We start from the raw sequence: 144179 nt of genomic DNA, 5'->3' as shown, positions 1-144179 counted from the left end.
GCAGTTCAATAGCATGTCAAAGTGCAAGTAGATAAATAGGGACCGCTCCGGCGGGAAGGTAAACGGTGTTTCCGTGTGCTGCTCTGGTTCGCCAGAAGCGGCTTAGTCATGCTGGCCACATGACCCGGAAGCTGTCTGCGGACAAATGCCAGCTCCCTCGGCCTATAGAGCGAGATGAGCACGCAACCCCAGAGTCGGTCACGACTGGACCTAATGGTCAGGGTTCCCTTTACCTTTACCCTTTTAAGATATATTGTAACCAAATTTGGCACAATGGTCCCTAAGGTCAAGAAGCAGTTTCCTGACTACCTGTATATTTAGACACCATTTTGAAACTAAATAACGAGCTCAGTCTTTCAAAAATGCACTGATTAGGACAACTATTAAGATAGTTTAACAAAAATTGCCTCAGTGGTTCTTCAGATCAAGCAGCAGGTTTTGGTCTACAGGTGGCTATCATTGAATGCCATTTTTAATCAAAATGGTGGACTGATTGCCAGTCAAGGGTTGCTGTTGGTTTCTTAGAATTCCCAAGTAATATCTAGGAAGTTGTCTTCTACCAAGTCAGAACTTTGCTCTGTCTCCAAGGTCTCCAAGGTTTCAGAGAAGAGCATTTCCCAGCTGTACCCGAGGATGCTGACGACTGGAACAGACTGTGCAGATTTAGTTCTGAGGTCCTTCTGGACTTGAGCTCAATGACAGAGCATCTGCCTTGCATGCAGAATGCTTCATGTTCAATCCCTGACATCTTCAGCTAGCGCTGGGGAAGATTATCTGGAAACCTGGAGATCTCCTGTCCATTAGTGCAGGGTTTCCCAAACTTGGGTCTCCAGCTGTTTTTGGACTACCGTTCCCATCATCCCTGACCACTGTTCCTGCTACCTAGGGATGATGGGAGTTGTAGTCCAAAAACAGCTAGAGACCCAAGTTTGGGAAACCCTGCATTAGTGTAGGCCAGGGTTTCCCCAAGCTTGGATCTCCAGCTGTTTTTTGGACTACAGTTCCCATCATCCCTGACCACTGGTCCTGCTAACTAGGGATGATGGGACTTGTAGTCCAAAAACCCCCCAAACAGTTGCCGAGTCAAGTTTGGGAAACCCTGGTGTGGACAGTACTCAACTACATGGATCCATGGTCTGATGTGGTATAAGGCATGTTCCTATTTAAAACATCATTTCAGAAACATAAGGATTAGATCTTCAGGTTGCAGCCAATGCTAATCCTATTCAAAATAGACACAAGTCAACAGTCAGGAATAACCTAGGTCTATTAATTTCAATGGGACGCGGGTGGCGCTGTGGGTTAAACCACAGAGCCTAGGACTTGCTGATCAGAAGGTCGTGGTTCAAATCCCCATGACGGGGTGAGCTCCCATTGTTTGGTCCCTGCTCCTGCCTACCTAGCAGTTCGAAAGCACATCAAAGTGCAAGTAGATAAATAGGTACCGTTCCGGCGGGAAGGTAAACGGCCTTTCCGTGTGCTGCTCTGGTTCGCCAGAAGTGGCTTAGTCATGCTGGCCACATGACCCGGAAGCTGTATGCTGGCTCCCTCGGCCATTAAAACGAGATGAGCGCTGCAACCCCAGAGTCGGCCACGACTGGACCTAATGGTCAGGGGTCCCTTTACCTTTACCTTATTAATTTCAATGGCTTTACTCCAAGCAGGATTTAGTTGGATACAACTCTTACTTTCTTTTTAGTGGAAGGTCTATTTACTCCACAGGTAGAGGCACCTGCTTTGCATGCAGAAGATCCCAGATTCAATCCCTAGTATCTCCATATAGGACTAGAAGAGACTCCTGTCATGAGCTGCTGCCTGTCAGTGTAGACAATACTGAGCTAGATGGACTAGTGCTCTGACTCAATATAAGTCAAGCTTCCTATTAGAGAAATTTTGCAAAACACAAAAGAAGTACACCCACCCCCACATATGACAAAACCCTCTCACCCCAATTTTCTTTTCTTTTCTGGGACATCAATTCTGAAGCACTGATTTGTAAGCAAAAGAGGCATCTTCACATATATTCTTTTTCGGTTTGTTTTTAATCAGGGAATCCAGAATTGCAGTTCCCAAGGCAACTGCAAATCACCCCCCTCCTTTTTTTTTTTTTACATGATATATTAAATAAGGGAGGTGGGGGGATGATCACCGAAGCCAATATACACACACTTATATGGAGGGTAGGAGAAAGGAGAGAAGCTGGCTTTTCTGTGCAGGAAGCAGAACATAACCTTGAAATCTCTGGTGGCTTATAGAATGGAAATTCTGGACCATAATTCTTCCTAAGAATGTTGTAATGCCACAGAGAGAGAAAGCTTCTGAGAGAACTAGGATGCAGGGACAAGCCCTCCGAGTCAAAGGTGCAGCTGGAAAGATTAGTTAGGGGCTAGACGAGATGTGCTCTGGACATGGAAAGATGGCATGTTCAGAGACACCAACATTTCTCCAGCCTCTTTTATACTTTTATACCTCCTACCCTCTCCATTTTGCTCTGCCCTGAAACCTCTGCTGAATCCTGTTTATCCGGGAGAAGAGGAGGAAGAGGAGGAAGAGGAAGAGGAAGAGGAAGAGGAAGAAGAAGAAGAAGAAGAAGAAGAAGAAGAAGAAGAAGAAGAAGAAGAAGAACAACAACAACAACAACAACAACAACAACAACAACAACAACAACACATAGTTTCTTCCCTTCACCATTGGAGAAGAGCCATAGCTGAAACTCTGGAAAGCTTCTGTCAGCCCATGCAGAAAGCATTGAACTAGATAGACCCAGTGGTCCGACAAAGATTCCTATGTCTTAAGATAAAGGTTCCAAGCTAGAGCACCTCCTTGGCATGCAGAAGGTCCTTGGTATCTCCAGGGAAGGCTTGTATCTCTGGAAAGCTGTTACTGGTCAATGGCTTGTATCCTATGCTAGTCTTATTCAGAATAAACCTGTTGAAGGGAACAAGCATTCCTAACTGAGGTTCATTTTACTTTCAGTGGGTCTACTCTCAGTGTAACTCAGCCGGATGCAACCTGGTCCAGACAACACCGAGGTGTTTAGCCCAACCGTCTGACTCAGCGTAAAGCAGCTGTGAAAAGCACCAACGTACACCAGTGAACCTCTGCTTTCAAAACAAAGCAAACTCAACATGTTTGGAGACACGATGGCATCAAGCGTCTGTTTGCGTGGCGCTCTGCACTCCTGGGCATTGACAAAACGCTGCTCAAAGAGAGGTTTGATGCAACCTGATGTACAATCACATCAAGGCAGTTTCTCGGCTGTTGTTCTCTTGCAGGTGTGATTCAATCGTGTGCCGGCAAATATAGGTTTCAACAATTCCAAGTGGATGCGGTGCTCTCTCGCAACAAATCATCTTCCTCAAGGGGAGCCCCCCCCCCATAAGCAAACATTTATACCCTGTCCATCTGGCTGGGTTTCCCCAGCCACTCTGGGCGGCTCCCAACAGAATATTAAAAACACGATAAAACACCAAACATTAAAAACTTCCCTAAACAGAGCTGCCTTCAGATGTCTTCTAAAAGTCAGAGAGTTGTTTATTTCCTTGACATCTGGTGGGAGGGCATTCCACAAGGCAGGTGCCACTGCCAAGAAGGACCTCTGCCTGGTTTCCTGCAACCTCACTTCTCGCAATGAGGGAACTGCCCGAAGGCCCTCTGAGCTGGACCTTGGTGTCTGGGCTGAACGATGGGGGTGGAGACGCTCCTTCAGGTATACTGGGCCGAGGCCATTTAGGGTTTTAAAGGGGACCTCTCAAAATGCAGCCTTCTGCCCCTGGTTTTCCTTGCAACAACTTTTGCTCTGGTTCTCATCTGCATCTTTGTTGCTAAGCTGAAATCACTCGGGGCCTTTGTTAAACAGCTTAGGGGGAGTGAGAATCGCAGCGTTAAAAATGGATGTGTTCCAAAAGCCTCAACCGGGGGTGGATGTTCCCTATGGGGAGAGCAAGTGCGCACAAGCACCACACAGAGAGACAGTTTCCTAAATGCAGTATTGATGACTCATTGGCCCATCTGAGAAGGCATGTGTCAGATAAATATTATGGCATGGTGACATCATTTGGCTAGCTGGAGCTTCACTGGTGTGCAAAATAATGCCTATTAAAGACTTTGAGCAGGACCCTCAAAAAGTCTCCCATTATCTTGCTGAGCTTGAAAGGTAGGACAGAAAGTAAAATCATGGAAGAGCTGGTGCTCATTGGGACTGGTAGAACAGAAGGGAAGGGAGCCCAACAGTAAGAAAAGGATGTGTGTGTGTAAAGGTCCAGTCAAAGGTGACTATGGGGTTGCATCGCTCATCTCGCTTCAGGCCAAGGGAGCTGGCTTTTGTCCACAGACACCTTTCCAGGTCATGTGGCCAAGCAGGACTAAACTGCTTCTGTTGCAAGTCCCCTGATGGAAGCCAGAGCACATGGAAACACCATTACCTTCCCGCCACAGTGGTACCTATTTATCTACTTGAACTGGTGTGCTTTCGAACTGCTAGGTGGGCAGAAGCTAGGACAGAGCAACGGGAGCTCACCCCATCATGGGGATTCAAACCGCCGACCTTCCAATTGGCAAACCCAAGAGGCTCAGTGGTTTAGACCACAGCACCACCCGAGTCCCCAACAGTAGGCATTGCAGAACCAATGGTGGCCAGAGCCAACTCATTCCAGTTTTGTCCCTATCATTCTTTTCCCTGCTGAGTTCTGCAAGGGGCAGCACTGAGGCTAAGGAGGTAGCTGACAGGCAGTGCCATCCCCTGTTGTAACAAAGAAGGCAGGAGCTGGTTGAGGGCAGGTTGGGATTGGTGGGGCAGTGACTCATTTGATTCCACTGTGGCCGAGATGAGCAATGAACCAGAGACCTTCAGATTTACAACTCAGGGTTATATCCCAGGTAATATTTTCCTGCAGTGGCTCAGGTTTGTTGGAATGTTCTCCCCAGGGAGGTTCAGTTCATGCCTTCATTATACACCTTTAGAGTAGGACGTGGGTGGCGCTGTGGTCTAAACCACTGAGCCTCTTGGGCTTGCCGATCAGAAGGTTGGCAGTTCGAATCCCACGATGGAGTGAGCTCCCATTGCTCTGTCCCACCTCCTGCCAACCTAGCAGTTTGAAAGCAGATCGGTGCAAGTAGATAAATAGGTACCACTGCGACAGGAAGGTAAACAGCATTTCCGTGCACTCTGGTTTCCATCGCAGTGTTTCTGTTGCACCACAAGAGGTTTAGTCCTGCTGGCCACATGACCTGGAAAGCTGTCTGTGGACAAACGCTGGCTCCCTTGGCCTGAAAACGAAATGAGTGCTGCAACCCCATAGTCGCCTTTGACTGGACTTAACCGTCCAGGGGTCCTTTACCTTTACCTTTTTTGTAGCATAGGAACATAAGTGAAGCTTTGCTGCTGGGTCAGGCCAAAGCCCCATCTAGTCTAGCATCCTGTTCTCAAAGTGGCTGACCAGATACCTGTGGGAAGCCTGCACACAGGACCGCAGTGCAACAGTAAATCTTCCCAGTTGAGATTCTCAGAATCATATTGCTTCAAATCCCTGTGATGGAGTGAGCTCCCGTTGCTCTGTCCCACCTTCTGCCAACCTAGCAGTTCGAAAGCATGCCTGTGCAAGTAGATAAATAGGTACCACTGCAACGGGAAGGTAAACGGTGTTTCCGTGTGCTCTGGTTTCTGTTGAGGTGTCCTGTTGCACCAGAAGCGGGTTAGTCCTACTGGGCACATTATCTGGAAAGCTGTCTGTGGACAATACCAGCACCCTAGGCCTGAAAGCGAGATGAGCGCCACAACCCTATAGTCACCTTTGACTGGACTTAACCGTCCAGGAGTCCTTTACCTTTACCTTTTTTAGGCACCAGGCAAAAACGTTCCTTTTAAACCAGGTCTTTGGCTGATTCACACCCAATGCCCATTTAAAATGGATTGGAGGGGTGTTATTGGGTTGATCTTATTTTTTATTTTGGGTATGTATTTTGTATTCTAATATTGTGATTTTATGTTGTGAACCGCCCTGAGACCTGCGGGTATAAGGCTATATACAAATGTTATTAATAATAATAATAATAATAATAATAATAATAATAATAATAATAATAATAATATCTAGCTAAGTTTTATTCAGAGTATACCTATTTGCACAAGTGGACTGAAGTTTGTTGTGTCCATTAACCATTAGGTAGTGTGATATAGTGGAGAGCGTGTTGCACTAGGACCTGGGAGACCTGAGTTCAATTCCTCAACACTTCACCTGGGAAGAAGTGGGGGGCTACAGGGTGAGGAATGTTGGTGAAATCTCCTGGCTTAAACACCAAGCTGATCACCCAAAATGTTGAGGCTCCTGTTTCAAACTTCTTTGAGGGAGAAAAAACCAACAAATAAAGGCACAACTCTCATCTCTTTGGGGTTTCTAAGAAAAGATGGAAAGAAATTATATGAAAAATGACACTCTGCAAGCCTCACCCAGCAAAGATTGAAAATGATCCAAAGGGATAATAGGAAGTACTTATGGGGTCAACATCCCCCTGATTGGCATATTTTGTTCATAATGGAATATGAATCACTTCTTACATTTTCACAATGATCCCCACACTTAACTCTAATTAAAGTTTCTCTCTCCTTTCACTTCCTCCCTCTTTTAATTGCAAGAATCTTGGCACAGGATAATGGGTGGTGATGGAGGAGCGTGCGGGGGGGTGGGGTGAGGGAGGCAGTGGGAGATTCATTCTCCCTGGATCTCAGAGGAAGTGAAATTAAACCTTTTGGTAAACAACCGCTTGTGCCCACGGATCTCTCCAAGGCAGTCTGTGGAGGGGAAGCTAATGGAGAAGGCAGCTTGTCCTTTGAACTCAGCTGACGGAATTAGAATTGGTATGCATCTCTCTTTCAGGCTATGCCCGCTTTCCCAGAATCCTTTGCAAGCAATGGGCAGCTGGGAATTTCTGGCTGCTTGTGTTGTTTTGGAGGAGAAGAGGGCTATTCGGTTGTTTGAAGACTGAAGAGCTTTAATCAAAATATAACTTTCCTTTTTCTAGAAGAAGAAGAAGAAGAAGAAGAAGAAGAAGAAGAAGAAATAATTTATCTATTTTTAAGGGGCATGTTGATTAAGCCCATTCCAGCTGGGCTGCATAAGAAACAGGGAATTGTGATTACCCCAGCCATTCAAGGCCAATCTACACACAATATGCTAAATGTGTAGAACCATACAATTGTAGAGTTGTGAGGATGAGGATCATCTAGTCCAGCCCCCTACAATTCAGGAACCTTTCACCCAACAGGGGGCTCAAACTCACAACCCTGAGATTATGAGTCTCATGCTCAACCAAGAATCACATTGAATGCATGTGAGTTCCTAAAGACTACAAAACCCACGATGCAGGTATGAAGGAGTATCTGGTGGGAATGCTCTGAAAGCCAGGAACCGATAACATTGAGCGTGTGGGTTTTGTTTGTTGTTTTGCTTTTGTTAAATAGCAGCTGTGTGGGGCCCAATCATGATTCGGGCCACAAGATAACTCCTCCCCCCCCCCATGCTGCTGCCCGGTCAAAAATCCCTCCCCCTTCAAAACTGCCATTTGCTGCAGGAGGGAAGGTGCAATCAGTGCCAGTAGTATTTTCCTGGAAAACCTTCTCTGCTCCTGACAACATCACTGGGAGCATGGAAAGCCTCCACCCGCCCCCCCCCAGTGTCCCCAGGATTTCCCATGGAACACTAGGTTTGTAAACCCAAATTTATGATAGGTTCCCATTGCACTGTGGGAATGTTCTGGGGTGCAGGAGAGGATATATTGACTAATTATATCCTTATCCAACTTGTACTAACAAGTTCCCAAAATATCAGCAGAGTTTATAGACATTCCCCTTTAAGTACGCAACGGTAACGCTTGCACAGGTTCGCTAGAACCTCTATAATAATTACTCTGGTAATTTCCCCTTTGTTCCCTCTTAAAATACAAGACACGACACAGTCTTTATAAAAGTATAAAACAGTTTACTCACGTTCTGTTCACAATATGATCCCAGAAGGTAGGCAGGCTTAAAAAGGTTACATGCACTTAGAAACTATCTTATAGGAAGATAGTACTGTCCTCTCTTGGCTGAGAGCCAAGAGGGCATCCTTAGATGTTTCCTCATCGAAGGAAGATGGCAGAGAGAGAGGCAAGAGGCAAGAGGCAAGAGAGAGAATGGCTGCCTGCCCTGTGCTTTTATCATTACCTGCACAGGTGAGGCCACACCCACCTCTGGTCACATGCGGAGGAAGTCCGTCCCCAGGAAGTTTACCTGCTTGCTGGACAGACATCCCTCCCCATGTTCTAACATGTACACTCTAGGAATGTTGTCATTGACTGCTCCTGTGTTTACATCCCACATGCACAATGCACAATGAATGCCTTGATTGATACTTTCCATTTCTGGCATTTTGGGGGGGGGGGGAAAGACCCTTCTCCCTGCATCATAGGTTTTGTAGTCTTTAATAATGCATCGATACACAGCAAGGCTTTTGCTAGCAAGGGGTTCATGCACAAAAAATCCAAAACACCACCACAAATATGAGCATAATATGTTCTTGCATATGCGGGAGTGCAGTGGGTGATAGTTTGGGGTACTGCCTTTCCAACCTCATCCTGCTCTCAACCCTCACCGAGTCTCCTTACTTCTACTCACTCAGAAGTGTGTCTGTCATTGGCATCACCTGTTAGCCACTACTTGATTCCAGTAGATTTGCATGAAACGGCAGCTTTCCCCCACAGAACAATGGCCAGAATCTTCAGAGCAGAACTGAATCGAGCCAGGATACTGGGTCCAATTCCTCCCCCGCCCCGTCCCCGCCTCAAATTCTGGTGGGAGATGAAGTCTAGAACAACTCCCGCTATCCAGAGCCATATGAAATGTTTGCTTTTGCGTTGGCTTGGAAAGAGAAAAGGAAGCCTTCCATCTCCGTGGGTCGGAAAGCGGAGAGGAGAGGAGGAGAGAGGGGGCCGGTTTCGTGCTCTCAGCGTGTGGATTAAGCGGCATGAATATTCATGAGGCTCTAATTGGCTCCCGCATGCAGCCAAAGGTGCCCGAGGGCCTCGGCATCCAGGCTTAATTGTTGTAGACAATTAATAACTTGGATTGTCTTAATTCCATATTGCGCGCCGCAGCTCATTAGAAGAGCAAGGAGAAGGCACCCCTCTGAGCGAACAGGTTCCGTCTGCTACCGAGACCCGTCGCCGCATCAGGCTTTCCTTCCGTAAGGCTGGGCTGATGCAAAGGTCACGGCTAAGTACCGATCTGGAGCTTCTGCTGCCTCCAGAAGTTAGAAGCGCTCCGGAAAAAGTTTTGGTTTCTAAATGCGGTGACGTCTAGGCCCAGCCGTGCCTGGGGATCTTCACCTTGTGATCTCCATTAATTTGTGAGTGTGGTTAAAAAATAATAATAATGCTGGTTTTCTTTGTTGATTATTGATAACAGTTTGATACTGCTTAATGTGCTCTGCTTAGGGCAGGGGTGGGAAATATTTGACCCTCCAGGTGTTGCTAAATTATATCAGGTCTCACCCACTGTTGTTGTTGTTGTTGTTGAAACACAGAACTGGAAAGATGGAAGTGACCCCAAGGGTCTGTCACTGAATTTCTACTCAATATTGATCCAGAGCAGATTCCAATGTTTAGTTAGCAGAGTAAAAATGTAAACATGTTGCAGGATTCCCCAAAAATAGACCAGAGGCAATTGTATTTCATCCATCAGAGCTTTAGTGCTACTGAAAGCAAATGAGCATAATGGGCACAAATCAAATAAGTTCAGGATTGGCACTGTCCATAAGAAATCCAGTTGCAGAAGACTTAACTTAAGCTTACAGTAAGTCTAAACCTTAGCACTAAGCATACTGTGTACAGAGCACCACACCACAAGGAAGAGAGGGAGAGAGAAAGTGAAACCCTGGCTCCTTCTGGCCTTACTTTTATAGTCAGCATGACCTTGACTGAAAGGAGATAAGAGAACCAGTTTAAGCCAGCTGTCCTCAGTTACTCTGAAGGAATAACCCAAACATCAGGAACCTTCTTCTTCCTTCTTTCACACAGAGAAGCTCCCAGAACCCTCTTGAATTAAGTGGAATAGGAAAGATCTCTACACATCAGAGCAATACTTTCTGCACTAAGAAAATGCAAACTTGACAGGGTCATCTAGTCCAGTGTTTCCCAACCTTGGGTCTCCAGCTGTTTTTGGACCACAACTCCCATCATCCCTTGCTAGCAAGACCAATGGTCAGGGATGATGGGAATTGTAGTCCAACAGCAGCTGGAGACCCAAGGTTGGGAAACACTGATCTAGTCCAACCCCCTGCAATGCAGGAATCACAGATAAGGGATCTCTGACAGATTACCATCCAAACTCTGTTTAAAAATCTCTGATGAAGGAGAGCCCACCCCCTCCAAAAGCATCCCTTCAACCATGGTGCTCTAGATTTGGGAGAGGGACCCACCCCCTTTAAACCCTTGAATTTAATAAAGGGTAGGATTTTGATGATTTTGGGTGTGAAGGGAGAAATACAAGCTGCAGAGGAATTCCTAGGCTAGCCTATGCAAAAAGTAAAAGTAAAAAAGACCTAGGGCCATTAAGAAACAATACAGAGCCATGGGCAATGCAAGAGAACTGTCCTCCCCCCTCTTACCCTGAGGTGTGAACAGAGACCTGAGATTTCGAAGGTTGCCAGGGTAACTGGGTGTGAGGTGACAGGAAAAGAGAGTCTCTTGAGGGAGGATTGCTGGGCAGAAGAAGGAAGGATTCATCTTGGGAGGCTGGCTGCTGTGGCATACAAGCCCTTCTTGAAATGACTAGGCTTACAAGATCCGGACTCCCTCTATGCAGACTGAAGGTGCAAATAGGTGAATAAACCACATTTCTTAAAGCTACGGCAGTCCTCGCTGTGTCTCAATTCTCCAAAGGTCCACAGACCCTGGGTGAGTGCCTGGATGCCGAAATGGCTAAAATGACCGGAAGAATCAGAAATCAGGAAGACCAAATTTTTAATAAGGAATGGGGGAAATTCATAACTTATCTTAAAGACCATTGTAAACAGCTAAAACCGTTAGTAGGATTGGAATATCACTCGTAGCTCAAGGGTGAATTTTGGACACAATGGAGAGGTAAAAGATTTTGGATTACAGTGGTACCTTGGGTTAAGAACTTAATTTGTTATGGGTGGGGGTGGGGAGGAAGCTGGCTTCATCTTCCTTGTACTAGTCCTTCAGATACTGAGAGATTCCTATCATATACCACACCTTGAGCTCATAAGGAATTATCGTCCTTGGCTCTCCATCTCTGGTCTATGCAGTGTGCCATTCTGTTTCTGGCGTTACATCAGGATAGGTATCCTTGTGGCCCTGCAGGATATTTGTGAGACTACAACTCCCATCATCTCGGGCCATGCTTGCTGGGCTCCATGGGAGTTATGGTTCAGCAACAACTGGAGGGCACATGATCCCCCGCTTCTGGCTTAGAGATCTATTTGCGCTTTTATTTATTTATTTTTAGTAAAACGGTGTATAAATTCTTCTGAATAAATCAATCAGGGGTGGGGATCAGCCCAAGGGCCACAGAAGAAAGCTTCTGGGGGCCACATTCCACTCTGGCGAGGCAGTCTCGAGGCAGATAGGGTTTCAACCTGCGTACCAGATGGAGCTGGTAGACAGCTGCCCTAAACACGGATTTGCCCATGGACAGCTGTGAGTCCAAAATGACTCCCAGGCTGTGCAGCTGGTCCTTCAGGGGCACAGTTACCCCATTCAGGACCAGGGAATCCTCCACACCTGCCTGCCTCCTGTCCCCCAGAAACAGTACTTCTGTCTTGTCAGAATTCAATCTCAATCTGTTAGCTGCCATCCGTCCTCCAACCGCCTCCAGACACTCACACAGGAACTTCACTGCCTTCACTGGTTCTGATTTGAAAGAGAGGTAGAGCTGGGTATCATCTGCATACTGATGAATGCCCAGCCCAAACCCCTGTTGTACCGTCAGCTTGTTTCCAAATGCCCACACCCCCTCCTCTCTATTCTCCATCCAGAAACACAAAAGGCATAATGCAGGTTCAAGGACAGATTCTAGCCTGGTGAAAACACTTAAGGGTGGTGTGAAACAAGGCTCTCTGGATCTGCTTCCAGGCAGTTAAACATGTCAGAAGCAACATGATTCTGAGAATCTCAACTGGGAAGATTTACTGTTGCACTGCGGTCCTTCCCACAGGTATCTGGTCAGCCACTCTGAGAACATGATGCTAGACTAGATGGGGCTTTGGCCTGACCCAGCAGCAAAGCTTCACTTATGTTCCTATGCTACAAAAAAGGTAAAGGTAAAAGACCCCTGGATGGTTAAGTCCAATCAAAGGCGACTATGGGGTTGTGGCGCTCATCTCGCTTTCAGGCCAAGGGAGCCAGCACTAAAATATCATAGATTAAAAACTTCCCTGAACAGGGCTGCCTTAAGATGTCTTCTGAATGTCAGGTAGTTATTTATCACTTCGACATCTGATGGGAGGGCATTCCACAGGGCAGGCGCCACTACCGAGAAGGCCCTCTGCCTGGTTCCCTGTAGCTTTGCTTCTCACAATGAGGGAACCGCCAGAAGGCCCTCGGCGTTGGACCTCAGCGTCCGGGCAGAACGATGGGGGTGGAGACGCTCCGTCAGGTATACTGGTCCAAGGCCGTTTAGGGCTTTAAAGGTCAACACCAGAACTTTGAATTGTGCTCGGAAACGTACTGGGAGCCAATGTAGGTCTTTCAAGACCGGTGTTATGTGGTCTCGGCGGCCGCCCCCAGTCACCAGTCTAGCTGCCGCATTCTGGATTAGTTGTAGTTTCCGAGTCACCTTCAAAGGTAGCCCCATGTAGAGTGCATTGCAGTAGTCCAAGCGGGAGATAACTAGAGCATGCACCACTCTGGCGAGACAGTCCGTGGGCAGGTAGGGTCTCAGCCTGCGTACCAGGTGGAGTTGGTAGACAGCTGCCCTGGATACAGAATTGACCTGTGCCTCCATGGACAGCTGTGAGTCCAAAATGACTCCCAGGCTGCACACCTGGTCCTTCAGGGGCACAGTTACCCTATTCAGGACCAGGGAGTCCTCCACACGAGCCCGCCCCCTGTCCCCCCAAAACAGTACTTCTGTCTTGTCAGGATTCTACCTCAATCCATTAGCCGCCATCCATCCTCCAACCACCTCCAGACACTCACACAGGACCTTCACCGCCTTCACTGGTTCTGATTTGAAAGAGAGGTAGAGCTGGGTATCATCTGCATATTGATGGACACCCAGTCCCAACCTCCTGATGATCTCTCCCAGCGGCTTCATATAGATGTTAAAAAGCATGGGTTAGAGGACGGAACCCTGAGGCACCCCACAAGTGAGAGCCCAGGGGTCTGAACACTCATCCCCCACCACCACTTTCTGGACACAGCCCAGGAGGAAGGAGCGAAACCACTGTAGACCACAGCACCACGCAGATCCCTAGTCCTATGCTATATGCTCCTAAACTCTAGTTTAAGACAAAAGGCAGATTATTTGGCTTGAACATGCTTTGGCTCAGGTGTTAGTCTTCGTGCTGCACATAGTTAAATTATGGAACTTGCTCCCACAGGTGGCAATGATGCCCACTAACTTTAAAAGATGATTGGACAAATTTGTGGAGGAGGAGATGGCTAGAGGCAGCACTGCTTCTGAACGCCTTTCTGTGCACAACCTCAGAAGAGTAGAGGGCTCTTGTGCACTTGAGTTCTGCTTGTGGGTTTCCCACGATGGGCATCTGGCTGGCCACTATGAAAACAGGATGCTGGAGTAGACGGACCACTGGCCTGATCCATTATGTTCTAACAGCATTACCCTTACCTGCTTTGCTTAACATCCAGTCTATTGAAGAACCCTAGAGAAGTCGCCACTTCATACCCTCCAACATTTCTCTGATGAAAATAGGGACATAACAACAACAACAACCCATTTCCGAGCACAAATCAAAGTGTTGGTGCTGACCTTTAAAGCCCTAAACGGACTCAGTCCAGTATACCTGAAGGAGCGTCTCCACCTCCATCATTCTGCCTGGACACTGAGGTCCAGCGTCGAGAGCCTTCTGGCAGTTTCCTCACTGCGAGAAGTCAAGTTACAGGGAACCAGGCAGAGGGCCTTCTTGGTAGTGGCACCCGCCCTGTGGAATGCCCTCCCACCAGATGTCAAAGAGAAAAATAACTACCAAACTTTTAGAAGACATCTGAAGGCAGCCCTGTTTAGGGAAGCTTTTAATGTTTAATAGGTAATTGTATTTTAGTGTTTTGTTGGAAGCTGCCCAGAGTGGCTGGGGAAACCCAGCCAGATGGGCAGGGTATAAATAAATTATTATTATTATTATTATTATTATTATTATTATTATTATTATTATTATTACCTAGCCACTCTGGATGGCTTCCACAGGTGCCAACTCCCTGGGGCACCCACACAATTCCTTTTGAATGGGCCAGACACCCACAAATTGTGGTGCTAGGGCCATGCATGGTCCCGGGCACCCGTGGTCGTGAGGCCAAGTTGGCACTCCTGGCGGCTTCCAACATATATAAAAACATAATAAAACATTAAACTTTTTAAAAAACTTCCCTATCCAGGTCTGCCTTCAGATGTCTTCTAAAGGTTGTCTTCTAAAGACTTACCTTCTTGGCTCAGGGGTCGCATGACACCATGCCCCAGGACGGCTTATGTAAAATCCAGGGCTGACCCTGAGGAAAAGGGGACACTTGGAGGGTCTGCTACTTTGCAACATTTCAGTGCATTGAAATAAACAGGCCAAAGGTATTATTTGACCATGGATAGAGAAGAATGTCATCGTAGATATTGAGGTAGGAGACAACCAAAGCATAAAGCAGAGTTTGAGCAGAGTGGGGGTCAACGAGAAAAGCATGGATCTTTTGCAATGTGTTGCATGACATTGTGTACAGGCAACCCATTTTGCGCAGGTCATTCCAGGTCATCATGTGTATCAGCAGAGCATGCATAGCCCTGCCCCCACCCACAGCACACCCCCACCTCTCCCACTTCTGGGTCCGAAAACAGCCTGCACAGTTGCATGTTTTTTGAACACATGCAAAACGGGAGTTGCCTGTATTTATTTTGCCTGAATATCAGATGTGAAGCAAGTTCTGGGAGGAAAGCCCTTTATTTTAAACCTCTCGACCCCTGGCTCCCCCACCCCAGTAGGGCTTGGCAGGGAAGCTGAAGGCCTGCAGTAGAGACAGGGCACAAGTCATGTTTTGACTGGCAGCTCACAGCAGGTGGGGAACAACAGGAACTCATCCTGTGTTCTTGAAGCCCTGTCTGTTTTATTAAAATACGTTGAACAGCAGTGGGGTGGGGGAGAGGTGAGGGCTGGTTTCCTACCTGCAAACAAATTCAGCCTCACTTCCTGGAGAGAGATAATTGAGTACCATTCCACTGGAACAACTTCGGAAATTGATGGTTTCTCAAAATCCAGGGTTTTGTCCTCGGAATAGGCAGTCAGCTTTGGTTGAACTGACACCTGTTTCTTTTTTCACGGCTCAGAAACATCGTGCAACATTGGTGAGCATTACAGCCCTCCAGTTGTTGCCGAACTACAACTCCCATCAGCCCCAGCCAGCATGGCCAATGGTCAGGGATAATGGGTATTGTAGCCCCCTGCAAGAATTTAGAGGGCCTCAGGGGACCCATCCCATGACTGGTGGTCTGAGTTTGAAAATGGAATAAAAAATCCTTGGGGGAAACAACAACAACAACAATAATAATAATAATAATAATAATAATAATAATAATAATAATAATAATTTTATTTATATCCCGCCCTCCCCAGCCGAAGCCGGGCTCAGGGCGGCTAACAACAATACAATAATCCAACGATTCTAAAATCATTTCATTATAAAATTAATTCAAATCAAATTGATGGCAACCATTGGGCTAGAGTTCTGTGAAGATTGCCAAAGGAGGGAGTCAGGCTGTACCCTGGCCAAAGGCCTGGTGGAACAGCTCTGTCTTGCAGGCCCTGCAGAAAGATGTCAAGTCCCGCAGGGCCCTAGTCTCTTGTGACAGAGTGTTCCACCAGATCGGAGCCACAGCCAAAAAACCCCTGGCTCTAGTTGAGGCCAGCCTAACTTCCCTGTGGCCCGGGTCCTCCAAGATGTTTATGTTTGAAGACCGTAAGTTCCTCCGTGGAACATACCAGGAGAGGCTGTCCCGTAGGTACGAGGGTCCTAGGCCGTATAGGGCTTTAAAGGTTAAAACCAGCACCTTAAACCTGATCCTGTACTTCACCGGGAGCCAGTGCAGCTGGTATAGCACCGGGTGAATGTGATCTCGCAGCAAGGACCCCATAAGGAGTCTCGCCGTGGCATTCTGCACCCGCTGGAGTTTCTGGGCCAGTCTCAAGGGCAGCCCCACGTAGAGCGAGTTACAATAATCCAGTCTGGAGGTGACCGTTGCATGGATCACAATGGCTAGGTCAGGGCAAGAGAGGTAAGGAGCCAACTGCTTAGAGGGCCTTAGGTGACCCATCCCAGGACTGGTGGTCTATTGAGTTTGAAAATGGAATAAAAAATCCTTGGGGGAAACAAGTGTATTACAGGCAGATAAAAGTTGAGGAGGGCACAGAGCAGATAAGGTGAGAGTGTGGTCTGTGGAAAGGGGGTGTGGCCTGTTGAGGGGCGTGGCCTAGGGCATTTCCTGAGGGCCACAAAGAGGCACGAAGCTTCCTCAACTCTGCCGCATGCCTTTGCTCTGATCCAGCAGGGCTCTTCTGATGTTTTCCAATTGTCTGCTGTGTTATATTACTGTTTATTTATACTGTGCCTTTCAGCCAAAAAGGCTTCCAAGGCTCTCGGCGAGAACAAACAGATGCAGCAATACAAATACAAAATAATGCCGGCGTACGAATGCAAATGCGGTGGAATGAAAATCAAACAAAATCTTAACGTTTAAAAAGCGTTAAGATGATTCATTTATCTGACGAAAAGACAGCAGATTGTTCCCCATAATGAAACAAGGAGAGCGAGAGAGAGCAAAACTAAGTACTTAAACAGCAGCTCCTCTGTTTAAAGGTCCCAGGAAAGAAGGGTGGGACAAGGCAGGTGGAATAGCTGGTGCCCCTGAGGCTCCAGCAGTCTTTCCCCTCTAGCAACCTGCATGTCCACAACAGCTGCACCAAAATAATTTGGTCCTAAGACTTCTATTTGCTCCTTTCTATGCAAGAGAGCCATGTTTTCTCTGACACTGCAGGTGGCCAAGCCATCGTCAACCTACCAGCAGGTGGGTGGGTGGGGAGAATAACAGCACTAGATTTTAATTTTTTCTCCCCTCTTGCAAATAATTTGCCCAGTGCGCAGACTGCTATTAACAATGAATGACAGCTGCATTATTTATACATGCAAGTACATGAAAGAAATATCTCTTGCCGTTTGACAAACATTCAATTTGTTGCAGTGGCCATAAAAAATAAGAAAAGAAAAATCCTCCCCAAGTGTTTAAGTATTGCAGAGCAGAGTCGGAGAGACAGGGACAGAGAGAGAGAAATGTTTAGTTGTCATGTCTTCCACTGTGTTTTTGTGTCTAGAATGCAGTTACGCAGTGACTGGTATTTATTTTTTCTCCTCCAGCAAATGTTCCTGTAATGAATGTTTCCTGCCTAACATTGGCCATTGCTAATTGGTGCCTGTGGAATCACCATTTTGAAGCAAGCCATTCTGCAATTTCACATTTCCTTTCTCTTTTGCTTAATTAAATCATCTAAGCCCGTAGCTAAGCTATGGAACTCCCTCCAGCAGGAGGCAGTGAGGACCACCCCCTTAGATGGCTTTAAACAGAACTGGACAAATGCAAAGCTATCAATGACTGCTAGCCATGATGGCTGAGCTCTGCCTCCATGGCCAGGGGCAGTGATACTTCTGAAAGCCAGTTCCTAGATGCTGCAAGGGGGCAGAGTGCCCAGAATGTAGCAGCCAGACTGGTGACTGGGAGTGGCCGCCGAGACCATAGAACCTGAAATAATAATAATAATAATAATAATAATAATAATAATAATAATAATAATAATAATAATAAATTTATACCCCGCCCATCTAGCTGGGCTTGTCCAGCCACTCTGGGTAGCTTCCAACAAAATATTGCATCAAACATTAAAAGCTTCCCTAAACAGGGCTGCCTTCAGATGTCTTCTAAAAGTCAGATAGTTGTTTATTTCCTTGACATCTGGTGGGAGGGCATTCCACAGGGCAGGTGCCACTACAGAGAAGGCCCTCTGCCTGGTTCCCTGTAACTTGACTTCTCGCAGTGAGGGAACTGCCAGAAGGCCCTTGGCGCTAGATCTCAGTGTCTGGGCTGAATGATGGGGTGGAGACACTCTTTCAGATATACTGGACCGAGACCTACATTGGCTCGTAGTACGTTTCTGAGCACAATTCAAAGTGTTGGTGCTGACCTTTAAAGTCCTAAACAGCCTCGGCTGAAGGAGCATCTCCACCCCATCGTTCAGCTCCGAGGACCTTCTGGCGGTTCCCTCACTGCAAGAAGTGAGGTCGCAGGGAACCAGGCAGAGGGCCTTCTCGGTGGTGGCACCCGCCCTGTGGAACACCCTCCCATCAGCTGTCAAGGAAATAAACAACTATCTGACTTTTAGAAGACATCTGAAGGAAGCCCTGTTTAGGGAAGCTTTTAACGTTTGATGTTTTATCATTTTTTAATATTCTGTTGGGAGCCACCCAGAGTGGCTGGGGAAACCCAGCTTGATGGGTGCGGCATAAATAATAAATTGATGTTGTTGTTGTGCTCAGGTCCCGAATGCAAGCTCCCCAACAGGGACATCTGGTTGGCCACTGTGAGGGTAGGATGCTGGACTAGATAGGCCATTGGGCTGATTGACATGCTCCTCTTATGTTCTTAAGTGTTCCTAGTAGTTTAAGGAAAGCGACATTGTTTGAAAGGCCATCTGGCAAGGTTTGTGATTCCTGCACTGCAGCGGGTTGGACTTTCAACGGCACAGTTCTATGATTAACAATGACTTTTCTCTGATAAGCAGTGTATAATTTTTGTGAAATAAATGAATCATGGGGCACTTGCAAGAAGGACTGGTGCTCAACCGCAGATCTCCTCAGTTGTGATTCCCAGCAACTAGCATTCAGGAGCTGCTTCTTCTTTGGCGATCCCTCGTAGCCGAGTGTCTTCCATAAACACGGTTTTAACAGTAAGTCCATAAGTGACTGTGGAGGCCCATTCTGGATCCACACGTCCTTCCACAGTGGGGACGTAGATTTCTGGGCAGGAGTTGATCACGGTGAGAGTTTGCCAAGCATGCCTTCCTCTTAGCACATTTCTCCCTTTCGTCCTGAGTTCGAGAGTCTTCAAAGCCCATGACACCTTTGCTAAAGGCAAACTCCAATTGTTCTCCAAATGGAGCGCTCACAGGCCAGTGATTCCCAGTTGTTGGTGTTCATGCTACTTTTTTCTTTTCTTTTTTTTTAGGAGCTCACTGCCTCCAACAAGGGAGGTATAACATGGCCTTCACAATTAGTATCCACAGGTAACCCCTAAAGGAATCTAACTCAACCAGCAGGGGTCATCAAAATTTTTCAGCCATTGGCTGGTCCACTGTCCCTCAGACCATGTGGTGGGCCAGACTATATTTTGGAAAAAAAATATGAACAAATTCCTATGCCCCACAAATAACCCAGAGATGCATTTTAAATAAAAACACACATTCTGCTCATGTAAAAACACCAGGCAGGCCCCAGAAATAACCCAGAGATGCATTTTATATAAAAGGGCACATTCTACTCATGCAAAAACACGCTGATTCCCAGACCATCCACAGGCCAGATTTAGAAGGCGATTGGGCCACATCTGGCCCCCGGGCCTTAGGTTGCTTACCCCTGCTCAACCAGGGTCATATTCATCCTACAAACACCCCCTGCCTGCTTTTATCCATTCCCATATTCAGGTTGCCAGTGAATATCTGGGTTGCCATATTTTTCTTGTTTCTCTTGTTGATTTATTATTATTATTATTATTATTATCATTATCATAGGGTGTGTTTTTTTTTTACAAGTGAAGGCTCTGGAATGTTAATCGGTATTCACAGCATCAACATGTAGCAATAAGTGCTGTGCAATTTTGCCAAGTGTGCCTTTCTGAGAACAGAGGAGAGAAGCCGAGGGGGAGGATTCCGATAGGAGAAGAGCCAAAAATGGGTGTTTGGGGAATGCAAATGAGCCTTGGGTGACAGAATCCCTTTTCAAGGCAGGGAGGGAGAAAAATATCTTAAGTGGGAGGAGGAAGGCATGCATGGCAAAAGGTGTAAAATCTTGTCGCAGAAAGGTGGCTTGCAAAGGAAACAGTTGGGGATAATTGCTTCTGGATATTATATCCCCATTCGAATCTCTTGCAAGAATTGTGAATTAGAGCTGTAATGCTGGAAGGGACCTTGAATGCAGTGGTGACTGGTGCCCATAGGAACTGGTGAGGAGGAAGGCGAGGAGGTCAACAGTAGGGGGAGCCAGAGCCCAATGGCAGCCTATGGCTCAGCTTTGGTGACAACTTTTATAATGAGGACCAGAGACTCTCCCCTAGGTGTCAGGCGTGGAGAGTCCTCCTCTCCCTTTGGTAACTTCACAGATAAGAATTAACGAGCAGTTGATCTATTTATAGTCCTTTTATCACAGCATCATGTTGCAAGAACAAATACACAGGGCAGTTGGCTACACTAAATCCTCCTTCCGATTTCTGCAGCATTTTAGATGCCAACATGAAGTTCCTCCCTCCCTCTGACTCCTTTGCTCTCTGATACATTCGGACCTCCAAGTCCAAGGTGTGTGTGTGTGTGGGGGGGTTCCCCACACTCTCAAGTGACGTATCAACTAGTTGCCCCCTCCTTTCTAGTTCCCTTGTCATTATCTCATAGCTGGGTAACTCCTCCCTAAGCTGTTCAGCTTCTGCCTCTCTCTCTCTCTGCTTCTGAACACGTTGTGGACAAGAGGTGGGGGGAGACTCTTCCCCCTCCAGCTCTCCATCAGAGAAAAGCTGGTCTGCCATAGAATGCACTCCCCAGTCCTCGTCTTCAGACCGTTCCCTGACACTAGGTCTTTTCATCTCTACACTGCTGTTACCTTCTTGTGCTGGCCTTTGATCGAGTTTGGAGATACTGGAATCAAGTATCCTCATAGATGAGATTAAAGTAAGCAAATTTAGAGAGCTGGAATTAAAATTCTTTCTAAAACGGTACAGAACTCTGGCCCAGCTGGCTAATACGGTAGCAGGATTGAATTCTAACTGTTGGCACTGTAAACTAGCCAAAGAATGGTTTCCCCATATATCCTGGGAATGCCCAGAGGTAAAGGAATTCTGGAATAAAATCCTAAAGGTTATTAATGAAATTTTTAAAGTGAAGCTTTCAATAGACTTTGATTTCATGACAATGGGTATACTTGGAAACACGGCTATAGAGAAAGGTGACCAGCTTACCTTCAAAGCTATTATATTAGTGGGAAAGGCAACAATAGCTTTAGGTTGGAAAGATAGAGAAAAATGGACAGTCGAGGCATGGAATAGTTATTTGTTTGAATTTATTCAGTTGGACATTGTCACAGTCATGTCACAGGAAACAACATGGAAGGTCAAGTCCACCACGGTAAGGAACAGATCTTCAATGGATAAAAACTACTGGAACTAAAGACATTCAGTGGAAACTAAAGACGCTATGCCCATGGCTGAGGATAATTGTTTGAACCCTTCCAATGGATATGGGTGGGGCGGGGTGGGAAGGGAGGGAAAGGAAAAAATTGTACGGGAAATTTAAAAATTGGAAGGAGATAATATAATGTATGTAAAAATTCCAAACTCAAAAAAAAAAGAAAGAAAGAAAAGAAAAGAATCAAGTATCCTCAACCTGCTGTTTTTTTTAACCTGACTGCCCCAGGGAGCTTCATGGCCAAAGGTATATTTATTTCTATATTAAGTTATGAAGGTTGCACCTATGCCATTAAAGCAGTGAACTAAATTTTAGTTTGGTAAGTACTTATTGCCTGTATTTCAATCTTTCCAAACGATTTCTATTTGTGTGTGTGTCTGTGTAAAAATGGTAGGAAACACGCCCCGCCCAGTCTGTTTCTGAATGTGTTGCAGCTCTAGAGTTGATCTTCACAAACATGAAAACCTCTGTTCTGCCTTGGTCAGACCCCACCTGAAGTCCTGAACTCTTTCTTCTCTCCATTGCACCAGAACCATTTACAAGCAGAGCTGACACATTCTAGTTTTGTCCCTGTCCTCCTCCTCCCTGCTGAGTCCTACAAGGACAAAACAATGGTACCTCGGGTTACAGACGCTTCAGGTTACAGATGCTTCAGGTTACAGACTCCGCTAACCCAGCAATAGTACCTCAGGTTAAGAACTTTGCTTCAGGATGAGAACAGAAATTGTGTGGCAGCAGCAGGAGGCCCCACTAGCTAAAGTGGTACCTCCGGTTAAGAACAGTTTCAGGTTAAGAATGAACTTCCAGAATGAATTAAGTTCTTAACCCAAGGTACCACTGCACTGAGATTGAGGAGGAGGAAGCTAGCAGCCAGAGTCATTCCCTTGAACAAAAGCATCGCTCAAGTGCCAGTCTACTCAAGATCTCCATAATTCAAAATATGCATTTGGAGTTTGGTATTTGCCTTTTGCTCTTCGTTCTGCTTCGCTGGCTGGTGACAGCAGGCCAAGAACTCCAAAGCCTTTCAGACAATCAGGGAATAATAGACCTCGCAGAGGCTGGCTGTCCCCCAGACAGAATTTACAGGGCCCGAGAGAGTCTCCTTGGTGTTATTTAACACCCTGGTAATGAGCACCTGAACGGGGAAGATTGCTCAGGCGGTGTCACACAGCCTAGACAAACCACCAGGAGCTCCAAATGGAACCATAAATTTAAAAAACCACCGGGCTGGGTGGCCAACCAGATTTCATTCTGTCAGGAAAGATGAAGGTGAAGGCCATTGTGAGGATGATGATGAAGAAGTTGGCCAGGGATCATGGGAAATGGAGGAAGTTGGTGACAGAGAGCAACAATTATAAAAGTGGGGTGGGTGCAGGATCAATGGTCCTTTACTGGCAGCAAGAAAGATTGGGGGAAAGAGACAAGGGGGGGGGCAGAATACATCTTTGCAGCTCAATGGCTCCCAAACCCCCTTAGTTCCTTAAATTCATCCCCAGTGCTCCCTACCCTGTAAAAAACATTATTCAGAATAGTGCTTTGCACAACTCACTAAGGAAGATAATAACACCATATAATTCAAAACAGTAAGTTAATTGCACGTTTATTCAAAATCCAATAAGTTTCATTAATTGATGAACTTGATCCAGTGATGCCAGCTTTTCAAAGTCTGATAGTCTTTTGCAACTCCAGGGGTACCTGCAGTCCCCTTGCCTCTTAGTGCCTCCCCAGGGAGTCCCACTTCCCCTCAGGGGGTGGTCCTCCCCAGTTTGGGAGCTACTGTTCTAGCTGTTTTATCCTGAGTTCTCAGCTACAGATCAATAAATTTTTTTTCCCTTCCTATCCAAAATCCTAGGGCATTTCCTTTTTTAGATATTCATTAGGAATTGAGAACTTCGGGCTTTCTTGGCCTCCCAATTCAGCCCTTGGACCTCTCCCTAGACCATGTCCCATCCCCTGGGCACACCTCTTGCCAGCCTTGTTCTAGGCCCATCCTCATCCATTGGCCGGGCGGGAATGTGCCCCTCATCCTGCATGCATGAAGATCTCTGCTTTTCATGAGTCTGAAACAGAGTCTACTGTGTAAAGGTAAGAGTCTCATTCCTTGCTTCACCCACATTTTTCTCAGGCTCTGCCCACCACTGTCAAAAGGATGCTTGGAAATGTGATGGCCTGGGACTCGGACTCGGAGGCTGAATCTGAGGAATGCCAACCTGCACAGGAGTCCCTGCCTCCAGGACCAGCTGAGCCAGGGCTGGGGCTTGAGCCTGAAGGGTCCTCACCTGTGCCGGATCCTCAGGAGCAGACACCAGCTGAGTATGCTCTGGAGGTGATGGAGGACCCATTGCCTGCAGGTGCTCCACTCCCAGCTCTGTCAGGGGAAGGTGAGGTTGCCTCTGGGTCCAGTAACCCTCCAGCCTCTCCTGAGCAACAGAGGCTCAGGGCAGAGAGGCGGAGGGAACTAAGTTCCTGCAGGAGTAGTGCTCGCCTCCAGGCCAGGAGAGGCGAGTCACCTGTGGACCGGGGCCGCCCTATGCCTTGGGGCAGATAAAAGCCAGTCAGCCCCAGTCCCAGGTTGTTGCTAGCCTGTTCCTGCCTGCACCCTGTCCTGCTCGTCTGCCAGAGTTCCTGACCCCACCCGACTCCCCGCCTTGGATCCAGCTACAGCGTTGATGGACAGCCTCCATACTGCACCATCGACCTCAGACTGGACTCAGACCTCGACTCTCGGTTAGCCCCCGGGACCAGCACAGGAAAGTTCCTAACTAGGGAATGAAATTGTACTTCAATCTGCAGTTATCTCCAGATAGGACTAGGATATGTATCACACTTGGAGCTGTTCCAGGTGCTGAAACCCAAACTATTGCCCACAGAATGGGCCCTTCAGATGTTGTTGAACTCCATTTCCCATCAGCCCCACCCAGCATGGCCAATGGTTAAGAGTGATGGAAGTTGTAGTCCTGCAGCGGCTGGAGTCCCCCCCCCCATTCGCTGCCCTTGCTCTTCAGCATATCAGGGTCCACAATCCCTGGGATGCTGGGAACAGGACTTTGCCCCCACATCTATTTTGACACAGCTTTGGAAGGAATGTCACTTTGCAGTAGAGTAGAGCATCTTCTCTGCATGCAGAATGTACCAGATTCAATCTCCAGGCAGGGATTGGAAAAGACTCCCTGCCTGAAATACTGGAGAGCTGCTGCTGGTCAGTGTGGACAATACTGAGCTAGATGGACCAATGATCAGAATCAATATAAGGCAGAGTTTCCTATGTTCATGCAATGTGATGGTGGGTTTTTGGGTGTGTGTTTTATTACACAGGATTCCAACAGATCAGTGAACAATTGGGCTCAAATAATATAAATCTACAATTGTGGACTAAAAAGATGCGACAAATCACACATTCTTTGTATTGTCTTGCTTAATCCAGAACGCCGAATCCCAAGGAAATGGTCCAGGGATGAAAACTGAGGTATTCATAACTGGAACGTGGTAGAAGATTGCAGGGCCACAGGTGAGGAGATGTCCTTCCTGGGGTGAGTTTGGGACATCTGTGAGGCTGCCTGAGGCTTTTTGCTGGAGTCATTACCAACAGCTGCATTGCAAGTGGAGTATGGGGGCATTGTGGCGCATGCTAATTTAAGATTGTTTACTGGCCTCTCGGTTTGATTGATTGATCACTGTCCCTCACACCCACAGGGGTTCCACTCGCTTGACTGCACTGCCGCATTCTCCATTTGGCCCCTAAATGCTCTCTATATTCCCCGTGTGGAGTTGAACAGGATCAGGCCCAAAGTGACCCACCACACCCAGCGTCCTGTTCCCACAGTGGCCAGCCAGATGTCCCTTATGGGAATCCTGCATGTAGGACCTAAGCACAAGAGCATTCTCCCCCTCTTGTGGTTTCCAGCTACTAGGATCCAGCACCTTGGACAGAGAGAGAGAGAGAGAGAGAGAGAGAGATATGATGGTACTCACATCAAAGCCCTGGGTCTGGAGATGCAGGAGACTGAACCAGAGATCTTTTGCATGCAAAGTAGATACCACTGAGCTAAGGCAAGTCTCCCTCACCACCAACACCTCAGTATCCAAGGATGTGTACCCAAACTCTGCCCTGAAGATGACATGTAATTCTCTTTACAACTGAAAGATAAATTCTGGGGAAAGTGAGGGGTGCAAGTGGAAGCAGCCCCTTGCCTTCGGCAACAGCGGCCCCCCAGGTCCTTGCTGCATCACACGTGTGCAGATTATGTCTGCCCCTCCTTTCCTATTTGCCTCTGTTGTATGTATATTTTATCATTCAATATTTTATCAGCTCAATATTCACATGATCCCTGCACTGAGGCCAGTCAGGTCCTAGGGGTGTTCAAGGGGATAGATACCTAATGGTATTACAGTGCCGTGCCTCTTGTGTCGCTAGTCTTGAGTGAGGTTCTGCCCCAACCCTTCCCTGTCTTTGATACTTGCACTTGACTCCAAATTCACATGTTTTGTTCAGCAACAAAAAGTACTGTATTTTGGTGGTTGGGGGGGTGGTTTAGACTTCCTTTAGCTCAATTATATCATTATTTTTATTTATTTATCACCTACCCCTCGCATTGGGACGCGGGTGGCGCTGTGGGTAAAAGCCTCAATGCCTAGGACTTGCTGATCGAAAGGTCGGCAGTTTGAATCCCCGCGGCGGGGTGCGCTCCCGCTGCTCGGTCCCAGCGCCTGCCAACCTAGCAGTTCGAAAGCACCCCCGGGTGCAAGTAGATAAATAGGGACCGCTTTATAGCGGGAAGGCAAACGGCGTTTCAGTGTGCTGCACTGGCTCTCCAGATGCAGCTTTGTCACGCTGGCCACGTGACGCAGAAGTGTTTCCAGACAGCGCTGGCCCCCGGCCTCTTAAGTGAGATGGACGCACAACCCTAGAGTCAGACACGACTGGCCCGTACGGGCAGGGGTACCTTTACCTTTACCTTTACCCTTCGCACTAAGATACCAGGGTGGGTTACACCATTCAAACACAATATTAAAAACAATTTAAAACAACATTAAAATTAAGTGGGTCTCAAAAACATACACCTCAAGTGTATGAAGCCAGGATGAAAAGGTGTGTCTTCAGCATTTGCCAGAAGCTGTATAATGATGGTGCCAGATGCTTCTCTGTTGGGAGGGTGTTCCACAGATTAGGGGCTACCCCAGAGAAGGCCATTCCCTTCCATGAGCCTTTGAGGGCAGAGGAACTGCCAAGAGGGTTCTCTCTGCTTATCTTGGCACCTGGGAGGTTCTGTAGGGCCTCCAGTGTTGCTAGTCCTGTGTGAGATTTTGTCCCAACTGCTTCCTGTCTCTTGGACATACATGAGGCTGATGCCACTCCTCGTTTTGCTCAACAACCCCCTTCCTGAAGACACTCTTTCCCCTTAAGGTAAAGGGACCCCTGACCATTAGGTCCAGTCATGAACGACTTTGGGGTTGCAGTGCCCATCTCGCTTTATTGGCCGAGGGAGCCGGCGTACAGCTTCTGGGTCATGTGGCCAGCATGACTAAGCCGCTTCTGGCGAACCAGAGCAGCACACGGAAACACCGTTTACTTTCCCACCGGAGCAGTACCTATTTATCTACTTGCACTTTGACGTGCTTTCGAACTGCTAGGTTGGCAGGAGCAGGGGCCGAGCAACGGGAGCTCATCCCCGTCACGGGGATTTGAACCGCCGACCTTCGGATCGGCAAGTCCTAGGCTTTGTGGTTTAACCCACAGCACCACCTGTGTCCTTCTTTCCCCTTACTCCTTGCTAAAGCCCACTCCCCCTTATTCACTCCCCACACCCTCATGTCCCTAGGCCCCGGGGAATGTTTCCCACAATCACCTTCCAGCCTTTTTTCACCCTGCCACTTGTCTCTATATATTCAATCAAACATATGACTCAAGATTCACATGATTTTCAGAGCCAGAGCAAGTGGCATCTGAGTCAGAGGACAGGCTGCATGCCGGCTGGTTTACCAGGAGGACTAAATGATGCAAGGATGCTGGGGGTGGGGGTGGGGGCCGCTCTCGCTCTCTCACCCTCCTCCACTGCAGCTTAAAACTCATCCTCGTCTCATCTCTCTTCATTAAATTTCTCATTACTCAGCATTTGACACTGCGCAGCCCTGATACATCAGGCGATTATAGACTGCAGGCATCTCTTCACTGACTTCCCCAGGGAATGCACCCCCACCTCCCAAACCAGCAGGCGAGAGAAGGGAAGGCTGCCTCCAATGCTTGCCCTACTCAGAGTAAGCATGCTGAAATTGATGGCTCTCACTTAGTTTTACTTATTTCAATGGGTCGATGCCAAGTAAAAGTTTGTGGGTGGCAACCCAGAGTTTTCTAAGTTTCCAAGGTCCATGGCTGCAGACAGTTCTCTGGCCAGACTTCCACAGGAACAGTATAGTGTAGTGGTTAGAGTGTCAGACCAGGACAAGTATGCTCAGTCTTTTGTGTGTTTCAGGGGTCTTTACATATGGGGAGGAAAGGGTTAAAAGCTCCAGCCAAAAACAGCTCCATCTGCTGCATTTCGAATAGGAGGGTGTTTTTAAGCCTTATTGCAGCTGCCATTGACAAAGGGTTGTATCAAGAGAGTAGGCACATTCAAATTTATGAGCCTAAGTTTGTAAGGCCCATTGATTGATTGTGGCTCTCAACCTAACCTACCTCACATGGTTGTTGTGGGGATTAAGTGAGGGGCGGGAAAAATACTTACGCCGCCATCAATGCCCACTGGCAGCAGTCACTCTCCAGGGTTTCAAACCTGGAACATTCCTCTCCTACCTCTATGCCTACAGAACCTCTGGAGCAGCCTTTCTCAACCATGGATCCCCAGATTTTGTTGGACTACAACTCCCATCATCCCTGACCACTGCTAGCTAGGGATGATGGGTGTTGCTGTCCAACAACACCTGCAGATCTAAGGTTGAGAAAGGCTGCATTAGTGTGTTAATATCAGCAGAGAGGACTCCTATTCTGCCATCCTCAGAAGGGCTGGCTACGGGAAAGGGCTCTCTCTGTGGCAGCCACTAAGCTGCTTGTCTAGCATATTCGTTGCATAGCTTTCCCTGACTCATACAAAATCTAACTGTGCGATGCATAAACTTGCAGGTTGAGCCCTAAGCATGCCTATTTGGATGCAAGCCTTAGAGATCCATAGGGATTCTAAAGAAGCATGCAGAGCAGAGGTTGAGAACCTGTGTGGTCCTCCAGAATGGTGTCATTGGACTCCAACTCCCATCAGTCCCAATAATAATAATAATAATAATAATAATAATAATATATTTTTATTTATACCCCACCCTCCCCAGCCAAGGCCGGGCTCAGAGCGGCTTACAAACAATAATAAAAACAAGAAGAATGATTACAACTTAAAAACAAAAATAAAATACAACATTAAAATAATGGAACATTAAAATATTAAAATGTAGCCTCGTCACAGGAGGAGAAGGAAAAGAAAAGAAAAGGAAAGAAAAAAAGAGAGAGAGAGAGAGGGAGGGAGGGAATCAAATTGGCTCCAAGCCAAAGGCCAGGTGGAACAACTCTGTCTTACAGGCCCTGCGGAAAGAAATCAGATCCTGCAGGGCCCTGGTCTTATGAGGCAGAGCGTTCCACCAGGCCGGAGCCAGAGTTGAAAAGGCCCTGGCTCTGGTTGAAGCCAATCTAACTTCCTTAGGGCCTGGGACCACTAGGGTGTTGCTATTTATGGACCTTGAGGCTCTCCGTGGGGCATACCGGGAGAGGCGGTCCCGTAGGTACGAGGGTCCTAGGCCGTGAAGGGCTTTAAAGGTCAAAAGCAGCACCTTAAATCTGACCCTGTACTCCACCGGGAGCCAGTGCAGCTTGAAAAGCACTGGGTCAATATGCTCCCATGGCAGAGACCCCGTGAGGAGCCTCGCTGCAGCATTCTGTACCCGCTGGAGTTTCTGGGACAGATTCAAGGGCAGCCCCGCATAGAGCGAATTACAGTAGCCAAGGATGATGGGAGTTGGAGTCCAGCGGCATCTGGAAGGCCACAGGCTCCCCAGCACAGGAAAAAGATCTTCTTCTGAAGATCATAGGAGGTCTAGCATGAGTGGCAGAGCCTCTACTTTGCACGCAGAAGGTCCCAGGTTCAATCGCCATATCGAGAAAGGACTAGGAAAAGTGACGTGCTCGGAGCTGTCCTAGGTACTGAAACTCGAACTACCGAACACAGAACAGGGTCGTGCAGGCATTCGTGGCCCTCCAGGTTGAACTCTAACTTCTATAGAAGGCGCGTGTGATGTAGTAGTTAGAATGCCAGACTAGAACCCGACCTGGGAGACCAGAGTTCAAATCCCCACTCGGCCATGAGGCTCACTAGGTGACTTTGGGCCGGTCCCTGTCTCTCAGCCTAAAGTACGTCACAGGGTTGTTGCGGAGATTAAATGTGGGGGGAAGGATTGTTCAACTGCCCCGAGCTCCTTGGAAAAAAAGCTGGGATAGAAAAGCAATAAATAAAATAATGAATCAGCCCAGTAAAGGATGATGGGAATTGTAGTTCGGCAACATCTGTATGCCCACAGCCACTGTCGAAAAGCATTATACCCCTACTATACAAAGACCCGTCCCCCCCACTTTCCCCCCTTCTTCTCCCCCCTGCTTAAAATCTCCCTTTCCCCCTCCACGCCGAGGGCTCCTCCTCCTCCCTCCCGCTCAAAAGCCCATACCATCGCGTCTGTCCTCGCAGGGGGAGGCGAGGGTCGTGCGTAAATGAAACACCCACCCACCTCCATCCCACTTACGCGCGAAGCTCTCCAATTTGGAGAAGCCGGAGGCGAGCCGGACGCAGGAGGCGCATAATCCGGGAAAGGATTCGGCGCCCCTTCTGCCTCCCCTCCTGCAGGCGAGGCGTTGGTAGAGGCCAGGATTCTCGGAAGCCGAGCAGCCGAGGCGGAGTATAAAAAGCTGCGGCAGGAGCTGGTGGAAGCTTGTGAGCTGGGCGCTACTTCCCGGCGTGGCGCTTGGTGAGAGGAGCGCGGGTGGGTGGCTGCCTGACTTGCCTACGCGCGCCCTGGCCGTGCTGGGGGAAGGCGCCTTTGTCCCGTGGTGTCTCCCCACCTCTCCTTTGCATGAGGGAGTGGTCCCTTGAGCGCCCTCACACCAGCACTAAAGAGGTAGCGATCTCTGGTCGTGCTCTGCAACGGAGTGCCTTCAGATTTATTATAATTATTTTGTGGGAGGTGGGTGCCTTATTTGTTGCCCGCTTCTGAGCCAGCGATTGTAGTGGAGATCGGTTTGCTGGTCGGGACGGAGAGGCAGATTTCCCTGGTTGAATTTATGCCCTATGTATTTTGGGGGGACGGGGGCAGAGGCTAGGCTATATACCTGTTCCTAGAGAGTGAGCAAGCTTTCTGTATTTTAACTGGGGAGAGAGAAGGGGTGTTTGTGTGTGCCCATTAGTGGTATCCATTGATTCCCAAGTGCTAACTGGCGTTCCTAAGTCTTCGCAGCTGGAGGGCGGGTGGTTTATCCTGAGTCTGCATTGGAGGTTATTATTATTTTGAATTCTTTCTCGCAATGCAATATAAGGAACCTTCAAGCCGCTTACAAAAATTCAAAAGCATAATATAAAATCAGAGGTCTTGCCTCAAATCTGTGCCCAAGGTTTTTTTTTTGTCATTGTTTATGGTTTTTTTTTTGGGGGGGGGTCAATGTGTTTTCTACACTGTAGTTATGCTGGGAGTAGAGAAATATAACCTAATGCTTGTGAGGCATTAAGGTTATCCTGCTTTCCGTGATTCTAAGAGTACCCATACTTTAAAAAGGAGTGTTTTGCTTGCTAAGGGTTTTGTTTGTTTTTAGTGGGGTGTGCCTTCTGGGATCCCCTTGATATCTGCCTAGAGATTAAATTTCTCTGGCACCTTTGCTCTAGAGTGAGGAGGCTGGTGCCCTGATCCTGGCTCAAAAGAGTGTTGTGGCGTGTGTGCTTTGTGGGAGGTTGTTTGCGGCACCCACCACCACCCCAGCTTCTGCTGAGAAGAGAAGTTTCCCCCTTGCCATCTTCTGCCGACTTCAGCTAAACAAAAGTGATCCTGTGTCCAACCAAGAGGTAGGAATCAAACTTGATATTTAAAAAACGACAACTTTATGGAGTAAAGCGTGAGGTGGGGGAAAAATGAAGATGCGTGAAACAGCACTGGTGGGGAGAGGGTGTCCCAAGGGAGGCAAAGGACCACTAATTCAAATCTTTCAGTAACATGAAGAACGGCACTCCTCAATTAGAAGCTCACTAAATGGGGGGGGGGTCACTTCCCCAGTTCCCAATAGAGCTCTCCTGCAGAAGAAGACCATAGCTCAGTGGTAGAGCATCTGCTTTGCATGCAGAAGGTTGCAGGTTCAATCCCTGGAATCTCCAGGTAGCACTGAGATTGTCCCCTCTCTGAAAACCTGGAGAGCCATGGCCAGTCAGGGCAGACAGTCCTGAGCTAAATGGACCAGTGGTCTGATCTGTTGTACTTCCTATGTGCCGAAGCCGGGTAAAAGCTCCCACCTGCTTGCTTTATTTAAAGACTCTGAACCGAGCAAATATGTTTTATGAAGTGTGGACGTTTCACTGGCATATGTTTGATGATGTGGAGCCTGGCTAGCAGATCACTGTTGCCTTCACCTTCTGCTTATAGTCTTCCCAGAAGCGTCTGGTTGGTAGCTGTGGAAAGCGGGGAGGATATAAAGAGATAGGTGGCAAGGTAGCCTGATCCAGCCATGACTCAGGGGGAGAGGAACCACTCTGCATGCAGGATGTCCCCAGGTTTGATCCCTGGCATCTCCAGTTAGTTCTGGAGAAAACTGTTTGAAACTGGTCCTGGAGTGAGCAGTGCAGAGCTTGATGGACCATTGGGTCTCATTCATTTTATTATTATTATTATTATTATTATTATTATTATTATTATTATTATTATTATTATTTTGTATACCACTGATATGCCAAGAGTACATAAGGCAGCCTCCTTTGTTTCTGAGTCGATGAGGACTAGAACCTTGTGTTATTTTGAAGGAAAAGGGTCTGAGCTCAGTGTTAGGAAAACACGTTTTGCATGTGGGGGGGAGGCCCCAGATTCAGGTTCTGCGCAGGGCTGGGGAGATTACAAAAAAGGCTGGAGAGCTTCTGCTGGTCAGTATTGACAGCATGGAACTAGAATCATAGGAGTGTAGAGTTGAAAGGGACCCCAAGGGCCATCTAGTCCAACCCCCTGAAATGCAGGGATCTCAGCTAAAGCATCCATGACAGGTGGCCATCCAACCTCTGCTTAAAAACCTCCAAGGAAGGAGAGTCCACTGCCTCCTGAGGGAGTCCTTTCCACTCGAACAGCTCTTACTAGATGGGCTAATTGTCTTGACTTGAGATAAGTCAGCATCCCTTGGGTGACAGTGGGATTAGTTGTGGCTTCCCTTTCCACCCCCAGCTCCCTCTAGACATCGTCCTGCTTGGGTGTCTGGCTATGTTTGTGGTTTCCCACAGAGATAGTGGAGTGGCAGGCGATGTGGAAGTTGTACAAACACAGAAAGCTGCCTTAAACCCTTGGAGAGCTGTTGCCAGTCCGTGTAGACAATACCAAGCTCTTTGGACCAGTGGTCTGATTCTGTATCGGGCAGCTAGCTTCATTTGTCCCCGTCTGAGTCATCCCATCAGAACCATGATGACTGGAATCTTATTTTCTTTCCGGTGGGGATCTCAGCAGTAGATCACCTGCTTTGCACGCAAAAGCTCGCAGGTTCTGTCCTTCACTAGGGCTGGGGAAGCCCCTGTCGGAACCCTGGAGTGCTGCTTCCAATCAGTGTGGACAGTACTGAGCTAGGTGGGACAGTGGTTTGATTTCGGTATAAGCTTCCCATGCTCTGTGTGGCAGCCATTCACCCCTTTGAAAGCTAGTGTTGTGTCTCCCCTTATCTTCCCTGCCATCGGAATCAAACTCGGCTAGCTTGCAGGAGTGTGTTTGTGTGCAACAAGAATTGACCGTCTGGCCCATAAAGGCATTAAGATCAAGAAATGCAACCCAGTTACGTTTGCCAGTGCCTGGTGATTATCAGCTTGCGGTAACTTGAAAGCAGGCTTTTTCCCCTGGTAGTGCCAGTGTTGTGGAATGCCCTCCCCATTGAAATATGAGCGACCCCATCAGTGCCAGCGTGCTACAAGGATACACCTGCTTTGACAAACCTTTCTCTGATCTGGTTTGAGTCTCCTGCTCTGATTGCTGTTTTGTTATTCTGTGTTCATAGGCTCGCCTATTACATATTTTAATTACGGGTGTTGCAATGTAGCTGTTTATGTTTAATAAGATCTCTTTCAATTATGGGCAGTTCTATTTTTGCAACTTGATTTTTATTCTTGTTATCTTGCTGCTGGCTTTTATCGGTTCCACGACCCACTTGGTATTCCTTCTTGAAAGGAAAGGTGTTGTGTGTGTTCTTCTCAGTTATCCTAATGAGCTCAGCATTGCAAATCTAACCACAGGTCCTTCACCCACAACACCTACCCATGTACTGTATGTTCCTGAGCTTCCTAAAAGCTGTGACCATAGGATCAGCCCCCAACTCTTCCCAATATCCCCTTTCTTCATTAGGAAAATTCTCCCGTCTGGTTTTTCCTCCCGAAACCTGTGCTTAATTACTCGCCTTGCCCACTTCCCTGTTACGAGCCTGCATAAATTATACGGCAAATACCTGTGATTAAAAAGTGATCACCTCTGCTAATGTTGGAAGACTCGGGACGGATAAGAGAAAGTCCTCCTTCACACAGCGGATATTTAAACTGTGGTACTTGCTCTCACGAGAAGCAGGGATAGCTGCCAACTTGGATGGCTTTAAGAGAGGATTAGACAAATTCCTGGAGGATTTATTTAGAAATTTATGTATTTATTTATAGTTCATAACTATAAACTATGGACTATAAATAGTTCATAAGTGGAAATAAAATTCCACGGGGGTTGGGGTTGGGAAGGAAAGTCCGGGGAAGGAAATTCCCTAGAAAATTCCCCCTATCAGTGACTGTGGGGCAGAATTTGCTGGTTGAGAGGTTGCCCTACTTAAAGCGAAATATGTGTAACTTGTTTTTTCTTGGCTATGTGGAAAGGAGTGCACATCAGGACTCCAGTGCTGTCTTCTCTCACTGCCTCTGTCAACCCTTCCCCGCCCCCAGCCCCCCGGTAAGAATTCTAGTTTTTCAGTCCATCCATTTGTATTCCTCCGCTTCCGAGGCAGAAAGCCAGATTTGATGACAAGCTTCCCGGTATGATAAAAGACGAAGAAAATCAATCTCCCTTTTCTCACTCTCATTCCGTTTCTCCCGGCCTTTTCTAGGCAATAGTGACTTCAGTTGCTAGGCTTCCATCTAGGTTTGTGCTATTATTTATTTAAATACGGCGTAATCATCAGCATGTCTCAGCTGCGCCCGTAAATATGAACCCCGCAGAGAATAAAGGAAATAAAAAGTCATGGTAAAACCAGACACTACTTTAAAATGCCTGCTGGAATGAGAAAGCCTTTGTTGTGCGCCGAAAGCTAAGCAGAAGAGCGTGCCTGTCTAATCTCAAGTGGGAGGGAGTTCCACAGGCTTAAGCCCAATACACCGAATGCACAGCTTCTGGTAGTTGCAAGTCATGCGGTTGACCCACGGGGGGAGGGGGGCAGAAATGGAGACCCCAGATACATTACACCATACATTTAAAGTGCTATGATGACACTTTAAACAGGCATGTCTCCCCAAAAAGCATTCTGGGAACTGTTGTTTTTTTTAGAGGTGCTGAGAGTTGTTAGGAGACTCCCTGTTCCCTCCCCTGACCTACAATTCCCAGACCAGTTTAACGAACAATCCCATCCAGAATGTTGTTTATAAGGCCCTGTCTGCACCATGCATTTAAATCACTATCATACCACTTTAAACAGTCATGACTTCTCCCCACCCCTCCAAACCACCCTGGGAACTGTAGTTTGTAAAGGGTCCTGAGGGTTGCTAGGAGGCATCTATTCCACTCCCAGAACTACAGTTCCCAGAGATCCCTGGGAAGATGGATTAATTGTCAAACTGTTCTGGGAATTCTAGCTTAGGGAGTGGGAGGGGTTCCTCCTAGCAGCTCTCAGCACCCTTAACAAATGTCAGCATCCAGAATTATTTGGGGTAAGGCGTGACTGTTTGAAGTGGTATCATTGCACTTAAAATGTGTGGTGCGAATCTGGCCTCATTCAAAGATCTCACTGATGGTTCAAGGATATAAGGGATCAGGTGGTCCTTAAGAATGACCCTTAAAATATGCATGGAGTTTTGGAAAGCAGAGTTTGTGTCTCTCTATTGGCATTTGACCAGGAGGTGGAGGGTGAGCTAGGAAGAAGCTTGACTTCAGATAACTCTGAGCTGCAGAGGGGAAAGAACAAAGCAAGGCTTGGAACAATCTCCTTTGCTTTTGAAGACATGTCCAGAGTACAAATTTAGGAACATAAAAGAAGAACCTTCCTAGATCAAACACGCTCTGTTTCCCCGCTGCCGATCTAGGACCAGCATCTAATTTCCAATGGACGACTCCAGGAGGCTTTGAAGGAAAGCAAGATGAGGATAGTTTTCTCTCCTTTGTCCGTGCAGGATCTGGCCTTCGGGGGTAGGCTGCCTTCAAGGTGGAGGTTCCACAAGGCTGTTAGTTGCAAGCTGTTAAATGAAACCATCCTTGCAGAGTCTGCCCAATCCACAGGGAGCTTCTGTGAGATATTATCCAGGTAGATAGAAATACAAGAGGCAGCGAGGGGCACAAACGTGGATGGCTTTAAAAATCATGGAAGAGGGTAAGGCTATCAGTGCCTACCAGCCACAAGGGCTGTGTTGCCCCTCTACCATCGGAGGCAGTGAACTTCTGAATGCTGGTTGCTGAAAACCAGAGGTGGGGTTTACTTGCCTTTTGCCCCCTGCTTTCTAGGTACAGGTCTGCCCTTTAAAGCGCCCTTTCCAAGCACTTTTTTTTGCCCTAGTGCTTTCCCTGTGAAAACCTACTCTTCACTGCCGAATTGGAGCAAATGACAATTCAGGGATTGCTGCTTGCTCCGATTCAGCAGCAAAGAGTGGATTTAGGCAGGGGAAACGCAAGAGCGAAAAATGTTTCAACTGAACGTTCAGACAGAGAGCTTTGAAGTGCAGACCTCTGCCTAGGAATGTGACACAAATTGAAGTCTGGATGAACTCCAACTGTGGTACTAAGGTCTTGCTTGTGGGCTTCCCATTGGGGCAGCTGGTTGACCACTGAGAGACCAGGAAGCTGGACTAGATGGGCCTTTGGCGTGATCCAGCAGGACTCTGGATCAAGGTGGGGGGACTCTCCATTGGGGGCTTTTAAACATAGATCGGATGGCTGGCTGCCCGCATTTCCAGGTGGGGCTAGGAGACATTCCCTGCTTGAAACCCAGAGGACTTGCTGCCAGTCAGTGTGTTCAGTAATTTTAAAAACTTGTAGCTTGGAATTCTTTGCTAGAAAATATTAATGATAGATTCATTCTGTCAAAACAAGAAGCATGTAATTTATTTTATTTGGCTGCTTAGGAAGGATCTGTGAGTAGGGGTAGCTTTTCCAAGAAAGAAAAAAATTTCCCCTTTTTAGAAATGCATAGGCAAGGCTAAATTAAGTACCGAAAATAGAAGTGGCTTTTACTGTGGAAGCTTCCCCGAAGTGTTTCAGCGAATGTAGGATGTATCGACAGCAAATGAGATCAAATAGATTTCACTGCCAGCATCTTAAAAAACAGAGAGAGAATTGTCCCTTTCAGATTAATTATCCATGTGCCTAAAATACTAGGAAACAATCGGAGCTGTTCTTTGGGGAGAAATGAAGTGGTATCTACATATTTATTTTCCTGGCTTTTGTAGAACTGTGGAATGCCAGTTTGGAGCTGAAGGCAGCTTGAGTCGTTCTCCTCCTCTCTGTTTTGTCCTCACAACAACTCTAGGAGGTAAACAGAGACAGATTGGCTAATGGCTGCCCAGTGAGCTTCGTGGCTCAGTGCGAGATCTGAACGTGGGATCTCTCAAACTCCTACACCGGTGGTGGAGAACACAAGGCCATGGGTCTAGTTAGGAGTGAGAGACCCTGATTTAGCCTATGAAATTATTTCCCACAAGCCCACCCACACACCTGGTATCATATATTACAGGTTGTAATGCTCACAGTAGACTGTTATAAGAATTTTAAGGTCTCAAATATAGAATAAATATTCATCGATGCACAAATACCTAAATATATGAACCATGTGTCTGAAATAGGACGGGAGAGCAATTCTGAAGCCATTTTGACTCTCCCAGTGACTTCAAATATTCCTCTGCAGTAAGGGAGGCAAATGGGGAAAGCCTTCCCATTGCCTATTTGCTTGCAAATCCTGTCTTAAGGGCGTATTTGTGTATGAATAGGGTGAGCCTGTGACCTGGATTCAGGAACTAAAGTATTAACCATCACAAAAGAATGGCCAGACTGCCAGTGGCAAAGCAAGCGGACCAGGCACCTGGGGCAGCACGCTCCACGGGGCCTCCAAGGAGTCTGACTGCCTCCTCCCACTCAGCCACCCTACAGCTGGAGGGGAGGCAGTGGGCGGACTGTTTGGGGCATTGCGGAGCCTGTGGGTGCCCAAGCCACCGCGTCATTCCCAGGAGAGACATGTGGCTGAGGCGTGCTGCAGGCCCCACAATGAGTGCCACCCTCCATTTTGTCACCCCCTCAGTGGTGACACCTGGGGCAACCCACCCCCACTGCACCCCCCTTTCTCCGCCCCTGCAGACTGCCCAGGTAATGCAATCAGTGACCATTGTCAGGTATCCTGTATGTGATGTATGTATGATGTTTTGGGGGGTGGTCGGGCTACAGGGTGGGCAGTTTCCAAAGTCTATATAAAGGCTTGCACACCATTGTTCAGGGTTCTCCTCCCTCCTGCGTATGTTGATCTTGTTGGAACAGTTCCTTGAATAAAAACCAGGCTTACTAGCCGCTTTGCTTCTCAATATACTTTGGTTGGCCTCTGTTTCTTCCCACCGATAGGGAACCCACTTAAGGACTCTATACGTGCTCCAGAATACCCTGTAAGGGAAAGGGAGCAGTTTTTCTTATAACAAGACCCATTTAAGTTAATTGGCATCCTTCACTTAGGCCCATAGAGTCCCGCATGCAGATTCCTGTGGGAAACCCACAAGTGGGACATCAGCACAAAAGCCCTCTCCCCTCCTGTGGCTTCCAGCAATAGGTATTCAGAAGCACCACTGCCTCCAACTGTGGAGACAGTGCAATGGTCATCGTGGCTAGTTTCCTTTAAAAAAAAAAAATATTAAAGTTTTCAAAGTTAATACATTATAACAAAAAGAGAAGAAAAAACAGAAATGCAAAAATGCAAAAAGTAAAGACAATTTAAAAAAGAAAAAAAAGAAACACATATAAATTCCATTTACTTATTTTCTTTTAACTTACTTTCCAGACCTCCTCATACCACCCTTTCTTATATTCCAGTTCAAATTGTTTGATCAGCAAGTCCTCACCATTAGGTCTTTTACTTATTTCAAAACCTTATTTTCTATCTCTTAAGCATTACAGCTGAAAACCACTTAGTTACTATCCAACATCATTCTAGCATTCCTTAATTTTACAGTATTTCTGCAAGTAGTCTTTAAACTTCTTCCAATCTTCTTCCGCCGACTCTTTTCCCTGGTCTCGGATTCTGCCGGTCATTTCTGCCAGTCCCATGTAGTCAATCATCTTCATCTGCCATTCTTCCAGAGTGGGTAGATCTTGTGTCTTCCAATATTTTGCGATGAGTGTTCTTGCTGCTGTTGTCGCATACAAAAAGAAAGTTCTATCCTTCTTTGGCACCAATTGGCCGACCATGCCCAGGAGAAAGGCCTCTGGTTTCTTCAGGAAGGTATACTTAAATACCTTTTTCATTTCATTATAAATCATTTCCCAGAAAGCCTTAATCCTTGGGCACGTCCACCAAAGGTGAAAGAATGTACCTTCAGTGGCTAGTTTCCATTGATAGCCCTTTCCTCCATGAATTTGTCTCTTTTAAAGCCGTTGACAGTGGTCACTGCTGCCTCTTGTGGCAGTGAGTTCCATAGTTTAATTTCCATGGATCTACCCCAGGCTTCCTCAACCTCAGCCCTCCAGATGTTTTTGGCCTGCAACTCCCATGATCCCTAGCTAGCAGGACCAGTGGCCAGGGGTGATGGGAACTGTAGTATCAGAACATCTGGAGGGCCGAGGTTGAGGAAGCCTGATCTACCCAGTGCTTTTTTTCTAAAATAAAAATAAAAATGTTCAGTGGTACAGTGGTACCTCGGGTTAAGAACTTAATTCGTTCCGTTGGTCTGTTCTTAACCCAAAGCTGTTCTTTACCTGAGGTACTACTTTAGCTAATGGGGCCTCATCCTGCCACCATGCCACCGGCGTGTGATTTCTGTTCTCATCCTGAAGCAAAGTTCTTAACCTGAGGTACTATTTCTGGGTTAGCGGAGTCTGTAACCTAAAGCGTCTGTAACCCGAGGTACCACTGTACTCTCATTTTGACTCAAGAAAATCACCATTTTATAGTTCAAATCAGGGAAAATAAATACAGTAAATGGACAAAACATTCACAAAATGTTTAGGGGTATGTGTACCCCTGCGTCACCCCAGAAAAAAAGCACTGAATCTACCATTAATTAAAGACAACCAGTTCCTTTTTTCTTTTCTTTTTAAAGAAAAAGGTGCTGTTACTCCACAGTTTCAGTAAATGCCACACTTTTGACATTGGGGGAGTAAATAAGGCTTAGAAATAGCCTTCCATTGAAACAGTAAAAGGTGTGTCTGAATGTGTGTGTGTTGGGTGGGGGGAAGCCTAAATGGGTCTGGTTTTGAGTGGAGGTGTTAACCTTTCCCTCCTCGACCATAAACAGCCCCCAAATCTTCACATATTTTAGTTAGGCTGGCAGAAGCTCCTTTTGTTTTTGATGGGAGGTTTTATTGCAAGACGTATTCCGGTGCTGGATAATGAGTAGGAGTGGGAGAGCCAGGGAGGCCATGGGCCAGATGGGGAGACCTTGGGGGCGGCACTGTTTTTCCACCCCTGCTCTGTTGGACGCTGAATAATGGGTTTTGATAGACATTTGTTTGGGGTCCGGCGAGCCAATTAATGTTGAACAGCGGCCCTGGCATCCACTGCCCATGAATAGTTCATCGTATGGTTTTTTCACCTGATGCACCCCTTGCCTGGCTTTTACTCAGTAAGAGCCTTGTGAAGAGCAAAGGTCTTCATCCTGCCCTCGGAATATGAGGCACTGCTTGCTGCATTATTATTATTCAGACTGATACAGCCAGCCCATCCATAAACATTCCCTGGGTGACTTACAATGAAATATTAAAAACCGACTACCCCTCACTGGGACATGGTCACACTGGCAGAGGCTGAAGTCCTACTCAGAGTAGACCCCTTTAACTTAATGAACCTAGGCTTGTCGTGTTTGCTAGCATCAGTGGGTTTACTAGCATTATACACAGCATCTAATATTTCTCTCTCTCCCCCCCCCCTCTCTCTCACACACACATATAATTTTTATTAAATTTTCTATTTTGCAATTTAAAATACTCATTTTACTCATCCTTAAAATATCAATGACTTCCTTTCTTCTCTTTCCGTGGTTTATTTTACATATCACAAATCCCTGCATATTTTACAAAAACTATACCAATCGGTATTCCATTATTGCATCCATCAAAACTTATTTACACTCTTGAATTTATCTTAATGCTGCCAGCGTTCTCAGCTGTACACAATTATTTCCCATTTATTCAATAAACGCTTTCCAGTCTTCTTTAAATGTATATTCTTCTTGTTCTCTTATTTTATATGTGAAGTCTACAGGTTGTGCATATTCTGTCAGCTTAAGTTGCCATTCTTCTTTGGTTGGGACTTCGCTGGTTTTCCATTTTGGGGCTCACAAAACACGGGACGCAGAAGTGGCAAACATAAATAACCTTTTTTGACACCTGAAAATTTCAGTTTGAATTATCCCCAACGGAAAGTACTCTGCTTTTTTTGGGGGGGGGGAGTACTTTTAAACATTTTTTTCAATTCGTTATGGATCATTTCCCAATACAGTGGAACCTTGGGTTACATACCGTCATCCTTACAAATGCTTCGGGTAGCAAGCTCCGCTAACCCGGAAGTAGATGCCCCTAGTTGCGAACTTTGCCCCAGGATGAGAATGGAAATCGTTCGCCGGTGGTGCAGCAGCAGCGGAAGGCCCCATTAGCTAAAGCGCGCCTCATGTTAAGAACGGTTTTGGCTTAAGAACGGACCTCCGGAACAAATTAAGTTCATAACTGGAGGCACCATCTGAAGGCAGGCCTGTTTAGGGAAGCTTTTAATGTTTGATGCATTACTGTATTTTAATATTTTGTTGGAAGCCATCCAGAGTGGCTGGGGAAGCCCAGCCAGATGGGCAGGGTATAAATAATAAATTGTTATTGTTATTGTTATCACTGTACTCTTTTACCCTTTTACAAGTCCACCACATGTGAAGGAATGTTCCCTCCACCTCTTTGCATCTCCAGCACTTATCTGATTCAGTCTTATGCATCTTAACAAAGCCACTCGGAGTTAAATACCATCTGCGAATCATTTTCAGGTAGTTCACCTTCAAAGAATAGCACGTCGTAAACTTCAAGTCGCTTTTCCAGAGTTTTCCCCACATGTTAAAATCTATATTGTGTCCTATATCTATTGCACTTCTATCCCACTTTTTCCTCCAAGTTGCTGAGTTGCTGTGTAATTCGGTTCCACAGGAGGCAGTGACGGACACCAAAGCTTTCGATGGTGTAATGGGATAAAGTGGTTGCTTGTGCGTAAGCGCCAAAACGCTCCCAGTTGCGTAGTTGGTTTCAAACTCTCCCTAACTGGACAGCCATAAGTTCGTGGCTGCCTTAATCACTGGCAGAATCCGTCAGTGGGCGTTTCCTGAACTTCTTCCAACATAAAAGTTCTTTGACAGAAAGTCTCCTCCTTGATTCCCTGCGTGACAGCTTTCTGCGCAGAGTGGGCATTCCAAGGGGAGGTCCTGAGCTCTCACCGCTGGTCTCGCTGGAAGCGTCTCTGAGCCTTACCTCCGACGCTGTCTCCTCCTCCCCCCCCCTTCTTCAGCGGAAGCCCTCCCTCTTCCCCTACTGGTTCCCTCCTCAGCATCCGAGGGTCTCCCAGCATCCGAGAGCCTCTCCACCACCCTGAGCTCCGATGGCAGTTCCCTGACAGATGGCTATTAGCTAAAATGGCTGCACTCATCCTCCACGGTCAGAGGCAGCAATGCCTCTGAACACCAGTTGCTGGAAACCTCAGGAGGGGAAAGAGAGCTCAAATCCTGCTTGCAGGTTTCCCAGAAGAGGCATCTGGTTGGCCACTGTAAGAACAGGATGCTAGACTAGTCCATAGGCTGGATCCATCAGGCTCTTCTCAGGTTCTTATGCCTTCCCTCTTGAACACCTGGTCATCTGTAGGTTGTGGTGTGTGTTTGTGCATTTTAAAAGCAAAAACCACTTTGCTAAGCACACCGTGGCTCCACACCTTTCCCCTGCCATCTGCCTGGGGGCTGCACACTCTGTGAACTGGCACAATGAAAGCCTCGAACTTTGCCAGGCCTCGTTAATGGAAAACATTCCTTGCAGCCAAAAAGGTGGGCTGATCTCTCTGCCAAAGCGTTGTTGGAAGAGGACGGCAGGTGTGCCAAGGGTGGGCGAGAAGGAGCAATGATCTCTGGCCATCTGGATGCTCCAGAAGCATCAAGGCTGGCGTTTGACACACCTGATGTTGAGGGCGAGGAGGAAGGGAGAGGAATACCCGGCCGAGCTTCTGAGGATGTGAGTTCAAGCAGATCTAGGCTGCAAAACCAGAGAGGCTTTCAGGCTAGTTCAGCTGTCTGCAGGTATTGGGGGACATCCGATAAAGCTGAACGTTGGAAGATTCAGGATAGTTAAAAGGAAGTCCTTCTTCATGCAGTGCAGATGCGGGTTGGTGCTGTGGTCTAAACCACTAAGCCTCGGGCTTGCTGATCAGAAGGTCAGCGGTTCAAATCCCCATGACAGAGTGAGCTCTCGTTGCTCTGTCCCAGCTCCTGCCAACCTAGCAGTTCGAAAGCACATTGGTGCAAGTAGATAAATAGGTACCTCTGTGGCGGGAAGGTAAATGGCATTTTCGTGCACTCTGGTTTCCATCACGGTGTTCCATTGTGCCACAAGTGGTTTCGTCATGCTGGCCACATGCCCTGGAAAGCTGTCTGTGGACAAACACTGGCTCCCTTGGCTTGAAAGTGAGATTCACACCACAACCCCATAGTCGACTTTGACTGGACTTAACCATCCAGGGGTCCTTTACCTTTACCTTTCACCTGGTTAAACTATGGAACAAACTCACACAGGAGGCAGTGATGGCAACCAGGTTGAATGCCTTTAAAAGAGGATTAGACAAATTCACAGAGGAGAAAGCTATCAGTGGCTGCTGTCCGAGGTGCTAGGCTTCTGAATACCAATTGCTGGAAACCACAGAAGGGGAGAGTGCTCTTGTGCTTGGGTTCTGTCTAGGGCAGGGGTCAGCAACATGCGGCCCATGGGCTGGATGCGGCCCACAAAGACCGTTTTACCAGCCCACAAGTTGCCTCCAAACCGAACGGCCCGCTTGGCAAGTACCACCACATGCTGCGCTAAACCGGCGCAGCGCGGCATGGGGACTTGCCAAGCGGTGCCAGAAATTGTGTCTACGCACACGCAGATACTGAAAATCACTTCTGGGTATGCCCAGAAGTGGAAAATCATGCCTGCGCAGGCACAATTTTTGGCATCTGGGCATGTGCAGACACGATTTCCGGTGTCACGCTGCAGCAGCCCAGCCCACAGACGATCTCCATGGGAGCGATCTGGCCCATGGCTGGTAAGCCTTGCTGACCCCTGGTCTAGGGGTTTCCCACAACCATCTGGGGGCCCACTGGGAGAACAGGATGCCAGACTAGATGGGCTACTGGCTTGATCCAGGAGGCCCTCCTTATATGTGGCGCCTACCCTTTGAATTTCCCTTCTCCTGGTAAATATTAGACAGTCTGTTGTCATTTCAGCACCTAACAAAGACCTTCCTCATTTGGGGTGGGGGACACAAAAACCTTTTAAGTTGAGATCTTCCTGGTCGACATCTGTACTGAATTCTTTTTCAACTATTTTATCGCTTGTTGTTTGCTGCCCTGGGCTCTTTTGGAAGGAAAGGTGGGTGTAGAGATTTGACAAAGAAATAAATAGCACTAGGCAAATTCATAGAGGGCAAGGCTGTCAATGGCTGCTGGTGGTGACAGATGTGTGCTACTTGCAGTATCAGAAGCAGTATTTCTATTTCATCTTACTAGATTTACAACCTACTGTCCACTTCCTTGGTTCCCAACTCTGATAGCCTTGAAGCATTTTGAATGCTCCACTAGATATCACAAACTCACTGGCCGCTTACGGGAATGGGATGCTGGTAAGGTGCTCTGGTCCAGCATCTTCTTCACAGGGGCCACCTGGAAACCTGTAGGAAACCCTCAAGCCCAAGAGCCCTCTCCCGTGCTGCAGCTTCCAGCAACTGATATCCAGAAACTTTACTGTCTTCGTCCATAGAGGCAAACCATAGCCAGGATGACTAGTAGGGCTGGGCGATATATCAGTATATCATGCAAAACCATTTTGAAGTCCATATCATGATATCGGTTTCATAACTTTTGACCTGGCAATATATCGTGAATCATGCATGATTTTGTGTGTGGTTGTGTGTGTGAACGCTATGCAAAAAAATCACGATGCGGGAAAAACCACGAATCCAGACAATGCCTCTCCATCGCTCCATCCTTTTTTTTCTTTTGCCAATTAATTTTTATTCATTTTTCAAATTTATAACACATCCAAACCAAATCAGAATTTGCGTAAACCAAATTTTCTTCAAAAACTGGCTTCCACTTCTCAGATATATTCAAATTCATTCCCTTTTGCATGCTGCTTATTTTGCAGATTTATCTCTAATTAACATCCATTTCCTAGCAAATCACTCATCCTTCAGCTGTCCCTTTACCAACTCCTGCATATAGATACAACAAAATTACATAGCTCCATCCTTGTTTCAGGCATTGTGATATATCACTATCCCGTGATGTATCATTGGTGATATATCACAATGTTAAAAACCAGACATCACTCATCACTAGTAGTAACCACTGATAGCTTTATTCTGACTGATCCTCCTTCTGATCCATGGAGGCTCCTCAGCCCAATATATCTGAAGGAATGTCTCCCCCCCCCCACCATCGTTCAGCCTGGACACTGAGGTCCAGCTCTTCTGGTGGTTCCCTCCCTGTGAGAAGTGAGGTTACAGAGAACCAGGCAGAGGGCCTTCTTGGTAGTGGCGCCTGCCCTGTGGAATGCCCTCCCATCAGATGTCAAGGAAATAAACAACAACAGTGGTACCTTGGGTTAAGAACTTAATTTGTTATGGAGGTCCATTCTTAACCTGAAACTGTTCTTAACCTGAAGCACCACTTTAGCTAATGGGGCCTCCTGCTGTCGCCTCGCAATTTCTGTTCTCATTCTGAAGCAAAGTTCTTAACCCAAGGTACTATTTCTGGGTTAGCAGAGTCTGTAACCTGAAGCATCTGTAACCTGAAGCCTCTGTAACCCAAGGTACCACTGTACCTGACTTTTAGAAGACATTTGAAGGCAGCCCTGTTTAGGGTGGTGTAGTGGTTAAGAGCGGTAGTCTCGTAATCTGGGGAACCGGGTTCACATCTCCGCACCTCCACATGCAGCTGCTGGGTGACCTTGGGCCAGTCACACTTCTCTGAAGTCTCTCAGCCCCACTCACCTCACAGAGTGTTTGTTGTGGGGGAGGAAGGGAAAGGAGAATGTTAGCCGCTTTGAGACTCCTTAGGGTAGTGATAAAGCGGGATATCAAATCCAAACTCTTCTTCTTCTTCTTAATGTGTGATGTTTTGTTGTGTTTTCAATATTCTGTTGGGAGCCGCCCAGAGTGGCTGAGGAAACCCAGCCAGATGGGTGTGGTATAAATAATAAATGATGATGATGATGAATACTTAAACACATGAAAGTCTTTTTGGATCAGGCCAGTGTCCCAGCTAGTCTAGCATCCTGTTTTCACAGTGGCTAACCAGATGCCCCAATGGTTAGCCTCCAAGCACAACAGCTCTCTCCCTTCCTGTGGTTTCCAGCAACTGGTATTCAGAACCGTTTACTGCCTCTAACTGTAGAGGCAGAGCACAACCATCATGACCAGTAGCCACTAATGCTGTGTGTGTTTGTTTGTGTGTGTGTGTGTGTGTGTGTGTTGATCTGGTCTTCCTTTCTGGAAAACACATGTCACTCAAGTATAATTGGATAGACTGGGAGGGGGATTAAGAGCTTTCTGTTCAAAGGCAGGCAGCATCAATTGGAGCCCGTTATTGACTCTGATAGAGATCAGGAGGCTGTTATTCAATTGTCTCGCCTCCTTCCCACCTCTGAAAGAAATTCTCTCTCCTCCTTTTTAGTTAAGCCCCTTCTTTTTTCTGAAGTCTCTGGCAATTTCCAGTCTTTCCGAGTGCCAAAGATGCCTCCTGCAATCAAAGGAATATCTCTATGTGCTCTTGTGTGTGTGCATGCGCTGTGCTTTTTAAACACAAGTCCCATATCTTCCCTGACCAAGAGAGAACTGTAGCTTTAGAAAGGTGAACCTGGAAGGTCTCTCTGCGTGGGAAGAAACCCTCCAAAGCCCATACTGGGAAATGGAAAGCAGCCTAAAATGTGGTGCTCTTGAAATGCTCTCCTTACTTCCTCCAACTCCTCGTTGCTCTTCAGCTCCTGGCTCGGCATGCCAAGTCGAATCTGACAGCCAATTTTTACAGCTGAATTGAAACGGAAAGACGGGAAGACCCGGGAGAGCATGGAAAAAGACTCAGTAAAAAGTGAGTTTCCCGCCCACCCCCCTTTAAAATGAAGCCTGTTTTGTTTTGTCTTTTTTTAAAAAAAAAAAAAAACAACACCCACCACAAACCTTTTTAAAATGGCTATCCTGCAATAGGAAGCTGCTCTTTGGTCCGTTTGGCTCAGTATGGTACTGTTTACACTGGCTGGCAGAGGCTCTCAAGTAGCTCCGTCCGTAGAGCATAGAATCATAGAATAGTAGAGTTGGAAGGTACCCCATGGGTCATCTAGTCCAATGCCCTGCAATGCAGGAATCTCATCTAGACCTCTGCTTAAAAACCTCCAAGGAAGGAGAGCCCACAACCTCCCAAAGGAGCCCACTCCACTGTCAAACAGCTCTTACAGTCAGAGTTCTTCCTGAGGTTTAGTCGGAATCTCCTTTCCCATAACTTGAAGCCATTGGTTCGAGTCCTACCCTCTGGAGCAGGAGAAAACAAACTGGCTCCATCCTCCATGTGACACCCCTTGAGAGATAGATAGATAGACAGATAGATAGATAAAAGTAATTTTTATTTGATTTTACAAATATAGAATTATGACAATCCAAATTACATATCCATATTTAGAGATATCTTCGAATCTCTGGACTTCCCACCTTCCCCTCCGTGAGTCCTATTGTATACCTTCTCAACTGGATATTTCATAATCCATATCTTATATCTCTCCACATTGTCCATAATATTTGCTACATTACAAGCGTTATTAGAATCTTACAAATGTTTTCATCAGCTTACAGTAGTCTCCTAGATAAATTATAAATTTTCCCCATTGTTTAGTGAAGATTTGATCCTCTTGGTTCCTGAGCTTTTCTGGTTAGTTTTGATATTTTGGCATAGTCCAACAGCTTGGTTTGCCCATTCCTCTCTTGTCAGGACGTTGTCTTCTTTCCATCTCTGGGCTAGTAGCTTCCATGTGGCTGTTGTCCCATAAAACATATGGAAAAAAACTTTCTGAGAGTAAGAGCTGTTCGACAGTGGAATGGTCTCCCTCGGGAGGTGGTGGACTCTCCTTCCTTGGAGGTTTACAAGCAGAGGTTGGATGACCATCTGTCAGGGATGCTGTAGCTGAGTTTCCTGAATTGCAGGGGGTTGGACTAGATGACCCATGGACCCCTTCCAACCCATGGTTCTATGATTATATGAATCTAGCCAAGCAAAAGCACTTGAGGCTAATGAGAGTGTGTTCGGGAGAGAGTCCCAAGGGCCAAATGTAGAGGCCTGGGAGCCACATTCATCCCCTGGGGCTGAGGTTAGGACATCCCTGACTTTATCAAGGTCTATATCTGACCCTAGGGGTGTGGGTGGTGCTGTGGGTTAAACCAAAGAGCCTAGGACTTGCCGATCGGAAGGTTGGTGGTTCAAATCCCCACGACGGGGTGAGCTCTGGTTGTTCGGTCCCTGCTCCTGCCAGCCTAGCAGTTCGAAAGCACGAAGTGCAAGTAGATAAATAGGTACTGCTCCGGTGTAAACAGCGTTTCCGTGTGCTGCTCTGGTTTGCCAGAAGCGGCTTAGTCATGCTGGCCACATGACCTGGAAGCTGTCTGCAGACAAATGCCGGCTCCCTCGGCCAATAAAGTGAGATGAGCGCCGAAACCCCAGAGTCGGTCATGACTGGACCTAATGGTCAGGGGTCCCTTTACCTTTACTTTTATATCTGACCCTATAAGTTCATCCTCTCTCTCTCTTAATTTTTATTAAATTGTTCTAATTTACATTTCAAAATATTCATTTAAACAACATTAAATTAATGACTTTCCTTCTTCTCTTTCTGTGCTTCATTTTGCATACCATACATCCCTGCATATTTTATATAAACTAAACCGTTCAGTATTCCATTATTGCATCCATCAAAACTTATTTACTCTGTTGAATTTATCTTAATGCTACCAGCGTTTTCAAATGTACAGAATTTTCACCTATATATTCAATAAACATTTTCCCGTCTTCTTTAAACGTATGTTCTTCTTGTTCTCTTTTTCTATAAGTCCGCATGTTGCGCGTATTCTGCAACTTAAGTTGCTATTCTACTTTGGTTGGGACCTCACTTGTTTTCCATTTTGAGGATAACAAAACACAGGGCGCAGTAGTGGCATACATAAATAATCTTTTTTAACACCTGGGAATTTCCCTCTGAATTTTTCCCAACAGAAAGGACTCTGGGTGTGTGTGTGTTTTTGGAACGTGCTTTTAAACATTTTTTTCAGTTCATTATATATCATTTCCCAATACTCTTTTACAAGTCCGCCACATACAAAAGAACGTTCTCTCCACCTCTTTACATCCCCAGCAATTATCTGATTTGAACTTATACATTTTAACAAGTCTACTCAGAGTTGAATACCATCTATAAATCATTTCCAGGTAGTTCTTCTTCAAGGAATAACATGCTGTTAAATCGCTCTTCCAAAGTTTCCCCCAGAGATTCAAATCTGTATTATGTCCTGTGTCTATGGCAGGGGTAGGCAACCGAAGGCCCGGGGGCCAGATGCGGCCCAACCGCCTTCTCAATCTGGCCCGCGGATGGTCTGGGAATCAGTGTGTTTTTACATGGGTAGAATGTGTCCTTTTATTTAAAATGCATCTCTGGGTTATTTGTGGGGCATAGGAATTCGTTCATTATTTTTTTCAAAATATGGGACGCGGGTGGCGCTGTGGGTTAAACCACAGAGCCTAGGACTTGCCAATCAGAAGGTCAGCAGTTCGAATCCCCACGACGGGGTGAGCTCCCGTTCCTCGGTCCCTGCTCCTGCTCCTGCCAACCTAGCAGTTCAATAGCATGTCAAAGTGCAAGTAGATAAATAGGTACTGCTCCGGCGGGATGGTAAACGGTGTTTCCGTGCGCTGCTCTGGTTCACCAGAAGTGGTGTAGTCATGCTCTCTCAGCCAATAAAGTGAGATGAGCACTGCAACCCCAGAGTCGGCCACGACTGGACCTAATGGTCAGGGGTCCCTTTACCTTTACCTAGTCCAGCCCACCACATGGTCTGAGGGATGGTGGACCTGCCCCCTGCTGAAAAAGTTTGCTGACCCATCTGGTCTATGGTATTGGTCTCTCTCTCTCTCTCTCTCTCTCTCTCTCTCACACACACACACACACACACCCCTCCAGGGCCAAGTTGGGACCTGCATCTGTTACCTGCCTTTCTCCATTTGTGTACCCTTCATAACAGGTAGCTTGAAGGCTGCTTCTCCTCTGTCCTTTCCTCTGTCCTTTCCCTGCCTTTCCTTCATTCTTTGAAGGGAGCCGCGATCTTTAATGTGTTGTGTTTTCTGCCTCCCTCTCCCCCCCCCACTTCCGCCTCCCCAATTGTCAACAACCTGCCCGGGACACTTAGGGAGACAGACTTTCCTCTGTATCAGACCTGGCAGCGTTCAATGACAGCTAAGGAGCAAGATCATCAGCAGGTGAACGCTTTATTCCCAGACGATCCACTTAGAGCAAAGATAAGATGTTCGCTCCTCCGAAATTTGATGCCTTCCATGTACAGAACCGATTCCTCAGTTAAGCCAGCTGCCAGTTAGCCTAGGAGTTCGTTAACTCACTTCCTCCCAACTATGTACTGTGGAAGTAGGTCTGTCACAAGCATTTTGATCTTGAATGGTGGAGGGTTCTGTGAAGGCGGGGGTGGAAGAGAGGCTTTTCCCTCCCTTTAATTAAATTAAAGGACTAAAATTTTAAAATTAAAGGACTAAAATTTTAAAAAGAGGGAAAGGATTTGCTGAAATGGATAATTGATCTAGAATACAAAAAAGGGAGGTGTGAGGAGGTCAAGGAAACAAGCTAATGAAAGAATAGAAAAGAGATATGATGCTTTTTCTTTTTTAAAATTTTTTGTTATTGTGTAATGGGTTTTATTTTTCTGTTCTTTTTTCTTCTTTTTTATATTGTGGTGTGTTGCTTGGTTTTTGTTTAATGTGGTATGTTCATTTTTTCTTTTTGTAATTTTTGAAACTTTAATAAATATCATTTAAAAGAGAGAGAGAGAGGCTTTTCCCTCCCAAGGGCCACAAACCCTTGGGGAGACAATCCTTTGAGGATTCAGTGGAATCCTAGAATTGTAAATTGGAAGGGACCTCGAGGATCATCTAGTCCAACCCCGTATGATGCAGGAATATGCACTTGCCTCATACAGGGACCGAACCAGTAATCTTGTTGTTATCGGCACCATGCTCTAACCAACTCAGCCACCGAGGGACAGCTGCAAAAGATTAACCCCTGGCATCTTCGTTTATTTATTTTTTTATACTTTTTGAGTTTCCGCAATTCACTAATTTTACGATCATTTTAACATTTCCAAACTTGACATCCTCCCCCCTCTTTCTGCGGTTCCTTAAATTTATTTTTAATATCTTCGGCATATCCAAATGAACTTGCACATTTATTCATCTTCTTTAAATATATAGTCTTCTGAAGCTGCAGGTTATTACGAAAATCTTGCCAATGTTTTTATCTGTTTGCAATTTATCTGTAAATATTCAATAAACCATTTCCGTTCTTTTATTTTAAAAAATGTTATCTTGATTTCTTATTCTCCCGGTATGTTTTGCCATTTCTGCATATTCCATAGGTTTTTGTATGCATTCTTCCTTTGCTGGGACTTCTTTCTATATTTGGGTGAGTAACATTCTTGCCGCTGTGGTCGCATACATGAATAAGTTTCTATACAGTTTAGGTAGTTCTGTCCCTATAATTCCCAAAAGAAAAGCTTCTGGGGTTTTTTGTTTGTTTTTAAACAAAGGTTATTTTAAACATCCTTTTCATTTCATTATATATCATTTCCCTGGCATCTTCAGATAAGTCTGGGAATATATCCAGTCTGGAATACTGGAAAGCTGCTGCCAGAGAATGTAGACAATACGTAAACCAGGCAAAGGCAAACTTGGCCCTCCAGATGTTTTGGAACTACAACACCCATCATCCCTAGCTAACAGGACCTGTGGTCAGGGATGATGGGAACTGTAGTCCCAAAAACCTCTGGAGGGCCAAGTTTGCCTATGCCTGATGTAAACAGATGGGAGATGCTCAGATTCCTGTATTGCAGAGGGTTGGAATGGATGATCCTTGGGGGGGGGTGTCCCTTCAAACTCTGCAGTTCTATGATTCTTTGACCAGTGTCTGACTTGGTATAAAGTTGGGGGAAGGTGGACTTGAATGTCCCCCAAGTTCCCTTTCAATGGTGTGATTTCTGGTGCTTACTGGCACCTTGACCCAGTGGGAAGGCCTGGGGTCACCAAGACCTCAGCCACAAAATTGAATTTTCCAATCAGGCGTGTTTTGCTCAGGGAAGCTATCCTCCTCCCCCTCCTCCCTCCTTTTCCTTTTTTTAAAAAATATTTTTATTAACAATTTCATTTTTTTTTAATAATAATATTTATTGAGTTTTACAGAAAAAAGGTTCACAAAAACAAAACAGAAATGAAAATACATATACACACATAAAAAAGCAAAACCAAAACTTAAAAAGAAAATTTAAGAAAAGAAAAATCCCTTTTTCAAATATCATAACATTCATTAACTTATTTTCCTGACTTCCTCACATCTCCCTTTTTTGTATCCCATTTAAAAATTTAGACAGCAAATTCATATCTTCTTAATTTTACCCTTAGTTAATTATCCTCACGAATTTTAACTTCTAATCATATTGCTAGGACCCCTTCATTTCATTCCAACATCACACGCATTCAGAAATTTTACAATGTTTCTGTAGATACATCCTAAATTTCTTCCAGTCTTCCTCCACCGACTCTTCTCCCTGATCCCGGATTCTGCCAATCATTTCCGCCATTTCCATATATTCCATCAATTGCATCTGCCATTTATTAACAATTTCAACATACAAACTATCAAAACATATCATATTTGTTATGTACTGAAGTTCTCACCCTGGGCCAGCAGGGGAATACTGTAGATAGTTATGCAAATGAAGGATCGAAAGTGACGTTCAGTGATTGGATAGTTTTAGAAAGTTGCAACAGTTACATTGTTCTAGAGCTCTATATAAGCAGGCTGACTGAGCTCCTCAGTTCAGTTCTGTTCCAGCTTACAAATAAAGAGCTGCTTTGGAATAATTGCTGTGTTCGCCCACAACTTAATAATATTCATTATTTTTTTCCCTTCCCCCCTTCAAACCCTCCCCCGCAAGACTTCCTTCAGCTCCTCTCTCTGATTTCTCAGCACATATTATTCTCTCTATTTTATAAAATTGTACATATCCTTACGTTCTCTATCTATCTATCATGTTATCAGACCAATAAATGAGTGCATGTTTATTCAAACCTTTCCAATGAGTCCAGTTCATTTTGCTGTCTTTTTAGATAATTTGTTAAAAGCTCCCATTCTTCCTTAAAGTTACAGTTGTCCTTTCCCCGCAGTTTGTATGTCAATTTAGCCAGTTCTGCATAACTCATCAATTTTTCTTGCCACTGTTCTTTCGCTGGGATTTCCTCATTCTTCCATCCTTGTGCTATCAAGACTCTTGCCGCTGTCGAAGCATACATAAATAAGTTCTTTATTTTTCTTGGCAGGTCTTGTCCTAGAATCCCTAACAGAAATGCTTCTGTTTTTTGTTTTTTTTAACTCCTTTTCCAGCCTAATGCCTGTTTTTTTTTCCTCCCTGGCATGGCGCAGGCTTTTACTCAGCGAAGCGAGTTAATGTTTTAATGCTTTCCCCCTGTTCTTGCTTGGCTGATGCCCCTAGCAAGAAGCACGAAGCTAGAATCCTCCGCTTGAGATCAGACAACATTCTCATTTCCAACCTCTTTTTCTCTCCTTCCCCTAAAACACACACCTGCCTAACCTCCTTGACTGTTTTGGGTATAAGAGAGATAGAAGGAGGAAATCCATCCATTTGCTTTCCTGATTCTTCCTCAGGAGCCGTAGCAGCCTCAAAACCTCCTCTTTCTCTTTGGGTTTCCCCCCTGATCCCTTCCAGAGCTCAGGTATTGTTGTTGTTTAGTCGTTTAGTTGTGTCCGACTCTTCGTGACCCCATGGACCAGAGCACGCCAGGCACTCCTGTCTTCCACTGCCTCCAACAGTTTGGTGAAACTCATGTTCGTAGCTTCGAGAACACTGTCCAACCATCTCGTCCTCTGTCGTCCCCTTCTCCTTGTGACCTCCATCTTTCCCAACATCAGGGTATTTTCCAGGGAGTCTTCTCTTCTCATGAGGTGGCCAAAGTATTGGAGCCTCAGCTTCAGGATCTGTCCTTCCAGTGAGCACTCAGGGCTGATTTCCTTAGGTTTGATCTTCTTGCAGTCCATGGGACTCTCAAGAGTCTCCTCCAGCACCAGAATTCAAAAGCATCAATTCTTCAGCGATCAGCCTTCTTTATGGTCCAGCTCTCACTTCTATACATCACTACTGGGAAAAACATGGCTGAGACCGGGAAAGGGGCGTGGCTCAGCTGGAGAACAGCTGCTTTGCATGCAGAAGGTCCCTGGTTTGCTTCCAAGACATTAAAAAAAAGACTTAATTTTTCAGCAGTCTACTTAACGCCAAGGTAAGTTCGATCCCCATACGGGACAGCTCCATATTCCCTGCATTGCAGGGGGTTGGACTAGATGGTAGGGACGCAGGCGGCGCTGTAGTCTAAACCACCGAGCCTTGGGCTTGCCGATCAGAAGGTTGGCAATTCGAATCCCCATGATGGGGTGAGCTCCCTTTGCTCTGTCCCAGCTCCTGCCAACCTAGCAGTTCGAAAGCACACCACTACAAGTAGAAAAATAGGTATCATTGTGGTGGGAAAGCAAACGGTGTTTTCATGCGCTCTGGTTTCCGTCACGGTGTCCCGTTGCGCCAGAAGCGGTTTAGTCCTGCTAGCCACATGACCCAGAAAGCTGTCTGTGGACAAACTCTGGCTATCCTTGACCTGAAAGCAAAATGAGCACTGCAACCCCATAGTCTCCTTTGACTGGACTTAACCATCCAGGGGTCCTTTACCTTTACCTTACCAGATGGTCATATGGGTCCCTTCCAACACTACAATTATTTGATTCTATGTTCTACCTAGATGCGGGTGGCGCTGTGGGTTAAACCACAGAGCCTAGGACTTACCAATCAGAAGGTCAGTGGTTCGAATCCCCGTGAGGGGGTGAGCTCCCGTTGCTCGGTCCCTGCTCCTGCCAACCTAGTAGTTCGAAAGCACATCAAAAGTACAAGTAGATAAATAGGTACCACTCCGGCGGGAAGGTAAACGGCGTTTCCGTGCGCTGCTCTGGTTTGCCAGAAGCGGCTTAGTCATGCTGGCCACATGACCCGGAAGCTGTACGCCGGCTCCCTCGGCCAATAAAGCGAGATGAGCGCTGCAACCCCAGAGTTGGCCATGACTGAACCTAATGGTCAGGGGTCCCTTTACCTTTATGTTCTACCTTGAAGACAGGAGTGCCTGGCGTGCTCTGGTCCATGGGGTCACGAAGAGTCAGACACAACTAAACGACTAAACAACAACATGTTCTCCCTTGGCTGTCTGGGGTGGTCTGGTCCTGGGAGGAATCAGAAGTTGGGAGAGCTGCTGCTGCTGCTGCTGCTGCTACTGCTACTGCTACTACACTTAGGTCCTGCTTTCAGGCTCTCCATTCAGGGGCTTGTGGCTGGTCACTGTTAAAATAGGATACTAGACTAGAAGGGCCTTTGACCAGCTGCAGCCCTCTTCTTACAATCTTATGGGTATCAGAGAGGGAGGACTATTGCCTTCATACCCTGCATGTGGGCTTCTGAGGGGGGACGACTTTTCTGATCGGCCACTGGACTAAATGACCCAGCAGGGTTGTCCCTATGACGGAGGAGAAATCCATTTTTTAAAAAAAGGATTTAGTGTATACATGGAATTTGGTGGTTCTGACGCAATTGATGTTTGCCCACATTGGACCATTTCTTTCTTCTGTCTGAGCTACTGTGCGTTTTTGCTTCTGGAAAGCCCTACTAACAAAATTACAAGCAAAAAGGAAAAAAGCCTATAAAAAGAGTCAAGCTCCATGCAGCACCATATTTCTGCAGCATAATTTTATAAATATTAATGCATAGGTGTTTTTACATGGCTGTGTGCACTGCCAATGATTCAGATAATGTGTGAGAATTGGTCATATTTTCAGCGGAACTGGTGGAAATTGTTTTTATCTATATAATTGTTATATATACACCCACACCCCTACCTGTGTGTTTTTATTGTATTGTGAAATTGCTTTGAGATGCTCTCTATAGGAAGCAATTCAGAGTTGAAATAAATACATAACTCACTTCTCATTGAGCTCAAGGAATGAGCTGGGCATCAGGGGGGGAGAGAGAGAGAGAGAGAGAGAGAGAGAGAGAGAATGAGAGAGAGAAACCCATTTGACACTGGGATCTTCAGGCTTGTATGCTGTGTTGGCCTTGCTCAGAGTAGACCCACTGAAATTCATGGACCATAGTTATATCAAGGGATGGGGGCAAATTTGATTTGGTGTGCATTTAAAGGCAAACCAAATCCAGTCCACACTTTCCAAAATGATATGAGATCCAGAATAGGCATTCTTCAAAATCCACACATTTCTGAATTTTGCAATGCAGTTCTCCAACGAAGCAATGTCTACAAAACTGAGAATCTTTGGGGGCAAAGTGTCTGTTTAAATGCATATATTAGTGAAATGAAGATGCAAATATGTGCTCTTTTAATGCAATTAGTTTGCTAAAAGAAAAAGAAAAGAAAAAGGTGTCATGCAAAAATTGCATATGAATGTGTATATGGTGGATTTTCATGAGGATTTTGAAACAAAAATTTCACAAACTGCTAACAGCCTGTATAGCTCAGTTGGTTAGAGCGTGGTGCTGATAATGTCAAGGCTGCAGGTTCAATCCCTGTACAACTGCATATTCCTGCATGGCAGGGGGTTGGATCTGATTATTCCATCTGTACAATTCTAGGATTCTATGATGTGGAAATACAGGGAGCTAAATTCATGATTTGGGAAACGAGGAACTGAAATGGACAGATTCACTCATCCCTAGCTGTGTATGTTAATTTCAATGGGTCTGCTCTAAGTAGGGTTGGAACCTCAAGCTTTGAAATAATTCCGCCTGCCCCAATGAGGCCACCAGTTGTTGGAAAGCACAGGAAGTTATCATGCTATTATCCTGCTCCGGTCAATGTTGCTAGTTTCCTATTAGATGTCTGGTCATCAACTGTGAGAAAAGGTTATTGGACCAGGGAGGCCATTGGTCTGATCTAGCCGGGCTCTTCACACACACACTTTTTTAAAATTAATTTTTCTGTTTTACAATTTAAAATACTCATTTTACATCCTTAAGATTGGATGAACTCATGGAGGAAAGGGCTGTTGATGGCTACTAGCCAGGATTGCAATCCTCTATGCTTCTGGATACCAGTTGCTGGAAACCACAGGAAGGAAGAGTGCTCTTGAACTCAGGTTCTGCTTGCAGATATCCCATAATGGTCATCTGCTTGGCCACTGTGAGAACGGGATGCTGGACTAGGTGGGCCATTGGCTGGATCCAGCAGGCTGCTCTTATGTTCTTATGCCAGGCTTCCTCACTTTGGGGTTTTCTTCTTCTCTCTTTTCTTCTCTTCTCTCTTTTAAATATGACCTTTATTCAATTTTCTGTTCTACAATTTCAGATAAACACTTTACATACTTAAGGTATCAGTGACTCCCCTTCTCTTTCCATGGTTCATTTTACATATGAATCCCTGCATATTTTACAAAAACTGTACCAATCAGTATTCCATTATTGCATCCATCAAAATTTATTTATCTTAATGCTGCCAGTGTTTTCAGCCGTACACAATTATTTCCCATATATTTAACTAATGTTTTCCAACACATGTTCTTCTGGCTCTCTTATTCTGTATGTTAAGTCTGCAAGTTGTACATATTCTGTCAGGTTACCGTATTTTTCGCTCTATAGGATGCACCCGACCATAGGACGCACCTTGTTTTAGAGGGGGAGAACAAGAAAAAAAAAAATTATCCCCCTCTCTGCTCAGCGCCCCTTCAGCGAAGCGGCAGGAGAAACAGAGCCCCTTCCATTTCTCCTCCCACTTGGCTGAAGGGGCGCTGCGCAGCTCTCCCTCTCTGCTGAAGCCAGGAGAGTCTTGCTCTCTTGGCTTCAGCAAAAGGAACCCAAAACCTTTGGAGCGCAGCGGGAACTAGCGCTGCGCTCCGAAGGCTTCAGGCGGCTATCCCCAATACTCTTTCACGCTTTTACAGGTCCACCACATATGAAAGAACGTTCCCTCAACCTCTTTGCATCTCCAGTACTTATCTGATTTAGTCTTGTACATCTTAGCAAGAGCAAGGCTCTTTTTAGGTTCTTATGATGTTGTTTGCCTGGAGCTCTATCAAAAGACCTCACAATGATCCCTTGCAATGCATCAGCTGGGTCTCAAGCAAATGTCTAAGAAATTTCTTGAGCATAATTCTTTCAGAAGTCTCACTAGGCCAGCAGCATTCAGCTGCTGAACTTGAATGCCGCACTTGTGATTTTACAAAACAGAAGCATCCTCTTCAGTAGTAAACACTTCAGCTAGGTAGGGCATGGTGCTGCCGCTGCTACTAGAAAGCTTACATGAACCCTATGAGATGTGCATCTCCATCCCAAGAAGGCTGGCAGATGCTTCTCCCTGTCTGGCAAGGAGTCATCCATCTTTCGTTACCAGCTGGAACGGAAGAGTTGTTGTTGTTTATTTAATGACATTTGGGAATCTCTTCTCGTAAAGTATTTCAAAAGCAATTTCACAATAAATGCATCAGCCATGGGGGGAGAGGGAACAAGTACATATAAGAAAAACAATCCTAACTTTTCTGCTAAGAAACCCAATTAAAAATACTTTTATATGTAAAACACCCACAAAACTTCATGCCACACGTATTTAATCTATGGAACAGTGGCAATGATGGCCACCGTTTCAGATGGCTTGAAATCCACCTTGGCGACAACAAAATGAATTGGACTCCTTGGAAGGTTTTGAATAAACATACACAAATTTATTGATTGTTAACATAGTAAAGGTAAAGGGACCCCTGACCATTAGGTCCAGTCGTGACTGACTATGGGGTTGCGGCGCTCATCTCGCTTTATTGGCTGAGGGAACCGGCGTACAGCTTCCGGGTCATGTGGCCAGCATGACTAAGCCGCTTCTGGCGAACCAGAGCAGTGCATGGAAACGCCGTTTACCTTCCCGCCGGAGTGGTACCTATTAATCTACTTGCACTTTGAGGTGCTTTCGAACTGCTAGGTTGGCAGGAGCTGGGACCGAGCAATGGTAGCCCGCCCCATCACGGGGATTCGAACCGCCGACCTTCTGATCGGCAAGCCCTAGGCTCCGTGGTTTAACCCACAGCACCACCCATGTCCCTGTTAACATAGTAGATAGATAATATAAGGATTTATACAATTCTACAGTATGCAGAGAACAATATGAGTTGAGAAATCAGAGAGAGGAGCTGAGGGGAGTCTTGGGGGGGAGGGTTTGATGGGGAGGTGGGGGGAAATGGGAGGAAATAATGAATATCAGATGTTCTGATATTTTGATATGTTGAAATTCTTAATAAAAAAATTATAAAAAAGAAGAAACAGATCCGCCTTGGCAGGTAGCTCCATTGGTAGAGCATGAGACTTTTCATCTCAAGGTCAGGGGTTCTAGCCTCATCTCGGGCAAAAGATTCCTGCACTTTGGGGGGGTTGGACTAGATGATCCTCAGGGTCCCTTCCAACTCTACAATGCTATGATATTCTATGAAATGTGGATTAGACAAATTCATAGGCAGAAGCCTATCAAGGGATAGTAGCCTGGCTATGCTCTGGATCCATAGTTGGAAGCAATAATGCTTCTGAATATCATTTGCTGGAAACCACAGGAGGGGAGATGACTCTTGTGCTTGGGTGCTCTTTGCAGGTTTCCCATTGGGGCATCTGGCAGGCCACTGTCAGAACAGGATGCTGGACTAGATGAGCCATTGGCCTGATCCAGCCGTGAACAACTTGACTGGCTTTAAAAGAGAATTAATCTGAAAGACACTTTCTCTAGGGAGTGGTGGAGCTCTATTACACTCACAAATGGTCCAGAAAGATGCCTATATAATGAGAAGTTCTAAATAGATGAAGAGAACATGGACACATTTTGTTAGACACCTGCAGTTCTATTGACTGATTGCATTCGAATTGTAGCATTGTAGATTTGGAAAGGGACCCCAAGAGTTATCTAGTCCAGCCCCCTGCAATGCAGGAATCACAGCATCTGAATCTGAAGCGAGTGTCTCTGGAGCAGGGTTGGAGAGCTCAGAACTGGCCAGAAGCACGTTGACGTTAGCAAATGCACAATTGTAAAATACAGAATAATAACTAGTTAGAATCAATTAATTAAAATATATTGGAGCACATTTAGAACCAGCATAATTAAAGGCCTTTCTGGATAGGAAGGTCTCTGCCTGTCTATGGAAAGATAGCAAAGAGTCATTCAATGTAACCTCTCTCAGGAGGGAATCCCATGATATGGGTGCAGCCACAGAAGAGTCTCTCTCTCTCTCTCTCTCCCTCTCTCCCTCCCTCCCTCTCCCTCTCTCCCTCCCTCCCTCCCTCCTTCCTTCCCTTCCTTCCTTCTGTCTCTCTCCTTCCTTCCTTCCTTCCTTCCTTCCTTCCTTCCTTCCTTCCTTCCTTCTCTCTCTCTCTCTCTCTCCTTCCTTCCTTCCTTCCTTCCTTCCTTCCTTCCTTCCTTCCTTCTCTCTCTCTCTCTCTCCCCTTCCTTCCTTCCTTCCTTCCTTCTCTCTCTCTCTCTCTCTCTCTCTCCCCCCTTCCTTCCTTCCTTCCTTCCTTCCTTCCTTCCTTCCTTCCTTCCTTCTCTCTCTCTCTCTCTCTCTCTCCCTCCTTCCTTCCTTCCTTCCTTCCTTCTCTCTCTCTCTCTCTCTCTCTCTCTCTCTCTCTCTCTCTCTCTCCCTCCCTCCTTCCTTCCTTCCTTCCTTCTCTCTCTCTCTCTCTCTCCCCCTCACCAACTGTGCCTCTCATGCTGAGAGGACCAAGGCAAGGTGCTCACTTGAGGATCTCAGCACTCAGACAGATTTGCAGAAGGATATACGATCTTTCAGGCAGCATGGATAATAACGATAGTTATTAGTAATAATGGATGTAGATAGGGTATATAGGATAAAGGACAACTGAGAAAATGGGGAAAGAGGTGGAAGGGACAGAGAAGCAGGGAAAGGGGTGGAATTTTTCTCTCTGTGTGGCTTTCTTTTCTCTGGGAGGTTGTAGAGATGGGGGGGAGCAGTGAAAGCTCAATCTTCTGGATTTTCTACAGCTGGTGTGCCACCCCCTCCTCAGACCCAGTTGCCTTCCAGGTCTGCACAAATAATTTCTCTTAGCGTGTGTGCGCACGTGTAAGATGCTTTTCCCTGGCTCTGCAGAGCCTTAAAAACAACTAATGAAGCAATTATTCCAATCAGTCTGGGAAATTGCAACAAGGCTGCAGGGATGATGACTTAGTCAATTTTGCCAGCGAAGAGGAGGAGGAGGAGGAGGAGGAGGAGGAGGAGGAGGAGGGGTGGGTGAGTGGGTGGGTTTATTTAAAGTCTCCAAGGACTCAAGCGCCTGCAAGGCCAGGAGGGGTTGTGAACAGTCACGGTGCTGCTTTTCGGGTAGAGATGGGGGAGGAGTTTATCCAGGCCACTCATAATAATGATAATAATAATAATAATAATTTTATTTATACCCCGCCCTCCCTGGCCAAAACCAAGCTCAGAGCGGCTAACATCAGATATATAACATATTAACATAAAATCAGGCGATCAGTTAAAATGCATCCTAAAATCAGATCAGAATCAAAGTGAAATCCAATCAGATGGCAACCCACAGATTAGGGCTGGGGACCTTAAATGCTCACCAGCCTAACTGTTTGTACTGATCTTATATGAGCCTGTGAGAAAAGTTGGAGAGCCACTTTCATACAAGTTCTTATAAGGAGAGAGGGGGAGTCAGACTGGACCCTAACCAAAGGACTGGCGGAAAGCTCCATCTTTGAAATATACTCAGAGTCGCAAAGTGATTTCATGCTCTTTATTCAGCTCATAGTGGTGAGGAGGAATGAATGAAAGTCCCCTCAAAGTATCTGCCTTATATACATTATTTACACAATGGGCTGCACATGATTGGCTAATTCCGGAATTGTACTGTAAACCAATCAGGTTGTGGATTCACTTCAATCTGGAGCATGATTGGGTGGTTCCTGCCAACCAATCATACTGCTGCATTGTTCTAGGACCAATCAGACTGCTGCATTCTGAATCCTATTGTTCTAGGACCAATCAGACTGCTGCCTTTTGGAGCCTATTGTTCTAGGACCAATCAGACTGCTGCAGTTTGGATCCTATTCGACTCAGTACATAACACCCCTCCCCTCTAAGTTCCAGTCCTGCCCGGGAGGTCGCATTCATAGTCCTCAAGGTACGCTGGCGGCCTACGTGTGCGTTGCGGCCTGGGGTGTTCCCTGGTCCGGGGTTCTGGTTCTGGCTCGTGTTCCAAGGATGCTGGCTGTGATGGGGCTGTTTGGTCTGGCGCAACCGGCTCGCTCAGTCGTGGTTCTGGTTCCGGTGTCCTTTCGGCCTCCCGGGACCTCTCTGTATTTACTGGTTCTGCCTCTCCTGCTGGCCCCTGCTGCTCTATGGGCCTCACTGCCCCACTGTTCCCCTGGGACTCCTCTGACCTGTCCTCCTCCTCCTGGTTTTCTCCCGGGAATCGTCGCCGTATCTGGTCACAGTGGCGGCGCCAGCATTGCCCCCCATCCGTTAGCACCTCGTACGACACGGGGCCAGTGACCCTGGTGACTGTGGCGGGTACCCATGCAGGGCCTGCCCCAAAATTCTTTGCGTACACTGGGTCCTGGGCCTCGAAGGTCCGGGGGTTCCTGCCTTCCCCCACCCCTACCTCATCCTGAGCTCTATCGGGGTGAAGGCGGTCCAATCTGATTGCAAGGCGCCGACCCATTAGTAGTTCAGCGGGGCTCCGGCCAGTCGTTGAGCTGGGGGTGCTGTGCTGTGCTAGAAGGAATGTGGCAAGGCGGTACTCCCAATCCCCTTGCGTCATGCGGCGAAGGGTGTCCTTGGTGGTCCGCACCATGCGTTCTGCTTGGCCATTGGTGGCAGGGTGGAATGGCGCCGAACGGATGTGGCGGATGGCGTTCTGCGCTGTGAAGGTTTGGAATTCTCCTGACGTAAATGCAGTCCCGTTGTCTGAGACGAGAGTGTCAGGGAGCCCGTGCGTTGCAAACAGCCTGCGTAGTACCCGGATGGCTGCGGATGTAGAAGTGGATGGTACCAGTGCGACTTCCAGCCATTTGGTGTAGGAGTCCACCACTATGAAGAATGTTTTCCCCTGAAAGGGGCCAGCGAAGTCCACATGCAGGCGTGACCATGGTGCTCGGGCAGACTCCCAGGACTGGACTGGGGCCCTTGGGGGATCTGGGCGGGATTCTTGGCAGGCCTGGCAGTGTTTGACCCAGGCCTCTATCTCTCCGTCGATCCCCGGCCACCACACATAACTCCTGGCAAGGGCCTTCATTCTTACTACCCCTGGGTGTGTCTCGTGTAGGGCTGTGAGGACCCTTTTGCGGAGGGGCTGGGGAACAACGACCCTGCTTCCCCATAACAGGCACCCCTTGTGGGCCGACAGTTCATGTTTGCGGGTTGTGTAGCTGGCGAATTCTGGCCCGGGGCTGCTGCTGGGCCATCCCCTCCACACCCAGTCCAGGACCCGGGAGATGACCCTATCTTTCTTGGAATGGTGTGCAACTTCTTGTGCCTGAATGGGGCGGTCGGGAAGCAGCTCCAGGCTCATAACCTCTTGTGCAGGTGCCGGGTCGGGGCCTGTTTCTGGTAGTGGTAGCCTGCTGAGGGCGTCCGCATGGCCCATCGCCTTCCCAGGGCGGTGAATCAGTGCATACTGGTAGCTGGCAAGGAAAATTGACCACCTGAGGACACGAGGAGACAGCACTTGGGGGGTCTGCTTTTCGGGGGCAAACAAGCCAAGCAACGGTTTGTGGTCAGTCACCACGGTGAAGGGCCGCCCATACAAGAAATCATGGAATTTTTTTACTCCCTTCACGATTGCCAGGCCCTCCTTGTCGATTTGTGAGTAGTTCCGCTCGGTTGCGTTGAGTGTCTGGGAAAAGTATGCCACCGGTACCTCTCTTCCATCTGGGAGTTGGTGTCCCAGGACAGCGCCAATGCCATAGGGTGAGGCGTCGCATGCTAGCACCACCGGCAGCCTCTCGTCGAAGTGTGCCAAGACCGAGTTTGAGACAAGCAAGTCCTTGACTGCCTGGAATGCGGCCTCCTGGCGATGGCCCCACACCCAAGGGGCCCGCTTGTCCAGGAGTCTGTGTAGGGGCTCCGCTACCGCCGCCTTGTGGGGAAGGAAGGAATGGTAAAAGTTCAATAGTCCCAAGAAGGCCTGAAGTTCAGTCTTGTTCCTGGGCGCTGGGGCATCACAAATGGCCCGTACCTTGTCCCCAGTCGGGTGGACCCCTTCTGCGTCCACCATGAATCCCAGAAAGTCCACCTGGGGCACTCCTAGTAGACATTTTTCCCGCTTTACCTTGAGACCCGCTGTCTGGAAACGGTGCAGAACGGTGCGGAGGCGGTCCTCAAACTCCTCTGGTGTGGGCCCGGCAATCAACACATCATCGAAGAAGGGGGTGACGCCAGGAATCCCTTTAAGGAGAGAGTCCATTAGATTCTGGAATATGCCTGGTGCCACGCTGACCCCGAATTGCAGCCGCTTTACCCTGAATGCTCCTCTGTGCGTCACAATCGTCTGTGCCTCTGCTGTTGCCTCATCTACTGGCAGCTGTTGATATGCTTGGGCCAAGTCCAGCTTGCCAAAAATTTTCGACCCAGCCAGGGTGGCAAGGACATGGCTGACCACTGGCACTGGGTATGCATGGGCCGTGAGGGCCTTGTTTATGGTACATTTGTAGTCTGCGCAGATGCGGACTGAGCCATTAGGCTTGACAGGTGTGACGATTGGGGTTTCCCAGGGGGCATTAGGTACCGGTTCCAGCACTCCTTGCTCCACGAGCCGGTCCAATTCCTCGTCTATACGGGGTTTCAGAGCGAACGGGACCCGGCGGGCCTTGAGCCTGACTGGTCGTACTGCGGGGTCAAGCTGTAGAGCAATGGGGGGGCCCGTATACTGTCCCAATTTCCCATCGAAAACCCCCGGAAATTCCTTGCATATGGCGTCCACGTCCACTTGTAAGCTAGTGTGGTTCACCCCGGAGACAGCTAGCCCCAGTGGTCCAAACCATGCCAATCCCAGTAAGCTAATGTAGGGGCCCTTGACCACAAGCAAGTCCAGTTGCCGCGTCCGCCCTCGGTATTGCACCCTGAAGGTCCCCACCCCCATTGTGGGGACCTTACGTTTCTGGAAGTCCCGGAGGGTGAATGGGGCCGGCCTGAGTTTGGGACCCCCAGTAGGACACAGTTTCCTTAAGGTCCTTGCCGAGATTATGGATAGAGTTGAACCCGTGTCAAGCTCCATGCGGCATGGGGCCCCCTCTATCTGTACCTCTACATAAATTTTCTCTATGTTGGGGTGGGGCAACTGGTATACCTGGAAGTCCGTGAGCTCTGTCGAGTTGCCTTGGTGCGTTGGGCCCCGGGACCTGGGGTTCTTGGATTGGTCGTCTGATGCCTGGTGTCGGGTGGGCCGAGCCCGACACACCCGGGCGATGTGTCCCGATTTTCTGCACTGTCTGCACTCTGCATTGCTGAAACGGCAGGTCCTCCTCTCATGACTTTCTCCACAGCTTGCGCAGTTCCCTCCTTCTCGTCGAGGCAGCTGTGGTATGTGGGCTGCTTGAGTGCGCTGCTGTACTCGGTGCACCTCCTCCCTGTCAGATCCTGAGTCGTCGGTGAGGTCTTCATGGTGGACCCTCGGTTGGGACGGCTGGCTCGGCCGTGCCTCTTGTGTCGACCTCTCGGCAGCTTCCGTTGCCAGGGCCTCCTCCAGAGCGACCTGGAACGTTAGGTTCTTCTTAGCGTAGAGGCGTCGTTGCAGCTTCTCATCCCTCAGGCCACCGACGAGGCGGTCACGAAGCATGTTCTCCAGCTCTGAGAAGTTGCAGAACCGGGCGGCTTGGCGGAGAGAGGTCACAAACCCAGTTATGGTTTCCCCAGGGGCTTGCCGCTTTGCGTAGAAGGCATTTCGACGAGCCACCACTGAGGGCTGTGGCGAAAAGTGCCCCTTCAGCTGTTCCATTATTGTTTTGTATGGAACAGTAGCAACGTCTTCAGGCGCAAGGAGAGCCCGGGCGATTTCAAATGTCTCCTCTCCGCAGACGCTGAAGAATATTGCCCTCTTCTTGGCGTCTTCATCATCGGTGACCCCTTTGGCTTCTAGGAGGAAGGTGAAACGGGAGGCGTACGCTTCCCAGTCTCCAGATGCTGGGTTGAACGGCGAGAAGTTGCTGTCAGTTGCCATTCTGAGTTCCTTGTGTCCCGGAGCTGAAGCCTGGATACACGGTGCGAGGCAGCGGTGCGGCAGGTGGCGGTGCTGCGGTGCTGTGTGTGGCAGTCAGCTCAGCGGGATCCCACCTTCGTCGCCAGTGAAATATACTCAGAGTCGCAAAGTGATTTCATGCTCTTTATTCAGCTCATAGTGGTGAGGAGGAATGAATGAAAGTCCCCTCAAAGTATCTGCCTTATATACATTATTTACACAATGGGCTGCACATGATTGGCTAATTCCGGAATTGTACTGTAAACCAATCAGGTTGTGGATTCACTTCAATCTGGAGCATGATTGGGTGGTTCCTGCCAACCAATCATACTGCTGCATTGTTCTAGGACCAATCAGACTGCTGCATTCTGAATCCTATTGTTCTAGGACCAATCAGACTGCTGCCTTTTGGAGCCTATTGTTCTAGGACCAATCAGACTGCTGCAGTTTGGATCCTATTCGACTCAGTACATAACAATCTTGCAGGCCCTGCGGAAAGATGTCAGATCCTCCAGGACCCTGGTCTCTTGTGGCAGAGCATTCCACCAGGTCGGGGCCACGGCCAAAAAGGCCTTGGCTCTGGTCAAGGCCAGTCTAATCTCCTTTAAGCCTGGGACCTCCAAGATGCTGTTATTTGCGGACTGTAAGGTCCTCCGTGGGGCATACCAGGAGAGGCGGTCCCATAGTTATGGTGGTGGCTTGTGGTGGTTCGGACTGGTAGGGCATAATTGGCTGAGCCAGAGCCCAATGATAAGCAGAGATAACTCATTCTCATTTTTTGTCCCCATACTTCACCCTCCAAGTTCTACAAGGGGCAACAGGAGGAGGAAGCTGGTCACGCTATTGGCAGCTGCATAATCTGCAGCATGATGACAGTCTTACCTTTTTATGTATATAGGCGGATATGTATATACAGTGAGACCAGTAGGATGGAAGGCAGAGGGGCCAGCAGGAAGTGAAACCGGAGCCGGTGACAAGCAGAATGGATTCCTGCTTTCTCCTGGCTGAGTTCTATGAGGGGCAACATTGAGACTGAGGAGGAGGAGGAAGCTGACAGGCAGGGCCACCCCATCCCCCCAGGGGTGTCTGTAAGCCAAGAGTCTGAGGGTCAGGAAACCAGGAGTCAGGAAGGCGAAGCACAGCTAGGTGGGTAGCTTGTTGCTGTGGCAAAGAGCCAGAGGGAACTGCTGGTTTTATATACCCCTGCCGGCCCTTGCCTCCAGGTGCTACGAGTCTTCTGTCAAGCCTCACCTGTGCAGCCGCACCTTGCCCTTCCAGGCCAAACTCAGGAAGGCCCCAATCCTGCGAGGCCCTACCAGTCACAGGGCCTGACTCCTGCACACACTCCTGACAGTGGTTATGCAAATAATGTTCTTTATGTTGGTTGAAATCTTACATCGTGCCAGCTCGTAATGCTCTATGCCTTTATAGTCATGTGGTATTTATGGATATTGATTATGTATTTGTTCTGGTGTCAAACTTTTTTATTTTATTTCCTATGCCTGTGTACGTATGTGTGCATAAACATATAGTGAAAGCTTTGCGATCTTAAATAGTAATAAAAATGGCTGCCCCAGCTGTGTGCTAAGACAGTGTTCTTCAAGCTTGAGTCCCAGATGTCACTGGACTACAAAACTCAGCATCCTCGGCCAGCTTAGCCAGTGGTCAGGGATGACATGGTTTGTAGTCCAACAACTTCTGGGGATCCAGAGGCACAACCTTGGGCTGAGGACTGGGGGCCCAGCAGTGTGCCATTTGTGTCTTTGACATCATGCATGGAATGGCTGTCACCGGGAAGAGGACTTCCCCAGTGCTGTACAGCTTCAGTGACCACAGCTCCTCCTCTCTTGTGCTCAGAAGGAGCATGCCCTGATGCTGTGCTTAGCTTGGCGGTTTGGCCTCCTCCGTCCCGTCAATATTGGGGGTGGGGGTTTGAGCCCCCTGCTAAGGTATATTGAAGGGGCTGACAACACCTCTGCCCCCTAGAGTTGGCGCGCCTGCGGGGACCCAAAGTCGAAGGAGGCTGTGCTCTAAATGTTCATCACTCTCAACATAGCTGGGCTCCAACTCCCATTGGTCCCAGCATGGTCAGAGGTGATGGGAGTGGTAGTCTGAATGTCAGCAGCTTCAGGGCAGATGAAAGACTTCTTCATGCTGCTGCTGCTTCGACAATCCCTCATAGCCGAGTCAGATTGTCTTCCATGAACACGGTCTTAACAGTGAGTCCGTAAGTGACTGTGGAGGCCAGTTCTGGATCCACACGTCCTTCCACAGTGGGGACATGGGTTTCCGGGTGGGAGTTGATCATGGTGAGGGCTTGCCAAGCGTGCCTTCCTCTCAGCACGTTTCTTCCTTTCGTCCTGAGTTCGTGCGTCTTCAAAGCCCGTGACACCTTTGCTAAAGGCTATAGGGACCTGCTCTTGTGCTTGGATCCTGCTGGCAGGCTTCTCATAGGCATGTATTTGGCCACTGGGAAAACAGAATTCTGGACTAGATGGGGCTTTGGGCTGATCCAACAGAGCTCTTCTAACTTATTTGTGTTCTTAAGCATTCCTAATAATTTTAAGAGGAGCCTCACTAGATTAGAGAGAGAAACACTGTGGAGGATAAAGCGATCAATGGCTCCTAGCTACAATCACCATATCTGCCTCCATGTTCAGAGGCAGCCAGGCTCATGCATTCCAGCTGCTGGAAAGGAGCAGAGAGTGCTCTTGAATCCTGCTTGCGAGTTTCCTAGACAATGGACCCTCAAGGTCCCTTCCAACACTACAGTTCTGATTCCAAGATTTGATGAATCCAATGAAGGGCTCCAAGGAGAAAATTGGAGCGTTCTATTGTGTTTTAGTTTTGCTAAGCCTGCCTCTTGGAAGTGCTCAGTCCTCTCCCCTTGAGCAGGATCTGGCAGAAGCTTTTGCTTTTTTGAGTCTCATCCAAACTGGAGGCTCCCCCCTCCTCCCCCAACGCCTACATGCACAGGCACCTCTGCCGAGGGGGTAAAAAAAGAGGTGAAACTCCAAATTGCTTCTTGGCTGTGTTTCGAAATTGCTTGTGACTTTCAGGGTCAAGCTACAAAGCAGGCTTCTCCGGCACGGAAATTGTCGGGGGTGGGAGCAGATAAAGGATTTTGCTGGGGGGGGGGAGGAAGGCTCTCGGACGGTGGAAGAAGTTCTTCCATTTTCAAGCTTGGAGGGACGGAGGCTGCAGGACTCAGAATATGTGGTCATAGGCTTGCAGAGCTGGATTTCTGCAAAGGCAGGTGCGTGGGGGAAGAGCACAGGGTGGCACAGTGGTTAGAGTGCTGTCTGTCGGTCTGGTCTACAATTGCAGGAGAATACAGTGGACGCTCGGGTTGCGAACATGATCCATGCAGGAGGCACGTGTGCAACCCCCAGCGCCCGCAACCCCAACACCGCATCTGTGCACGCGTGAGTTGCAATTCGGCGCTTTTGTGCATGCGCAAAGCACAATTTACCGTTTCTGCGCATGCGTGAGCACCAAAATCCGGAAGTAACCCGTTCCGGTACTTCCGGGTTTTGGCGCATCCATAACCCAAAAATGCGCAGCCTGAAGTGTCTGTAACCCAGATATACAATATATTGTAATATTGTATATTATAATATACAATTAGCAGATTGGGAAAAAGTGTGGAATGAGAATATGAAATTCACCGCATGTATGACGATAAAGGAAAACATTATGAAAATGGTATACAGATGGTACATTACTCCAGTTAAACTTGCAAAAATGTATAAAACATGTAATAAGTGTTGGAAATGTAAAGAAAAGGAAGGGTCGTTTTACCATATGTGGTGGGAATGTAAGAAAGTGAAGGGCTTCTGGGAATTGATATATAATGAGTTGAAAAAGATGTTTAAATATACATTTGTGAAGAAACCAGAAGCTTTTCTGTTAGGAATTACAGGAAGAGAAATTAATAAAAGTGATTACAAACTTTTCCAATATGCAGTGACCGCGGCTAGAATCCTAATAGCCCAAAAATGGAAACAAGAAGAACTACCGACACTGGAAGAGTGGAGACAGAAACTAATGGACTTTGCGGAACTAGATAAAATGACTGGAAAAATTAGATACCAGAAAGATCACAAGTTCACTCAGGACTGGAGAAAGTTTACAATATATCTGGAAAATATTTGTGATGATCAGACAATGTTAGTTGGCTTTAAAGAGGCTTTGTGACAAGAAAGGGTATTGTAAAGAGTAAAAGAGATGTGAAGATACCATAAACTGGCAATACATTATAAAGGAAATGCGGAATAAAGATTAAAATATGAGGATTGCGGGGGGAGCTGGTGGAAGTCAAAAAATTTGTAAATTGGAAAATATGATTGTACTTGAACAAATTTGCAAAAGAAAACTTTCAATAAAAAATTAATTAAAAGAAAAGAAAAGAAGTGTCTGTAACCCAAGGTATGACTTTAATAAAGTGCTGGGAGTCCTGAGCTGTTTGTTTAGAAAACGGGGCCAGTGGGTCTAATCTTGTACCAACCTGCCATATGCCTGGCAGACATGCTTTGAGGCAGGAGTCTCTCTTACTGTGAAATGATATACAATGAACTGAAAAGGATGTTCAAAATAACTTTTGTAAAAAACAAACCAACCAGAAGCTTTCGTTTTGGGAACTATAGGGACAAAACTACCTAAATTGAATAGAAATTTATTTATGTATAACTTAGTCATGCTGGCCACATGACCTGGAAGCTGTACGCTGGCTCCCTCGGCCAACAAAGCGAGATGAGCGCCGCAACCCCAGAGTCGGTCACGACTGGACCTAATGGTCAGGGGTCCCTTTACCTTTACAGCAGAAAGGACGGGACAGAGGACGAGATGGTTGGACAGTGTTCTCAAAGCTATGAACATGAGTTTGACCAAACTGTGGGAGGCAGTGGAAAACAGGAGTGCCTGGTGTGCTGTGGTCCATGGGGTCATGAAGAGTCAGACACGACTAAATGTAAACAACAACATAGCAGCAAGAATGCTACTTGCCCCAAAGTGGAAAGAAGCAGAAGAAGTCCCACCAAAGGCAGAATGGATATAAAAACTTACGGAATATGCAGAAATGGCGGAACTTATCAAAAGAATAAGAAATCAAGATAACAAACTTTTGATAAAAGAATGGAAATGGTTTATTGAATATTTACAGATAAATTGCAAACAGACAAAAACATTGGCAGGAGTATTGTAAAAACTTGCAGTTTCATAGCAGTACATATTTCAAGTAGATAATGAAATGAGCAAATTAAATGAATTCGGATATGCAGGCCTTCCCAGGCGTTTTTCCAACAATCTTTGCCCTCCGGGCTTTGTGAATACCTGGCTTCAGCAAACTCCATCAACAGATATCTGTCTGGTCCATTGATTATGGAGGCAGGGGGAGGCCTGGATTCCCCTCTTCTAGAGTGGAATCATTAGCCACTGGAACCAAGGAAATCTTTGGCATTATTTGACGTTTCTACAGTTTTCTATATTGGATAGTCAGAGGAAACAGTATGGTACATGGTGTTATAGGAATTCTAAGGTCTCATATATAGAAATCATATGTTCATAAATTTACAAGGCAAACACATGCATAAGTATATAAACCATGTATCTGAAATAGTACAGGAGAGCAATCCTGAAACCATTTTGACTCTCCCAAATTGACCTCAAATATTTCTCTGCAAGGAGGAAGGAAATGGGAAAGCCTCTCCATTGTCTTTTGCTTGCAAATCCTGTCTTAAGGGCATATGTGTGTATGAATAGGGTGCGCCTGTGACCTGGATTCAGGAATTAAAGCATTTACTATCACAAAAGAATGGGCAGGCTGCCTAGGTAGAGCAATCACTGGCCATTATGAGGTGTAGTAATAAAATTTAAGGTCTTATATACCGGTATATAAAATAAATGTTCATAAATGTACCAACCAAGCACGTACATAGATCAGCACAGGAAGACCAACCTGAAACCATTTTGACTCCCAAGCTGACCAAATGTTTCTCTGCAAGGAGGTGAAAAAAACCTTCCTTGTTACAGGAATTTAGAAATCACCCTCTCAAAGGAATGGGCAGACTGCCAGGAAAGGCAATCAGATAAGGCATGATCAGATAACCTGACAGACAGGAAAAACAACAACATTCAAATTTCTGTTGTAGACCACCTTTTCTGTGATGTGGGTATGATGTTTGTGGGGGGTGGTCTTGGGTTACACCCCTTCTGTGATGTATGTATGATGTATGGAGGGGTGGTCTCGAGCTCCAGGGCAGGGAATTTAAAATGTCTATATAAGGGCAGGCACACCTTTGTTCTGGGTCCTCCTCCTTTCCTGCATGTGAGGGGAGCACCCTGTTGCCACACCTTTAATAAAGATCAGGCTTACTAGCCGCTTTGCCTTTCAATATTCTCTGGTTGGCCTCTGTTATTTTGTCCTACCAATAGGGAACCTACGTAAGGACTCTATACGGGCTCTTGGATACCCCATAAGGGAAAAAGGGCAGATTTTGTTTACAAAAGAGGTATCCTAACAAACAGGATTTTTGTTGGAGATTTCCCCCTTCTGTGATGTATGTATGATGTTTTGGGGGGTGGTCTCTGGCTACAGGGTAGACAGTTTCAAAAGTCTATATAAGAGCTTGTGCACCATTGTTCTGGGTTCCTCTCTTCGTGGGGGGGAGTGGGGGACCCTGTTGCAACACTTTAATAAAAATCAGGCTTACTAGCTGCTTGGCTTCTCAATATTCTCTGGTTGGCCTCTGTTATTTTCTCCTGATAGGGAACCTACTTAAGGACTCTATATGGGCTCTTGGATACCCCATAAGGGAAAAGGGAGCAGGTTTTTCTTATAACAGTTCTACTTAAGGACTTTATACGGGCTCTTGGATACCCCATAAGGGAAAAGGGAACAGGTTTTTTTTCTTATAATAATGGTATCTGCTTATTGCTACAATTTTATGGACTGCTTTTCTGAGCCTCTTTGCTATTGTGTATGTATGGTGCCTGTGTCAACGGTCATTGTCCTGGCCTTAGTTAGAGGCTGTGGTGAGAACTTTTTGGGGGGTGTCGTTAAACTGCCCCCCCATTCCTGGTTTTAACAGGCGAGACCCATCCCTTGCCGTCTGTCAAGAGCATTGCTCTCCACCCCGTGACAAGCCATGGCGGGGGAGCTGGTGGAGGAAGGAGAAAGCTGTGGTCTTTGTCTCTGTGTGTTTGTTCCAGCATGGAGAATAAATAACAAGGTTATAAATACCGGAGGGGAGTGTGGGCAGGGGACGAGGAGAGAAAGATCTTCACTCAGCCTTAATGAGAGGGAGAAAGGAGCCTTGATATATTTCATCCTGCAACGTAAAAAATAAATTAAAAAAAATCTCTTCCATGCCAGACAGTCTGGACAAGGCCACTAAACTAGATGCCTCGATGGGATAGCGATCCAAGCTGTGAAGCGCAGGGGAGAAAGGATTCACTTCGGTGCCTGTAGGGATGGTCAAGTGAATGATTGAGGGCTCCCTCTGGAAAGGGCTCGGAAAAGGAGTCAAATTAAAAAGGGGACAGAGAACAGAAGAGTCAAGGCTGCTGTCTGGATCTGGCAGCTTGCCTTTTTGTGGTACTGAGACAGTTTGTAGAAGAGCATAGCGAGGGTACCTTTTCAAAATTATTATTATATTATATTATATTATATTATATTATATTATATTATATTATATTATATTATATTATATTATATTATTATTTTTAATTTAGGTATATACAACCCTTATAATAATTAGGTATATACAACCCTTCATCCAAGGATCACAGTGGTTTACAGTAAGTGTTGGAAATGTAAAGAATAAGAAGGTTCTTTTTATCATAACTGGTGGTCTTGTAGTAAGGTTGACGCTTACTGGGAAATGGTATGTACAGTGGTACCTCGGGTTACATACACTTCAGGTTACAGACTCTGCTAACCCAAATATAGTACCCCGGGTTAAGAACTTTGCTTCAGGATGAATACAGAAATTGCACGGCGGCGGCAGTGGCAGTGGGAGGCCCCATTAGCTAAAGTGGTTCTTCAGGTGAAGAACAGTTTTAGGTTAAGAACGGATTTCCAGAACGAATTAAGTTCTTTACCTGAGGTACTCTGTAATGAATTGAAAAGGATGTTTAAAATAATGTTTGTAAAAAAACAATCAGAAGCTTTCCTTTTGGGAATGATAGGGACAGCACTACCCAAACTGTACAGAAATTATTCATGTACAGTCATACCTCAGGTTACGAATGCTGCGGGTTGCAGGTTTTTTGGTTGCGGACCGTGCCAAACCTGGAAATACCGGAACAGGTTACTTCCGGGTTTTGGCACTCGTACATGCACAGAAGTACAAAATGACATCACGTGCATGCGCAGAAACGTCGAATCGCATCACATGCATGCTCAGATGCGGCACTTCAGGTTGTGAATGTGCCTCCCGCACAGATCACGTTCGCAACCTGAGGTATGACTGTATATAGCGGCAAGAATGTTACTTGCTCCCAAATGGAAAGAATCAGAAGTCCCAGCAAAAGAAGAATGGATACAAAAACTTGTGGAACTGCAGTTTTATAAGAGTATATATTTAAGGTAGTTAAATAAATGTGTAAGTTAAGTTAATTTGGATATGTAGAAAATATTAAAAAATTTACAGAACCGCAGAAAAAGGGGGAAGGAAGTCAAATTTTGAAATGTTAAAATGTCTGTAAAATTAAAAAGTGTGTAAAACTGAAAATAATAATAATAATAAAAATACAGTATAGCATACCACCCAACATTTCTCCAGTGAAAATATTATTAATAATATCTATAATAATAATAATATTATAATAGTATTATTATTAATAATAGTTATACCATGCCCATCTGACTGGGTCGCCCCAGCCTCAATGGGTGGCTTCTAACATATATAAAACATAAAACATAAAAAACCTTCCCTATACAGGGCTGCCTTCAGATGTCTTCTAAAGGTTGTTGAGTTACTTATCTCCTTGGCTCGGGGGTCGCATAACTCCATACATGCCAACATTGCTCTAATGAAAATAGGGATGTCCTAAGGAAAAGCGGGACATTCCGGGATCAAATCAGAAACCAGGAGGGCTTCTGTAAATTCGGGACTGTCCCTGGAAAATAGAGAGACTTGGTGGTTCTGACATATGAGTATTGCCTTTGAGGATCAGTTTGTTTATTTCAGAGATCTGGGGCCCTAAGTTGTTGATGGAGCCCCAACTCCTGTCAGCACAAGCCAGCATTACCAAGAGTCGTCGTCGTCGTCTTCTTCTTCTTCATCTTCTTCTTCTTCTTCTTCTTCTTCTTCTTCTTCTTCTTCAGCGATCATGTAACTGATGATGGCAGTTGCAGTCTTTGATATTCATTCCGTTTGATTCAGGGATGGGAAATCTCTGCCCCTCCAGATATTGTTTGACCCCCCAGCTGTCTTGACCCCCAGCCAGCATGGGCAATAGTAAAATCAAATGTGCGCTATGGTCCAGCAACTTTCAGAAAGGCTCCCAGGTTTTTGTTTATTTGTTGCTATTGTTTTAAATTGGTCTACCACCCACACCAAATTGGAACTTCAAGGTGGTTTACACAAATGGAAAAAGAACTGTTTGACAATGATACAGAAATATACCCCCGAAAGCAGCAGATAAAAGCATGATTGCAGATTTAGAATCATATCACATTTGGCCGTGGGAGATGCGCCAACTGCAATTTGAAGACTCAATTAAGAAGACAATTTTGGACACTTTTGTAGAGTTATTTATGTATAATGCACAGCTTTTGACACGACACCCTCTCCTCTCCTTGTGCTATTTCTATAGCTGAGTAATATTTTTTTACTGGTGATGAGGTTATTAAGGCTATAATCTAGTATATATTGCCATTGCCCTCAGTATGGTTTTTATTGGGTTCTACCGAAGGGACACAGGTGGCGTTGTGGGTCAAACCACAGAGCCTAGGGCTTGCCGATCAGAAGGTCGGTGGTTCGAATCCCCGCAACGGGGTGAGCTCCTGTTCGGTCCCTGCTCCTGCCAACCTAGCAGTCCGAAAGCACGTCAAAGTATAAGTAGATAAATAGGTACCACTCTGGCGGGAAGGTAAACGGCGTTTCCGTGCCCTGCTCTGGTTCGCCAGAAGCAGCTTAGTCATGCTGGCCACATGACCCAGAAGCTCCCTCAGCCAATAAAGCGAGATGAGTGCCGCAACTCCAGAGTCAGCCACGACTGAACCTAATGGTCCCTTTACCTTTACTGAGGATACCGTACCTGAGAGACATCAAAGATTTGGAGTTCTAGTCCTGGGATTGATGGGAGTTGTAGTCCGACAACATCTGGAGGGCTGCTGTTTCTGCATCCCTGTTTAAAACATGGTTTGTCCGCCAGACTATGAAACAAACCATGGCTTGTTTCTCCAAAGTTTGCTTTGTTTTCCAGTTGTTACTAGTACTCCTTACTAGTTTAGTGTCTGAGGCTGGATGGTCAGGCACAGCACAGTTAAGAATGGGTATTAGGTTCACATGAGTCATGATTAAAGTAACCCAAGGCTCATATACTAGAAACAAACCATGTTTTCAGATTGTTGTTTGTCAGCAGGAAACAACCCTTGCTTAAGCTGCTGGGCAATGCTCACACATAATGCTAAGCTACATTTGAATGCAGCACGGTTTAATAAGCTATGATCTTGAATAATAGAATTGCTGAGTTGGAAGGGACCCTGAGGATCACCTAGTCAAGGAGAACTACCGTACTTGAAAATGATTTACAGGTGGTATTTAACTCCGAGTAGGCTTGCTGAGATGTAGAAGACTGAATCAGGTAAGTGCTGGAGATTCAAAGAGCTGAAGGGAACGTTCTTTCATATGTGGTAGACCTGAAAAAGGGTAAAAGAATATTGGGAAATACAGCGGTACCTTGGGTTACAAATGCTTAGGGTCACAAACGCTTCAGGTTACAGACTCTGCTAACCCGGAAGTAGTACCTCAGGTTAAGAACTTTACCTCAGGATGAGAACAGAAATTGTGTGGCGGTAGCGCAACAGCAGCAGGAGGCCCCATTAGCTAAAGTGGTACCTCAGATTAAGAACAGTTTCAGGTTAAGAACGGACCTCCAGAACAAATTAAGTTCTTAACCAGAGGTACCACTGTAATCCATTATGAACTGAAAAAATGTTTAAAAGTACAGTGGTACCTCGGTTTATGAACTTAATCGGTTCTGGAAGTCTATTCTTAGACCTAGGCCATTCTTAAACTGAGGCATGCTTTCCCTAATGAGGCCTCCCACTGGCAGTGCCCTTCCACCGTTTGGTTTCTGTTTGCAGACCAACGTAAAGTTTGCAAACCGGGACACTACTTCTGGTTTTGTGGAGTTCATAAACTTAATAGCTAGTAAGCAGGGCTGTTCTTAAACTGAGGTACCACTGTACTTCCCCCCCCAAAACCCTGAGTCCTTTCTGTGGGGGATAATTCAGTTGGAAATTCCCAGGTGTCAAAAAAGTTTTTTTTATGTATTCTGCTACGGTGGCCCGTGTTTTGTTAGCCCCAAAATGGAAAATGAGCAACTTAAACTGATGGAATATGCGCAGCTTGTGAACCTAACATATAGAATAAGAGAAGGGGAGAACATACGTTTAAAGAAGATTGGAAAACATTTATTGAATATTTGTGGGGGAATTGTGTACACTTGAAAACATTGGCAGCATTAAGATAAATTCAACAGTGTCAACAAGTTTTGATGGCTGTAATATTGGAATACTGAATGGTTTAGTTTATGTAAAATATGCAGGGATTTATGATATGTAAAATGAAACATGGAAAGAGAAGAAGGGAAGTCATTGATATTTTAAGATTGCTTAAATGAGTATTTTAAATTGTAAAACAGAAAATTTAAATGTGTTTGTGTGCTTGTAAAAAGATTATCTAGTTCAACGCCCTGCATTGCAGGAATATGCAGCGGTCCCATGCAACCTTGGAGTTATCAGTCCCTCGCTCTAACCAACTCAGCTATCCAGTTATGTGTGTTCTAAACAGAGGGGGTGCGGTTTGACCTTTTAGAATTTTGTATGGTAATATTCAGTTATGCCACCAGAAGAACAGTTGCACTATGGTCCAAGGTCCTATTTTATTGCAGGGAATCAAATCCATAGATTCTAAAGTGTTCTATAGCCATGCCTGTTCTCCTTAACATTGTTTCTGTTGTAAGGGCTACACACGGGAGACAAAATAACTACCCGCAGGACAGTGATAAGGAAGAGCACACATTTTATTCACACATGCTATCAGCAAGGATGTGGGCTCAAGCCTGAGATAAATGGTTATGCAAAACACTAGGATGTGCCCAGACTTGTTCAGAACAGGAAAAACAATTAGTGCCTCTAGCAATGTCACACCTGTGGGGAAGGAAGCAGATGGAAAACTATTAGCATGAGTGGCACTGTGGGTTAAACCACAGAGCCTAGGGCTTGCTGATCAGAAGGTTGGCGGTCCAAATCCCCGCAAAGGGGTGAGCTCCCGTTGCTCGGTCCCTACTCCTGCCAAACTAGCAGTTCAAAAGCACTTCAAAGTGCAAGTAGATAAATAGGTACCGCTCCAGCAGGAAGGTAAACGGTGTTTCCGTGCACTGCTCTGGTTCGCCAGAAGCGGCTTAGCCATGCTGGCCACATGACCTGGAAGCTGTACGCCGGCTCCCTCGACCAATAAAGTGAGATGAGCGCTGCAACCCCAGAGTCGGTCACGACTGGACCTAATGGTCAGGGGTCCCTTTACCTTTTAATCCCATCCAGATAGGAATGCCAACCTATTAAGCTCACTCCCTTTTCTCTTTCCTGTTGGCCTCCAGGTGTCAAGGATGGATGCTGAGGATGACCCGTTGTTGCAAGATGCTTGGGTGAATGAGGAAGAGGAGGTAACCACCGGCCCCCGCAAGAGAACGGAAGGGCTGCAGCTCTGTGGGAAGTGCCAGTGGAATCCCAGGCCACGGACTCCGGCCACAGCTGTGCCTACCTCTAGTTTTTGGAATGCCGTGGGTTGGATCTTCACCAACCCCTACTCGGCCAGCCTCATCCTCTTCTTGGGCTGTGCCATCCCAACCACCCTAGCCATTGTCATGTTCCTGCACTATCCAGCTCTGGACATCGACATCTCGTACAACGCCTTCGAGATCCGCAACCACGAGTCCTCCCAGCGCTTTGATGCCCTGGCCTCGGCCCTCAAGTCCCAGTTTGGCTCCTGGGGCCGCAACCGCCGGGACCTGACGGACTTCAACTCAGAGACTTTGCAGAAGTTGATCTTCGAGCAGCTGCAGCACCTTCACCACAATGCCTCGTGGCCGGCTGGCACTGCCAAGCGGAAGCGCAGAAGCCTAAACCAAGAGAGGACTAGTCCCTCACTCCAGAGTCAATCCGGTTTGGCCAACCAAACCTCCCGTCAGCCACGGAGCGCCCTGTCCCACTGGGAATACTCAAATGCGGTCGTGAGCACCAACACACAAACCCATGCACACTGGCGCATCGAGCTCATTTTCCTGGCCCGTGGAGATGCTGAGAACAACATCTTCACCTCCGAGCGCCTGGTCACCATCCACGAGATTGAGCGCAAAATCATGGACCACCCTCACTTCCGGGACTTTTGCTGGAAGCCCCATGAGGTCCTTAAGGATCTCCCGCTGGGTTCCTACTCCTACTGTTCCCCTCCTAGCTCTCTCATGACTTACTTCTTCCCCACGGAGAGGGGTGGGAAGATCTACTACGATGGCCTAGGGCAGGATCTGGCTGACATTCAAGGTGAGAATTGTTGGGTCACGGCACCGGCCCAACCATTGGGCAGACAAAATGCTTTGCTTTGAGATATCCAGCCAGTTGTTGGTGCTCTTGGGATCTCATATGGCCTTGCAAATAAGTTCATAAAAGCTTGCCAGGCTATCGGTTCCTGCTATGTTTATGCCCTGATTAAAATCTTTGCTGGTGAGGAAACTGTGGTACTCCAAGTGACTGCGTTCTGCCACTAGGTGTCGCTATAATGCAGTTGGCACAGCTGGTTTATCTCTCTTGCTCCCTGCAGACACAAGGGCTGGATTTTTGCCCTAACCTTTACATCACGGGGTGGGGGAACATCTGTGGCCTTCCAGATGTTGTTGGACTCTATCCCTCAATGAGGGAGCCTGTTGTGGGGGCACAACCAGAAATGTTTGCCTGGCACCATAAGCCCCCTGGAAGCTACCCTAGACCAAACTAGAGCATTGGTTCAGTATTGTCCACACTGACTGGCAGTGGCTCTGGGGGCAGGTCTCTTTTCCAACCCTACCTGGAGTTGCCAGAGATCTTCTGTAATAGTTGGGTCTCTCCCACAGAAGCGAGACAACTCCGGCAGTAATCAACTCAGGTTTATTGCTCAAAACACACAAATCACTCTGGAGCTCAGTCACTCAGCATCTGCTTCCAAATTAGCTGTTGCCGAGTCTGAGTTCTGCCCCTTCCTCTTCCCACATTTAAAGCCCCACTTTCGCATCCTTTCCTGTTCATGCCTCTTATTAATTCTTGCGCTCCTACGCATCATGGGATGGGCTATTTCCAGTGGCCCTCCCTCTGAGTCCAAGCTTAAACTGTCAGTCTGCGTCTTCCCCCTTGAACTCCCCCCCTTCCTTCTCAATGTTCTTGGAGCTCAGACTTCTACTGCAATGCGCTCTGTGTGGGGCTACCTTTCAAGGTGACCCGGGAACTACAGCCAATCTAGAATGTGGCAGCAAGATTGGTGACTGGGAGTGGCCGCCAAGACCACATAACACCGGTCTTGAAAGACCTACATTGGCTCCCAAAATTTCCAAGCACAATTCAAAGTGTTGGTGCTGTCCTTTAAACCCCTAAACAGCCTCAGTCCATTATACCTGAAGGAGCGTCTCCACCCCCATCGTTCTGCCCGGACACTGAGGTCCAGCGCCGAGGGCCTTCTGGCCTTTCCCTCTCTGCGAGAAGCAAAGCTACAGGGAACCAGGCAGAGGGCCTTCTCGGTGGTGGCGCCCGCCCTGTGAAACGCCCTCCCACCAGATGTCAAAGAGAAAAACAACTACCAGACTTTTAGAAGACATCTGAAGGCAGCCCTGTTTAGGGAAGCTTTTAATGTTTAATAGACTATTGTATTTTAATATTCTGTTGGAAGCCGCCCAGAGTGGCTGGGGAAACCCAGCCAAATGGGTGGGGTATAAATAATAAATTATTATAATATTATTATTATTAACTAGGCTGCTCCTCCCTCATTCCACATTCCTGCCTAATTACCTCCTCTTGTCTCTCCATGCTCTCCCTCTCTGTCAGCAATGGGATGCAGCTGACACTTTCTGTTCTACCCCTGAGCCAGGGTCTCATACAGAGGCCTCCTCCATCTCTTGACACTTGGTCCTTTTAACTGGACATGGCAGGGGTTGAACCCAGGACCCTCCAGCATGCAAAGCTGGTGCTCTAACACTGAGCCATGGTCTCCCTATGAAAACCTCTGGTCTCTCTCTACCTGCCCCAAGGTTCGCTGGAGCTTGCAATGACCCACCCAGAGTTCTACTGGTATGTGGATGAGGGTCTGTCGGTAGAGAACCGGAAGAGTTCCCTCCTACGCAGTGAGATCCTCTTTGGTGCTCCGCTGCCAAGCTACTACTCAGTGGAGGACCGGTGGGAAGAACAACGGAGGAAGTTCCAGAGCTTCGTGGTCACCTACGTGGCTTTGCTGGCCAAACAATCCACCAGGTGAGCACTTACAAGCTTGCCCCCACCCACTCTGCTTTTTTGCTGGAAGGAACCATAATGCCTGAAAGAGCGTCTACACCCCCATCATTCAGCCCGGACACTGAGGTCCAGCTCTGGTGGTTCCCTCCTTGTGAGAAGTGAGGTTACAGGGAACCAGGCAGAGGGCCTTCTTGGTAGTGGCGCCCGCCCTGTGGAACGCCCTCCCACCAGATGTCAAGGAAATAAACAGCTATTTGACTTTTAGAAGACATCTGAAGGCAGCCAGTGTGGTGTAGTGGTTAAGAGCCGTAGTCTCTAATCTGGGGAACCGGGTTCGCGTCTCCGCTCCTCCACATGCAGCTGCTGGGTGACCTTGGGCCAGTCACACTTCTTTGAAGTCTCTCAGCCCCACTCACCTCACAGAGTGTTTGTTGTGGGGGAGGAAGGGAAAGGAGAATGTTAGCCGCTTTGAGACTCCTTAAAGGGAGTGAAAGGCGGGATATCAAATCCAAACTCTTCTTCTTCTTCAGCCCTGTTTAGGGAGGTTTTAATGTTTGATGTTTCATCGTGTTTTTAATATTCTGTTGGGAACCGCCCAGAGTGGCTGGGGAAACCCAGCCAGATGGGCAGGGTATAAATAATAAATTATGATGATGATGTTGCTGCAGCCCTTTGTCTGGTAGAGGAGAGTCCATTAAGTCTTCCAAGTTCCAAAAAGTGAAGTGTCTAGTCCTCATGGAGACATACAGACTCCAAATTTAAGGACACAGAGCCTGTCTTGTGGGTGCTCTAGAAATAAACCTGTTTTGACTTTCTGAGACTAGCAGGCAGTGTTAGCCACTCCATTAGGGAGGGTGCCCGCCACCACTGCATTTGACGTCCTTTTCTCCTTTGTCTGGACAGGGTAGGCCACTCATCTCACCCACCTCCTGCCCCATCAGGATGGGCCCTGCCTTTTGGCAGCTGCTGGAGGGCAGGCAGCATGACCCTAGACTGACCCGCTGCCCTTGGTGGGCAAGGAGATTTGATTTCCAGCAGCTGGTATTCAGAAGCATTGTTACTGGCAGGGACTGGCAGGACCCAGACGAGTGTGCATTGGGGTAAGGGGATGGGGGCTGCAGTCTGACTTGGGAGAGGTGGGGCAGTGATTTGGGGGGACCTGTACCAGCCAGGAGACAAGAATTGGAGACAGGGAGTGGAGGATGGAGTGCAGGAAGGGTCGGAAGAAGAGGAGGAAGAGGCAGGGCTAGGAAATGAACAGTCAGGGACTCCCCCAGCCTTTCCTGCACCACTGTCTCCCAGAACCGGGAGGGGAGTGAAGAGAGAAGAGCAGAGGCAGCTTCCACAGGGGCTCAGTCTCCACCTGGGTCCATGCAGTCTGTTGGGGGGGGGAGGTACATAAACAGGGGGAGGGGTAGCAGCCCCCTGTTGCTGCAACTGCAACATAGAGCTCAGCCCTGGGAATAGCTGTTCTGTGCGTGGTTATTCGGAGCCGTAGAACTCCAAAGTGTCTGCTTTTGACAATGAACAGCTAACTATCTGTCGTGGGCATTCCTTTGGCTGGGGAGTGCCTTTGACAGTTGCCTCTGACTAGGGAGGAAGAGCAATGTCACCATGGGTAGCAGCCATGGAGAGCCTCCTGCTTCGTGATGGCCGGGGAGGGCAGTGGGAACGAACACGACAGTTGAGAGGCAGATAACCTCAAACCTGCTGGCCCACTGTGGCCCTCCAGTGTGGTGTAGTGGTTAAGAGCGATAGACTTGTAATCTGGGGAACTGGGTTCGCGTCTCCGCTCCTCCACATGCAGCTGCTGGGTGACCTTGGGCTAGTCATACTTCTCTGAAGTCTCTCAGCCCCACTCACCTCACAGAGTGTTTGTTGTGGGGGAGGAAGGGAAAGGAGAATGTTAGCCGCTTTGAGACTCCTTCGGGTAGTGATAAAGCGGGATATCAAATCCAAACTACTCTTCTTCTTCTTCTTCTTCTTCTTCTTCTTCTTCTTCTTCTTCTTCTTCTTCTTCTATGTCTGTCCTGCAGGACTCTCCCCAGCCATACCTCTCACTGGCCCTGTTTTGCCCTTCCTGGAGGGTTTTTGGGTGGCTGGGATGCCCTCTTGAACTCTGCTAATGCGTCTTGCTTGCATGAATGGAGGATCGAGAGGGATGGAGGAAAGAGGATTGAGGCTGGGCACAGTGCTTGAGGCAGATCTGGCAAGGGAACAGGCTCTTTTCTCTCTCCTGCTCTCCTGCGGTTCAGACTTTATCAGCTCTCTCATTTTAATTATCTGGGATTAGCTTTGCTTGAAGACTCTTTTTGCAGGCGAGCTGGGCAATTGGGGGGGGGGTGTATCACAGCTCTCCACGTCGGCCACTCCATCTCCTGAATCCTCTCACTCATTTTCCTCCCCCGTGCGGTTTAATATAATGAAAATACCGATTAGGATTCCAGGTGGGATCCATGGCTTTGGGAGTCAGCAAGCTAAGCTCCGGAGGGAAGTGGGGGAAAGAAGCAATAAGACTCTTCTCTTGCTCTCAGCAATCACTCTCTTGAGAGTGTAATCCTGCTGCTCTCAGCTGGGAAGGGATGTTCTCTGCAATGGGCGGAAGGCAGAGAGGGCTGGCAGGGAGCGGAGATAGAGCCATCGACAGGACTCCTTGCTGGGTTCTCCAAGGACAACATTGAGACGGAGGAGGGAGAGGAAACTGAGGAAGGCAACCACACTGGGCTGGGTGTAAGTAGGAAGACCAGCAGCCGGGGGCCAGCTGAGATCCAACTGAGGTTGGTGGGGCAGTTTTTAATAAATAAATAGACTAGGTTGGTGGTGTAATAAATGAAAATCTGCCCTCATTCCCTTATGTGGGGGCACAAGAGCCCTTATAGAGTCCTTTGTAGGTTCTCCATCGGTCGGAGAAAATAACAGAGGCCAACCAAAGAATACTGAGAAGCAAAGCAGCTAGTAAGCCTGATCTTTATTGAACTGTTGCAACAGGGTGCCCCCCTCACACGCAGGAGAAGGAGGAGGACCCCGAACCAAGGTGTGCCCAGTCTTATATAGACATTTTTAATTGCCCACCTTGGAGTCCAAGACCACCCCCAGAAACATCACACCTACATCACAGAAAGGGGTGGTCTACAACAGAAATCTGAGTGTGTTGTTTACCAGAAATCTGTTGTGTACCTCCTGTCTGGCAGGTTCCCTGTTAATGCTTACTTGATTGGATACCCTGGGGAGCCTGACCAGTCTTTTGTAATGATAAATACTTAGTTCCTGAGCCAGGTCACAGGCTCACCCTATTCATACACAGACATACCCTTAAGACAGGATTTGTGAATGAAAAGACAATGGGGAGGCTTTTCCATTGTCCTTGACCTTGCAGAGAAATCATTTGGTAAGCCCAAGACACACCCCCTCAGAAGGAGGCAGTCTCCAGCAGAAATCCTTTCTTCCAGGATTCCTGATAATGGTCCCTGGGCAGTCTGGCTCTTCTTTTGTGATGGGTTAATACTTTTGTTCCTGCCAACCTAGCAGTTTGAAAGCACATCAAAGTGCAAGTAGATAAATAGGTACCGCTCCAGCGGGAAGGTAAACAGCATTTCCGTGTGCTGCTCTGGTTTGCCAGAAGTGGCTTAGTCATGCTGGGCACATGACCCGGAAAAACTGTCTGCAGACAAATGCCGGCTCCCTCGGCCAATAAAGCTGATGAGTGCCACAACCTCAGAGTCGGTCATGGCTGGAGCTAATGGTCAGGGGGTCTCTTTACCTCTTTAATACTTTTGTTCCTGACTCCAGGTCACAGGCTCACCCTATTCATACACAAATGCACCCTTGAGACAGGATTTGCAAGCAAAAAGGCAATGGGAAGACTTTCCCCATTTTCCTCCCTTACTGCAGAGGAATATCTGAGGTCATTGGGAGAGTCAAAATGGCTTCAGGATTGCTCTCCCATACTATTATGGACACATGGTTCATATATTTAGATATGTGCTCATTTATGAATATTTATTCTGTATTTGGAACCTTAAATTCTTATAACAGTATTCAAAAGTGAAGATGGTAATCATAACTCTTCCCCCCCCCCCCCGGTTTTTTCCTAGCAAAGTCCAGGTGCTGTATGGTGGGACGGATTTGTTTGACTACGAAGTGAGGAAGACGTTCAACAATGACATGTTGCTGGCTTTCATCAGCAGCAGCTGCATTGCAGTGTTGGTCTACATCCTGGCTTCCTGCTCAGGTAAGCTATGACGGGAGCAAGGATAACCTAGAACACAAGGAGAGCCCTGCTGGATTAAGCCAATGACTCACCTCATCCACAAGCAGGTGCACTTTCTCCCTTCCTGTGGCATAGCCAGCATGCCTAGTAGCCATTAGTAGTCTTCTCCTGCATGAATCTGCCCAGTCCCAGAACAACACCGTGGAACGATCGTCAGCATAGCCAATGGTCAGAGACGATGGGGCTTGTAGCTTTGACTTAACACATCTGCCTCCTCTGCTGAGCTGGTGGTGTGTCCGCTGCTCCAAGTTCTGATGGGTGGTAAAGGTAAAGGTAAAGGGACCCCTGACCATTAGGTCCAGTCATGACTGACTCTGGGGTTGCGGTGCTTTATTGGCCGAGGGACCTGGCGTACAGCTTCTGGGTCATGTGGCCAGCATGACTAAGCCGCTTCTGGCGAACCAGAGCAGTGCACGGAAACACCGTTTACCTTCCCGCCAGAGTAATACCTATTTATCTACTTGCACTTTGACGTACTTTCGAACTGCTAGGTTGGCAGGAGCAGGGACCGAGCAATGGGAGCTCACCCCGTCGCGGGGATTTGAACCGCCAACCTTCTGATCACCAAGTCCTAGGCCCTGTGGTTTAACCCACAGTGCTGTGACACATTCTAAAACTCAGAGAGAACCTCAGCAATTGTATGGTCAATCTATCTGGAAGATAAATTGTATATCAATGAGTTAGTGATCTGACACTGGTTGCCCTTCCTGCCCCTGTTCCTTCCCCCTCTCCTTGTCTCTTAAGTTCTTTGATGGCGTGAGAACAGCCTACAATGTCCTAATCAGTTAGGAGGAAGAGATAGTGATGAGTACCTTCTTTAATGTTGGACACTGTTTTGAGAAAGTGAGGCATTGGGAATAATACTTGCAATAATCTGCAAGTAGCCAGTAATGAATGATCTGCGCATAGCCAGTCAGGCAAGCCACAGGCTAGCTATCTAGCTATCTATAAAATGGTTTGGGCACAGTTTCTGAGAAGCTTGTGCATGGACTGATTGGCTGTGGGACCATGCAAACTAAAGGCTACCTGGGGGGGTCACTTTGCCACTTCTTGAGGGCTCCCGAGTGCTTAATTGGTATGTATAGATTGCTTGCTCTTTAGAATAAAATCTTTACTCTCACTCACTTGTGTTTTGCATTGCTTCTGAATCTAATTTCAAAGGAACCACCTTGCATTTGGCAAGGCAGCAATCAGGAGACCATCTCCTAACATTAGCTTCTGTGGACGAAGCCGGCAATTTCTGGACTGTTAACCAGCAATTGGGGAAACAGAGAAATGCTTGGCCAGCAGCTGTAACAATATAGTTCCCCATCACCTCAGACACAAGGCTTTCCAGCTGTGTCTGTTCACAAAACCAACTGTGACACTTGTGGGCAGGCATGTGTGAATCTGCTTTTTGGCCGTTCTCTGTGCAAAGTGGTTTGCTTGATCTTTCGCTCTCTCTCTTCCTCCTCTTCCAGTGTTCCTCTCATTCTTTGGGATCGCTAGCATCGGGCTCAGTTGCCTTGTGGCGCTCTTCCTCTACCACGTCGTCTTTGGGATCCAGTACCTAGGAATCCTGAATGGAGTGGCTGCTTTTGTGATTGTGGGGATTGGTAAGTGGCCTAAACCTACCCAGATATCAAAAATCAGGCTGTGGCTCAGTGGCGGAGAATTTTCATTGCATGGAGAAGGTCCTGGGTTCACTCCTCAGGATCTCCAGGGATCCCCTTGCCTCAAACCCTAGAGAGCTGCTGCCGTGGGTAGGCAAACTAAGGCCTGGGGGCCGGATCCGGCCCATTCGCCTTCTAAATATGGCCCACAGACGGTCCAGGAATCAGCATGTTTTTACATGAGTAGAATGTGTCCTTTTATTTAAAATACATCTCTGGGTAATTTGTGGGGCATAGGAATTGGTTCATTTCCCCCCAAAAAATATAGTCCGGCCCCCCACAAGGTCTGAGGGACACCTGCTGAAAAAGTTTGCTGACCCCTGGTGTAGACCATACTGAGTTAGATGGACCAATTGGCCTGACTCAGGATAAGGCAGCTTCATATGTCCCAGTGTCTTAAGAGGATGGCTGTAGGTCATTGGCAGAGCACCTGCTTTGCATGCAGAAGGTCCCATGTTCAATCCCCAGCATCTTCAGTTAGGGTTGGGAAAGACCCCTGCCAGAAGAGCTGCTGCCAGTCAGTGTGGACAGTACTGAACTAGATGGACCCAAGGGTCTAACTTGGCATCAGGTCACTCAACTGTCAATACACAGAAAACTCTATCTTGGAACTGACCTAGGAGTCACTTGGGAGCTAGACATTCATAGCGGGGTAGGTTTTAATATTTTGGAGCCTGACATCAACAGAAGACCCTGCTGGTTGATTCTGAGCAGGTTCTGATTGATCCCTTCTTCTCTGTGTGATCTCAGGTGTGGATGACGTGTTTGTTTTCATAAACACCTACCGGCAGGCCACACACTTGAAAGATCTCCACCTCCGCATGGTCCACACCATCCAGACAGCTGGCAAAGCCACCTTCTTTACCTCCTTGACCACAGCTGCGGCATACGCAGCCAACATTTTCTCCCAGGTAAGCATTTTCAGGAGAGCTTTGCTTATAACAAAACTTCGAAGGACATGGAGCTTGCTCATGGCATTGCCACAGTGAGGAAATAATACAACGCAAGCTTCACCACCCCTCACATAAAGGATAAAACAATGCTGTCCAGGGTTGTAAAGACTGCGGAGAGAATAACTGGGTGCGCTCTTCCCACGTTGGATCAAATCTATGCTTCCAGGTGCCATAAGAAAGCTGCAGAGATAGTGCAGGATAGTACGCATCTTGGAAATGATCTCTTTCAGCTTCTGCCTTCTGGAAGAAGGTATAGGGTTATAAAGACTAGGACTAGCCGCCTGAGAAACAGTTTTTATCCAAATGCGATTTTGGTTTTAAACGCAGTGTAAGGTAATCTCTGTGGGAGTATATTGTATTTAATTATGGGGTATCAGAGTTTTTAGGGGGTTAACCAGGCTGGAATAGCTAGGATAGCAGGCTTGTTGGTTTTTGAATGTCTGATGTAGATTTTTTCAATTTTGTTGTTCTGTATGGCACAATGACAATAAAGATTATCATATTGTATCGTATCGTATCATAAAGGTTTAAGGAATCGACGTTTAGTCTGAAGTCAACAGCCTGTGTTTTGTTCAGACGGCTGCTTTCCTTTCCCTTCTTTTCTTCATCTCGCTCTCCTGTGAATGCACTGAGGCACTGGTCTGCCTCTTCAGTTCTGGCACATTTAAAATGAGCTTCATTCTCCACCGCCCCCTTTTCATCTCCAGATCCTCCAGTTCTGCCTTTCCTTTCCCTCTCCTCTGCCCACCTGCTTTCCCTCGCCAGATCCTTCCAGTAATCTCTTTCTTCCTTAACTTTTGTCCAGGGGTCCCCAAACTACCGTATTTTTTGCTCTATAAGACTCACTTTTTCCCTCCTAAAAAGTAAGGGGAAATGTGTGTGCATTTTATGGAGTGAATGCAGGCTGCGCAGCTATCCCAGAAGCCAGAACAGCAAGAGGGATTGCTGCTTTCACTGTGCAGCGATCCCTCTTGCTGTTCTGGCTTCTGAGATTCAGAATATTTTTTTTCTTGTTTTCCTCCTCCAAAAACTAGATGCGCCTTGTAGTCTGGTGCGTCTTATAGAGCAAAAAATACGGTAAGGCCCGAGGGACTTGTTTATCTGGCCCGTGGCAACCGCCGCCTGCTCTTACCGGTGCAGCGCTGCGCAGCTGCCCACTTCCAGGTCGGAGGAGCACCGGAAATAGCTTGTGTGCATGCACAAGTGTTATTTCTGGTGCACATCCGGGTCGGAGGAGGCCCGTGCACATGCGCACAAGCTATTTCCGGTGCTCCTCCGATCCGGAAGTGCACCGGAAATAGCATGTGCGCACACGTATGAGGACACGCTCCCCCACCATCCGGCCCGCTGCGCAATCGACGCTAGAGACACCGGCCCAAGACACGATACGTTTGCTGACCCCTGTGTTTTGGCTCTCCTCCCCAGCCCCCCTTTCCCTTTCCAGATCCTTTGCATTGAGCCATTCCCCTTTCCCTCTCCACTAGATCCAACCTTTACAGTGTCCTTTTTCCAAACGACAACAACAACATCCCTTCTATTTCCCCTCCCCTCCCTTTCTTCCCAGCTTCTGTGTGAGATGATATTTCTCTGTGTGTGTGTGTGTGTGTTTGTGTAAGAGAGAGAGAGAGAGAGGAGGCAAAGGAAATGAGTGACTCCTTCTTGTGTTAAGAGGAGTGAAGGTCTCGCTCCTGTCAATTAATTAGGTAAAAAAGGTAAAGGGACCCCTGACAGTTAAGTCCAGACGCGAACGACTCTGGCACTCATCTTGCTCTATAGGCCAAGGGAGCCGGTGTTTGTCCACAGACAGTTTTTCCAGGTCATGTGGCCAGCATGACTAAGCCGCTTCTGGCAAAACCAGAGCAGCACACGGAAATGCCGTTTACCTTCCCGCCAGAGTGGTACCTATTTATCTACTTGCACTTTGACGTGCTTTCAAACTGCTTGGTTGGCAGGAGCAGGGACCGAGCAACGGGAGCTCACCCCGTCGCGGAGGTTCAAACCGCTGACCTTCTGATCGGCAAGCCCTAGGCTCAGTGGTTTAGATCACAGCACCACCCGCGACCCCAATTAGTTAGACTCACCCCTAACTGCAAACAGAATTGAAATCCGCCCCCACCTCTCCTTTTTTCTGCAGATCCCCGCTGTCCATGATTTTGGCCTCTTCATGTCCCTGATCATTTCCTGCTGCTGGGTGGCAGTCCTCTTCATCATGCCTGCAGCCCTCGGGGTCTGGTCCCTCTACTTGTCACCCTTGGAGAATGCCTGCCAAGCGAGGTGAGGTTTGTTGACTGAGCTGTCAGAGGGGAGCTTGCAGAGGACAGCTGGTGTGCTGGTCCCGGGGGGAAGGTTACCGTTGGCGTAGTCAAAGTCCGGTCCTGGGTCAATAGCCTGGAAACAGTTCCGAAGGAGCGGGGCGAGGTCCAAAGCAGGAAGCTGGGCGGGGACAGGAACACTGGAAGAACAGGACTGGATGCTGGCCGAAACAGCTCTTCATCGATGTTGCTCCCGCAACCTAGGACCGGGCTGACTGGCCTTTATCTTCTTTGAGGCCAGGGGCAGTCCCGGCCCCCAGGAGACCCGCCTCTCCTGGCCTTAAGGCGAGCACTCCTCCTGGGAGAAACCAGTTCCCTTCGCCTCTCTGCCCTGAGCCTCTGCAGTTCAGGAGAGGCTGAAGGGTTACTAGGCCCAGGGGGAGACTCACCTGTAGGCACTGAGTCCTCAACCACCTCTGGAGCCAGAGTGGAATCACCTGGTGCCTGCTCCTGAGGATCCAGCACAGGTGCAGGCGCTTCAGAATCAAGGCCGTGCCCCAGTTCAGCTGGCCCTGGAGGCGGGGACTCCTGTGCAGGCTGGGATTCCTCCGGTTCAGCCTCTGAATCGGAATCCCAAGCCATCACACCTGGTCACATGGTCTAATGGCTGAACAATTGTGATATCCGAGAGCCAGTATGGCATAGTGGTTAGGGTGTTGAACTAGGACTTGGGAGACCAGGGTTCATATCCCCACTCTGGAGGGGAGCTCAGTGGGCTACTGGGAGCCATTCGCCGCCTCTCAGCTTAACCCTGTGGAAGAGTCATGGTGACAAAAGTGACCCCAGGTTGGTTTTTACTGAGACCATATAACACCGGTCCTGAAAGACCTACATTGGCTCACAGTATGTTTCCGAGTACAATTCAAAGTGTTGGTGCTGAGCTTGAAAGCCCTAAACGGCCTCGGCCCAGTAGACTTAAAGGAGTACCTCCACCCCTATCGTCCAGTCCGGACACTGAGGTCCAGCTCTGAGGGTCTTCTGGCAGTTCCCTCACTGCGAGAAGTGAGGTTACAGGGAACCAGGCAGAGGGTCTTCTTGGTAGTGGCGCCCACCCTGTGGAACGCCCTCCTGTCAGATGTCAAGGAAATAAACAGCTATCTGACTTTTAGAAGACATCTGAAGGCAGCCCGGTTTAGGGAGGTTTTAATGTTTGATGTTTTATTGTGTTTTTAATATTCTGTTTGGAGCTGCCCAGAGTGGCTGGGGAAACCCAGCCAGATGGGTGGGGTATAAATAAATTATCATTATTATTATTATTATTATTATTATTATTATTATTATTATTAATGCCTAAGGAAAGCACACCTATTCAGCCTCAAAAACCTGCCTGAAAAAGAGGATGTAATAATATTGGCCTTCCCTGGAAGGTCGTTGTAAGGCAAGGGTTGGGAGCTTGTGACATTCCTTTTGTTTGTCATGGATTGGTTGGACACAGACGAATGGTGTGAGAAACCAGATGGGGAACCACCAAGGAAAAGAGGCTCAGAGGCCGGGGAGTGGTACTGGGAGGGTGCTGAGTAGTCAGATGGAGAAGACTGGGGAGAGGAGGTATCATAAGACGAAGAGGTGGCAGAGCTTAGTGAGCTGGGAGAGTCTGCAGCAGGAAAAGTTCAGGATCAGAGGTGGAAGCTGAAGCAGGGGAGGTCAACAGGCAGCAATGAGCTCCCTTCCCTCCTTCCCTCCCAGAACCAGAAGAGGCATGAAAACGGCGGAGCAGAGGTTGGCTGCCTGCAAATGTAGTCCTCAATTGCTTGGGTAAAGCCCTGGAGAGGAGGGGACTTAGAGGGCTGCAGGGAGGCAGGGATTTTTAATCTCGGCAACCGTTCCATGGGGCATGACCTACCAGGCTGTGCCCATTAGGCCTGACACTCCACCAAGTCGGTGCAGACCGTGTTCTTTCTAATAAAGAGTTAACTCCAACTTGCACAGTGTGATTTGCTGCCGGCTCACCCCAGACAACTGCAACTCCTTTCATCCCTGAATATTGGCACTGCCAGCTGGGGTTGATGAAACCCCCACGGTCAGAGGCAGTGATGCTTCTGACTACCAGTTGTTGGTACCCTCAGGAGGGGAGGGTGCTCTTGTGTTCGAATCCTGCTTGCAGGTTTCCCACAGGTTGGCCACCGTGAGAACAGGATGCTGGACTAGATGGGCGATTGGCCTGATTCAGGGCTTCTTATGCTCTTAGTTGGTCAAAGGCCTGGAAACGATGCCTTATGAGGAACGGCTAAGGGAGCTGGGCATGTTTAGCCTGGAGAAGAGGAGGTTAAGGGGTGATATGATAGCCATGTTCAAATATATAAAAGGATGTCACATAGAGGAGGGAGAAAGGTTGTTTTCTGCTGCTCCAGAGAAGCGGACACGGAGCAATGGATCCAAACTACAAGAAAGAAGATTCCACCTAAACATTAGGAAGAACTTCCTGACAGTAAGAGCTGTTCGACAGTGGAATTTGCTGCCAAGGAGTGTGGTGGAGTCTCCTTCTTTGGAGGTCTTTAAGCAGAGGCTTGACAACCATATGTCAGGAGTGCTCTGATGGTGTTTCCTGCTTGGCAGGGGGTTGGACTCGATGGCCCTTGTGGTCTCTTCCAACTCTATGATTCTATGATTCTAGTTGGAGTCCAACAACATGAGGAAGGCTGCGGGTTCTCCATCCCTGCCTTCCAACTGGCTGGACTCCAACTCCAATTAGCCCCGGCCAGGGACCCTGTGCCACTTCAGGTGTTACTAGACTACAACCTTCCCCCATCCCCCTTGGCTCTTGGCCAGGCTGGCTGCAGGCTGGGGGGTGACTTGAAAGAAGCTGGAGTCCAGCAACATCTCAAGAGCATCACAGATTCCCCATTGGTGCTGCAAGGATCCAGCAAGAATGTGTGAGTTTTTGCATGTCTCTTTCTCTAACCCTCTGGCGCAACAGCAGGGGAAATTACTTGCACACCAAGCGCACCTGATGCCCAGCTCTGAGCACAGCCCTTTCCCGATCTGCTCGATTTGCCCTTGGCTCTGTCGACAATGATGAGCCGCAGGTGCTTTGCAAGGGGCAAAGTGCTCTGAGATGCTCACTCGGCACCCATCCCTCCCTCTCCCACAGCTGCAGCCAGAAATGCGTGAAGCCGAATGCCCTGCATGTTTCAGATGGGCTGTTCATCTCCTCGGAGGCTGCGGGTGGTCCAGGGCCAGGCGGCCTTCCTTACCTGGACGACGACATCCCCTTGCTCAGTGTGGAAGACGAGCCAGGTAGGCGGTCCCTGGAAGCCAGGGCTGAGCTCAGTGTCCTTTTTTAAAAATAAATAAAAAATCCATACAATACATGGTCATACAAAAGAGCTGTAACATAACCATAACAACGAACGGTTTCCTTATGATACAATAATGTTTATTGTCATTGTCCCATAAAGGTAAAGGGACCCCTGACCATTAGGTCCAGTCATGACCGACTCTGGGGTTGTGGCGCTCATCTCGCTTTATTGGCTGAGGGAGCTGGCGTTTGTCCGCAGACAGCTTCTGGGTCATGTGGCCAGCATGACTAAGCCACTTCTGGCAAACCAGAGCAGCATATGGAAACGCCGTTTACCTTCCCACCGGAGCGGTACCTATTTATCTACTTGCACTTTGAGGTGCTTTTGAACTGTTAGGTTGGCAGGAGCAGGGACCGAGCAACGGGAGCTCACCCTGTCACGGGGATTCGAACCGCTGACCTTCTTTTTTTTTTTTTTTTTAAAAAGTTTTTTATTTATACAACAAGGAAAAAACAACAACAAAAAACCCAAATACCGAATTACACACAAATTACAAAAGTAACCATAGACACATAATTTTCACACATAATTTTTTTCTTCACACATAATTTTCTTAGCAAACAATAAAACATCTATTGGTCTTAACACTAAAGACCCAACCTCCCATCTATTCCATATTTCAAATTCATATTACTTATTGCCAATACACATTTTTTTCATAATTAAACTCATTCTCAATAAATCTAATTTCTTATATCTACCTTGCAACTATTACTGAAGTTCCTCGAATGCTGCAACAGAATATAAACTACTATATTTATTTTTCAGATATTCTTTGAAAACTTCCCATTTAGAAACAAATTCCTGTTTTGATTTACTCTTTATTTTTTCTGATAAGCCATCTAATTTGGCATATTCTGTCAGCTTTTGGATCCAATCTTGTATAGAGGGGATTTCATTACTCTTCCATTTTGCTGCAATCAAAACTCTTGCTGCCGTCGTCGCATATAAAAAGATAACCTTCCTCTTTTGTGGAATATCCAAATCTGTTATTCCTAGGAGGCAGGCCTCTGGTTTTTTATTGAAAGAGATCTTTACCATTTTTTGCAGTTCTGCATGTATACTCTCCCAGAATACCTGTATTTTCCTACATGTCCACCACATATGGTAGAATGTTCCTGAGTCTCCGCATCTCCAACAATTACTTGACACATTTTGATCGGCAAGCCCTAGGCTCTGTGGTTTTACCCACAGCACTACCCACGTCCCTACTCATTGTCCCATACAGAACAACAAAATTGAAAATCTACATCAGACATTCAGAAACCAACAAGCCTGCTATATCAGCTATCCCAGCCTGGTTAGCCCCCTAAAAACTCTGATACCCCATAATTAAATACAATATACTCCCATAGACTCCCATATACTCCCATAAACGGCCTCGGTCCAGTATACCTGAAGGAGCGTCTCCACCCCCATCGTTCTACCCGGACACTGAGGTCCAGCACCGAGGGCCTTCTGGCGGTTCCCTCACTGCGAGAAGCCAAGTTACAGGGAACCAGGCAGAGGGCCTTCTCGGTAGTGGCGCCCTCCCTGTGGAATGCCCTCCCACCAGATGTCAAAGAGAACAACAACTACCAGACTTTTAGAAGGCAGCCCTGTTTAGGGATGCTTTTAATGTTTGATGTATCATAGTATTTTAATATTCTTTTGGAAGCCGCCCAGGGTGGCTGGGGAGGCCCAGCCAGATGGGCGGGGTATAAATAATAAATTATTATTATTATTATTATTATATTATTATTATTATTATTATTATTATTGACTACCTTACACTGCGTTTAAAACCAAAATCACATTTGAATAGCAACTGTTTCTCAGGCGGCTTCAAGTTAAAAGAGAAAATTCACTTAGAAGAGTTGCAAATGGGGATACCTACCTATGATGAAACTTGGCCTCCCTCCTTTTCATATGTAGGGGGGAGACAGAAAGTAAAGCTCTCCCGCCAGCCTCACAAAACTGTCTGCAGAGAACGTATAGGGACTGCCAATGTTTTAAGGCCATGTAAAATGATGCCATAAACAGCTCAGGACCGCAATACCTTAAGGACCACATCTTTCTATATGAACCTACCCAGACCCTGAGATCATCTTCTGAGGCCCTCCTTCCTGTGCCTCCTCCTCGAGAGGTCCGGAGGGTGGCAACATGAGAACGGCACCTTCTCTGCAGTGGCTCCCCATCTGTGGAATTCTCTCCCCAGGGAAGTTCTCCTGGCGCCTTCAGGTGCCAGTCAAAAGCATTCATTTTTAACCAGGCCTTTGGTTGATTTGATTTACATTCTATTCCCTTTTGAAATGTATTGGGGGGGGGGGCTATTGGGTTGTTGGAACGCGGGTGGCGCTGTGGGTAAAAGCCTCAGCGCCTAGGGCTTGCCGATGGAAAGGTCGGCGGTTCGAATCCCCACAGCGGGGTGCGCTCCCGCTGCTCAGTCCCAGCACCTGCCAACCTAGCAGTTCGAAAGCACCCCCGGGTGCAAGTAGATAAATAGGGACCGCTTACTGGCGGGAAGGTAAACGGCGTTTCCGTGTGCTGCGCTGACTCGCCAGATGCAGCTTTGTCACGCTGGCCACGTGACCCGGAAGTGTCTCCGGACAGCACTGGCCCCCAGCCTCTTGAGTGAGATGGGCGCACCAACCCCAGAGTCTGTCAAGACTGGCCCGCACGGGCAGGGGTACCTTTACCTTTACCTAGTGGGTTGTTGTTTTTATTTTTATTAGGTATTTTGTGGTTTTATATCTTTATTTTGTTCTGCGAACCACCCTGAGACCCCTGGGTATAGGGCGGTATATAAATTGAATTAATAATAATAATAATCTTATTGCTATGTTCTTTTCTCTGTGGAGACTCTATTGTATTTTTTTGTTGAAAGAGAAAGAATTCACATGCACAATAAATACAGTGCGATACCTGGCTTGACAGAAGGACATTTGAAAAGGATTTGGGGCTGAGATTGCAGGGGGTTTAACTAAATGACTCTCAGTGTCCCTTTCAATTCTACAATTCTGATTCCAAAATGCTGAGCTATATAGATCACTATCCTAATCCAGCAAGCTCTTCTCATGTCATTGTTGCTACAGTAATTATTTTATTTATTACCCATCCTCCCATCGTAAGGTCCTTGCAGATTTGTGAAAATGGCATGGAGAAATGTGTTATAATTAGGGGAAACGCTTTGGAAAAAGTTATATCAATCAATCATTCAATTCATTTGTCTTCTGTCTTTCCAAAGCAAAACACATACCCTCCAACATTTCTCTGGTGAAAATAGGGACGTCCTAAGAAGAAGAGGGACAGTTACCGGTACTTCTGTAAATCCAGTACCGTCCCTGGAAAATAGGGACACTTGGAGGGGTCTGCAAGCATAACAAAAGTCAAAAGTGTGTAGAAAAAGATGAGGAGTATAAGGAGTATGAGGAGAAACCAGCACTAAAATGCTGAAGAATTTGCATAATAATTTATTCTCTTTTGCTGGAGAAAAGAGTGGAAAACCGAATTTAAGGCTGGAGATGCAGAGAATTGGGAGTGTCAGATTCTTCCATCCCAATAGCTCAGTTGGTAGAGAGTGAGACTGAATCTCGGGGTTGTGGGTTTGAGACCCTTCTGGGGCAAAAAGATTCCTGCATTGCAGGGGGTTGGACTAGATGACCCTCGGGGTCCCTTCCAATTCTGCAATTCTACAATTCTACCTTTAATGGGATGCTGGACTAGACAGGCCATTGGCTCGATCCAGACGGGCTCTCCTTAAATTTTTATTCCTATGATCTCCCCACCGACCATCCCCTGAAACTCTCAGAGCCGACTTGGGATACCTGCTTCCTCACCAAAAGCATTTGCTCAGATGGAGAGTTTGTTTTTCTGCACAAACCTTTCCTCCCGCAAAGCGCTCCTTTGCAATCCAGGGTCAGGTGCCTCTCAGGAAACAGCCCCGGGTGCTCGAAATTCCTGCTTCGCCAGGCGCTTCACCTCGTTGATATGCCATCCCTGCCCTGCATGGTAATTTATGGAAATGGCTTTTTTGTAGCAGTTTCTGGAATAATATGAGACAGGAGGGCAATTTCCTCCGGGGACCCCCTCAGGTCAACAGGGCAGGGAAGGTGGTTCAGTGTATGCATGCATGAGGCTGTCATTATAATGAAGGAAGAGAGTGTTTCTCTTCAACATGCTAAACCGAGGTGGAACCATACTTTGAGGCATGGGCATAGCCAGGATTTATGTTTTTTGGGGAGCCAGAATACCCACCTCTCATCATCCTCTGTCTGGCTCTGTCTAGCAGATTCTGAATGAAATGTCTCCACAACAGTTGTTTTAATTACCTTCTTTTGACCCCAAGTGCTCAGAAAAATCTGCCAGAATTTTTCTACGATTTCCATGCGCATATATATAATTTTCTGTGTTACATTTTAAGATAAACATTTTACATCCTTAAGATATCTATGACTTCCCTTCATCTCTTTCCATGGTTCATTTTACATATCATAAAATCCCTGCATATTTTACAAAAACTACCATTTGGTATTCCATTACTGCATCCATCAAAACTTATTTACACTGTTGAATTTATCTTAATGCTGCCAGCATTTTCAGCTGTACACAATTATTCCCCATATATTCAACAAACGCTTTCCAATCTTCTTTAAACGTATGTTGTTCTTGTTCTCTTATTCTATATGTGAAGCCTGCAAGTTGTACATATTCTGTCAATTTAAGTTGCCATTCTTCTTTGGTTGGGACCTTTAGTTGTGACATTGATACTGACAATTTCTACTTTTAGCTAAGTACTTTTTATTTATTTACTTGATTTCGGAGGGAGCAGCTGACCCCCACCCCCCACCCCCTGGCTACACCCATGCTTTCAGGATTTTTTTTTGGGGGGGTGTAACAAGACTAACAATAGGGAGGTGCTAAATGGAGGGGTTATCATTTCAGAATTTTTGGGGGGATGAAGAGGATTATCGTAAAGCTTTGCAAATTTCAACCCTAGGATTGCTAGGAGAGAGAGATTGAAAATAAAGCTGCAGATATGATATGGCCCATTGGTGCAAATCTAGGGTGCAACTGCAGTGGGCAATCTGTGTATGGGTCTGGGTGCTTCTAAAAGATAGAGTCAGTTTGGTGTAGTGGTCAGAGACGCGGGTTCAAATCTCCCCACTCAGACATGAAGCTCACTGGGTCTGACCATGGGCCAGTGGCAGTGAGCACAACCTACCTCACAGGATTGTTGTGAGAATAAAAAGGGAAAGAGGAGAACTCTGTGCACCCCCATGAGCTTCTTAGAGGAACAGGTGGGATGTGAAGAAAAGGAATGAATGATAAATATTGGTGGCTAGTCGGCACTGACAGCAAACCTCTCCGTCTCAATGAACTTGCCCAACCTTCTATTAAAGCCATCTGAGTTGGTGGCCCTCACTGGCTCCTGTGGGAGAGAGTTCCGCCGTCTAACTTATTCACTGTGTAAAGGAGGACTTTCCTTCCTCTCATTATCAGAGGTTAACCCAGTGAAGGTGAATGCTGGAAGATTTGGGACAGATGGAAAGGAAGGGAAAGGAACCTTTGTCCTTAAAAGTGTTCTTTGCTCCTCTGCTAGTGACTCTGGAAATGGGAGATGTTCCCTTGGTCTCAGTGCTGCCTGAGAGTCTTCAACTCCCCACCAAGAATAACAGCCAGGGGCATCTCATCACTCACCTTCAAGAGCTCCTCCAGGTCTGGGTTTTGTGGTCAGCCGTGAAGAGCAGATGGGTGATTGTCGGTAAGCATTCCTGGGTCTGCTTTGTGGAGATCCAATATTTATTGCTATATGATTACCTATTAATTTATATTCTGCTCGATGCCCAATTGGGTTCCAAAGCAGTTTGCAAACTGTAGAAACCAGTTACACAACCACTGAAATTTAGAAGAAGGACTTCTATATTTAAAATCCAATGAAATATGATCAAAATGCACAAAGGAAACTATATTGTTATTAATATAATCAAAATGCACAAAGGAAACTATATTATTATTAATATAATCAAAATGCACAAAGGAAACTATATTATTATTAATATAATCAAAATGCACAAAATAAACTATATTATTATTAATCATAATCAGTGTATTCATATCCTGGCTTTTCCCCAAACCAGGACTTGAGGCAGCTTAAAACTACACTGATAAAATACAAAGAGCTGAAAGCATGTAAAAGATAGTTATTAAAAAGTAATTAAACGCTAATAAAATTAAAACAATATAAAAAGCAAATCTATTGGACTACAGATAAGAGCAATTCCATTGAAAGGTTCAAATGTAAACTTCTGTTATTACAATTTGTAGAACAAGAGACTCAGGTATGCTATTCGGCCCAGCTGCCCTCCCCCCACCTGCCAAAAGTGGCTCATGTGGTTTTCCAAAACAGAAATCACTTACAGATAGGTAGCCGTGTTGGTCTGCCATAGTCAAAACAAAACAAATTCCTTCCAGTAGCACCTTAAAGACCAACTAAGTCAGTTCTTGGTATTCACTTAATTACTTAATTACTTAATTACTCAAAAATCACTTAATTACTCAAAGCTTGGATAATATCAGAGGTGAGGGACTCCAGACCTGATGGCCACATGGGACCTGGCAGAGGTCTCTCTGACTTGGCTTCAGGAATCTCTGCAGGCCACGCCCCCATCCTTAGGCCACGCCTCTCCACCCCAGACCACACCCACCTCCCCTAAGCCACACCCGCACACAGCCAGCCACACCCCTCTGGCAGGACTGTGAACTGCGATAATGCCTCTTCCTTGCTTGGAAGGAGAATGGAAAGCTCTCTCTTGTGTGTCCCGTGTGCATAGAAACCTCCTCTGTTTTGCAGGATTGGAACAAAATTGAGAGCCCTAGCTGTTTCCCTGCCAGCTCTTCCATCTGGCTATCTCCACCCCACTGGCATGTGGCCCCCCCAGAAGCCTGTCCGGGGTGTGAATGTTCCGCCCTCAGGGTGGAAACTCTTTCCTTTCCTTGCATCAAGCGAGTCATGATTATCCTGAGCACCTGGGTTTGGATCCAGTGCAGAGCAGAGCCATCAAAATAAATGGGGCCAAAGTTAGTCATGTCTAACACGTTAGTTGGGTCTACTCTGAGTCGGGATCCAACCTGCTGTGCCTCATCTCCTTATTCCCTGCTGGGTCCACAATGCTCAATAAACACACAAGACGTAACCGGCTGTACTTTTGAATAAATAAGATATACTATTCATTGTATCAAATTATAGATTTCAACGGTAGTCTCATAAAGTTCAACGAAAAAAGCAGAAGACCCAGTGGATCAGTTCATTCTCTAGTCAGTTCATGCATAAGGTCCATACATGTACAGTGGGTGGTACCTCAGGTTAAGTACTTAATTCGTTCCGAAGATCCGTACCTAACCTGAAACTGTTCTTAACCTGAAGCACCACTTTAGCTAATGGGCCTCCTGCTGCCGCCACGCTGCCGGAGCACGATTTCTGTTCTCATCCTGAAGCAAAGTTCTTAACCTGAAGCACTATTTCTGGGTTAGCGGAGTCTGTAAACTGAAGCGTATGTAACCTGAAGCATATGTAACCCAAGGTACCACTAGTCAAAACAAAACAAATTCCTTCCAGTAGCACCTTAAAGACCAACTAAGTCAGTTCTTGGTATGAGCTTTCGTGTGCATGCACACTTCTTCAGATACCACTGTATAAGTATCTATTCTTCAGATACCACTGTATAAGTATCTATTCTTCAGATACCACTGTATAAGTATCTATTCCACATGTCTGTTCAAAGAGTCCAATAATCCACAAGAAGGGTTGTTATATTTCCACATAATGCTTTCACAGAGTCTAAGACAAGGATTTCTAGAGTATTAGCCTTGTTTTGCCATCCTAGGCGTCATCAGTAGAACAGGCTCTAGGTAATGCAAATAAATACAATATCGTAATCTCTCACATTTTTACAGTGAAATTAATATAAAATACCATAAACAACTGTACATACCATATGTAATATTACCGGATAGTGGATCTTATAGCATAGTATTGGTGGCAGTAAGAAACGACTGCTACAAAGCAGGATTATATGGACAAGCACAATATTGGTTTGAGTAACAGGTGTTGGCAATCCACAGATACAAAATTTCTTTCTTAAAGTGACCCATATGGCACAACAGAGGTAAAGCAATCCATGCTCAGATGTAATACATGTAAGATAAAGGTAAAGGGACCCCTGACCGTTAGGTCCAGTCGTGGCCGACTCTGGGGTTGCGGCGCTCATCTCGCTTTATTGGCTGACGGAGCCGGCGTACAGCTTCCGGGTCATGTAGCCAGCATGACTAAGCCGCTTCTGGCGAACCAGAGCAGCGCACGGAAACGCCATTTACCTTCCCGCCGGAGTGGTACCCATTTATCTACTTGCACTTTGAGGTGCTTTCGAACTGCTAGGTTGGCAGGAGCAGGGACCGAGCAACGGGAGCTCACCCCATCACAGGGATTCGAACCGCCGACCTTCTGATCGGCAAGCCCTAGGCTCTGTGGTTTAACCCACAGCGCCACCCGCGTCCCACCTAGTACATGTAAACTTATAAATATAATCCATTTTCAGATCTAAAGTAATAGCAGTCCACAGATACAAAATTTGTTTTGCAAAGTAATCCACTCAGCCCACAGAGGTAAAACAAACTTAGCCCATGCTCAGGTGTTCTACATATAAACATTAGTACACATTCACAAAAAGCAACTATAATGCTGACATTGTTCCTGTGCGGAAGTGGGATGCGAGGTGAGAAGATGCTGGCATGGTCCATCTTTGACCCTCTCCCCCTTTCTTCCTTCAGGGCTCTTCCTCTCTGTTCTCCTTCTGTCCGTCTTCTTCGCCAGCCGCCTCCGCCCAGCAAGCCGGGCTCCCCTTCTCTTCAGGCCCGACACCAACATCCAGGTCCTGCTGGACCTAAAGTACAACCTGAGCGCTGAGGGCATCTCCTGCGTCACCTGCTCAGGTGAGTTGGGCCTCTCGGCTAGAGACCTAGCTGTGTTTAAAGATTGCTGGTCAACAGAGAGCCATCCTTCCTGGAGATCCCAGGAGGACTGCTTCCATGTTGATTCAAAATAGTATCACCCTGCTTTTCCATTTGGTGTTTTTATTTTATTTTTATTTTATTTTATAAGTTTTTATCCTTTTTTTATTTCCATGTTTATTACATACAAAAATGGGGAAACAATACTGAAAAGGGGGTACAACTTAAGAGGGGAGGAAAAAGGAAAGAAAATGAAATTTACACAATCTGTTATTAAGCTAAAAATAATGACAAAAAATGTGATTACAATTTCACGTTACAATAAAAATAAAAAAATCTCGTCATCTTTTATACCCGACTTCCCATTTATTCCTTAATTCTTTTTACATAAATTTACTGCCAGATCAAAATACTATTTTTTTATGTTAATATTTTCACAATTTATAAATGTTTATATAGTATGATTTTGTTTAAGATATGTTCTGAAGGCCTCCCATTTTGATACAAATTCATTTCTCGGTTTATTTTTTATTCCATTCAGTGTTTTTAAGGGGGCTTGGGTGGGAAGGGGGCCTGCATGGGTTGGAGAGCACAGCCTTGCACCCGAAGCTGGATTTTATGGGGCAAGATTGTGTTTTGGAGCTGGCTGTGGTGCAGAACTCGCATCAAATTGTGGGAGAAGTCACTATGACTTTGGCTCCCCATCAGCCTCTCCCAAGATCATGACCAAAGGGTGAAAGAAACTCCTGCCCAGTGTGGTGTAATGGTTAGAACAGTGTTTCCCAAACTGGGGTCTCTGGCTGTTGTTGGACTACAACTCCCACTGGGTTCTAGTGTCAGGCAAAGGAGTGGGAGACCAAGGTTCGAATTCATGCTCACTTGTGAAGCTGGCTAGGTGACCTTGGGCCAGTCACCGCCTCTCAGCCTAACAGGGTTGGTTAAATGAGTTGGGGACAGCCACCTTGAGCTCCTTGGAGAAATAAATAAGTACCGTATTTTTTGCTCTATAAGACTCACTTTTTCCCTCCTAAAAAGTAAGGGGAAATGTGTGTGCATCTTATGGAGTGAATGCAGGCTGCACAGCTATCCCAGAAGCCAGAACAGCAAGAGGGATTCAGAATATTTTTTTTCTTGTTTTCCTCCTCCAAAAACTAGGTGCGCCTTATGGTCTGGTGCGTCTTATAGAGCGAAAAATATGGTACATAAGAAGGGAAGGGCCATAGCTACCCTCTGCTTCTCAATGTGTATTGTATTGTCTTATGTACTGTGGCTTGCCGTTTTATTGATTACAGTTTAGATATTATTAAAAACAAAACAAATTCCTTCCAGTAGCACCTTAAAGACCAACTAAGTCAGTTCTTGGTATGAGCTTTCGTGTGCATGCACACTTCTTCAGATACACACTTCTTTAGATATTATTGTAACTGTTGAGTGGATTTCTGTTTAACTTTTATATGTTGATATTATTTTATACTATTCTAATGATTGTTGAATGTTACTTTTTTGATGTAGGTTGCCTATTTTAAAGTTATGTTTTACTATCCCATTTTTGTATTGCATTAGATTGTTATAAGATGTACATTTTTTGTTTCTTCAGCTTGTAAACCGCCTTGAGTATTGTAAGATAGAAAGGCGGTATACAAATTAAAAATAATAGTAATAATAAATAAATAGCTCAACTCAACTCAACTCAACCTTTTTATTCGACCGTCAGTCAGAAGAAGAAAAAAATACATTTGTCAATGGACAGTTAAAACATCCAGAAAGCTTTTAGAGCTTAGCCAACACTAAAAAGGGCTAAACAGATAGCCCCATATCAATACAGTCAATTATGGTCTTGCGACGCTTAAAGGCTAAAAAAAGAAATTTGGCCACCAAGAAAGGTATAGCTCTAGTAACATTATTCAGCAAGTGTAAAACCTGGTTTTCAAATAAATAGCTCAGTGGTTAGAACATCTTCTCTGCATGCAGAAGTTTAAAGCCCAGTGTCTCCAGAATTGGGATAAGGCTCCCTGTCTGAAGCCCCAAAGGGTCGCTGCCAGTCAGAGTAGACAATACTGATGGGCCAGTATAGGGCAGCTTCAGATGTTCCTGTGTCTTAAGGGAAGGGCTGTCGCTCAGTGGCAGAGTACAAGATACGCATGCAAATGGTCCCAGGTTTGATCCCTGTGACTTCCAGGTGGGGTTGGGGTAAGAGTTCAAGATGGTGGGGGGCTGGCCAGCCTAGCTGTCCTCCTCTTGATGCTGGAGATCCTTTTGTCCCTGACTAACGTTGTGCGACAGGCTTGTTTCAGGAAAAACCCCGTAATCTGCAGAATAACATCCGCACCTCTCTGGAGAAGAAGAAGCGGGGATCTGGCCTTGTGTGGGGTAGCCGAGGAAGCGCTGCAGGGGATGGAATCGTACAAGGTGAGTTAACCCTGCTCTTCAGCCACAAAAGTGCCCAAAGCAGCTCACATAAGATTAATAGAAACAGGGCAATCTAAAAGTCACCACACAAAAGGAAAGAGAGGGGAGGAGGGAAGAGGAAAATATGCAAACATAGACACCATTTCTTTATCTCAGGTTGTTCTCTTGCTGGGTACATCTTGGATTGAGAAATTTAGTACAGTGGTACCTCAGGTTAAGTACTTCATTCATTCCGGAGGTCCATTCTTAACCTGAAACTGGGGGCCCCCCACTGCCGCCGCACTGCCGGAACACAATTTTTGTTCTCATCCTGAAGCAAAGTTCTTAACCCAAGGTACTATTTTTGGGTTAGCAGAGTCTGTAACCTGAAGCGTATGTAACCTGAAGTGTCTGTAACCCAAGGTACCACTGTAGTCTTTTCATACCTCAGGTTGGGGCTGATAAGGAGTTGTACAGTGGTACCTCAGATTAAGAACTTAATTCGTTCTGGAGGTCCGTTCTTAACCTGAAACTGTTCTTAACCTGAGATACCACTTTAGGTAATGGGGCCTCCCTCTGCCGCCACGCTGCGGCTGCGCGATTTCTGTTCTCATCCTGAAGCAAAGTTCTTAAGCCGAGGTACTATTTCTGGGTTTGCGGAGTCTGTAACCTGAAGCATCTGTAACCTGAAGTTTCTGTAACCCAAGGTACCACTGTAGTCTTTTCATACCTCAGGTTGGGGCTGATAAGGAGTTGTGGTCCAAAACAAATGGTGAAGGCTGTACAGTGGTGCCTCGCAAGACGAAATTATTCCGTTCCGCAAGTCTCTTCATCTTGCGGTTTTTTCGTCTTGCGAAGCACGGCTATTAGCGGCTTAGCGGCTATTAACGGCTTAGCGGCTTAGCGGCTTTAAGAAAAAGGAAACAAACTCGCAGGAACTCGCAAGACGTTTCATCTTGCGAAGCAAGCCCATAGGGAAATTCGTCTTGCGAAGCACCTCAAAAAACGGAAAACTGTTTCATCTAGCGAGTTTTTCGTCTTGCGAGGCATTCGTCTTGTGGGGCACCACTGTATAAGCCTTCTATTTTTCTGCATGTGTCAATGATTTAGGCTTGGGTGAAGGCAAGCTCAGAACAAATATTCATACAGAGATGGGACAGGCAGCCTCTTCCTCTTGCTGGTGTCGCCCCTCTGTATGTGGAATGATTTGAATCATTCAATCGCAGGTCACACCCACACATACATTTAAAGCATGATGCTTCCTCCAAAGACTGATGGGGCACAGTAGTCGATCACTCACAGAGCTGCAACTCAGTGGCGTAGCGTGGGGGGTGCAGGGGGGGCCGGCCGCACCGGGCGCAACATCTGGGGGTTATGGTTAGGGGGCGCAAATCCACGGGTTAGGGGGCGCAAAATCCATGGGTTAGGGGGCACAAATTACTTGTCTTGCTCCGAGTGCTGACAACCCACGCTACGCCACTGCTGCAACTTAACAAAATACAGTTCCTAGGATTCTTGGGGGAGTGGGGGAAGCCATGTGATTTAAATGTGTTTTGGATTCATGGCGTGGCTAGGATATTCCACATGGAAAAGGAACAGATCTGACAATCCACCCCACCCAGTGGCAGAATGTGATCAATAGCAGTGACTCATACAGAGAGGCGGAAGTGAATTCTTCCCTGTGAATATGTTGCCTTTAAAGAACCTTTAACCCCCCCCCCAAAAAAAAATGGTTTTCTCTTAGTCCTCTGCTGGCACAAAGGCCTGGAAACGATGCCTTGTGAAGAACGGCTAAGGGAGCTGGGCATGTTTAGCCTGGAGAAGAGGAGGTTAAGGGGTGATATGATAGCCATGTTCAAATATATAAAAGGATGTCACATAGAGGAGGGAGAAAGGTTGTTTTCTGCTGCTCCAGAGAAGCGGACACGGAGCAATGGTTCCAAATTACAAGAAAAAAGATTCCACCTAAATATTAGGAAGAACTTCCTGACAGTAAGAGCTGTTCGACAGTGGAATTTGCTGCCAAGGAGTGTGGTGGAGTCTCCTTCTTTGGAGGTCTTGAAGCAGAGGCTTGACCACCATATGTCAGGAGTGCTCTGATGGTGTTTCCTGCTTGGCAGGGGGTTGGACTCGATGGCCCTTGTGGTCTGTTCCAACTCTATGATTCTATGATTCTATGATTCTAGGTCTGGGAATGTCTGGAAGGCTCGTCTAGCCCAATTGTTTGTGGTGATGTTGAGGGTGAGGTCTGGCTGGTGGGTGGATTTTTCAGGGCTCCCTCAGGCTGACTGTACCATGTTCTGCAGCAGACCCCCAGGGAACAGTCTACATCTTCAAATCCAAAGGCAAAGGGCGGCCAGTGGTCTACAGATTCTCTCTCAATGCCACCGTCCCAGCGCCATGGCAGACGGTGTCAGCAGGAGACGGGGACATCCCCTCTTTCCTGGTGAGTTTCTAGAGCACCTATCAATTACCCGTGTGGCTGAGACGCAATGCTTTCATTAATGCAGCTCCATGAAAGGCAGGGAAGGCCGAGATATGGGGAACGTCTCTGGGGTAAACGCATGGGATTTCCTCCCCCCCCCCCCCGCCCCGGAGTCCTGTTGCAAGATGTGAGACTGGTTTTATTTGTATATAATTAGTAACTGTCTGATAGCGCTCTCCTGGTATGCCCCGCAGAGGACCTTAAGGTCCATGAATAATCATAGTTTAGAGGTCCCGGGCCCTAAGGAAGTATTATCCACCAGGGCCAGGGCCTTCTCAGTGATGGCTCCGACCTGGTGGAATGCTCTGCCCCATGAGACCAGGGCCCTGCAGGATTTAACTTCCTTCTGCAGGGCCTGTAAGACAGAGCGATTCCATCTGGCTTTCAGTTTGAACTTAGCCTGATCTTTTATTCCCCTTCCTTCTCTCCCCCTCCCCTTTTTATGAAGATCACCCTCTCTGGGATCCCACAGCTAATTCTCCCCTGGTCTCCTCACTGGCCCAAATAGGACTAACTTAGCCAGCTAGCCCTGGTGATCATCTAATGTTTATTGGATGGATTTCCCCCCTAAATTGATTTTTGAATTCTGAATTTATTGTTATTCACGTTTTAGTTGTTAGCCACCCTGAGCCCGGGAAGGGCGGGGTATAAAAAAATATATTATTTATTATTTATTATTTATTATTTATTATTTATTATTTATTATTTATTATTTATTATTTATTATTTATTATTTATTATTTATTATTTATTATTTATTATTTATTATAAGGTTCCCTGTTTAGGGCAGGAGAGGGGAACGTTTGTCCCTCCTGACGTCACTAAACTACATTTGGCCTCATCCACTGCTATCTCATGGAATTTGCAGGGAATTTTTCCCTGTTTAGGGAAGTTTTTAATGTATTTTTATTATTTATTTATTTATTATTTAATATTCTGTTGGGAGCCACCCAGAGTGGCTGGGGAAACCCAGCCAGATGGGTGGGGTATAAATATATTATTATTATTATTATTATTATTATTATTATTATTATTATTATTAGAATCGTAGAGTTGGAAGGGACCCAGAGGGTCATCTAGCCCAACCCCCTGTCATGCAGGAATCTCTGCAAAAGAATCCCCGACAGATGGCCCAGCCAGCCTCTGTTTAAAAGGAAAGGGAGTATTACCATCCGAAAGTCATTCCTAATGTCTAGGCCTTGCAATTTGCATCCATTGGTGACTGGTTAGAGGGAACTGGGCTTGTGCAATAGTTTTAGCACACAATCTGGTATGCCCTCATCGCCTGGTATGCCCTGCGGAGAACACTTTGGAGGTCCCAAGTCACAAGGTGGTTAGGTTGGTCTCAACTAGGGCCAGGGCCTTTTCAGTACTGGCCCCGATTTGGTGGAACGCTCTGTCACAAGAGACTAGGGCCCTGACGGACTTGACATCTTTCCGCAGGGCCTGCAAGACAAAGCTGTTCCACCAGCCCTTTGGTTTGGACTCAGTCTGACCCTTATGTTTCCCTCCCCTTATGGTTTTGATCTATGTGCTACTTTTAAAATGAGGCTGCATTTTAAATTGCATTTTAACCTGTATTTTAAATTGGTATTAGTAGTAGTAGTAGTAGTAGTATTACTATGTTTTTACTGTAATTTTAATGGTGTTAGCCGCCCTGAGCCCGGCTCTGGCCGGGGAGGGCGGGATATAAATAAAATTTATTATTATCATCTAGTTGCCACTTCATGCAGGAGAAAGTGTGCGATGCTAATATCTCTCTCTCTTTTTTACGTCCCATTTTCCTCGGCTCCGAGACATGTGTTAGTGAAGTCTTCTGTTTTCATTAATCCATTGCTTAGGTGTATAGAGTTCCTTACGGTAACTTCACCAAGAGGCTGACCGCTTGTATGTCCACAGTAGGGCATGTCCAACAGACGGGCCCCAAGAAGTGGATGGTGACCACCTTGTCGTGCGACGCCAAGAGAGGGTGGAAATTCGACTTCAGTTTCTACGTGGCTGCAAAGGAACAGCAGCGCACAAGGTAAACGCCCGGTGGCTAAACTCTGACATGGGTTAGAATAGACCAGGAGGGTCATCTAGTCCATGGGTAGGCAAACTAAGGCCCGGGGGCCAGATACAGCCCAATATAAATCCGGCCCGTGGACGGTCCAGGAATCAGTGTGTTTTTACATGAGTAGAATGTGTCCTTTTATTTAAAATGCATCTCTGGGCTATTTGTGGGGCATAGGAATTTGTTCATATTTTTTCCCCAAAATATAGTCCGGTCCCCCACAAGGTCTGAGGGACAGTGGACCAGCCCTCTGCTGAAAAAGTTTGCTGACCCCTATTTTTTATTAATTTTTCAATTACAATCCAATAATAACCTCATTATAACAATACCAAATTATAATATAACTACTAATACCCAGTGCTTTTTGGGGGGGGGGCACAGGGGGGGGTGGATACCCCTATACATTTTGTGAATCTTTGTACTTTTGTCCATTTACTGTATTTATTTTTCCCTATTTGAACTATAACATGGTGATTTTCTTGAGTCAAAACGAGAGTACCCCTAAACATTATTTTAGAAAAAAAGCACCGCTAATACCAGTCGTGCAAATACCGAATTATATGATTTAGGTGCCCCTGCCCACGTGTGCTAGAATTGATGGTTTGATGCTTTTCTTTATTTCTGCGTTCCAAAATCTTATTAATTTCAATTGCTTTCCAATCAAAATAATAATCCCTTATACAACAACTGCAGTATAGTTGTACCTCTTGTTACGTCAGTCTCTGGTTGCGTTTTTTCAGGATACGAACGCGGCAAACCCGGAAGTGTATACTTCCAGGTTTTGCCGTGTGCGCAGAAGCGCTCTGCGCACCTCATGCATGTGCAGAAGCGGCGCTCTAGTTGCGGACTTTTCAGGGTGCGAACGGCATCCCAGAATGGATCAAGTCCGTAACTAGAGGTAAGGTAAAGTTACCCCTGACCATTAGGTCCAGTCGTGACCGACTCTGGGGTTGCGGCACTCATCTCGCTCTATTGGCTGAGGGAGCCGGCGTACAGCTTCTGGGTCATGTGGCCAGCATGACTATGCTGTTTCTGGCGAACCAGAGCACCACATGGAAACGCCGTTTACCTTCCCACCGGAGCGGTACCCATTTATCTACTTGCACTTCGTGATTTTGAACTACTAGGTTGGCAGGAGCAGGGACGGAGCAACGGGAGCTCACCCCACCACGGGGATTCGAACTGCCGACCTTCTGATCGGCAAGCCCTAGGCTCTGTGGTTTAACCCACAGTGCCACCCGCGTCCCGTAACTAGAGGTACCACTGAATTAATAACTTCCATTCGTGCTGAAACATTAAATGATTTATAGAACTACAAGTGAGGCACTCAAACTATATCTTGTTCTTCCTGTGTGTGACAGTTATAGTGGTACCTCGGGTTAAGTACTTAATTCGTTCCGGAGGTCCGTTCTTAACCTGAAGCATTACTTTAGCTAATGGGGTCTCCCGCTGCCACCGCGCCACCAGAACACAATTTCTGTTCTCATCCTGAAGTAAAGTTCTTAACCCGAGGAACTATTTCTGGGTTAGCGGAGTCTGTAACCTGAAGCATATGTAACCTGAAGCATATGTAACCCGAGGTACCACTGTATTCTGTCTGCAGAGTTTCTTCCTGTCCTTGTAAAATGTTATATCTATCTTTTCCTGGTTGTTGCTGTTCTGTATCATGCCTTGGGCGGAGCTGATATCCCATTGCTGTTTCAGAAATTTCTCCATCGCTCCACAGTGTGCTTCGTTGTTTTGCAAGTTTAAGAACAGCAACAGCAGCCACATTCTTGGCTGGGGTCCCATTTACGCCTCATATAACCCCTGTTTTAAAGCAGCTGCACTGGCAGTTCATTTCCAGGTCCAGTTGAAGGAGCATAAAGCCTTAAATGTCTCAGGCCTGATATACATGCAAGTTTGCCTTCTTCCCCACCAACCTTCTTGGGTGCTGAGTTTGACAGAGGGGGCTCTCTTGGCCGTTCCTGGAAGAGAGTCTTTTCTATGGTGGCCCCAAAGCTGCAGAACTCTCTCCCCACAGAGGTGCAGAAGGTGTTATGTTTTTTAGGATCCACCTTATTTTTGTGACTGGAAGTTCTTCTTAATTGTTTGTTTCTTTAATTTAAGAAAGCACATGCACACAGAAATAAAGAAAGACAGTACAACTGAATTAAAATTAGAGATAATTTGGGTTGTTTTGTTCACAGTCCCTGGGCAAAGGATTATTATTTTTATTATCAGGTGCTGGAGTAGTGATATTTCACTCTCCCCCCCACCCCCACCCCCATCCTGATTTTAATCATTTCATTTTATTACATATAATGGTGCAAATGTTTGAGAGATACAGAAGCTAACTGTGGCTTCCCTGTTTGGCATCATATGGTCCATAACTTTAAAAAATTAGAATAGAATCATAGAATCATAGAGTTGGAAGAGACCACAAGGGCCATCGAGTCCAACCCCCTGCCAAGCAGGAAACACCATCAGAGCACTCCTGACATATGGTGGTCAAGCCTCTGCTTAAAGACCTCCAAAGAAGGAGACTCCACCACACTCCTTGGCAGCAAATTCTACTGTCGAACAGCTCTTACTGTCAGGAAGTTCTTCCTAATGTTTAGGTGGAATCTTTTTTCTTGTAGTTTGGAACCATTGCTCCGTGTCCGCTTCTCTGGAGCAGCAGAAAACAACCTTTCTCCCTCCTCTATGTGACATCCTTTTATATATTTGAACATGGCTATCATATCACCCCTTAACCTCCTCTTCTCCAGGCTAAACATGCCCAGCTCCCTTAGCCGTTCTTCATAAGGCATCGTTTCCAGGCCTTTGACCATTTTGGTTGCCCTCCTCTGGACCCGTTCCAGTTTGTCAGTGTCCTTCTTGAACTGTGGTGCCCAGAACTGGACACAGTACTCCAGGTGAGGTCTGACCAGAGCAGAATACAGTGGCACTATTACTTCCCTTGATCTAGATGCTATACTCCTATTGATGCAGCCCAGAATTGCATTGGCTTTTTTAGCTGCCGCATCACACTGTTGGCTCATGTCAAGTTTGTGGTCAACCAAGACTCCTAGATCCTTTTCACATGTACTGCTCTCAACCATTAACCAATGCAGAGTGGATAAATGGCTATTGCAGAGAGAGAAAAGCAATGCCACAAACGATAGGATCATGATTCCGTATTGTGTTATAATGCTGTAACCTGCCCTGGGACCTTAGGGTGAATGGCACGTAATAAATATATATTACTAGTAAAAGTAATAATAGAAGTACAGTCATACCTCAAGTTGAATGTGCTTCGGGTTGAGCGCGTTCGAGTTGCGCTCCGCGGCAACCTGGAAGTAACAGAGCGCGTTACTTCCAGGTTTCGCCACTCGTGCATGCGCAGATGCTCAAAATGACGTCGCGCGCATGCATGGAAGTGGCGAAACACGACCCACACACGTGCAGATGCACCGCCGTGTCTTGCATTCCATTTGGGATGCCAAAGGGGCTCCAGAACAGATCCCGTTCGCATCCCGAGGTACCACTGTAGTAATAGAAATACCAATTGGGTATATGCATGCATTTTTTAAAAGTGGTACCTTGCCCTGGACCCTGAAGGTACAGTCTATATAATCCCATAGAAAATCCCTATACAGTGGTACCTTGGTTCTCAAACTTAATCCGTTCCGGAAGTCCGTTCCAAAACCAAAGCATTCCAAAACCAAGGGGCGCTTTCCCATAGAAAGTAATGCAAAATGGATTAATCCGTTCCAGACTTTTAAAAGCAACCTCTAAAACAGCAATTTAACATGAATTTTGCTGTCTAATGAGACTATTGATCTGTAAAATGAAAGGAATAAACAATGTACTGCGGTCACACAAGTCACAAAAACAAAACAAAAAAGCCGCAAAACAGACCTCAGCGTAACACTCAAAATAGAAGTGTGCCACTCAAATCGGAAGCGTAACACTCAAAATGGAGCACGTTCGGCTTCCGAAAAATGTTCACAAACTGGAACACTTACTTCCAGGTTTGCAGTGTTTGGGTTCCAAGTTGTTTGAGTTCCAAGGCATTTGAGAACCAGGGTACCACTATATAATTCCATAGAATCCCATAGAAAAGTGGCAAAATATGAGTGGCAAAATATTGACAAGTCAGGACATTCACCATCCTTTGTTGTCCTATTGGCAGACGATTTACCTGTTGGCCTCTGCTGTCAAAGTTGCAAAATCTGAGTCAACTCTGTTGGACGGAGGAGGAGATGCAGACATCGAAACGGTTCTGCCACGTCCCTGAAGCCCCAAGGGATGAGCGTGATGTTCTGTAGTGTTCGTATTGATCGTCCAGCTTCATTACTCTCCTCTTTCCTTCTTCTAGGAAGCTCTACTTTGCCCAGTCCCACAAGCCCCCTTACCACGGCCGAGTCTGCATGGCTCCACCCGGCTGCCTCCTTAGCTCCAGCCCCGATGGACCAAACAAAGGATTCTTGTACGTGCCAAGCGAGAAAGGTGAGATGAAGTGGGATTTGTGTGGCTTCGATAAGAACGTCAGAAAAAGCCCCATTGGAATAGGTCAGTGGGTCATCTAGTCTAGAATCTTCTCAGATGTCTGTGGGAAAGCTTCAAGCAGAATACAAGCACACGAGCCCTCTCCCCTCTGACCCTGGAGGCAGAGCTTCTTCTTCTTCTTCCTTCTTTTGTGATCCCATGTAGCTGAGTAATAATAATAATAATTTTTTATTTGTACCCCGCCCATCTGGCTGGGTTTCCCCAGCCACTCTGGGCGGCTTCCAACAAAGATTAAAAATACATTAAAATGTCACACATTAAAAACTGCCCTGAACAGGGCTGCCTTCAGATGTCTTCTAAATGTCAGGTAGTTGTTTATCTCTTTGACATGGGAGGGCGTTCCACAGGGCGGATGCCACTACTGAGAAGGCCTTCTGCCTGGTTCCCTGTAACTTTGCTTCTTGCAGTGAGGGAACCGCCAGAAGGCCCTCGGCGCTGGACCTCAGCATCCGGGCAGAACGATGGGGGTGGAGATGCTCCTTCAGGTATACTGGGCTGAGGCCATTTAGGGCTTTAAAGGTCAGCACCAACACTTTGAATTGTGCTCGGAAGCGTACTGGGATTGTCTTCCCTAAACATGGTCTTAACAGTGAGTCAGTAAGTGACTGTGGAGGCCAATTCTGGATCCACACGTCCTTCCACAGTGGGGACATAGGTTTCTGGGTGGGAGTTGATCATGATGAGGGTTTGCCAAGCGTGCCTTCCTCTTAGCACGTTTCTCCCTTGCGTCCTGAGTTCAAGTGTCTTCAAAGTCCATGACACTTTGGGTAAAGGCTGTTCTCCAACTGGAGGGCTCACAGGCAAGTGTTTCCCAGTTGTCGGTGTTTATCCTACTTTTTTTATATATAGATTTGCTTTGAGACAGTCTTTAAACTTCTTTTGTTGACTACCAGTATTACGCTTTCCATTTTTAAGTTCAGAACAGAGTAGTTGTTTTGGAAGATGATAATCAGGCACCCACACAACATGACCAGTCCAACAAAGTTGATGTTGAAGAATCATCGCTTTGACACTGGGGAACTTTGCTTCTTCCAATTCCAGTCGTTTGTCTGTCTTCCCAAGTGATGTGTAAAATAGTCTCCTCTTCCTATAGATTTAATTAATCCTATTTTAATGCCATCTACACTGGTAGCATGGGGACGCGGGTGGCGCTGTGGGTTAAACCACAGAGCTTAGGACTTGCCGATCAGAAAGTCAGCGGTTCTAATCCCTGTGACAGGGTGAGCTCCCATTGCTCGGTCCTTGCTCCTGCCAACCTAGCAGTTTGAAAGCACGTCAAAGTGCAGGCAGGTAGATAAATAGATACCACTCCAACAGGAAGGTAAATGGCATTTCTGTGGGTTGCTCTGGTTCGCCAGAAGCGGCTTAGCCATGCTGGCCACATGACCCAGAAGCTGTACACTGGCTCCCTCGGCCAATAAAGCGAGGTGAGCACCGCAACCCCAGAGTCGGTCACGACTGGACCTAATGGTCAGGGGTCCCTTTACCTTCTACACTGGTAGCATCAGTTCCCTCAAAGCATCAGCATGTTTCTTGATCACAGCTCTGGCTTATCAACCAGCTACAAAACCTCCCCTTCCCTCTTTCCTGACTCCTGCTTCCCATCCTGAGCTGGCAAGGAGTAGCAGGGCCACGATCCATCAATTCAGCAAATGCCTTAAATCACATTTGTGCAATTGACACAGCCTCAGTTTGTTGCCAGAGTCGAGCCACATTAGATTACCGTAATAACCTGCAGTTTCATAAGAGTATATATTTAAAGCAGGTGGATAAATGAGTAAATTAAGTTAATTTGGATAGGTGAAAAATATTAAAAATAAATTTAAGGAACCGCAGAAAGAGGGGGAAGGAAGTTGAGTTTTGAAATGTTAAAATGAGTGGGAAATTATTGAAATGTATAAAACTGAAAATCATAAATAAAAAATGTGTCGAGCCACATTGGATTGACTCAGAAATGAAACAGAACTAACTCCGTCTCTTTTTAAAAGACCTCACCAGAAATAGCCTGGTTATTTTTCTGAAGCCCAATCTCATGGTTGCAAAGGCCACATTTCAAAGTGTTGCTCCTGACCTTTCGAAAGCAGTAAGTGGTTTGGGACCTGGTTATCCGAAGTAACACCTATATTCCTGTAAACCTGTGTAGACCTTCAGATTGGTCCCGGAAGTTGTGCCCTTTTCCTCCCATCATGTTTTGCAAAAGCATCAGACTGATAGATACCAGACTGGCCTTTTGGGGGGTGGCCCCCATGCCGGTGGAATTCCCTCCCGTGGGATCTGCTTCATGTCGCTGCTGCTCTGGATGTTTTTTAATGGGCCCCCCAGATTCACTTGCTTCCAGGGCAAACCTAACAAGGGATTGGTGGACTATCAGATTCACTGGCACCTCCAAAGTCTTGCTGACTCCTACCTCAGAAAGAAGTTGGAAGGTGTATTTTATTTCCTCTTTTTGCTGCATCAGATCCATGCTGTTGCAAGTGAGGGAGCTGAGGATCGGGCCCCTCAGGGGAGCCTCAAAACATTGCACCCAGCAAAACCCTGCTTCTGCATATTGAGGGGCTTTCCGCTGGCTACCCTCCATGAGAGAACCCCTGGCAGTAGCATCTCACCTGCCAGGATGGAGCCTGAGATTTCCACCACTACCAGTTCTACTTATCTCTGTTGTGCAGCATTAGAAGGATGGTGGAGAAACTGCACCCTGGAAAGAGAGACAGATAAAGAGTTTGTTTTCATTCGACTCAGGACAAATAACCCTTGCAGTGAAGCTGTCATTGGCTTCGAATTCTGACGGCTGTCCACTGTCGGAGGCAGGAAATGCTTTTGAATACAGTGGTACCTTGTTTTAAGAACAGCTTAGTTTATTAGCACCTTATAGACCAACTACCGTATTTTTCGCACTATAGGACGCACTTTTTCCCCTCCAAAAATTAAGGGGAAATGTGTGTGCATCCTATGGAGTGAATGTAGGCTCCTTGGCTTCAGCGTTGCTTTCGCTGAAGCCTGGAGAGCGAGAGGGGTCAGTGTGCTCCAAAGGCTTCAGGGACAGCTGCCTGAAGCCTCCGGAACACAGCGGGAGGTCCCGCTGTGCTCCGGAGGCTTCGGGTTCCTTTCACTGAAGCCAGGGGAGCAAGACTCTCCTGGCTTCAGCAGAGAGGGAGAGCTGCGCAGCGCCCCTTCAGCCAAGCAGGAGGAAAAATGGAAGGGGCTCCGTTTCTCCTGCCACTTCGCTGAAGGGACGCTGAGCAGAGAGGGGGAGATTTTTTTTTTCTTGTTCTCCCCCTCTAAAACAAGGTGCGTCCTATGGTTGGGCACGTCCTATAGAGCGAAAAATACGGTAAGTTTGTTCTGGTATAAGCTTTTGTGTGCATGCGCACTTCTTCAGATGCACACGAAAGCTTATACCAGAACAAACTTAGTTGGTATATAACAGGGGTAGGCAACCTAAGGCCCATGGGCCACAAGCGGCCCAGAGGGGTCGTTTAACCGGCCCCTGAGGTGCCCTGAACCAAGCTACCTGCTCGGTGAGTCCTCACGTGCTGTGCTAAACCGGTGCAGTGCGGCGCGGGGACCTGCTTCCACAGTGCCGGAAATTGCATCTGCGCAGACACAGACGCCAGAAATCACGGCCGCACATGTGCAATCCAGCCCATGAAGGGATCTCTGCTGGAGTGAACTGGCCCAGGTGCGGTAAACCTTGCTGACCCCTGCTCTATAAGGTGCCACTGAATAATTCTTATTTATTTATTTATTTTGACTGTGTCAGACCAACACGACTACCTACCTGAGCTTAGCTTATGAACAACTTGGATTAAGAACACTGCAAACCCAGAAGTAGGTGTTTTGGTTTGTGAACTTTGCCTTGGAAGCAGAACATGTTTCGCTTCCTGTTGAGCGTGTTCCATTTGTAACTTGAGTCCCCCGCTGCTATGGGAAAGCAGTTTTGGTTTAAAAACGCTTTGGTTTAAGAACGGACTTCCGGAACAGATTAAGTTCGTAAACCAAGGTACCACTCTATTAGTTGCTGGAAACTGCAGGGGGGGGGTTCTTGTGCTTGGATCCTGCAAACAGGCATCTGGTTGGCCACTGTGAGAACAGGCTACAGGAGGCTACCTTTGAAGGTGACCCAGAAATTGCAACTAATCCAGAATGCGGCAGCTAGACTGGTGACTGGGAGTGGCTGCCGAGACCATATAACACCGGTCCTAAAAGACCTACATTGGATCCCAGTATGTTTCTCAGCACAATTCAAAGTGTTGGTGCTGACCTTGAAAGCCCTTAATGGCCTTGGCCAAGTATACATGAAGGAGCGTCTCCACCCCCATCATTCAGCCCAGACACTGAAGCCCAGCGCCGAGGACTTTTAGAAAACATCTGAAGGCAACCCTGTTCAGGGAAGTTTTTAATGTTTGATATTTTATCTTGTTTTTAATATTCTGTTGGGAGCTGCCCAGAGTGGCTGGGGAAACCCAGCCAGATGGGCAGGGTATAAATAACAAATTATTATTATTATTATTATTATTATTATTATTATTATTATTATTATTAGGATGCTAGACCAGATGGGTCTTTGGTCTGGCCCAGCTACCTGGCTCTTCATAAGTCCTTAAGTTTAAACTAAGCAAACGATCCTCAACAAGATCCTAATCACATCCTTTCTCCTGTACATCTTCTCCTCCAGCCTCCCCTAAAGTCAAGTTATCCATCACTTCTGGATTCAACCCTTGTGGGAACGCTAGCTGCGGGAAACCGGCAGTGCGTCCCCTAGTGGACACGGGAGCCATGGTCTTTGTGGTGTTCGGAATCCTAGGGGTGAACCGCTCCCGGCGCATGGACAACCACGTCATTGGAGACATGGTACACCTGCCTTCTTGCTCAGGGTGGGAGGGTTTGGAGGGATGCGAGACCCTCTCTGCTCTCCCCAAATTAGTTCTCTGCTGCTACAAGGGACCAGGCTAGAACAAGTGGGGTGCAAATGCAGAGAAGAAGATGAACCAGGGCAGCGAGGGATAGTGGGAATCGCAGTCCAATATGACTGCAGAGCTTCTGAAGCTGCCTGGAGACACAGCAGGGGATGGAAACTGGGAACTGCTGCATGCAAAACAGATACTCTTAAAGAAGAAAATACAGTTACAGTGGTACCTCAGGTTAAGAACTTAATTCGTTCCGGAGGTCCGTTCTTAACCTGAAACTGTTCTTAACCTGAAGCACCACTTTAGCTAATGGGGCCTCCCGCTGCTCCCGCACCGCCAGAGCCCGATTTCTGTTCTCATCCTGAAGCAAAGTTCTTAACCTGAAGCACTATTTCTGATTTAGTGGAGTGTGTAACCTGAAGCGTATGTAACCTGAAGCGTATGTAACCTGAGGTACCACTGTATAAAAGGGGAAACCAGTGAAATTTCTAAAATATTTTTAGAAAAGGAGGATCAAGAAGATCAGTTAAAAGAGATGTGGGAAAAGGAGGCAGCAGGGCAAATAGATCAAAGCTGAGGGGAAATAAGGGAGAAACATACGTTGAAAATGTTGTCTATAAGAATAAAAGAAAATTATTATAAATTAATTTGCAGGTGGTATTTAACGCCAGTCAAATAAACAAGGAATATTCGGTGTTATGTTGGAGGGGGTGCCAGGAAATAGGGAATTACGTTCACATGTGGTGGGGGTGTAAATATGTACAATTATTATTATTATTATTATTATTATTATTATTATTATTATTATTATTTTGCATAGGGTGTTTAAGGACTTAACAGAAATCACTGGGTTAAAACTGACCGAAAGTCCAGAGGGTAACATTATTATCAATTTACGATGGGATGGAAGATTTGCAGGCTAGGAAGGACTTGCTCGCAAATTTATTGACGGCTGCACAAATTATGATAGCCAGGAAGTGGAAGGGGCAAGCAGAATATAAAACGGAAGAATGGTATAAAGAGGTGTGGGATATAGCTATTCATGATAAATTAACATGTGCCATTAAGGTAAGACGGGGAATATGCAGGAGGAATGATTTTGAGGAGATAGGGAGGGAGTTTGTAGAAGGGGGTCAAACCATCGCAAGAGATGTCGAAATTTTGGGTGGTTGGATAGTTCCAATGGAATGGTCTTGGTGGTGGGGTGCACATTTTGATTCTTATTGTAGCCTTATTGGAGTTCACCGATTGGGTCTGTGTTGCTCCGGGACAGGAGGAAGGAAGTCAAATGACACCGAGGTTGAGTCAAAGAAAGAGTTTATTCTGCTCCCCGGATAGCAGAAGGCACTTGCGTGATCAAGTCCACAGCAAGTCCAAAGAAATGACAAGTTTCATGCAGTATATATATCCTCCAGGCACCTCTCCCTCCTTCCCATATAAATCCAACCACGTCAGTCTATGTACGCAGGTTGACATCACATATGTTCCCTGCTCTGGTATTCTTAACCATAAAAGGAAATTCCTTCCTGTACTTCTGACCATAAAAGGATCTTCCTCTTCCTACTCTTATCTTGGAGGAAGAGGTCGTCATCTCCGAGAATACGCTTTGGCGTTGTTCCGGACTTAGGTCTGTGCGTCTTTTGTGGTCAGCACATAAGATAAGGCACAGATGTGTTTTCTCAGTTCTGCTGGTGCATTCAGGGTCATTCCTGCCATCACAAACTGATAAAGGAGAGGGCTCTGAGCACAGCCGGGTTTTTGTTTATACATCGACTCAATGGATTTTAGCTAAGGAAAAATAGGGATTTTGGTGCAGTTTCAAACTGCCTGCACAGTCAGTTTTGGGTTTGGGAAACCCATTCCTTCGTTATTTATTTATGGTTATTACTTTGTCAAAAAACACTACAACCCCCCCCCCCAGATTCTCTGCCCCTGAGCTTACCAGCCATTTTGCATGGAATGCTGCCATCGTACCCTTTCCGCACTGCAGATCCCGTACAGGGCTGAGGGTCAGTCTGGATGACACGCACCCCCCAGGGTGCCCTTTCCAGCAGCGTCTCTGTTTTCCTGACTTGATCCCGTTGCCTCATGTGTTTGTCTCTTTCTGTTTGTGTCTCCTTGTGAAAGGGCAGCGTCATCTATGATGACGGCTTCGACCTCTTCAAAGAGATTGGCAACCTGTGCAGGATCTGCAAAGCTATTGCCAGCAACGTGGAGCTGGTCAAGCCGGGAGGAGCCCAGTGCCTGCCCTCGGGTATGTCGACTCCTCTTCCAGTCTTGTGGCCCACCATTTGGAGTAGGGGGGTCTTTGTTATCACAGAGGTATGCAGGACCGACAGGAAAGGGGAGGGAGCCAGTGGAAACTACTGGGGTCCAGGGTCTGGCTACCTTGCCTATGCTTCTGTCCTTCTTGGTAGTCTCAAGTGAGGATAGCTCAGTACATTAGAGCAGGAGACTCTTAAACTTGGGGTTGTGGGTTCGAGCCCCACGTTGAGCAAAAAAATTCATGCATTTCATGGACTAAATTTAGACCCTTGTGGTCCCTTCCAATTCTATGATTCTATGATCGTTTGCCCAATTGCTTGTGACATCCATTGTAAAATCGGTGAATTTCAAAGAAAACAATAATGCATACTGTCAGGGAACTGCCATCGGCTCAGGGGGGAGAGGGGAAAAGCCGGATGGATTACAGAGAGCCCCCAAAGATCGTGGGAAGCAGCTCCTCCTTCCGTGCCAAGAGGGGAGGCGCAGACTGGGCGTCAAGAAACTACTCTGCTGGGGAAGGATTAAGGACCGCCCACTCACGGATTCTGCCAGTGAATGAGCCAGCCATGGGAGAGTGGCGCTCTGGACACATAAAGTTTATTTTGGCATCAAAAGCAAGGCTTCACAGCCGAGCAGGGAGGCATTTGCCTGCTTGCTCTCGAGCAACCCCTTGGAAACCTAACACATACGTATCATTTTTATTTCCAAATGTTTATTCCTAGATAGATAGATAGATAGATAGATAGATAGATAGATAGATAGACAGATATTTATAATGCTCAGTGCATGCACAATTCTGAGTAATGCCTTGCTAACATACCACGAACTAGGCATCTCAGAGTATTTCCAACTCCCTGTGCGCTTTGACAGCACAATCGCCACTTACCATGCGCCATCAGATTCGTAGGTTTTCATAAGTGGAAACACCCTGCGAATCCAACCAAGTTGATATGCACAATGTGGGTTATGAATGAATGAATGAATCTTTCTTTGCGTCAGCTGTCAGCCATAGCAATAAAACAAAAATACGATACACAAAGAATAGAAATAAAAGGTCCATTATGTAAAATACATTTTAGGGTTTTGAATGAAGAGTCAAATAGTGGATCCTACTCTGATGGCCGCAATGTGGGTTATATATACATGGATCAGGCCGAAGGGGGCCCATCTGGTCTGGCATCGTGTCCTCATATTGCCCACCCAGGTGTCATTAATGGAAAGCCCACATGCAAGACCTGAATGCCAAGATTCTCCTGTGATAACCACTCAGAAGTGTGGGATGTGAAACACAAGAGCAGTCAAGTACAACATTCCTAGAGTGAACATGTTTACACATGGGGAGGAATGTTTGTCCAGCCAGCAGGTAAACTTCCTGTTTCCTTCTGGGCTGGGACAGACTTCCTCTGCATGTGACTAGAGGTGGGCGTGGCCTCACCTGTGCAGGTAACGACAAAAGCACAAGGCAAGGCAGTCATCTCTCTCTCTTTGACTACATGCATTGAAGAAGCAACATCTGCTTGGCCAAAGATGCTCTCTTGGCTTCCAGCCAAGAGAGGACAAAGGGACTGTCTCCTTATGAGATAGTTTCCAGGTTCTGGGATCTGATTGTGAACAGAATGTGAGTAAACTCTTTTTTATACTTTTATAGAAGACTGTGTCATGTCTTACCTTTATGAGGGAATAAGGGGAAAATACCAGAACGGTTATTATAGAGGCTTAATGAGCCTGAGCAAATGCATCCGCTGCAAGTTTAAAAAGGGGAATGTTACTCTGCTAAATTGTGGAACTTGTTAACACAAGTTGGAAAAGGATATAGTCAAACAATATATCCTCTCCTGCATCCCTGAACATTCTCACAAGAAGCATTGCTGCCTCCAACAACCATCGTGACTCGTAGCCTTCAAAAGCCCTCTCCTCCATGAATTTTTACATTCCTCTTCTAGAGCTTTCCAAGTCGGTGGCTATCGCCGCCTTTGGTGGCAGGGAGTTCCATAGTTTAAATATGCTTTGTGTGTAGAAGAACTTTTAAGCCAAGGAATGTACAAGCCAAACAATACTCATTTAGTCACAGTCTTAAGCTGGAGTTCAGGAGAAGGTAAGATAAGAACCTAAGAACAGCCTGCTGGATGCAATGAGGTTAAGGGAGTGTTCTTTCATATATGGCGAACCTGTAAAAGGGTAAAAGAGTCTTGGGAAATAATCCATAATGAATTGAAAAAAATGTTTAAAAGTACTTTTCCCCCAAAACCAGAGTCCTTTCTGTTGGGGATAATTCAGACTGAAATTCCCAGGCGTCAGAAAAGTTTATTTATGTATGCCACTACTGCGGCCCGTGTATTATTAGCCCCAAAATGGAAAACGAATGAGGTCCCAAGAAGAATGGCAACTTAAGCTGATGGAATATGCGCAGCTTGCAGACTTAACATATAGAATAAGAGAAGAAGAAGAACACACATTTAGAGAAGACTGGAAAATATTTCTTGAATATATGGGGGGAAATTGTGTGCACTTGAAAACGTTGGCAGCATTAAGATAAATTCAACAGTGCAAATAAGTTTTGATGGATTTAATAATGGAATACTGAATGGTTTAGTTTATGTAAAATATGCGGGGATTTATGCTATGCAAAATGAACCATGGAAAGGGAAGAAGGGAAGTCACTGATATTTTAAGGATGTTTAAATGAGTGTTCTAAATTGTAAAACAGAAAATTTAATTAAAATGATAAAAAAAGAAAGAAAAGCCTTCTGGATCAGGCCAATGACCCATCTAGTTCTGGCATCCTGTTCTCACAGTGGCCAACCAGATGCCTGTGGGAAACCCACAAGCAGGATTCGAACACAAGACCAACTCTCCACTCCTGCAGTTTCCAGGAACTGGTATTTACTGCCTCCAGTGTTCAAGTTAGAACACAGCCAAACAGGGTTAGTGTAGCCTTATTAGACTTTACTGATTGGTGGGCTCTGCGTTGCTCCCAGACGGAAGGAAGGAAGTCAAGTGACACTGAGGGTTGGTTCAGAGAAAGAGTTCTTTATTTCTGCTCTCCGGAACAGCAGAAAGGCACCTGCGTGGTCAGTCCACAGCAAGTCCAAAGAAATGAGAAATTTCATGCAGTGTATATATATCCTCCAGGCACCCTCTCCCCCTTCCCCAGGAATCCAACCACGTCAGCTTGTACATGCAGGTTGGCATCACAGATGTTCCTGCTCTGGCACTCTTAATCATAAAAGGGTATTCCTTCCTATACTTCTGACCATAAAGGGATATTCCTGTTTCTACTCTTATCTTGGAGCAAGAGGTCACCATCTCCAAGAACACCCTCTGGCACTGTTCCCAGACTAGGTCTGTGCGTCTTTGTGGTCAGGATATAAGATAAGGCACAGACGTGTCTTCCCTGTTCTACTGGTACAGTCAAGGCCATCCTTGCCATCACAAACTGATAAAGGAGAGGGCTCTGAGCACTTGTCTATACAGCCGGGGTTTTGTTTATACATTGACTCAGAGCTCAAGTTAATGGGTTTTAGCCTTACCATGATGGTTATGTATTCTGGGTTGCACAAAAAGGAACCGTACATCTATCTATCCCCCTGTCTTTCTAGGATACAGTATCTCCACTGTCCTTCAGATGCTGCACCCAGAATGCAAGAATCTTCCCGAGCCAAACCTCCTTCCTGGTCAGCTCTCCCACGGGGCAGTGGGGGTGAAGGAAGGCAAAGTCCTATGGATCTCCATGGCCTTCGAGTCGGTGAGGACTCCCCACCCGAATTCTGTCACCCCCATTGCAGCTGCTTTGGATTTTGAGCCAGCTGAGCTATATACTCAGAGTAGACTCCTTGAAATAAATGGACCTGAATTCACCCTGTCTGTGAACTTCAGTTGGGTCTACTCTAGAGCAGGACAAGCCCTGATGACAACCTTCTGTTCTTTTGTGTACTCCTTTGTGTGTGTTATTGTCATTGAAATTCTACTCAATATCGAGCCAGAGGAGAATTCCAATGTATAGTTAGCCAAGTAAAAACTTAAAACACATTGCAGGATTCCCCCAAAATAGACCAGAGGCAATTGTATGTCATCCAGCAGAGCTTTACTGCTACAGAAGGCAAATGAGCATAATGGTCACAAATCCAATACATTCATGATTGACGCTGTCCATAAGAAAACCAGTTGCAGCAGGCTTAAACTTACAATAACTTACAATAAGTGTAAACCTTAACACTAAGTATACTATGTGCAGAACACCATATCAGAAGGAAGAGAGATAGAAAGAGAAAGTGAAACCCAGGCTCCTTCTGGCCTTACTTTTATAGACAGCATGACTTTGACATAAGAGATGAGGAACGGCTAAGGGAGCTGGGCATGTTTAGCCTGGAGAAGAGGAGGTTAAGGGGGGATATGATAGCCATGTTCAAATATATAAAAGGATGTCACATAGAGGAGGGAGAAAGGTTGTTTTCTGCTGCTCCAGAGAAGCGGACACGGAGCAATGGTTCCAAACTACAAGAAAGAAGATTCCACCTAAACATTAGGAAGAACTTCCTGACAGTAAGAGCTGTTCGACAGTGGAATTTGCTGCCAAGGAGTGTGGTGGAGTCTCCTTCTTTGGAGGTCTTTAAGCAAAGGCTTGACAACCATATGTCAGGAGTGCTCTGATGGTGTTTGCTGCTTGGCAGGGGGTTGGACTCGATGGCCCTTGTGGTCTCTTCCAACTCTATGATTCTATGATTCTATGAGATAAGAGAATCAGTTTAAGCCAGCTGTAATCAGTCTCTCTAAAGGAATAACCCAAACATCAGGAACCTTCCAGAACCCTCTTGAATTAGGTAGGATAGGAAAGAAAAGATCTCTACACATCAGATCAATACTTTCTGCACTAAGAAAGTTATCCCCACCCGCTTCATCTTTTGAGTTCTACAAGTAAAGTTTCTAGCCCTCATTGGGTAAGGGAGACATAGTCAGTGCCTTGAATAAATAAAAGGAAGGAAGGAAGACTATATGAGCAGCACAAAATATGTGACGAAAAACCCTTCCACCATTATTGCAGATACAGTCACCAACAGTGCATGCACCTTAAGCCAAACATCTAAGCCCTTCAGATGTCCAAATAGATCCCCACAGGAAACTGGCGTCCATTAGGAAGGAGTTCACAGATGCAAAATTGATGCAACTTCACACCAAAAAGAATATATTGCAGGCTCACAGCATGTACCTCAACGGGCCGTCCTCAGCATCATTGGACAGTGACTTCTATAAAAACGTTGTCCAGTATATTTGAAATGTTGATTTCTGCTGGATCGATCTCAGTTTGGAGTCTAACAAGGCGGACCCTGAGGACTGAAGTGGGAACCTCTTTCTGTCTCTCTCAGACAACCTACAAAGGGAAGTCGTCTTTTCAAACTTACTCTGACTATCTCAAGTGGGAAACTTTCCTCCAGAATCAGCTCCAGCAGTTCCCCGAGGGCTCAGCTCTGCGCCGGGGCTTCCAGACCTGTGAGCACTGGAAACAGATCTTCATGGAGATCATAGGTAAGTGGCTTTCCCCCCCCCCCCTCCGTCTCCTGTTCAAGGAGCCACTCAGAGAACCAGGGATGGCTGTGAATGGGGTCAATGGCAGCAAATTGGGAGCATCCATTCGCTGCAGGCACTGTGAATTGAGAGTGATTTGCATGTCCCAGTACGTTTCCGAGCACAATTCAAAGTGTTGGTGCTGGCCTTTAAAGCCCTAAACGGCCTCGGTCCAGTATACCTGAAGGAGCGTCTCCACCCCCCATCGTTCTGTCCGGACACTGAGGTCCAGCGCCGAGGGCCTTCTGGTGGTTCCCTCGCTGCGAGAAACCAAGTTACAGGTTATAAAATTTTTGCAGACATTCTAGCAAAAAGATTCAAAAAAGTGCTGTTAGAGGAGATTCACAGGGACCAAACAGGCTTTCTACCAGGCAGGCATTTGTCAGACAATGTGAGGAATATTATAGATATTCTAGAACTTTTGGAAACTGACATAAATAGAAAAGCTGTTTTGATTTTTGTGGATGCAGAGAAAGCCTTTGACAATATTTGTTGGAGCTTTATGAAGAGGAATCTCCAAGGAATGGGGGTAGGCAAGAACTTTGAAAATGGTATAAGTGCAATTTATTCTGAGCAAAAGGCCAAACTTATTGTAAATGGTATGGTTATGGATGAAATTCCAATAGAGAAAGGGACACGACAGGGATGCCCAATTTCCCCTCTATTGTTTATATCGGTACTGGAGGTTTTCCTTAACATGATTAGAAGAGACCAGCTGGTTAAAGGTATACAGGTCGGAACTAAACATTATAAGCTAAGAGCATTTGCAGATGACCTAGTTTTGACACTACAACAGCCAGAAACTAGTACAAAAAGAGTTTTGGAACTTATTGAAATATTTGGTCAGGTAGCAGGTTTTAAATTGAATAAACACAAGACAAAGGTGTTGGAAAAAAATCTCACGGTGGGGGAAAAAGATAGTTTTCAAAGGGAAACGGGTTTGGAAATTACTAAAAAGGTAAAATATCTGGGGGTGAACTTAACATCTAAGAATGTGAATCTATTTAAAGATAATTATGAGAAATGCTGGGCTGAAGTGAAGAAAGATTTCGATATATGGTCAAGATTGAGACTTTCCTTGTTAGGCCGAATTGCTGTAATTAAGATGAATGTATTGCCGAGATTGTTGTTTTTGTTCCAGACATTGCAAATTTTAGATAAGATGGACTGTTTCAAGAAGTGGCAGAAAGATATATCTAAATTTGTCTGGCAGGGCAAGAAACCCAGAATTAAATTTAAGATTTTGACTGATGCAAAGGATAGAGGGGGCTTTGCCCTGCCGGACTTAAAACTTTACTATGAAGCAGCAGCTTTTTGCTGGCTGAAACCATGGCTACTTCTTGAGAATACAGACATTCTGGACCTGGAAGGTTATGATAATAGCTTTGGTTGGCATGCATATTTATGGTATGACAAGGTAAAGGTACATAGAAATTTTAAAAATCATATTATTAGGAAAGCATTGTATAATGTATGGAATCGATACAAAGATTTGTTTGAAAGTAAAACCCCCAGGTGGCTGTCACCAATGGAAGCAAAGGCGGTAAAAAGACTGAACATGGATACAGACTGGCCAAAATATTGTGAAATTGTAGAATATGATGGTGAAAAGCTGAAACTACAGAGTTTTGAGAAATTGAAACCTAAAGTCCGAGACTGGTTACATTATTACCAGATTAATGAAACTTTTAAGCAGGACAGAAAACTAGGATTTCAGAAGGAGAGGTCAAAGTTAGAAACAGAATTGCTAGAACCCAATACTAAGAATTTGTCTAGAATGTATAATCTGCTGCTAAAATGGAACACACAAGATGAAATGGTTAAATCAGTCATGATTAAGTGGGCACAAGATATTGGTCATGATATTATGTTTGCTGACTGGGAGCAGTTATGGACCACAGGTATTAAATTTACGGCATGTAGTGCCCTGAAAGAGAACATAATGAAAATGATCTATAGGTGGTACATGACCCCAGTCAAGCTTGCAAAGATATATCATTTGCCCAATAACAATTGCTGGAAGTGTAATGAATGTGAAGGAACTTTTTATCACCTTTGGTGGACCTGCCCAAAGATTAAGGCCTACTGGGAAATGATCTATAATGAAATTAAGAAAATCCTTAAGTGGACATTTGTAAAGAAACCGGAGGCTTTTCTCTTGGGCATGGTCGGCCAATTGGTACCAAAGAAAGATAGGACCTTTTTTATGTACGCAACAACAGCAGCAAGAATCCTCTTGGCGAAGTATTGGAAGACTAAAGAACTACCTACTCTGGAAGAATGGCAGACCAAGGTGACTGAATTTATGGGACTGGCAGAGATGACCGGCAGAATCCGTGACCAGAAGAAAGAGACAGTGGAGGAGGACTGGAAAAAATTTAAAATCTATCTTAAAAATTGTTGTAAAATTTCGGAATGTTAAGATGTCAGGGGATTGGACACTAAGAATTACAGCTATAAATCGAAATTTATAAAGCAGAAACTCTTTTTAAAGAGAATTAAATATAAAAATGGGATGAAGAATTGCTAAAAATTTTGAAATTTGGATGCAGTGAAGGGGAGGTTTGGGGAAGTCGCATTATGTTTGTTTTGTTTTTTCTTTATGTTGTAAAATCAATAAAAATTATTATATAAAAAAAAAAAAGAGAAACCAAGTTACAGGGAACCAGGCAAAGGGCCTTCTCGGTAGTGGCGCCCGCCCTGTGGGATGCCCTCCCACCAGATGTCAAAGAGAAAAATAACTACCAAACTTTTAGAAGACATCTGAAGGCAGCCCTGTCTAGGGAAGCTTTTAATGTTTAACAGACCACTGTATTTTAATACTTTGTTGGAAGTCACCCAAAGTGGCTGGTTAAACCCAGCCAGATGGGTGGGGTATAAATAATAAATTATTATTATTATTATTATTATTATTATTATTATTATTATTATTATTTATTATTATTGCTCTGCCACTTGAGCTACAGCCCTCCCTGCATTCTTTGGACAGTTTGTGTGCATGTTTTAAACATAATAAATAAAATCTCTCCCCCCCCCCTTTCCAGGTGTGCAGAGTGCCCTGTATGGGCTCATCCTCTCCCTCGTGATTTGTGTTGCTGCTGTTGCAATCTTTACCACACACGTGCTCCTCCTGCTTTCTGTGCTGCTCACCATTTTAGGTAGGTACCTAGTTGTGATTTTGAAACTTTGGGTTCCTGAGAACGCGGGAACCTGCCTGATTAGACTATCTGTCCATTTGACCCAGTATTGTCTGCTCTGACTGGAAGCAGCTCTCCAGCTAGACCTTCCTAATGTTCATAGTGAACTTTCATTTCCTTACCTCTCTCTCTGTGTGTGTGTCCTCCCTGCAGGGGTCGTATGCTTAGTAGTGACCATCATGTATTTGTCCGGCTGGGAAATGGGCGCAGTGGAGGCCATCTCCCTCTCCATCCTCGTCGGCTCCTCTGTGGACTATTGCGTCCATCTTGTGGAAGGGTTCCTTCTGGCAGGAGAGAACCTGCCACTTCACCTGGCAGAGGTAGGACAGCTGTCCTTTAAAAAAAAAAAATACTTTTTCTTGATTTGATGACAACAAATGGCACAAGTCTCAAGACTATAGGTTGCTCCAACGTGCTCTGTGTGGGCTTCCCTCGCACTTGGTCCAGAAGCTGCAGTTGGTGCAAAATGCTGAAGGAGTGAGACCCTCTTGCTCTGGTTCACTACTGGGACAAATTCAAGGTTTGGCTATTAGTATAAGGTAAATGTAAAGGGACCCCTGACCATTAGGTCCAGTCATGGCCGACTCTGGGGTTGCGGCGCTCATCTCATTTTATTGGCTGAGGGAGCTGGCATACAGCTTCTGGGTCATGTGGCCAGCATGACTAAGCCACTTCTGGCGAACCAGAGCAGCGGACGGAAATGCTGTTTACCTTCCCGCCGGAGCGGTACCTATTTATCTACTTGAACTTTGACGTGCTTTCAAACTGCTAGGTTTAAAATGGAGTTTTAAACTTTGGAACTCCCTGCCCCTTGATACACAAGCAGGTACCTGCTCTAAAAAGGGTTATCGTTTGGACAAACATATCCAGACATTTAGCTGGGACTACTGCAATGCGCTCTACGTGGGGCTACCTTTGAAGGTGACCTAGAAACTACAACTAATACAGAATGCGGCAACTTGAGTGGTGACTGGGAGCAGCTGCCGAGACCACATAACACTGGTCCTCAAAGACCTCCTTTGGCTCCCAGTACGTTTCCGAGCACAGTTCAAATGTTGGTACTGACCTTTAAAGCCCTAAACGGCCTCGGTCCTGTATACCTGAAGGAGCGTCTCCACCCCCATTGTTCTGCCCGGACACTGAGGTCCAGCACCAAGGGCCTTCTGGTGGTTCCCTCCCTGCGAGAAGCAACGTTACAGGGAAGCAGACAGAGGGCCTTCTCGGTAGTGGCGCCTGCCCTGTGGAACGTCCTTCCATCAGATGTCAAGGAAACAAACAACTATCTGACTTTTAGAAGACATCTGAAGGCAGCCCTGTTTAGGGAAGTTTTTAATATTTGATGTTTTATCGTGTTTTTAGTATTCTGTTGGGAGCTGCCCAGAGTGGCTGGGGAAACCCAGCCAGATGGGTGGGGTATAAATAATAAATTGTTGTTGTTGTTGTCGTTGTTGCAATTTGACGGCAAGTTTAAATCTGGCTTTGATCTGCCATTGTTTTAGCTTCAGCTCAATGTTGACACTTTTATCTTCTTTTGTAACACACTTCTCCCCCCCCCCTTGTGTTTCCTCCTTTCAGGACCCCAACTCCAGCCGCCAGTGGAGGACGATCGAGGCGGTCAGCCACGTGGGCGTAGCTATCGTTTCCAGCGCCATCACCACCGTCATGGCCACCGTCCCCCTCTTCTTCTGCATCATCGCCCCCTTTGCCAAGTTCGGCAAGATCGTGGCCCTCAACACGGGGGTCTCCATCGTCTACACGCTGACTGTGAGCACCGCCCTGCTGAGCATCATGGGGCCCCCTTCTTTCACCCGCAGCCGGACTTCCTTCCTGAAGGCCCTGGCAGGGGTGCTGGTGGCCATCGGGGTGGGGCTGTGCCTTTGCCTGGTGCTGCTCAGAAGTGGATTCAAGATCCCTCTGCCCAATGGGACAGTCCTATAGTTCCATGTTTCCCCAATGGCCTCTTTGTATATCGTTTCTTCTTCTCCCCCCCAAACTGGATTTTCCCACAGAAGTCCTAGAAGATGTCCAGGGATGCTTTCAATTACAGTCCTCACTTGCCGTTTCCAGGATGTCTCTTGTGCCCCCAAGAGTCTTGCTCTTACTGTGGGTTAAGGGTGCAGGGATGGCGGGCAGAACCCGGGTTCAAATTTCTCCAACCCTGCAGGACTCCAACTCCCATCAGCACCAGCGATGGCTTCCCTGACAGCCAGGGCTGGTGGGGGTTTGCTTCGAATTGTGGCACTCGTGCCCCAACTTTTGTCCAAGAAGCTCAGGTTGGCATACACAGTTTTCCTCCTCTTCATTTAATCATTTAATCCTCACAATGACCCTGCGAGGGAGGGAGGTTAGGCCAAGAGGGAGGAACTGGCCCAAGGCCACCCAGTGAGCTTCATAGCCAAGGAGTTGGAGAAGACAACCACAAATTTCATTTTATAATGTATATAAAACAGAGAGAGCAGCTGCAACAACAGATGGGAATCAAAGGACGAAAAGCGAAACTATGAAACAAACACGTAGGATGAGTACAGTTGTACAAGAGTTAAAATAACAACTCCAAATAAAGTGGTACCTCGGGTTACAGACGCTTCAGGTTACAGACTCCACTAACCCAGAAATAGTACCTCAGGTTAAGAACTTTGCTTCAGGATGAGAACAGAAATCGTGCGGCAGCGGCATGGCGGCAGCAGGAGGCCCCCTTAGCTAAAGTGGTACCTCAGGTTAAGAAGGGACCTCCAGAACAAATTAAGTTCTTAACCCAAAGTACCACTGTATTCAGATAATCAGCATTATCTGATTATCAAGTCCAATTCTGGGTTTGCCAGGCTTGGGAAGAGGGTTGCGTTGGAAAGGATGGTTCTGTTGTATAGCTTAGTGGAACTTGAACCCAGGTCTCCTAGGTCTTAGTCTGACACTCTAACCACTTCACCACTCTCAAGTCTGATGGCATATTGAGTTTGGGGAAGGGTGGCCAGGAGTGTAAGGTTCAGCTCTCCCCTCTGACCTGCCAGAGTTACAAAAGGAAGATGATCTGAAGCCCTGGCTCAGCCTTCCCCAAGTTAGCACCCTCCAGATTTTGGGGACTCCCAATCCTATCAGCCCCGACCGTTGGACCAAGTCATCGCTGGAACTGATGGAATTCAGAGTCCAGGAACAGCCACAGGGTACGAGATTGGAGGAGGCTGCTCTGGGTCTTGCCTGTCATCACCTTGATAGCAGAGTCAGTAAAGCATGGGACTCTTAACCCCAGGGTTGTGGGTTCGAAGCCCACATTTGGGTGAAAGATTCCTACATTACAGGGGGTTGGGCTAGATGACCCTCTCACCCCCTTCCGGCACTACGCTTCTATGATTCTGTCTAAGGGCAAGGCTCTGAGTACACAAATGACACCCAGGAAATGGCGAGCGAGGGCCATGAAATTCCAATGCCCAGCAGCCACCTCTTGTAGTTAGAAACATCTGAAGGCCAGCAAGCCTGTCCTATCCTGTGGCAAACCCCAGCAGGGTAGGTCTTCCCCCATGGATATGGGGGTAGGAGAGGCAGGGGATGGAATGATGCCGATCCCCTTTCCTGTGGGGTTTAGGGGACAGGGGTCTCCTTTTCCAACTCTGAACCAGTTTTGTACTCCAGTCCGACTTGCTGGATTTCTGTGTCTAGTTTTATAAGAATATTTTTTTGTATGTCTGGAAGAAAACTGATTCCACTTTCCTCTCCTTGCTCTCCCCCTGCTCCCAAGTTTGAACTGCGCTTTACCTGCTCTTACCTTTGCTCTGAACCTGCTTGTGTTTTAATTTTATCGGGAAGGATGTGGGAGTGTCGTACGCGGTGTCTGGTGGTGGGAGAATTGCCAGTTTGGGGGTGCCCTTGGACACATCCACACCTAGCATGCACCCTATAAATAGCCAGGGTTTTCCCCAAAGAATCTTGGGAGTTGTAGTTTTTTTAAAAGGGGGTGCTCACAATTCCCCTCTCAGACCTACAGTTCCCAGAGCAATCAGTTGTTAAACTAAGGTTACCAGATTTTTTTTCAATGATTCCGGGGAATCCGCTTTTCAACTTCAGTGGATTTTGTATGGGGACTGATTTGTAAATCTGGGGACTGGGAAATGGGGACATCTGGTAACCTTATGCTAAACCGATGTAAGAATGATAGAACTGGGGTCTCCTAACGACTCTCAGCACCCGAAACAAACTACAGTTCCCAGGATTTTCTGTAGGAAGCAGCCCTGACTGACTAAAGTGGAGTCATAGTGTGAATGTGGCCATAGTTGAAGGAAGATGTGCATAGTTTCTTATTAGGGCAAAAGGGACTGTGCCCCACCCATCTCAATTTGCCCTTATCCAGTCTCGATTTGTCTGCCACCCAGTCCAGGGGGTGGCCCTGCCAGCTTTGGTCCCAGAGCTGCCCTTTGTAGAACTCAGCAGAGGGCAGAGGATGGGGGCAAACCTGGAATGAATTGATTCTGCCTCTCATTGGCTCTGTCTCAGCCAGTCTCTGGCTCTGCCTACTGTTGGTGCCAGTCTCAATGGGCACCAGTTGCCACTGCACACATGAAAACCTGGAAGCTAGGCTCTGCATTTCCAGGCCCATGGAGACAGAAGCTGAGGTTGTCGCCTGGGATACGAAATATGTCTGTCTCCATTTCTCATTGGATCTATGTGTGCATCCCCCCCCCCCCGGGTTTCTAGTCCTCATGATATATTTGAGCCATAGTCACTACCAACCTTGGAACCTCCTAGGGTGGTGGTATAAATGTAGTGTAGGTCAAAAAGATAAAGGACCCCTGGACGCTTAAGTCCAGTCAAAGACAACTATGGGGTTGTGGCGCTCAACTCGCTTTCAGGCCGAGGGAGCCGGCGTTTGTCCACAGACAGCTTTCCGGATCATGTGGCCAGCAGGACTAAACTGCTTCTGGTGCAACGGAACACTGTGACAAAAACCAGAGCGCACAGAAATGTCGTTTACCTTCCCACCACAGCGATACCTATTTATCTACATGCACTGGTGTGCTTTTGAACTGCTCGGTTTGCAGGAACTGGGACAGAGCAATGAGAGCTCACCAAATCACGGGGATTCAAACCGTCGACTTTCTGATCGGCAAGTCCAAGAGGCTCGGTGGGTTAGACCACAGTGCCACCCGCGTCCCAGATGTAATATATAAATATTACAAACCGGAGGCAGGGGTAGGATCTTTGGAGCACAATCGAGCATTGAGTGCAAACCACTCTTACATTTTGACATTTTTACTTCTGGGCGGAGAGAATCCATTGGTTTGGGTGGAGGTTGGTGGTGGGAGACAGAGCTCAGAAACAAGCGAAGAATTGGAGAAAGACATACTTTCTCTAGGGCGGCTATATTTGTCCAACCTGAATGGGAAACTTTTTAAATTCTTACTGTGGAAGACAGTCAGGAGCCAGCCAGGGTGGGGAGAAGTATTCTGGTACCCTGCATATGATCCCACCTGTTTGGTCACCCATACATTACCCAATTCATAGTCTCATAGAGTTGGTCTCTCCCAGGTCCTAGTCTGACACTTTTAACCACATGGGCTCCTTTCCCATTAGCTTGCCTTTTGTGATGTCATGGAATGTTCCTTCGAACATATGGAGGCGATCACTCTTTTTAATTTAATTGCATTTATAGCTCACCTTTTTCTCCAAAGATCTCAAGGCAGTGTATCTGATTCTCCCCATCCTCAACAACCCTGTGAGGTAGTGACTGGCCCCAAATTCACACCCAGTGACCGAGTGAGGATTGGAATCATGGTTCCCAAGGTTCGACGCTCTAACCACTACTCCACACCTGCCACAGCAGCTTGCTTCTTTCTTTCTTTTTAAGGACCCTCTCCCAAAAAAAAAAGGCATTATTTTCATGCTCAGTTCTCCTAAGATCCAGTGTGGCCCAGTGGTTAGTGTGAAGCTGGCTTGGTGACCTTGAGCCAGTCACTGCCGCTCTCAGCTAAACCTACCTCACAGGGACGTTGTGGGAATTAAAGGAGGAGTGGGGAGTACCAGGTACTTGAGGTCATTGGAGAAAGCGGCTGGGATAAAGGTGAATAACTAAGGTAATAAAATGCACTGGTTTTGCGTGCAAGTCTTTCCCCACATAGACATTTTCACAGACCATTTTTGTTCCCCTAATAGGGTGCATTTTGGTATGGCGGAGTGTGCAAATTTGTGGGGAAGGTTGCACACGCTTCCTCTTAATGTTGTTGGAGGAGGGCACACACACACACACACACACCCGCTGAAGACGGAGGAGTGCGGCTTTCAAAAGTGCAGCTGCGTTTTCAGTTCCCATATCGTCTTGGGAGACATAGAGTCGGATACGTTAAAAATGCCAAACAAAAAGATTTTCACTCTGCCCTCCCGCCCCTCTGCCCTGCCCTACAGCCCCTGCGGGCTGCCTGTTCCGAGCAGACAGTTTGCATTAAGCCCCAGATGAAACCACAAACCGACTCCATTAACAAGTACATTTGAAGCATCGCTGATTCCCATCAGTCTTACGGATGGCATAACTAAGCAGCGGACTTGGTATGCATAGCAGCTTGCATTACTTAAAAAAAAAGATGAGGATTTTCTCATTAAGGGCTGCTTAGAATCACAGAACTGTGGAGTTGAAAGGACCCAAAGGATCGTCCGGTCCAACTCCTTGCAATGCTTCTTAAAACATTTTACTTAACAGGGATGCAGACAGAGGGGGAGTGCATGGATTCTAGCTTTGCTTAGGCAGGCTGAGAACTGACCCTGTTCGGATATGGTTGTGCGGACAAACAGAGGTCAAGCTTGCACTTCTGCCTTTGTCCCACAGTTTTTATTTTTTTAAAAAAAATTGCTTGCTTTGTTTATTCATTGCTTTTTGACACCAAGGTCTCTCTCTCTCTTTTTAAAAATAATCTTTATTAATTTAATTTACACACATATACTGTACAAAGAATTTACAATCTCATTGTAGAAAATTAAAGAAAACAGAATTAAGAAAAAAGAAAAGAAGAAAATACAGAAAGAAGAAAGAAGAAAAAGCAGATTTACGTGCATAAAAATACTTAATCTTCCTAATTAATACTTAAATAAACACTTAAATAAAAAAGACTTCTGACAAAACAAGACACTGAGGTGTCTCAAAGCGACTTAACAAAGCAGGAACAGAAATGGCGAGCAGCTGTGATTCTGGCATTGCAGGGCGTTGAATTGCATGACCCTTCTTGACTCTTCCAACTCCTTGGAGAAAAGAGTGGGATATAAATGCAATTAATTCATTGATTAAATTCCCCATATGAAAACATCGAGAGGTGGTAGGAGTACGAATGAAGACAGGAATAACCAGCTTAAGGCCAAATGTAAGAGGGACCTAAAATTCTCATAGATAGATAGATAGATAGATAGATGTGTGGGTCTTAACACCCCACTAATAGGATGAACATGGGGAGGGGGCGTGGGGAGGCCAGGAGCATATCAGATTTCTTTACTCTGGCTTTTGCCACCCGAGATATGTGATTCCAGGACCCACCCTAGTCCTGTGACAGTCATTTGTCTTAACCCTTTTCAATTCTGAATTCTAAACTGGTGTTTCTAGCCCTTGTGGGCATGGCAAAATCTCAGAGGTCAGTGTGGTTCTTGGTCCAAGAATGAGGCATCTTTTGTGATGTTCTACATGCTTGGATACTTGTGTTCTTTGCTGGAAAACAGCTCTATGTAACAATAGGAACTGTTTGTCTGATTTTTGAAATGCTCTTCTGCCCTAAGAAAGGAAGTATGGGCGTTCTCTGGAAACCTACCTGGTCCAACCCTGAGCTCCTCTTAAGTGCTGGCTCTTTGGCAGTCTTTTTGAAGATAGTTTCCTTTCCCTGGCTGGAACTCATGGAGGTTACTGGAGCAAAGCATGGCAAACTGCAGATCAGACAGTGGAAGGTCAGCACCACGGACAGCTCTCTGCAGAAGACAAGGTTCGGGATCTGGTGAGATAATAGACGATAGGGAGCTAGACAAAGACTGTTGCTTCAGCACTGGTCTGGACCCATGGAGGTACTGAAAGAATGTATGATGAAGCACAGATCAGATGGTGGAAGGTCAGGACCACAGAGAGTTCCTTGCAGAACAAGTGGTCCTAGGCAGTAAGGAGCTAGGCTAGGGCTGTTGCTTCAGCACTGGTCTGGACCTGGCTGAAGCTTTATTTAGCCCTTGGTTGAAATCCTCTCTCATTTTTCTTGGTTGGAGGAAGGCACAGCTTCCTCATTCTTTTGATCATAATTTGTGTGCCATGAATTTTCCTTATGAGAGAAGCTGCTTCTCCCGGGAAGGTAATAAAGTGCATGTTATTTACCACGCTGACTGATATAAATTCTCTGATGGTCTCCACCAGCAGAGATGGCACGGACTGATTTACAGACAAACTGGGAAAACTCGAGGCAGGCAGGGTCCTCTGCTTGTTGCTTTTGTAAATCATCGTTGCTGCAGAGAGCATTTCAAGCAAGGGAGACTCATGGAATTTGCCTCCTTGGAGGTCCTGCAGATCCACTGTGGCAGGAATGCTTACTGGATTCCCATGGAGACTGGAATTGGTGGGACTTCTGCATTCCCAGTGGTGTATTTAAATCCACATTGACACTTAGATTAAATATATATCCCCAATCCATTTTCCCCATTATTATTATTCAAACGAAACCTTCCTACAGGAGCATAGTTGCGATGCTTTGGGGAGCAAAATTAAAACCCCAGATTTCAGCATATTCTAACCAAAGAGGATGCCACAGAGAGGGCAATTTATCTGTGCTGTTCTTCTGCTTTCAAATGGGTCCCAGAAGCAACGATTCCCTCTCTAGAAACAAGAACCTTTCCTGATGTTATATCTGTTCCACCGGAACACAATGAGAAATCAATAAAAATCACCATTAAAATGAAAAGAAATGGTCCCATGCCACCAAGTAAGCTAGTTAGACTGTGCCGTTAAAACAAAACAAAACAAAATTTCTGTGGTTGCTCACTGACGGATGAGATCCCCAAATGATTCAACAACCAGAGCTTTGAATATCGGGTCCAGTTTTTCATCACCTGTCCCAGCCACCCCTGATTAAACCTGAAGTCACAGATCACTTTTACACACCCAAAATTGCCTGGATATATCTTCTCGGTCACACCCCCTCCCCTGGAAACTTAGGCAGTGCAATCTATTGCTCGGGTGTAAGTCCTACCATGCTCAATAGGGTTTGCTCCCTTGTAGGGTGTGTTTAGAAGCACAACTTGCTCATAAGGGTGGGGAACCTCCAGTCCTAATTTGGCCCACCAGTCCGTCCTGTTTGGCCCACAAGGCTGAGCTGTAAGGGGGTTTACACTTTCGAACCCTGGCAATCAGCTGTGCAGGCAAACATGGGTCAGGCAATTGGTTGGTATCGTTGCCCATTGGGAAACTTTCCCCAGGGTGGTGGGGTGGGGCAAAAAAGTTCTCCGTCCCTGTGGTTTGTTTTATTATTATTATTATTATTATTATTATTATTATTATTATTATTATTACAGTGGTACCTCGGATTACATACGCTTCAGGTTACAGAAATAGTGCTTCAGGTTAAGAACTTTGCTTCAGGATGAGAACAGAAATCGTGCTCCGGTAGCGCGGCAGCAGCGGGAGGCCCCATTAGCTAAAGTGGTGCTTCAGGTTAAGAACAGTTTCAGGTTAAGAACGGACCTCCAGAATGAATTATGTAAGTACTTAACCCGAGGTACCACTGTATTATTATTTATTTATACCCTGCCCATCTGGCTGAGTTTCCCCAGCCACTCTGGGCAGCTTCCAATCAAGTGTTAAAAACAATACAGCATTAAATATTAAAAACTTCCCTAAACATGGCTGCTTTCAGATGTCTTTTTATTTCCTTGACATCTGATGGGAGGGCATTCCACAGGGCGGGCGCCACTACCGAGAAGGCCCTCTGCCTGGTTCCCTGTAACCTCACTTCTCACAGGGAGGGAACCACCAGAAGGCCCTCGGCACTGGACCTCAGTGTCTGGGCTGGACGATGGGGGTGGAGACGCTCCTTCAGGTATACAGGACTGAGGCCGTTTAGGGCTTTAAAGGTCAGCACCAACACTTTGAATTGTGCTCGGAGAATGTATTGATTGATTTACTTATCTGTTTTATTGCATTTATATCCCGTCTCCTCCCCCTCCCCCCAGAGCTCAAAGTGGCACACCTGGCTCCCCCACTACTCATTTATTCCCCACAACAACTCTGTGAGGCAGGTTAGACTGAGAGGCAGTGACTGGCCCAAGGTTGCACTCCATGAGCTTCACAACCAAGTGGGGGAGGGGATTTGAACCCTGGTCACTCAGGTCCTAGTCCCAACACTCTAACCACTAGGCCACGCTCTCTCTCTTTTGGTCTGCAGCTTTAGGTGAGCTGGCCCAGTTGGTACTTCTTGGGTTATAACTGAATATCCAGTTTTCAGCTGCAGTTTTCAATGTTGCAGTAAATCGAGATTTTTCCATGTGAATGTTCTGGGCCAGGTTTGACTTGCATTCTAAATATAGAGCTATGCAAAAAAATATAAAAAAGAAAAAGGGGGGAGGCTTTGGGTGAGACACCAGGAAGGTACTGAAAAGCAGTAGATCTCTGGCTTAAATGAGGACTATTGTGAGATGCTGGCGGTAGGAATGGGGGGGGGCGGATCTCCTCCTTGCATGTGGATTTATTTTATAGTGTTGGTCTCCTATCCCCTCTCCACCCAAGAAGGTTACATAGCACAATTTTCTCATGTAATGTACCTGTTCTTAACTTTTGTGTTCATTCTTCCTCTCTTAAACTTCTGATTTCCCCCAACATTCCTATGTTGTTGATTTTTAATTTTTTTGAGACTGTTGTAAATAAATAAAGGTTTTGACATTTGCCTGTCTTGGAGCCCTTTTGCGCAAATTTGTTTCCACCTGTTTTGCTGGACCTTCAACGGCTGGTCACGCATTGAAGGTTTGGTGAGTTAAGGAAAGTACTTCTGAATCTGGTCCAAGCATTATAGCGTTATATTTGAGAGTATAGCTGATAAAATTAATGGACACATGCTAGTCCTGCTCACTCATTTCAGTGAGTTTATGTAGCATTGGTTACAACCCCAAATGCCCATGGGGGGGGGGGAATCCATCTTCACACATCGCATAGTTAAATTACGGATTTTTTGTTATTAGCAAACCCATTTGATACACAGGTGTTGAGGGAGGATTTGAATAAAGAATTAGAGATCTCAGTTTCGATCACACAGTGAGAAATTGTTTTAAGTGCTATAACAAGGGTGTCTCTGGATCTTAAATTGAGGCTCACATATTAAAAAATAATATTTAGAATATTTGTTGTTGTTTAGTTGTTAGTCGTGTCCAACTCTTTGTGACCCCATGGATCAGAGCACGCCAGGCACTTCTGTCTTCCACTGCCTTCCGCAGTTTGGTCAAACTCATGCTGGTAGCTTCAAGAACACTGTCCAACCATCTTGTCCTCTTCTCCTTGTGCCCTCCATCTTTCCCAACATCAGGGTCTTTTCCAGGGAGTCTTCACTTCTCATGAGGTGGCCAAAGTTTTGGAGCCTCAGCTTCAGGATCTGTCCTTCCAGTGAGCACTTAGGGCTGATTTCCTTAAGAATGGATAGGTTTGATCTTTTTGCAGTCCATGGGACTCTCAAGAGTCTCCTCCAGCACCACAATTCAAAAGCATCAATTCTTCGGTGATCAGCCTTCTTTATGGTCCAGCCCTCACTTTCATACATCGCTAGTGGGAAACTATAGCTTTTTAACTATACGGACCTTTGTTGGTAAGGTGATGTCTCTGCTTTTTAAGATGCTGTCTAGGTTTGTCATTGCTTTTCTCCCAAGAAGCAGGCGTCTTTTAATTTCGTAGCTGCTGTCACCATCTGCAGTGATCATGGAGCCCAAGAAAGTAAAATCTCCCACTGCCTCCATTTCTTCCCCTTCTATTTGCCAGGAAGTGATGGGCCCAGTGGCCATGATTTAGAATATACTGGACCCCATTACGTGGTGTGTGTTTTTAAAAAAGGTCTAACTAAGGTATCTAACTGTTGGAGATGCAGTAGGGATAATGCTTCTCTAAAACATATGTGTTTTTTCATTGTCCTATATTGAAAGATTTCTGGCAGAAGGTACCTGAAACTGTCAACAGAACTGTATGGAACAACCTTACATTTACAGAGCAAAAATATCCTCTTGAATTATATACCCAGCACATGGAACCTTGCAAAAGACAGTACGAGTGGACTCTTTGTGCCCTTACCACAGCAAAAAGACTGATGCTATTGAATTGGAAAAATAAAAAGGCGGCTCCCTTCTATGATTGGATTGAAGACTTATACAAACTCACAACACAGGAACAACTTGCATATAAATGCAGATTTCCCATGCACAAAATCCATTATATTTGGAATCCATTCTTACAAATACT

General features: G+C 46.4%; 1 protein-coding gene across 5 annotated transcripts; it reads left to right on the top strand.

The window, feature by feature from the left end:
* Positions 1-30585: 30585 nt before the first annotated feature.
* Positions 30586-133818, top strand: DISP3 (dispatched RND transporter family member 3). 5 transcript variants are annotated; one of them, XM_081870761.1, is made up of 21 exons: positions 30586-30848; positions 80014-80956; positions 82687-82906; positions 86980-87116; positions 88616-88750; positions 89558-89718; positions 91895-92034; positions 95164-95309; positions 100953-101114; positions 104180-104341; positions 106643-106768; positions 109054-109193; positions 111074-111255; positions 115628-115758; positions 120494-120669; positions 122853-122979; positions 126590-126735; positions 128354-128513; positions 131597-131710; positions 131903-132069; positions 133325-133818. In XM_081870761.1, exons 1-21 carry the CDS (start codon positions 30804-30806, stop codon positions 133685-133687), a joined length of 4083 nt encoding a protein of 1360 aa, XP_081726887.1. In that variant the 5' UTR covers positions 30586-30803; the 3' UTR covers positions 133688-133818. The 5 variants fall into 5 exon arrangements, with proteins under 5 accessions (XP_081726887.1, XP_081726889.1, XP_081726888.1 ...); XM_081870763.1 differs by lacking the exon at positions 30586-30848 and adding an exon at positions 30857-31783; XM_081870762.1 differs by lacking the exon at positions 30586-30848 and adding an exon at positions 51022-51103.
* The last annotated feature ends 10361 nt before the right edge of the window (positions 133819-144179 follow it).

This window comes from Podarcis erhardii, assembly GCF_964252035.2.
Source record: "Podarcis erhardii genome assembly, chromosome: 7".
Classification (NCBI taxonomy): Eukaryota; Metazoa; Chordata; class Lepidosauria; order Squamata; family Lacertidae; genus Podarcis; species Podarcis erhardii.
This window is presented reverse-complemented; position numbering and strand designations above follow the sequence as displayed.

Coding starts and splice junctions, on each gene's coding strand:
- DISP3 (XM_081870759.1), top strand. CDS start 76,634: ATGGGCAATAGTAAAATCAAATGTGCGCTATGGTCCAGCAACTTTCAG. Junction 101,115..104,179: donor GAGCAGATGGGTGATTGTCG/GTAAGCATTCCT, acceptor TTCTTCCTTCAG/GGCTCTTCCTCTCTGTTCTC. Junction 131,711..131,902: donor TGTGCTGCTCACCATTTTAG/GTAGGTACCTAG, acceptor TCCTCCCTGCAG/GGGTCGTATGCTTAGTAGTG.